Source organism: Anastrepha obliqua, chromosome 4 (assembly GCF_027943255.1).
Source record: "Anastrepha obliqua isolate idAnaObli1 chromosome 4, idAnaObli1_1.0, whole genome shotgun sequence".
NCBI lineage: Eukaryota > Metazoa > Arthropoda > Insecta > Diptera > Tephritidae > Anastrepha > Anastrepha obliqua.
Window position 1 is genome coordinate 83,096,453 of NC_072895.1, and position 144,179 is coordinate 83,240,631.

The 144,179-nt window shown below is 37.4% G+C and overlaps 1 protein-coding gene, 1 non-coding gene and 1 pseudogene across 6 annotated transcripts; all 3 read right to left on the reverse strand.

Annotated features, from left to right (window-relative positions):
* Positions 1-22,374: 22,374 nt before the first annotated feature.
* On the reverse strand, positions 22,375-116,259 carry LOC129243851 (cartilage oligomeric matrix protein-like). 5 transcript variants are annotated; one of them, XM_054881227.1, is made up of 16 exons: positions 116,094-116,259; positions 81,321-81,586; positions 81,112-81,178; positions 74,258-74,573; positions 73,949-74,081; positions 73,018-73,146; positions 59,788-59,982; positions 59,324-59,441; positions 33,527-33,648; positions 24,862-25,068; positions 24,684-24,799; positions 23,850-24,625; positions 23,694-23,791; positions 23,037-23,640; positions 22,834-22,967; positions 22,375-22,756 (listed from the first exon to the last, which is right to left on the reverse strand). In XM_054881227.1, the coding sequence occupies exons 2-16, from the start codon at positions 81,397-81,399 to the stop codon at positions 22,686-22,688; spliced, it is 3,165 nt and encodes a 1,054-aa protein (XP_054737202.1). In that variant the 5' UTR covers positions 81,400-81,586; positions 116,094-116,259; the 3' UTR covers positions 22,375-22,685. The 5 variants fall into 5 exon arrangements, with proteins under 5 accessions (XP_054737202.1, XP_054737200.1, XP_054737199.1 ...); XM_054881225.1 differs by lacking the exon at positions 116,094-116,259 and adding an exon at positions 95,334-95,485; XM_054881224.1 differs by lacking the exon at positions 116,094-116,259 and adding an exon at positions 95,228-95,485.
* On the reverse strand, positions 77,679-77,873 carry LOC129246644 (U2 spliceosomal RNA). The gene has a single exon (XR_008582509.1). It is a non-coding gene; the product is annotated as a U2 spliceosomal RNA (small nuclear RNA).
* Positions 78,129-78,313, reverse strand: LOC129246643 (U2 spliceosomal RNA; annotated as a pseudogene).
* Positions 116,260-144,179: the final 27,920 nt, after the last annotated feature.

Here is a 144,179-nt window from a genome sequence, read left to right on the forward strand (position 1 = left end):
GTCATTTTTATTTCTTGTCTTAACTACATAAGGAAGCAATTTTTTTTATTGTATATACTTAAACCTTGCAGCGGACGTACCGACTTAGCATATTCCTAGTATAATCCCTTCTAAATGGACTAATGTGACTCTTACTAATCTACAAAGTACGCAAAATATCCATTTTATAGTCCAGAGAACATGGCTAAGAAACTCTAATCTGGTGCTATAATTTCTGAATTTTTAAGGAAAATGAAAGTGCAATAAAATTTTCCAGTGAACACATTAAGCAAGCACGTTTGTGCCGCTTTCGCCCCTAAGGCATAATACTAAGTTCGGGCTTCACGACAAATGGCTGTCAAAATCCATACAAATTGCAAAGTATACCCAGTTCATGCCGTGAAAACACACCATGCCAGGAACTTGATGCTGCAACATTTTTTCAAACCTATTTAAAATGCAAATGGCATTTAAAATTGAGCGAAAAATGACAATCAGTTTGCGCGAGAAGTGTCTGAGTTCGAAGACTCCGAAGATATGGCATTTTTAAGCGAAACGCTCGGGTGTAGGTTGGGTTGGGTTAGCCAAGATAAGACACTCGGTGGCTCTTAGCCCATTGTGATATCTGCATTTGATTTCCATCCCCTAAATAAGTTGCTTAAACCACTTAAATCCTTTTAAGAAGGCATATTTTGCAAATTTTCTAGGTTTTAATCGCCAAAATATTTGGCACGGCTACTTTGAAGTACAAGACATTCACATAGGATGTGTTACTGTCTCTCTACTGTCCACTCACTGAAGATAAAGCGAAGAGCCTCTCCTTGCACACTCATCTGCTCTTGCATTTTCCTCCACCCCAGAGTGGCTGGGAACCCAACAAAGTGTGGTGTTGTGTTATATGAGCAAGAGCGACCTTCTGCAATCTGTAACCCATCTTGAATTGATATCGCTGCTTAACTATCAACAAAAATGGTAAGGTTTACTGGAGGTAAATCCATCAGTCATATCGTTTTTGCCGCTTTGTCTATAGCGTAGATCTCAGCTTGGAAAGCGCTACACCAGTCTGGGAGTCTTAAGGAGCAATTTAAAGATAATTGCTCCGAGTACGCTCCCGATCCAGTTAAATTGTCCATCTGTGATCCGTCAGTATAAATATGGTAACCACTATCATATGACACGACTCTTGTCTGCCAATCTTTCCTCTGAGGTATTCGTATTTAAACTATGCTCAGATCTATCTAGGGAACCAGATAGTCCGATTTCGATGCGTCTTGCAAGTGGTCCACAAATAGTAGAACAGATGCATGACCGTGCGTGTTTCAATGGGTGGAATATGTAGGATGCCTGAGATGCCAATCAGAGTGCACCTTTTATTCCTACACTGTTATGAGATTCTTCAGATAGGATTGTGCCTGGACTGCCTCCCGCCACACGAAAGCTTTATAAGCGAAAATGGGTCTGATAATCGTATTGGCCAGTGTTTAATATTTGATTTCAGACCAATGTTTTGCCAGAGGACAGATAGATAAGTCACCCACTTTGAGAGTTTCTTTAACGCTGATAGCATGAGCCCGCTGATAGTCGAGAGGAACTTCGCGGTCATCAGCATAACTACCTTGCTCATGGGAATAAGCAATTCATTTAAGACTAGCTCACACAGTAACGGCGAGTTTTACTCCCAAGTTGTCCTCAAACACCGTACGCACCCGCACTTATACTCACTGCATGCTATTAAAACCCCTGCTTTTAATTAAATTTTGTTTATTTTTCGCCATTATAAATATGCAGCAATAATATCCGGTCGCTTAGCGATTACTGTTACAGTATCGACGAGGAAGAATAGTTTGAGACAAACGAAAGTGAAACCACGTTGATCCGAATTTCCACAGCTGGGACCTTAAAACTGGTTTAGCGAACTAGTAGAGCATAGTCACCATGAACTCTCACAATCATTCGCTCTTTTCTTTAAAATTAAATAGTGAAGTAAGATTGCCCGCAAATTCTCCTTTGGTGCCAAGAAACTTGACACTTTCAAGAGAAGTGCATAGCCGCTTACTGAAAAGTATTTTATTTTTTAAAACCATAATTATTATTTGCGGAATTTTTAATTCCATTTATAATTACTTAAATATTAGCTAACCAAAAGCCAAGCCTCTGGGCGATAGTAAAAAATAGTTAGTGGTTTTCGTCTATTGCTCACTTATCTTTACGAGTTTAGCGTAAATAACTTTCAGAGCAAAACAACTATTAAAATCCTGATAGCAGCAATAAAAGCCGTTCAAGGTGCGAAGTTATAAAAAAAACTTATGTAATAAAACAGAAAACCCACTTCGCATTGTAAAAAAAGAACGTTGCGTCAAACTTATTTATGCGCTACCGAAAATCCTTTGTGTTCATTATTTCGATTGTTAGTGAGTTAGGAGGAAAGTTTGTTGAAAATTGAACGCCGCCGGAAAGTCAATAGTTATTCAGTATGTAGAGGAGTGTGTAGCACATCATGCATGCTACGGCTCGTGTTGCACATTTTCTGAGAATAGCATCTAAAATCATGGTACAGTGGGTTGCGTTTTGAACATTTTTTTTAAATTGTTCACAATTGAAACTTAAACTTCCAAAAAGTTTTGAAGAAAATTAATAAGATGCTTTTAAAATAGATTAGAATATTAAAATCCTCTTAAATAATACCATCATAGTGTCAAGTATATTTAAGCGCACATTCACTAGTAAACCAAAGATATCCCACTTTTAGGATAGAATTAAGTTCACGAAGAAATTTTTCTATAACACTAGGAAACAAGTAATTAAACGGGTCACGTCGCTTCTTAATAATTCCTCGTCGCCGCATCTGTACTTCCAATTGTCCTTACAATTATGGATATCGCACTCAAGCACTCTCATCACTCCAGTTGTTGTTGGCGTTGCTAACGTCGCTATTGTCTTCGTTGGAGCTCCCGTTTGCTTTTCCCCACTATCCTTGCACTTTCCTTTATGCATTGTTGCTACCCAATAACTAACAACATAAACAGAATTTTGACGGACTATTTTCGCTTATTGCACTTTTAGCTGGTATTTCAGAAAATCACGCTATGGGGGACCTCAACATTGTAAAAGGTGAAATAGCAGGACATTTTCGTTAAATTATAAGCGTTTTAGCTTATGCATATTTTTAATTTTAGTAAAAAGACAATTCTATTGTCAGAACTCAATTCCAAAACGTAGTGAATTTTTAAGCAGGAGTTTTAATATATAAGGGGTAGTAAAAATCGTGGAAAAGGAGTCAAGATTCATCATAAGGCAAAGAAGGATAATTAATTTTAATTTTTTTTTTTTAATTTAAATTGGTTATTTTCCCTCGAAAACTTTAGCAAATACGTATAATGCTGCTCATAAAGCTCCAAAGAAGCCCTTAGATATCTAAATAGATTATGAGATTTCATTGTTTATCATCGCGGTAGATGGCTCACTGCCACTCACTGCCACTCAGTGACATAAAACATCAAATCACAGAAAAAGCGTTTTTCTAGAAATGTTGGCCATTCGGCAAGTAATAACAAATCTCTGAGAATATTTCTGCATTGGAAAGCTTCCCATGGAAACATTCGAAAATGACGTTCAAAAATGACTAAAACTAAGTAATCGTCGAGATGCTCATCACGAACAATAGAAATTCCGCCAAATATTAAATAAAAGAGCACCAATAATATGTCGAGCATTATGAATATAAGTGAGGAGGATCAAAGCTTCGAAACGAAAGCACCGATAGTCGCCTCCGAGCACTTTTTGTGGCTAGATAATGTTCAGCGCAGAGTTATCTACTGCATCCTCATCGAGCAATGACAAGACGTCCAGCCACACCGCCCCCATTAATCTCCGAGTTGTTGGCCGATATGAGGTCGAGCCGCCATACACTCTTGCTCTGACACCAGCGTACTTACTTTTGTACTCAAAGATAAAAATATGGCTTTCTTAGACAGCTTTTTATTGTCAAGGTAGGTAGGTAGGTAGGGTGGTTGTCGTAAGACACACTTAGACCTTCGGCAGGTCCATTGTGATACCACTGGAGCTTATCCTTACTCTACGTGTTCCCTTTCAAAACATCCGGTTGCTTTAATAAACGAGCAGAGCTTCGTTAGTTTTAGATGGGCTATGTCCGCTACATCGGTTAGAAATGCTGTATCAAGAGAGCGCAGCCTTCTCATAGCTAGGATTTCACACTCACATAAAAGGTGTCTGACTGTTTTCTCTTCTTCTGTATTAAGACAGCTTCTACAGAAATCGAAGTACGGGAGTCCTAACATTCTAGCGTGGCTGCCTATTAAACAATGACCAGTTAATACACCTAACATTTTTCTTATAGATACTCTGTTGAATCTTAGCAAGATCTTCGATCGACCGCTGTTCCAGTTCGGCCATGTCTGTCTGCTTAGTTCGCATATTGTGAGGCTTTGCCAGCTTGTATTTACCTTTTTGATGGTTTCCCGGTCTATAAGTAATTTACAAGTGGCTATGGGCATGGGTATCAGCGCCTTATCCGGTTCGAGATCGAGCGTTGTACCGGTTCATGCAAGTTCATCCGCCTTACAGTTTCCTGCAATGTTCCTGTGGCCTGGTACCTAGATAAGGTGAACCTTGTAGCACTTAGATACGTCATCTAGTAGTTTAAAACATTCTAGAATTGACGAGTGCGTTTTTGATTCCAGCGCTTTTATTGCTGCTTGACTGTCCGAGTAAATGAAGACTTCATTTGTGGATAATACTCTCGTTTTTATTGCTTTAAGTCCCTCTTTTATGGCAGTGACTTCCGTCTAAAATACACTGCAATGATCAGGTAAGCGAAATGATTGGCATACTCCGAGTTTGTCGGAGTAGACCCCTCCACCTACTTTGTTGTCCAGTTTTGAGCCATCTGTGTAGATGTTTAAGTCATTTATCTTAACAATAAGCCGTTATCCCATTCCTCTTTGGAAGGAAATACTGTGACAAAGGATTTATTAAAATTGATGTCCTTGGTCCTACAGAAATCCGTTGTGCTGGGAATGCAGGGGAATTGTTCTAAAATTGAGGAGTGTCCTCTTTGGTTCGTTCTGAGTAGGCCGATTTCTCTTAGTCTGAGAGTTGCTTTGGCAGCTGTTTGCTTACCGTATTGCTCTATTGGTAAAATGTTAAGTATGATATTTAGTGCATCTGTGGGTGTGGTTCTGAGGGCCCCGCAGATGCAAAGACTGGCGATGCTTTGTACGTGTGCCATGGTTCTTTTAATGTGCAATTTATCTAAAGCTGGCCAGCATACTAATATGCCGTATGTTAGGATAGGTCTGACAATTGCCGTGTAAAGCCAGTATACGATAGATGGGGAGAGACCCCAACTTAGCCCTATCAGCTGTTTACAAGAGTATAGTGCTATTGTCGCCCTTTTTACTCTATCTTCGACATTTGCCTTCTATGTTAGTAATGTTAGCTGGTAAATAGGATGAGTTCAGTTTTATTGGGGTAGACGCTTAGCCCATTTGCTTTTGACCAGTTTTCAACCATATTTAGTAAATCCTGAATGACTTCTATAAGTGTATTGGGGAATTTCCCCCTTACTACCATTGCAACATCGTCCGCATATGCTACTACGTGTTGTCCTCTCTCCTCTAGGCTCTTTAGCAATGAGTTTAGTGCCAGCACCCATAGGAGAGGGGACAGCACACCGCCTTGAGGTGTTCCTCTGCTAACTTTTTTCTTGATCTCTGAGGCCCCTAGGGTTGCGATCACAAATCTGCTCAAGAGCATGTTTTTGATGAACTCAACCAGAGCGCCAGAGATCCCGAAATCTGTCAGTGCCTTTATTATGGTATCCGGTAGGATGTTGTTGAATGCGCCCTCGATATCTAGGAAGGCTACCAGTGTGAATTCTTTATTATACATTGACTTCTCGATTTCTGTAACAAATGAGTTAAGTGCTGTTTCAGTTGATTTCCCTTTACAGTACGCATGTTGTGAGATGCTGAGCTTATTAGGGCTGATGTTAGCCCTAATATGCTCTTCTAAAATTCTTTCTAATGTTTTTAGCAGAAAGGAGGATATGCTTATTGGCCTGAAATCCTTAGGTGTTGTGTTATCCCGCTTTAGGGATAAAGACCACTCTTACCTCTTTCCATATTGATGGGACACTTTTCAGTTTCAGAGCGGCCTTAAATATGGCCGTCAACCACTCCATGATGTAGTTGAGTGAAGGCTGTATTTGACAACAAACTTTGTGGTAATTTTTATTTTATTTGTCTAAGGTCAAAACAAAATTCTCTCAATTTGAATTAGCCTTAATGTAAGGCATCCAAATTGGCAATAATGTAACTTACTGACAATTCAAACTGAAAAAAAATTTGAACCATTAATGGAAGTTTTCGAAATATTTCGACGTTCTGGCTTGTAAAAAATAATAATAGGTGCCTTTGATTCGCTACTTCTCTGCTCGTTATCTCGTTATCTCTCTGCGTTCTGCTCCCTTGACTGAAAAAATTTGCATGTGAAAGCAACAACAAAATTATCGAACTAGATTCGCCGATAGCGAGTGTGGTTATACCTCATTAAACTAGTGCAACTCCCTGTTTTCAATACTGCCAACTTTTTTTCACGGGACTCTCATTACACCGCGTTCATGCAGGGAGACTTTAGTTGCTTCAACTTTGCGAATAATCTCTTGATGCTCACCCCGTGTTCATACGCGGAAACTCCATTGCTTGCAATTTTTTAGATTTTAGTCTGCAGTTAGCAACAACATTGAGAAGAACGAGAACACGAATGGTTTTGACAAAGTGTGAGCACCACATTTAAAGAGTTGAAGCAACAGAAGCGGCACGGTTTGAACATGGCCTTAAAAATACTTAAGCGCTTCCAAACAAATTTCATTTTTGGCACTTTTTTCCAGTGCTACCAATATATGTTTATATATACCAGTTGCCTCAGCTGTTCGCCTCTTGTTAGCTAAGAAACAGACAGGAAGATACAAACTTAAAATCCTTATTCAGATTTTGGTTACATGAGAATTACTTTGTATGAATATGAGCTTGAAAAACCATTTATTTGAAAATCTCTGAAAGAAAAATCAATTTTATTTACATATATGGATCGTTAAACAATGGAAAGAATAACAAAGTAGCACCTATCGTGGTGGCGATTTTGACAATATAAGCTGATTTTCGTGCCGTCACCCTAATGCAATTGGTGATCAGTGTGATTAGACTACCATTTTCTTAACTTGATTTAACTTTGTTTTTTGTTCTCTAGCCTCGGAGTCTTAGTTCCTTCTTCCTAACATTTTTTTAACCTATTTTAATTATTGTAAAAAAAAATTAAGAAAAACCTTTTTCTAATAGCGTTTGCCCCTCGGCAGGCAATGGCAAACCTCCGAGTGTATTTCTGCCATGAAAAAGCTCCTCATAAAAATATCTGCCGTTCGGAGTTGGCTTGAAACTGTAGGAGGAGCTCGGCCAAACCCTCAAAAAGGGTGTATTTATATATATAAAAAACAATAAAAAAAAGATCTGTTTAGCTAGCGACTGCGATTGCTGTTGGTGTTGGTGATTATTCCTGTGTTATTTGCGCGTTTATTAAGCAGGCCACAGACGGAAAACAAATCCGAAAACTCGAAACTCATTCCCGTCTGTGGCCTGCTTTATTTGTGTGTGACATTTCTTCGCTTTATTTAAAGGTTTTTACCAAGTTTCTTTCTCTTCTTCTCCTTCGAGCAGTCAAATCTCTCCCTCGCCCCTGCAGTGTTGCTAGTTTTGAATAAAAAAAAAAAACAAAAATGCCCATTTAAAGAAAAGAAAATACCAAAATTTTTACTGAATTACTTAAAAATTTTAAACTCTGGAACACTTTCTATGTCCTTGCCCTGCATTAGCTAGAACCCGAATGACATTTGTTCATTTGTTTTTTTTTTGGGCGGTGAGGTTGGGTTAAAAATGCCTTCCCACCATATAGTAACCGTCGCGCTACTACGTGTGTGGTGATTCCACTAAAAATATCCCTCCTCTTCTCTTGGAGTTTTCCCTCCACCCCGGGACTGCTTCCGCATTGCTTCGAGGTAGAGGGCCAAGACGGCGTCCTAAGAAGGACACTTACTTACTCACCCTGCGTCCAGGGTCGCCTGTTTTGAGAAACCTATGCGCAATGCTCTTCAGCATAGCTTTCCATTTCGCGCTTCTTTTTTCAGATAATATCCTCCACAAAATTTGTGACGGCATTCCATTTTTCTTCGTCTATCATCATTTTCTCGATAATTTCTTCAGGTGTCAATACACCAATAGCTTGTTACAGACCTGTTCTCTCTACGTTCTACCTTTCGCATTTAAAGAAGGTGTGTTGCGCATCATTATACTCAGTATCTCCATATATGCAGTTTGGTTGGCTCACTTTTCCCATTCGCCACAAATACTTGCGAAAGGACCCATGTCCGGACAAAAACCGTGTGAGGTAACGGTTAACCTCACCGTGCTTTCTTTCTACCCACTTTTTTAGGTCGGGTATTAGTCTCGCTTTCTATCTACCATACCGTTCAGAGTTCCATCTTGCCTGCGAAAGTGTGAGCGTTTGAACTCTAATATCGGAGAAGAGTGGTACTGGGATTCCTGTGTTTTTTGCCTCCCATCTCCGTTTGCGCTCATGTGCTAGAATATACATAGGGATGGTTCCGCTGATAACTAACACCGCTGCTTCAGATACTGTTCCGTATGACGAAGCCACTGTGAGAGCACGGGGGCGTTGCACAGATTGCAGAATTTTCCGCCGGCATTGCACCCTTAGCGAATCTGCCCATATTTCGCATCCGTATAAGAGAATCTTGTTCGTCGTGTCCATTAAAAGTTTTCGCTTGCTCTGCGTTGGACCTCCAAGGTTTGCCATGACCTTACTTAACATGCCGCAGTAGGTTAGCCTTGAGTCTAAATGCACTCCTAGGTACTTGACCACTCTTTTTGTCGATAAAGTGGCATCGAGTACTTGTATGTCTACTTCTAATGGGATACGTCTGTTCGTTAGAAGGATTAGCTCTGTTTTCGCTGTGGCCAGCTTTAATCCATGGTCTTCTAGCCATGTCTGAACTCGAATCATCATCTGATTTAACTTCCTTTTGGCTTCATCAGTGTTTCGGGCGATTATTACAGCTGCAATATCATCTGCGTATCCCACTAAATGTACATCCTCAGGCATCTCTATTCGAAGGATTTCATCGTAACTTATATTCCAGAGTTCAGGTCCGAGTATTGATCCTTGGGCCGCACCTGCTGTTATTTGTTTCGTCTTACACCCTTCTCGCGTTTCCTATAAGCGCACTCGATTGCTTAGATAGCTGCGAATAATCTTCAATAGATTATTCGGGATCTTGAATTTTACCTTTAAGGATTCAATTACGTCGTCCCAACTTAAACTGTTGAAAGCATTTCTAATATCCAGTGTGGCTAGTAGTATTAAGCGTTTTGAGTATCGATTACCTGCCTGGGCATGTTCTAGCAGCTCTAGAAATGTTCCTCGGGGTTAGATTACTTAGATTCGCAAAAGACGCAGGCTTATTAAAAGAAGTCTACTACAAGGAAACGTAAGGGTCAAGCTCCATCTGGTACAAATCACGACCAAAGGTGATGGCTTTCAGCCAGCTAGGTCAACCTAACCTAACTTAAATGGTTGGCAACACTGGAACGCCACGCACTCTCGGACGCAATCTTGTTTCTATTAGACTCACCATTTTGAATTTTGAAAAATTTACTTCAAATTCGTACCACTGCCATACTGTTGGGTAATTGTAACTTCTTATCTCTCCAAATATGTGGTACATAAATACTCGTGCACATAAGTATCTGCACAATGCTGAAAATTTTAATATTTGCAGTAATTTGAGGCTGTCGAGTGTAAATTTCGCCTTGCCATGCGCCGCAGGCATTTGCTAATGTAAATACATTGGCATACATGTTTGAACAAATTTGAGTACTTTGAAATGAATGAGCGAACAATTGTGCATTTGTGTGTGTATGTGTGTGCATGAGTGTGGGTGCGAATTGAATGGTAATTATAAAACCACAACTACTTTGTGACTAGTTTCCACTTGCTCAGCATTGAAGAACGTAGTGCCTGCCGGCGCAGCCAATGTAAATGTGTGGATGTGGGAAGAGGAGACTTTCTAATAGCTGCGACACCATTGCCATCGCCATTACCAACACCAATACCAACACCAACCATAATCATCGGCTTTGTCATTATCGTTACTGCCAATGGCAACGCACACTAACTGATCACCCTTTCCCAATCCATTGCAAACGGCTACTCCTCTCTGAATTTGTGACTTGCCAACAATGTCCCCTTGATTTTCTGCCATAACGGGCTCATGCGTACGTCTCATATGTTTAAATATTGTTTCGCCACACAGTTTAGATTGTATTCGTGAACGGTTATGTGCACATACATATACATGTACATATACATATGTGTATGTATGTCTGTATGTAATACACCAGCGTTCGCAGGTTTAGCAGCGCGACACATTGCAAGGTTTTGACTATTTATTTATTTTCAATAAAATTTTTTTTTTTTTTTTTTTTTTTTTGAACATAACTCATAGACAATAGTTCATGCTACAACAAAATCATATAACTTAAAGTTTTAAACTATCCACAAAATTAAAAAAATTCCTTCAAAGTTTCAAACTTTTTACAATAGACGGAGGGCTTAGAAAGCCCGGGGGACTCCACTCCATTCAACTTCCAAATTCGTAGCTGTGTTTACCAGTCATTGGGCGATCGGCACACACACGCAGAAAGCCGTGAAAACTTTTCGGAGAAAGTGACTGTTGATCACTTTTTCTGCAAATGACCGGATTTGGCAGCTAGACGATAAAGGTACTGGGTGCTCCTTTCTTCGCCTGCCTGGGGCAGTGCGTCAATGTAATGAAATGAAATGAAAAAAAAAATACCAGTCTAACGGTTAGACGCGATAGAAGTGAAACCTTCCGTAAAACAAACTGAGAGAGAATGAGACGAAAGCAGCATTAGGGGCGGGATAATTATAGGTTCATTATAATATTGCTATAAAGTTCATATTTTATTTTCTTCATTTTATTATTATTCATCCTCAATGTTTTCAATTTCAACAAATGATACGAGTGGCTTATGATAGCTAAAATATGATACAAATGCTTTGGTTTCGATGTTGTCAACATATCTTTGAAATACCGCGTCAATTGTTGTTTTTGATCGTGTTGTCGATTCAGTGCGATTGTTACACATTTTTAAATTGAATGTTGTATTGAGAAAGTCAATTGAAGGAACCGCTGTGTCCAATGCAAAATTTACGTTAAAATCGCCACTTAAAATCATTGGAACTTTATCGTAATCTTTTCTAAGTATCCGCGATACTTCTGGTGTATACTTTATTAAATTTTCGTGAATGAATTCCGTGATGCTATTTATTGATTTTTTTTTCTGTCGATATTCACGACACTTTTCTGCATTATTTTTCGGCATAATTGCGGTAAATATTTAAAAATGAAAATATTTACGAATATAAAAATACACACGCGGTTGCTATTATGAGCGTCCCAGTAAAACCTGCGTGACCGAAACTCTAACACAATTACATTTTTTTGAATATTACAAACAAATATGCACGCAGGTTTTGCTAGGGCGTGACCGAAACTCTAACACAATTACACATATGCACTCGTATTTGTTTGAAAATCGACTTTTTTGGTTCTCCGTCACCTTTGGAAAATGTGTAAACAGTAAGCAAACTTTATTCAAATATTTTCCCTCATTTTTGCATCAGTAAAATTAAACAAAGGCCGTAGCCCAATTGGTTGGTGCGTGACTACTATTCAGAATTCACAGAGAGAACGTCAGTTCGAATCTCGGTGAAAACACCAAAATTAAGGAAAACTATTTTTCTAATAGCGCTCACCCCTCAGCAGGCAATGGCAAAACACCGAGTGTATTTCTGCCATGAAAAAAAGCTCCTCATAAACATATCATAAAATAAAATAAAATAACTGTATAAAAAAATTTTTTTTCTTGTGATTCGAACCAAGGATTTTGGATCGGAAGCTCACATTGCTAGTCGCTCGGCTACCGCGCCATGCTGTCGGCGCTGGCCTAAAAGTTATTTAGTTCGTCGCTACGTTTATATCAGCATAAAATATAACGCTTCGTAGCCAAGAGTGTCGCTTTTTTCGTTTCACTTTTTCTCAAATCACTCCCAACGATTCTAAAGAAGTTTTCACTTGAAAAAAAAAAACACCGTCAGCGAAAAAAATTCTTAAAAATAAACTCGATTTTTTACCAATTTAAATTGACACAATATTTTTCAAACTCGAATGGGCTGCAAAACTGTATACCCAAAACTAAATACTTTAAATTGTAGAAATTATAACTAAAAATTTGAAATTTGTATGGAAATTTATTGAATTTTTTCTAAATTTAATAATAAATTTTGTGCAAACTATGAAGCTTTGAGGTTATATGGTCGGTATAATGGAAGGAACTATTATTTTATCAACAAATTGAATTAAAAACAATTAATTAAATTTAAAAAAATTTGCAAAACTTTTACAATATCCGCCGCTGCTATTATTGTAAGCACAGGTATATGTACGAGGGTCATTTGAAAAGTCCGTGTACTAACACAGAGATGGGACTACTGGCGCGTATTGAGTTTATGTTTAGTTAGTAGCATCTTTTGGACGAACTCACACCAAGTTTCAGCCAGAGCGGTATATTTCTTTGTCTTTGCCATTCCTTTGAATCGCGGAAGTCGAGAGATTTTCAAAAAAGTCCTTCTCCATCACGAGAATGCACCAGCACACGCCTAAGCAGTTGCGGTCGCAAAATTAATGGAGATGGGGTCCAAACTCATTTCACATCCCTCTTATTCTTCAGATTTGGCTCCTTTCAATCCCTCGGACTACTATTTGTTCGCCTATTTGAAGAAAAGCCTGCCGGAAAAAAAATTTATGCAAACAAGGAGGAGATTGCAGAAATGAATGAATATTTTTCAAACTTGGACAATTCCTATTATTCGCCAAGGATTAATAAACTAGAACAGCGTTGGACGAAGTGTGTAAGCCGAAAAGGAGACTATGCCGGAAACTAAAAAAGAGGTTCACCCCAAAAATTTAAGTAGCTTTTATTTTTGCACGAACTTTTCAAACCACCCTCGTATTTATACGAGTATATACATTATTTCATATATGATCGTATCATATTACTCCGTTATATATGTACGTATGTATCATATGTACGTGGGATTGTAGTACTGCTTGCATGCTTTCCGGGTATTGCGAGCATTCATCAGCTTTTTGGTATATTTTGATGGCTTTTGCGTTTCCATAACCGATTTGGCTACCGCACATTTTGGTGAAACAACTTTTTTGTTTCAATTGTTCATGCTTTGCACGAATTTGCCACCCCTGCGGCGCCACTTGCATGGGCTCTGTTCCCCTTGGTCTAGGCTTATGAGCAATGATAAATGCGGTTTACATTGGCAACTTTTAATTGGGATCATTATGGTTTCTATCAAAATGCAGATGAGTGTATTGTTTGAATATTTGAAATTTTGTGTGCACACACATACACGCATACATATGTAAGTATTTGTCTCAGCCAAAATGTAGTCAAATGAAAAGCATATTTACGGGCGCTGCAAATTGCAAATAAATATAAATAAATATTTAGTACATTCACATGTAATTGTTTGGCAATATTACGATTGAAATTAACACTTACATGCATAAGTAAGTAAAAAATAAAAAATTAACATTTTTCAAAAAAAATTGCTATTTATTATGGGCTAATTATAGAAGACACTGTACTCTGTTCAACGAATTGGACTGCATAAAAACTACGGTTCGAATATATTTGTGTGCAATAGTAAGTTCAGTAAATAATACTCTATGTTTTTCTACTTTCAGTCGACGATGGTGAACTTATTTTAAAACAAATAATTCTAAATATTTAAATTACGAAATTGTTCCATTTACTTAAAAACGAATTGTTTTCATCAGTTATTTTTAGTGAATTATTTCTGGCAGTCCGCTATTTTAAATATCACCTATTTATCAGCCCAGGGAGTGGCAATGCTGCCAAGTATTGAAACGAGTTTCTAGGCGCGTTCTCACTTAAATAGGAGAGTTTCCCACCTTATTATCTACGTTATAAAACAAAGTATTTTTAAATTTTATATGGTATTTGTTCGCCCCACGCGATGGCTTATGCATGTAAAGGAATTGAATTTGAGTTTGAGATATTTTACAAACATACTTCTGTTAACTATTTTTAAATTGTGAAAGAATTAAAGGTTATATTCTTTAATCGTTATTTTTTGGACTGCTTTAACTTATTCTATTTGTTGTTTCACAAATTTTTTTATATTTTTTTTTGTTACTCACTTAAAAAAAAATGAGCATAAAATTTTTGTTTGTTTTCAATTTTAAATAGTTTCATATTGTCGATATACTAAAACTTAACTATTCGGTAGCCCGCTCTTGCTCCAGGTGGCCACTTCATTTATTTTTTTCAATGTTTGATATTGGTGGTATGAATGATAATACTATGTGGGCAAAAAGTAAGGTGAATTTGGTTGTAAAATAAAAAATCTTTATTTATTCTTGTAAATCAATTTCATCCCCCTCTCGATGAAATACATTTATGCCAACGCTTTTTCCAATCCCCGAAACATGCCAAATAGTCCATTTCCGGTATAGCCATCAGCACCTTCTTCGATTCAGTTTTTATCTCCTCAATCGACTCGAAACGCGTTCCCCAGAGTGGTCTCTTGAGTTTTGGGAATAGCCAGAAGTCACGCGGAACCAAATCAGGCGAATACGATGGTTGCGGAACGATATGCGTGGAATCTTTGGCGAAATGGTCACGAAGAACGAGTGCAGTGTGAGACGGTGCATTATCGTGATGCAAAAACCAAGAGTTGTTGGCCCATAATTCTGGTCTTTTTAGACGAATTGCTTCACGTAAACGACGCATAACGCTCAAATAATATTCCTTATGAACAGTTTGGCCAGGTGGAACGAATTCATAGTGCACCACACCACGAAAATCGAAAAAAACTGTCATCATGACCTTTATTTTTGAACGACTTTGACGTGCTCTTTTCGGTCTGGCCTCGCCTTTAGCACGATATTCGCTTGATTGGTCGGTTGTTTCAGGGTCGTAAGCATAAATCCAAGTCTCATCTCCCGTAATGATGCATTTGAGCTTGTCCTGATAGTCCGAAAGCATTGTTTCACACACATCAGCGCGACGACTTGTTTCCAAGAAATTGAGAGTTTTCGGTACCAAACGAGATTTGACTTTTCGTAGGCCCAAATGGTCTTTCAAAATGGTTTTCACAGATCCTTCTGATATTCCGATCATATCAGTAAGGTCTTTAACAGTCAACCGACGATTTTTGAGCACTAACTCCTTCACTTTATTGACGTGTTGGTCATCTGTTGACGTCGATGGTCGTCCGGAGCGCTTCAAATCATCAACACGTCCTCCACCCTCTTTGAAGTCTTTATATAAACATTTTTCTGCGACATGTTCGAATCACCAAATGCCTTCTGCAACGTGCTAAACGTTTCCGCAGCCGAAATTTCATTCCGCAAACAAAATTTGATGGCACTTCTCTGCTCAATCAAATCAGACATTGTAAAAATCGAGAATGCACTCTTAGTCGTTTGGTAAACACAAGCGCAAATATATTACTGATAATGACATTCACATGAAAGTTGGCCCAGATGTTATTAACAGTGCTGCCAACTCATGAAAAAAATAACTAGAGCGAAATTTTAATCCCGCGAAGTTTGGAAATAAATTCACTTTACTTTATGCCCACAGTATATAATATATGACGTGCTTGTGGAGCAGAATATTAAACGCAAGGATTTAATAAAATTTTTAGTCCATATAACCCCAAGCGATGGATAATGCAAATAGTTCCAATACGTTTTCTAACTAAACTTCAATTTCTGGGCAACGCAGAAAGTGTTCGCATTTTGAACCTACTCGACGATTTCCATGATTTTCTCAAAAATGACATTTCATATCTCAGCATGATGAAATATGTCGGTTTAGCTCTGTATATCCCTCTGACTAAAAGTCAGTGTGCACGATGACCATATTTCCCTGCGCAGAAATCCACGTAAGACGTAAGTGCGTACAGTTGTTGACTTCCATTCATCAGAGAATGACCAAACACGCTTCATTTGCGTCAGATTCAAGCAGCTCGCAACTTTTGATGGATTCATACTTTGTGATCAATTATTAGCTTCAGCCTTATTCAAATCAATAGTTTTACAAATTAGCTTTCGGAAATTGACCTTGGCTTTATGAAAGTTATAAGCTTCTCAATCCGCTAATGCCTTGATTCCATATCCAGTTCAAATAATCAGCATTTAACTCGTACAATTTATTTGCTTTCAATTTTATAGTTTTAGAAATTTTCGTGTTAATAATCAGATTAGTGCTATTGTGTTGATTTGTTATAATTATGACCTTGTCAATAATGCAGTCTCTGCTCTTGATTGGGGCGCACTTCTTGCTGGAATTATTATATTTTCATGCTTTGATACTTTTGTATACTTGTACATATAAAATAGTCTTCAAAAACGGACCACGTGTAAGCAGGAAGTAAGAAAAGATTCCTTGGCATACTATCATCATCATTGCCATATCAATTACAGCTCGGGGTGAGCCAGCGCTTCCTACACAATCGCGCTCCATACAACCCGGTTAATTGCGTCGTTTCTCCTAGCATTTATAAGGCGTAAATCTGTATCAAGATCGTCTGACCGCCCGTATTCTTGGAGTTCTTCCACGCATTTTACTTCCCATAATAAGAGAGTTGACGGTCTCACTCTGTCGTCCATCCTGAGTAGGTGTCCAAACCATATCAGTCACTGAGCTTTAGCGAAACGCACAACCTTCACGTTTGTATAATATGTTTTTCCAACCATTTCTTCAAATTGAGGAACAAATAGTAGTCCGAGAGATCCGAGGGAGCCAAGTATGGTAAATTATGGAATATGAGACGAGTTGGAACCCTGCTTCGACTAATTTTGCGACCACAACTGCTGAGGCGTGTGCTGGTGCGTTCTCGTGATGAAAAAAGGACTTTTTTGAAAATCACTCGACTTCCTAGATTTAAAAGAATGTAAAACACAAAGAAATATACCCGTCTGCCTGAAACTTGGTGTGAGTTCTTCCAAGAGATGCTACTAACTAAACATATCCTCAATATGCGCCAGTAGTGCCATCTCTCTGACTTTGCATGGACTTTTCAAACGACCCTCGTACATACTTATATAAGCAGTGTTCAATAAGTTTAAACATTTAAGTTAAGCTCTTCAGCGAAAAAGCTCCTTAGGTATTTTCATTTGTGGAACAACACCACGACGCACACCAGAAATAGGAAGAGGAGCTTGAATTAACAGTCCAAAAAGGGTGTAAGCGCCAATTATATATATTCAAAGCTCTTTAGCGAAAGTATACTCTTAATATTAAGGCTGATATTTAGACTAACCCAAAGGCTTTCTGGCATTACGTTAAGTTTAAAAAGTGTTTCTCCGCTAGCCTCTGCTAAGTATTTTACAATGCAGCTTCACTCTCTAAACTTTGGAGACGGTTTATCTCTTCACAGACTTTTAGTCTCCATCATCGGGGAGGCGTAGTGGATAATGGTTTCGGATAAGGATAGTTTTTCATCTTCTTTCTTCAAGAAATATCCTGCCCTTGCATATTGAGTTTAATAATTCGCTAGATTTAGGAGATTTTACAGATGCATGGAAAGTCACATCCATCACAAATATTATATATACAAGGCTGGCAATAAAAATGATGTTGCTAATTACAGGCCCATTTCCAAATAATCTACTTGATATGGTATGAGCTGTTCGAATTGATTATAAAACCAAAGTTGTAGTTTGCCGTAAAGCACTACATATCCAATAACTAACATGGTTTCATGGCTGGCAGGTCAACCGCCACTAATCTTACTGGATTTACAGAATTTTGTATATCTGCTTTGAGTTAAAGACTCCAAGGCGATACAGTTTGAACGAACTTTTCTAAGGTTTTTGACAAGGTCAGATAATCAATTTTAATCTCTAAATTGCATCGTTTGGGTTTCGCTCCACCTTTTTTTAAATGGGTATAGTCGTACCTTTCATGTCGAAAGTGTGTAGTTGTTGTTGATAATGTTTCTTCTAATTTTTGCACTGCCTCGTCTGGTGTCCCTGAGTGCAGTATTCTGGATCCATTACTCTTTGCCATCTTTATTAAAGATACCTCTGTTTGATATAATATATCAATTTTCGAAATTTATTTGAATTGCAATTTGATGTTTTTCCGACTCGTGCAAGCTCCACACAGATCTTAATAACGTCGAGGCTTGGTATGATAAAAATCGTCTTCACACAAATTTTATGAAATGTTTTTAGATATCGTTTTCTAAGTCTAGTCATTTATTTGCCACTTCATGTTTAATTAAGAAATCGCATCACTCCATTATGAATATAATTTCAGATCTGGGTGTAATTTTTTATTCAAAATCCATATTCCTGGGTCATCACTCGCTCTCCGAATATACCCGGCAGTTGGTTTCAGTAACAAACCCATCCGATATAGAGCGCAGTCGATTTTGATAGGTGAGTAAAACTCTCACAACCTTAAGTCAGCACTACCTATGGTGAAAATAATTGAGAAGGTGTTGCCAATAACAGATTGTTATCCGATTCTCAGCGAATCTGACAGAATCAGCTGATAGGCGGAAAAAAATCAACACAATGTTTCTTCATTGTCGTCTCAACTACGACTGATTGGACGAGTGTGTGAATACATGTTAAATTATCGTGCAGAATTCGGCTGCCCGTGTCGTAGCAGCCGAAGTTCCCCTCACAGTTTCCTCTTTCGCCGTAGTTATTGGCTAAACCTTGTAAATCTAACATCCTTGGGCACTACCCAACCAGATTATACTCTTCCTACCAACGATGATAGATTACCATGTTTATTCAAATGGCAATGGTGAAAAGCAAAATTGTGAGGGGAACTTCGGCTACCACGACACAGGATCCTCAAATTTAAGCAACACAAGTTATCTTGTTATATAGGGTGATCAATCATGAGGTCCTTTTTTCAATAGTTAAAAAAAAAACAAAAATGTAAATTATGTTCAAAACCTTTATTTATCATTTGAAATGACATTCTTTGACATTTACTTTTTGAATATGACTTCGTTCAAATGTTGGCCGCAACTACGCTTAAGGTGGTCCATTCTGAAGGTCCAATTTTCAATCACTCGTTCGAGCATTTCGACTGGTATGTCGTGAATAACACGCGTAATGTTGGCTTCCAGAGCTTCAATCGTAGCTGGTTTATCAGCATAGACCTTGGACTTCACGAATCCCCAAAGAAAAAAGTCCAAAGGTGTGATATCACAAGATCTTGGTGGCCAACTCACAGGTCCTAAACGTGAAATCAGCTGCTCTCCGAAATGACTTCTCAATAAAGTCATTGTTTCACGAGCTGTATGGCAACAGAACGCTGATTTTCATAATACAGTTGAACAATTTGTAGACGTTGTTGCGGTGTGAGTCTTTCCATGATGAAATGCCAAACGCTGTTCAACAAATCCACGATGACAGTTTGCCACAACTCGCGCGCGATCTGTAAAAAAACGCAAATGAAAAAAACTCCTCTTAATTGATCACCCTATACTTTGTGCAAATGTAATTGAAAAAGATTCAAATTTGAATTTAACAGCTTGGCTAGTATGTCCTTTTCTTATTCTTCTTTGCGTTATACGCTAATTTTGATGTTTAATTTGACAGAGATATCAATGAAGAAAATTTAAAAGAGAGTGAAAAGAAAATAGTTGTTTATAGACCAAAAAAAAAAAAAATAAACTTAATTCTAAAATGAAATCTACTCCGCAAATTTTTTCGCCTGATTTTCATCAAAATTATTTAAAGTGAAGAAGTCAATATATTTTTTCCAAAATTGGCTTACAGTTTATTTATACACTAAAATAATATAAAATTTTTTTTTTTTTTACTGATCCAAATAGGCTAAAGTTACTATTTATCTCACTTGTACAATCTAAGTTGGAATATGTTGTATTTATGGGTATGGAGGAAGCATTACCTATACCATATTAATAGACTTGAAGGAATTCAAAAGAATTTTCTTCGTTTCACTCTCAGTTCGCTTATATTTGTCGATCTGATTCCTTGGAATGTTGCTAGACGTGAACCAGTAAAACCAGTTTGTATTTTTCAAAAATTTTAGATGATCTCTGGTTTCCACAGTACTGAGGTCTTTCAATTCATTAAAAAATGTTCTACCTGAGATGGTAAATCTACGTCTGGAGAGAGCAGGGCAGTGGCTTAAGAGGTGCAAGATCGTTTCTTCCTATGCCTCACCTAGACAGTTTCTGCAGAGGTCACGAGTGCGCAGTTATAACTAAAATCAGTGCGCTAGCACTGTGCTTATCTCGTCTTAGCAGAGATTTTGTTCGGTTAGCATTGAGGGTCGCCCACAGTTGTCGGGCGATTCTGCAAGTGATTTCATTACGCAATCTTTCGTTCGCTGTTCTTATAATTTCCTCAAAGATAAATAGCTTACATGTCTGTAAGGGTATGTCTATATCACTGCCTATGTAATCATCGGTCAACTTCATACCTGGTCGATGTAACAATGACCAAGAACCCATATTACTTTTGCGTGAAATGACTTAGTCATCTCGTTAGGAGGGTGTCGACTACTTAGGAGGGTGTCGAGTGCTTTGTGAGAGATTTTATTGCCTCCTGGCTATCAGTGAATATGTAGATATCATCTCCAAGTATCACATGACACTGTACCCGTGTCACAGCTTTTATTATTGTTATCAGTTCAGACTGAAAGACACTGACTTAGTCTGGAAGCCGAAAGTTAAAGAAGATCGCCAGATGTTCGGAATATACAAATCCTCTCACCCTGTCCTTGGATTTTAAACCGTCTCTGTATATATGGATAGGCTCGCCCTGTGGTCCCATTTCCACTCTTCCCTTGAATGTAGGAGGGTCGTGAACGTTGTAATGGCAATTGTAGGCGGAAGTGCATATCCCCCAGTCTGGGAAGCTTCGAAATGCCATAGAAGATTTTACTGTGACCGTAGCCCGTGTTTGGTCACTCACTTAAAGTGTTATTACTACTTAAAAGTGTTACCTTATTGCCGGTTATGAGAGAAGATGCGAGTATTTGAACCTGCTGATCTCTTTTAATGTTCACTAGCAGGGTAGCTCGCTGTACAAATGTGCTCTCAAGTAAATCAACCCAAGCCCAATAGTCCACATCAGAGATTGTAGTGCATTATGGCCTAATAATAATAATTAAATAAACCCAGGAACTGGTTGTGCACTGTGCTTGAAATCCATAGTAAATTTGATCCACGAAAGAAATTTGAAGTTTATATTGAAAAGTGTTAGATTGTATTTGGGCTTGTGTAAAATGTTTAATCATTAATATATTGTAAAGACAGGAAAACTTCCAAGCTGTAGCAATGGATCAAACCACTTAATAGTCATGCTAGTATAGGGGGATTCAAGGGAGAGGCAGATCTTTGCCAACAAGTATTTTTGAAGCGTGTGATTTTTTTCAGGCAATTGTTATCATAGGATTTCACGAACTCTTTCACGATGGAGCGATAGTTCGTCGGGTAATGCGGAAAAGTCATACAACGTTTTATGAAAACAGTCGTTGTGCAGAAAGTACATTTCGTATTAATTTCGCTTATTTCGTTATCGGTCATGATAACTGGCTATCTGAGTCAATAATCAACCATTCAACATACTGAAAATTCTCATATCGTTCAAGAATCAACTATGCGAGTCAACGAGTCAATGTTTGGTGTGTTTGCTAAGGGCTGGCGGTGTCATCGGACCGTACTTCTTCAAAAACGAATTTATCGTGATATGATAACAAACTTTTAACGGCCCTGAATTAGATGACATGGAATTGGACATTATATGGTTTCAACAAGATGATGCCACTTATCACACAGCGCATAAAACAATGGCCCTATTGCGAATGACCGCCGAGAGCGTGCGATGTGGCTCCATTGCAATTATTTCAGTGGGTATAGGTGAAAAGTGGAGTATTTGCAAATAAGTCCGAGATGATTCCAGACCATAAGAACGGAATGATACGCATTGTAAATGATACATATGCCCGAAAAAGAGCAAAAAGTCATGGAAAAAGTTGATATGCGCATCCTGTGTTGCGATATGAGTCGTGATGGGCATAAACTGTTGTTGTGTTTCATACATAGACTAAAAACATGAAGAAATAAAAAAAATCTCAAAAGAAAATCTGCGTTCTTATTAAATTTCCCCTGTACTGTAAACTTTTAAAATAAAAATTTATTAATAAAGAGCAATGGTTTTGTTTTAGTATTTTATATAAAAAATTATTAAATAATTTATTTAGTCATAATTCTTAGCTTAAAGTATTAAATAATATTTTAGTCGTAGGAGTATTATTTTTTATGTAGCCATAGCTCGCATGAGTACATCTTATAGGGTTAACACCAGTAATACCTTCAACAAACGATAAAAATTGTAACTAACAAGGAAGCCAAAGCAGTCCCAACTATTAGCTTTTCTACTCGGAGAAGAGGAACGGGCAAATTTTTTCTACCAAACGTCTCTTCTATCTGTCCACTTCCACCTTTTGCTTGAGGGCATGTGGCAATTCGTTGTAAATAAGGCCGGGAACACGCGCTGGAAAATATTAAAAAAAAAATATATAAATATTTGAAAACTAATATAACTATAACAAAATTTAATAAAATACGCACTGTTGCATTTATAAATCAAATCCGACCAAATAATCATCTCTTGTGAGAAGCAGAAAACGCCGAGGCGACCTCCTTTCAACGTGGAATCGTAAACATTGTATGAGTCCAAAATTAAGTGTTCACCTTCGTACATCCTTAAATTTCGAAACCGGGGTTATCATAATTTTCGCCATCTTTAAAAATAAAAATCTTGTACAATTTACCTCAAACGAATCAGGCCAATAGCCGGACGATGCACCAACGACCAGCGATACGATGTCTTCTCCTTCCAGCCCACATTCATTGGATCTTTCCACAGCAATTTGACTTGATCCGGTGTATCACCCGAGTGCCAGAGGCTGTTACGTAGCATCGAACCGGGCCCAGTAATGCTGTCGACCAACTTGATTTGTATACCCGGTTCAGAGGAAGCACGGAATGGTGTCGATTCCCAATAGGTTTGCGCGGCCTTCTTCCACATCACCACATAGAATTTTCGGTTACTCTGATAGCCAAAGATGAAGCCCACATAATCGTCATCTGTGTCATCGTTCACATAGAATGTGCCTTCAAAGTCCACGCCACCAAAAGCATCATGTCCGACCACTAAGCCTGGATCACTGTTCAGAGTTTGTACGATCTCAGACCCATTAGCATGCACTTCCCAATTCGGATCGCGTTGCGCGTCGCCTTCGGGATCAAGTATTACTGAACGAATCGTGCGGAAGTCAGTCGAATATATCATTGAATTATTCGGACAGTTATCAATGAAGTTTGGCGTGCCGTCTTCGTCCTCGTCGTATTCGCAAATATCGCCTTTGCCGTTCCCTAAAGTGTAGAAATAATTAGTTACTGGATAATTTAGATATTCAAGCGCATACGATTTAAATCTGTTTGATCAGGATTTCTAACTAAGGGGCAGTTATCGCGATGATTCGGCACACCATCGCCATCCATGTCATCATCACAAGCGTCACCCCTGAAATTAGATGCAAATAATGACACTTTTTCAAAGTTAAAACTTCCAAAAGACTTACTTTCCATCTCCATCGGTATCCAGTTGATCGGAATTGCTTATAGAGTTGCAATTATCTTCGCTGTCCTGTATACCATCATCGTCTCCATCAATATCCGAGTCGCATGCATCTCCAACCAAATCGTTGTCTCTGTCCTCCTGCGACGGATTTGGTATGGTGGGACAGTTATCGCAGGCATCGCCAATGCCATCGTTGTCTACGTCGGACTGATTTGGGTTTGGTACTGTTGGACAGTTATCGTAAATATTCGCAATATTATCATTATCCATATCGTCATCGCAATCGTTGCCCAAGCCATCGTGATCCGAGTCCAATTGCTTACGATTCGGCACGAAAGGACAATTGTCGCATGCATCACCAACGCTGTCATGATCCGAGTCAGACTGATTGTCATTATAATCGTATGGACAGTTATCTTGATCATTCTTCTCGCCATCCCCATCAGCATCATCATCGCAACCATCTCCTATGCCATCATTGTCCGCGTCCTCCTGGCCCGAGTTGGGCAAATCTGGGCAGTTGTCCCGTCTGCAACGTATATCGGCACAGTTCAGATCGAAATCGGCCCATCCATCTAAATCGTGATCACGTCCGCAGACAAAACCATTGCCGGCCCAACCTATATTGCATTTGCAGCTGTATTTGAAGTTATCGGTCAAATGGCAATAGGCATTGTGATCGCAGATGCTACCGTCGGGGCACATGTCTGATGTGGGTAAGCAGATGCTGGTTCCATTAGAGAAATAGCCATCCACACACTTGCACTGGTACGAGCCCTACAATAAAACGTTTTTTTTTTAGACAGAGCTGTAAATAGTTGAAGATCAATCTTACAATAGTATTTACGCAAACCGAGTGCGCCTGACAGATAGCCGATCCCTTCGAGCATTCATCGATATCATTGCAGGTTTGCTTACGAAAATCGGGTCCAATATATTCGGAATAGAAGCCTGAGATATTAAAAAACTAAATTTTAAATGGTTTTGTGCAATATTTCTAACAAATAACCCACCTCTTCCATGAATTCCATCAAAGCCCAATGGGCACGGCTCACACCGAAAACCGGGGTTCAGATTTATGCATTCTGTTTTCTGATCGCATGGATGATAAAGTTCGCATTCGTTGATATCTCGACATTTGGTGCCGTTCATGTGTGCGCCGCGAAGGCAAGGTACGCAATGGAAGTAAGGGGGAAAGTCCGTTTCAACACACTCAACGCCTATATGAAAGAAGAGGTTTTGGGCATTAATTATGACGCAACCAGCTTTCCCAATTTTGCGTTTTGATTAAAGTAGATGTTAAGTTTTTTTATTAAATCTTTGGGAAGTTTCTGAACGAGCAAGGCCAGCATCGGAGAAAAGACGAAGAAAAAAAAATAAGTTCAATAACCTCACTCGCTGAAGACAATGTTGAAATTTTGTAATCGTTAGCCAAAGCGGGTCTAAAAAAAGAATTAGAACTACTGCCAACTGAAACTAAATATCCATAAAAAATGGTGCAGAATCTACATCAAACATCGAAACGACAGAAAAGGCTCTTACAACGTTGAAAGTTTTGGTATAAAGTTTTTAAAGTGAAATTTTTTATTTAATATTCAAATTAATTTTTTTTGTGCGTAAAATTAATATTTTTTGTTGCAAATGTTGGGAATATTTTATTTGTCAATTTGTCAAAAATAGCACTTTTCGATTTTTTTCATCAAAAGTTTCATAGTGGAAGAACTTTCAATTTGCCACATCTGATTAACATTCCTACTAAAATTATATCGCCACTGCCAGACATTTGTAAAAGTTGCCCCGCCTTGAGTTATCTACCTCTGCACGAAAATATTTTCGATTTTTTTACAGTTTTAGAAATGGATTTAAGTTTTCTACAAAGAGTTCGTATTAATGGTGCGTAAACTATTTCGGTAATGATTCTTTAAAAAATAAAAACGTTTGCAAATGGCATGAACGCTTCAGAAGAGCTCGTGAGTCCATCGATGATGGCGAACGTAGTGACAGGCTGTCGATATCTAAAACTGATGAAAGCATCAATAAAGTGAAGGAAAAGTTGATCAATAACCGCAAAGGACCTGAATTTAATGTAAAAGGGGGAACGCATTGATATCCCCAAAGATATGGTTTGCAAGGCTGAGTCCGAACCAACATTCATCAAACTCATCATTACTGGAGGCGATCTGACGTGTGAGTGGAGAACTCCGAAGAAACCAAGGCCAAAAACACGTCGTTTTCAGTCAAAAATAAAAAAGTTGGACAGCCGATGGCCTATGCTGCTAGTGCTGCTGCTTTCTTATATTTGTATAACTTGTTATAATACAAATTTAATAATAATAATAATAATAATAATAATAATAATAATAATAATAATGGAATAATAAACTGGACCAAAACTGACATTGACAACCTGGAAAGAACAACGAGAAGACAACTTACCAAACATAGAAAACTTCACCCCAACTCATGCACACAAAGACTTACAATACCAAGACTACAAGGAGGAAGAGGATTGATTGATATCCAAAACCTTCACAATAGCCAAATCTCAACATTAAGACAATTTTTCCACACCCACACATCTGATCTACACAAAGCAATAGTCCTTGCAGATAAGCACTACACCCCACTAAACCTACAAAACACTGAAATAACAATCACCCAAACAACTGTTGACGAAAAGAAAACTATTTGGGCACAGAAACAGCTACACGGAAAACACTTACATCTTATGGAAGACCCAAATATTGACAAAATGAATAGCTACACTTGGCTTCAGAGAGGAGAGCTTCATCCTGAAACGGAAGGGTTTATAATTGCCGTTCAAGACCAAGTAATTCTCACCAAAAACTATCAAAAATACATAATCAAAGACCCAAGTATAACTAACGACAAATGTCGAAGATGCCAAATACACCCAGAAACAATAGATCACATAACCGCAGGATGTCAAATTTTAGCAGGCACAGAATATACACTTAGACACAACATAGTTGCAAAAATAATACATCAAGAAATAGCCAATAAACAACATTTACAAGAAAACAAAGATCCATATTACAAATATATCCCTTCAAACATCTTAGACAATGAAGAACATACCCTATACTGGGACACTACAATACACACCGATAAAACTGTAATAAGCAATAGACCGGATATTACTTTAATAAATAAAATAAACAAAATAACATACTTCATAGAAATCAGCACCCCAAATGATACCAACATACACAGAAAATATGTAGAAAAAATTGAAAAATATAGTGAACTAACGCAAGAAATAAAACGAATATGGAAACAAAAAACTGTAAAAACAATTCCATTTGTGATTTCAGCAACTGGAATACTCCACAAAACATTTATTAAAAACTTAAAAGAACTCAACATCAACCCAATTATACATCATAAGATACAAAAAGCAGTCATTTTAAAAACATGCAACATTATTAGAAAAACATTGACATGAATAAATAAACACTGACATAAATATTAATAAAATAATACAAAACATAACACAAAAAAAAAGTGCCGACACGACTTGCAGCACGAAACTGCCGTCATGCTCGGTGAAAATGGACCCCGCCTCGCGCGGTATGCGGGGGGGAGAGTGGCGTGGGAAGAGGAAATAATAATAATAATAAGCCCGCAAGGGCATCTCCTATTAGGGGATGACGGGCTTGACAATCCCGCGGTTTCCCTAGTCAAAAACCGGATAGGGATCCTCCGATAGGGGATCATGGATGTGACGAATCCACGGTACCTAAGTCTAGACGACGAAAAGAACAATCCCGTCAAAAAGCCTGGCATACTGGCTGGTTGAATGCATGCCTGAAGGAAAACTGTGAACCCAGAAGAAAAACTGTAAACAAAAACCGCAAAGGAATGCCTCTTTGGCATTACGGAAATGACGAATCCGCGGACCCCAGTCAACCACTAGAATAGACTAACCATCTACTAGTGTGAAAAAACGGTTCCACGAAATATGAGAGCCTCGGACGAGCGTCGTAACGGTCGGGAACGACGCGGGAATCAAGAGCCCGATCATGATGACAATAGCCAACAACCTGCTCCAAATGTTTTGCCTGAACAACAGACAACCACAAAACCAGGAAAACCAAGGCAGCGCATAGCATGGACTACAAAAATGAATGAAGATATTATGCACTGCTACTACACTGCAACGAAATTGGACACACTGAAAACAGGATACAGAACAGATTTCCATAGACTATTTATACAATTATATCCACAATACGAACACAAAATAACTGCACAAAGAGTATCAGACCAAAAGCGAGCAATAATGACAAATAAACTTTTAACCGACGTTAACATTGAAAATATTAAACAAGAAGTAGCCAATAAAATAGCTAGCATACATAACAACAATATAGAGCAGAACATTACACAAAATCCTAATAATAATAACCAAATAAACGATTTAATAGACCAAAATAATAATGAAGAACAAAGTCCCAATAGAAACACAAACAGAGCTGAAATCACAAATAACCCGAACAACGATATGATCGCAAAAACTCTAAATGAAATAAACACTAATCTAATAAAGTGGGAAGGTGTAAACCCAGTTAGTCGCCCTCGAATTCCAAAATTAATATTTAAAAAAGACACCATTAAATATATCGAAACTATAAACAACACTATACTACCAACAATGCTCAATTATAACTCCACAATAGAAAACATTCACACATATATATACATAGCTGCAATAACTACAACAATACTTAACAACCAACATCCTATAACCCAAAACAACAAAATATTTAACTCGGGAAAACATAAGTGGCAAATACGAATTGAAAATAAAGTAAATGAATTCCGGAGGAACTTAGGACGTCTAACACAATACAAGAACGGTAATAGATCAAAAAATATAATCAAACACATAAACGTTTTACAACAAAAAAATAACAAACCATTAGACGAAATAATAGACACCCATAAACAAAAACTTAAGGTGTACGCAGCCAGACTAACACGTTATAAAGAATCCAATCAAAGGAGGACTGATAACAAGCTATTCACAAATAACCAAAAGACTTTTTACAAAAAATTAGCATCCAAAGAAGACTTTCAAATTATCCCACCAACAAAAGAACAAATAACGAATTACTGGAAAAACATATGGTCAATACCTACTCAGCACAACGAATCAGCTACATGGATTCGCCAAGAAGAACACCGACAAAAAGATCTACAACCACAACACAATATCGCACTATCAACAGAGGAACTAACCAACATAATCAATAAAACTCACAATTGGAAATGTCCAGGAATAGATAACGTCCAAAATTTCTGGTACAAAAAGTTCACCTCAACACACCATCACCTAGCACTAGCAATTAATAAAATAATAGACCAACCACAAACCCTACCAGAATTTCTTACAATAGGCAAAACATACATCAAACCAAAAAATAATGAAACTACCAACCCGTCCAACTATAGACCAATAACATGCCTACCTACACTATATAAAATAATCACCTCCACAATTTCCTCGAAAATAGAAACTCATCTAACACAACAAAACGTCATAACTGATGAACAAAAAGGATGCAAAAAAAACAGTCAGGGCTGCAAGGAGCAACTTATAATTGACACAACAATTATGAAACAAGCCACATCAAAACAACGGAACCTACATTCATGCTACATAGACTACCAGAAAGCTTTCGACTCCGTGCCACATAGCTGGTTAATCAAAGTGCTTCAAATATACAAAATACACCCAAAACTAATAAACTTTCTACAAAACACAATGAATAAATGGAAAACACAAATAAATCTAATAACATCTTCAGAAACAATAACAACAGAACAAATAGACATAAAAAAAGGAATCTTCCAAGGTGACTCTCTAAGTGCTCTTTGGTTTTGTCTCTGTCTGAACCCTCTTTCCAACACCCTCAACAACACAAGATATGGATACAATATAATACACGAAAAGACTACAAAACACACGATAAACCATCTTCTATACATGGACGACATCAAACTATACGCCTCCACACAAACACACCTAAAAGCACTTTTAAAAATAACAGAACAAATAACAAACGATATAAAAATGAGTTTTGGCATCAGTAAATGTAAAGCACAACACATAGAGAAAGGAAAATGGACTGACACACTGACTGAAACGTTAAACGATCAAATCCTTGAAAACATGGAAGAACATGAAACGTACAAGTATCTTGGATTCCAACAAAGTACAAAAATAGACCACACCTCTATTAAAAACTACCTTTCACTGCAATACAAAAAACGCCTTAACCAGATACTTAAAACACAACTAAATTCCAAAAACCTCTGTAAAGCAATCAACACCTATGCCATACCAATACTCACTTACTCCTTTGGAATAATAAACTGGACCAAAACTGATATTGACAACCTGGAAAGAACAACGAGAAGACAACTTACCAAACATAGAAAACTTCACCCCAACTCATGCACACAAAGACTTACAATACCAAGACTACAAGGAGGAAGAGGATTTATTGATATCCAAAACCTTCACAATAGCCAAATCTCAACATTAAGACAATTTTTCCACACCCACACATCTGATCTACACAAAGCAATAGTCCTTGCAGATAAGCACTACACCCCACTAAACCTACAAAACACTGAAATAACAATCACCCAAACAACTGTTGACGAAAAGAAAACTATTTGGGCACAGAAACAGCTACACGGAAAACACTTACATCTTATGGAAGACCCAAATATTGACAAAATGAATAGCTACACTTGGCTTCAGAGAGGAGAGCTTCATCCTGAAACGGAAGGGTTTATAATTGCCGTTCAAGACCAAGTAATTCTCACCAAAAACTATCAAAAATACATAATCAAAGACCCAAGTATAACTAACGACAAATGTCGAAGATGCCAAATACACCCAGAAACAATAGACCACATAACCGCAGGATGTCAAATTTTAGCAGGCACAGAATATACACTTAGACACAACATAGTTGCAAAAATAATACATCAAGAAATAGCCAATAAACAACATTTACAAGAAAACAAAGATCCATATTACAAATATATCCCTTCAAACATCTTAGACAATGAAGAACATACCCTATACTGGGACACTACAATACACACCGATAAAACTGTAATAAGCAATAAACCGGATATTACTTTAATAAATAAAATAAACAAAATAACATACTTCATAGAAATCAGCACCCCAAATGATACCAACATACACAGAAAATATGTAGAAAAAATTGAAAAATATAGTGAACTAACGCAAGAAATAAAACGAATATGGAAACAAAAAACTGTAAAAACAATTCCATTTGTGATTTCAGCAACTGGAATACTCCACAAAACATTTATTAAAAACTTAAAAGAACTCAACATCAACCCAATTATACATCATAAGATACAAAAAGCAGTCATTTTAAAAACATGCAACATTATTAGAAAAACATTGACATAAATAAATAAACACTGACATAAATATTAATAAAATAATACAAAACATAACACAAAAAAAAAAGTGCCGACACGACTTGCAGCACGAAACTGCCGTCATGCTCGGTGAAAATGGACCCCGCCTCGCGCGGTATGCGGGGGGGAGAGTGGCGTGGAAAATAATAATAAAAAAGTTGAGGCTAAGGGTTTTATGGACTACAACGGTATTGTTCACCACAAATTTTTGCTAGAAAGTTAGACAGTTAATAGTGGGCATCCTTACCGGACATTGTCCGTTGGGTGTTCACGCCGTAAGACTTGGGATTACCTCAAGTCCGTTCTGCAGAAACTGTCTGGAGGACGAGGTGGAAACATCCCAACACCTTCTTCTCAGCTGCCCTGCTCTCGTCTGGCAAAGACTTACAAACTGGGCTCTCACTTTTTCGCTACGCCTGGGGATATAGCCGGCGTAAGTATCATAAATTTGGTGAAGTTCATTAATAGCTTGTTACGGCTAACTACGAACGTAAATCAGCCCCCGTCGGCGCCGTCGTAAAATGTATGGTCATCATCGTATCTAATCCCAAGGCTCCTTCTTCCTTCCCATCTCCTTTCTCCTCTCCCATGTATGGCACCACAACGGACGAATTTCTTCACATTTGTCCAAGTGAGCCCTTTAGCTAGGGCAGCCATTTAACCTAACCTAACCTAGACAGTTAATAGACTAATATTTGGGCGTTATGAAACGTTGAAGTGAAGCAATTCGCCAAAAAAGAAAGAATTTGTTTTAAAACAACTTGTAGATTTTACACCATGATAACGCTCCATCACACAGTTCCTCCATTATCCGTGAAGTTTTTAATAAGAACGAAATGGATACCGTCCAACAACTATCGATTTCACCTCATATGGCTCCTTGCGACTTTCCCCTGTTTGATCGAGTCGAAAAACTATTACACTGAAAGCGTTTTAACATCCGAAAGGAAGTAAAAGAAAAATGAAAACTGCTCTGATTGCTATATCGGAGTTAGAATTCCAAAAATGTTTCCAGATCTGGATGAAACGCTGGTATAAGTGCGTTGCAGTTGATGGAGAGTATCATCACTTTTGAGGAATAAATTTGTATTTTGATTTGTACTGTGGGAACTGTTTGGTCGAAGTGGTATACATATAAATTCCCTATGCTTCCCCTTTCTTTTAACAAAATTAATTCATCTTCATCAGGCGATATTTTTAAGCTTTGCACTATGAAAATTGAAATATGCTTCATATGCGGATCATAGGCTCATCGCGTTCGTAGCTGCATGAAAACTACACGACGTGTTGTGTCGTGTGTGGGAGGTCTTAGGCGACTACTGCCTGTGATAGTAGTTGTGAAAATTTAGTCCCGCATACCAATTCAAGCCAGAAAATGGAAAATATGCAGCTTAAGAAGATTGAAAATACAAAAGTGAGCATGAATTTTTAATTAAAACACACAGCCTTTTTTACAAAAAAAAAAGGTATATGTAAAACTTTATTAAACTTTATATAAATTATAACTTTTTTACTATTTTTAGCAACATTAGATGTTAAGTTAGACACAATTTCAATACATAATTTCCATTTTCTGTGTTAATTTGGTGCAGGTCTTTCTGTCTGTGTATAAAAACTTTGTTCCACACTCCCAAAGTGATTGCAGAGTTAGAAACTGGCCCTCTACGAGTATTTATGTAGCCTGGGTTGAATACTTTCGCGTGTATTTAGTTTCGCGCTGATATTGTTGAACACTTTGGACGGGCAGTATAAAGTTTCCTGTATGACAACAACAAAGAAGAGAAAACATAAATTAGTCTTAAGTCGGAAATGTCAGCCTACTAAAAAGTGAATTTACTTCAACCCATAGCATAGCACAGCACAACACAACATAAGCATAGTTAGCCTCGTAAAACGCTGAATATGTGGTAATTTTGAAAAAAATATCAAATAAAAATTCAATTAACACCCGTTTCGAGAAACTTCTCGCCTCAGGTGAAAACCGAATGGGGTACCTGCTGACCCGCCACTTGAATGCCAATTCAAATTGTCCATTTTTAAGACTGTTAGGTATGAAATTTGCCAATATAATAAATCATAAATTGACAGTTGGTCTAAGGAACGTTGAAAGAATGTGCAACAACAACAACAACAACGAACATTTGTAGCATGGTATCATACTCGTATGCGTTGAGGTTTACTTACCGGAGGGACAAGGTCCATCCATACAGGGATTGTGTTTGGTGCAGCTACGTCCATCACCTTCATAGCCATCGGGACAGGCATCACACTGCGCTCCATTCAACGTATCGTGACACTGAACGCCTCTGCAACAATAAAATAATGAAAAAAAAAAAACAACAACAACATTAACAGTACAAAAATAATAATAACAAGAGAAACTTTAATGAAAAGTGTTGGTAGTGGACCACTTGACTTCGCTATGGGACGTACGTTATGAGTTAGCACGTTTGACAGCAAAAGCAACAACAACAACAACAGTGTGTGTGTGTATGTTAGGACAAACATATATAAATGATCTTCGTTGGAAGGCTGCGTTCGCCGTTTGACAGACAAAATAAGCTGAAAGGTGATTTTCACATGAACTTCGCATATTTCACACTCGTGTGAATAAAAGGTGGTTGCAACAAAGGCAAGTAAATGAGAGATGGAGCACAAAAAACGGAAGAAATTGAAGTGAAGTTAGGGAAATTGATGCTTTGATTGAAAGCGCAGGTAAGTTTTTTGTTTTCAAGTCAGTAAAAAAGTGAAAAAATTACCATTTTTAAATTATTTATGGAGAATATAATTTAAAAAAAAATGACGAGTAGAATAGTCTAATATCGCGCAGAAATGTAGTTTCTATACCCAGTGCACGCTTAAGGGAACTACAACCGAAGCAGCAGTAAATAATTGACAAATTTTAAAACACAGCCTTAAAATACTTTGCCAACTTAGTAGCTGGTTTATTTCTGAAAGTACTTCCAAAGTGAAAGTGGTTCCTATACAAATGCAAAAATAATTCAATTTTTTTTAATAACTCTTTTCTCTAAATAAAAAAAAACACTTTAAGTAATGGAAATCTTTATTTTGACCTTTACGCGCTCCATTCAGAAATATCAAATATGGTTCACGTCCGACGTCATTTGCAAAACTTGACAATCTTTTGAGAGAGAGATTTATTTTGCGCCACCTTGTATTTCAATGATTATATTGCATATACTTGGTCCCTGCGTCCTGTATTAAGTCTCCTCAAATTTATTGTACTACAAATGATGGAACCTAGAATTGGATGCCTTTTAAAAATAAGGTTTGGTTTTCATAAGATTTTTTCATAGGGTTTTTCAGTAAGAGCGCTTCATTTTTTAAACTTTTTTGAATAAAACACAAACGGTTTGACTTTTTTAACTAATTTTTTTTTTATTATCGAGTTTGAACATATACATTTAAGTATGAAACTCGATTTCTTTTGCATGACCACCGCGTGCACGTTTTACGAAGTCCAATCGTTGAACCCAATTTTCGACCACTCTTTTGCATAAATCGGCCGAAATTCCAGCAATTTCGCGTTCAATATTGGCTCTGAGCTCACAAATCGTCGCCGGCTTGTTACTGTAGACCAATGACTTCACATAACCCCAAAACGGGACGGCTTGTTAAATGGACCGTAAAATGGCCGAAATGCTCTTAAAGTAGCAGCAACAGAACGATTATTTTCATAAAAAATTTACACGATTTGCAATCGTTGCTCAAGTGTGTAGCGTTCCATGATGAAATGTATACTAATGAAGTTTACAAATGACAAGCGAAAAATAAAAAATATTGCATCGCTCGCCCTCCCTATCGGAAAAAAGTTGAAGCGCACCTATTGAATAACCCTATACATTCGAAATCTCAACATTTTTTGCCGAGCAAATAACTCCAGTAATATTATATAATTAAATATTTCATGCCAACTCAGACCTTCCCAATGGCAGTGACCTATAAATCGACTCGGCTATGGCCGCCCGATTAGTTCAGGAATACAAGATGAAACCCGTCCAAATCGTTGCCTCGACTGTTCCCTAAGGAAGCCATCCGATCTAATCTAACCTTATTAACTGTTTCTGTCTTTGCCACACGTAACGTCCAGTGGATGTTGATCATAATACTTGGATCAAAGTTTAGCGATAGGTCCCATAAACCTTCCAGCGGTCAGTTGATATCGCAAAACGGCTGATAAGGCTAGAACAGAACTTAGTGCTTAATGGAAAAAATGAAAAATTAGTTTTTGATAAGCTTTGTTGAAACCAAAGAAAGTCCTTGTTCTGGTCAATTTCAGCATTCAAAAAATCAGTAATTATCATTTCGCAACCGAAATTGCGTTTCTTGTCGAAAAACGTTCTCAAATTGTCACTCACTGCGGAAACATTGCATTCTTCACAATGACGCGTTTAAGCTTTCCGAATAATCACAAGAGTACTATATCTCTCAAAGTGTATCCAAAGATACAAAGTGCCTTTTTTAAATTTCCGAAATCCAGAGATTTCGCCATTTTTCCCCGGATCTCGCCCCAAAATGCTATTGCGTCGTCTTAGAGGCATTTCTGTGTCCATCGGTTACGGTTTCGTCCTCTTCATTTTTCTGAGTTTGTTCTTCCCAACAAACGAATTTATCATAGACATTTTAAGGTTATTCTAAAAAGTTTTCGAGGCACACGAAAAGAGTTTTTCAGTTCCTTTTTGAGTCCGGAAAAGTTTGGTGGCTTCCATATATTCAAACTGTTTCAAGTGTAATGGAATACATGGATGCAAATGGCATCTTTCGATTTACAATTTGGAGCTTTTTTACATTAATCATCATCTCTCGCACTATCTCTATCTTTATTTGCGGCCACTTCACAGGTCGTTTTCCAATTTTCTTTGTTTTCGCGCATACTTGCGCGGGGACTGCCGACATTACGCATTAGCCTAGATAACGCGTTGATTATTCTTACGTCTTTTTCACTGGCTGACTGTAAATGATGCTTAAAATTCATTTTCGAGTCAATAAATGCTCCCAGGTATTTGATATATGGCTGAGACGTTATGTCATGGTCAGCCACCGTGATCACTAAGTCTTCACGTACCCATATTTATCTCTATCTCTCTCAGGAATACACAGTGACGGATGGTGTACCGCAAAGCTCGGTTCTTGGCCCTACTTTGTGGAACGCAATGTAGGATGTCATCCTCAAAATGGAACTGCCCCTAAATGCAACACTGTTGGGATACGCAGACGATATTGCGTTAGTTGTGACGGGGAAACATGTCATTGATGTGGAAATCACCTGGAACGAGGCGATAGCGAGGATTGAGCGCTGGATGTGCAATGCAAAACTTCAGCTAGCAGCGCAGAAGCAGTCTTGTTAAGCAAAAGAAGAGTTTGACGGTAAATGTCGGAGGTGTCAACATCCAGTCTAAACTGGAATACAGTACGTAGGGGTTATTCTTGACTCGTGCGTGACCTTCAGAGAGTAAAGAGAAAGTCAGTACGAAAGGCGCCGTAGTTACGAATGCTCTAACACGGTTGCTGCCAAACGTTGGGGGAGCCGAAGGTGAGAGGAGGAGGCTTCTATCTACTGTAGCAGACTTCGTCTCGTTATAAGCCGCTCTCATTTGGTTCCAAGTCCGAGAAACCCACCTACGAGAGGCCAGTCAGGTTTATAGGATGAATATCGGAAGATGCAATTTGCGTGATTGCCAGAACATTTTCTCTGAATATCCGAGCACGTAAACTAAACCGTCTCTATTCAAGTCGTTGCGCAAAACTAATAAGGGACCAAAGGTTGGAACAGCGAATTGCGTCACTTAACGAATGGCTGCGAATATGGGATATTTCTTCTAAAGATCGCTCGACACAAGAGTTCATCCCTAACCTTGCTACGTAGTTACGACAAAGGCACGGAGAAGTCGATTATTTTCTCTCTCACATGCTGAGCGAACACGGATGATTCCAATATTATCTGCATATGTTTAGTCTCTCCGCTTCACTACACTGTTTTAGCTCGCCAGAGAAGTTTGAAAACGTGCCGCACGTCCAGGATTCGCAAGAAAACGTAAAAAGTTAGCCACGATCCTTGGAAGACAGCCAAGTGAGGCGAATTTAATTGTGCATTTCAAAACATTGCTGGTATCCTAAAAGCAAGTTGGTCAAGCAAATATTGCGAGCTATTTCAGTAGCGGCTACCAGCGCCTTGAGCCGCATCTGATTACTTCGAACTTCCCGACAAGTGCTGAATTGAACATGAAACAGTGTTCCAGATTAGGTCGACTCAGACGTACCGACGACAATTACAGGCGCTTGAGCTAATGACTTCTGGCCATATCATACGCGGAGAAGACGGTAATGACATTACCGCACACTTTGAAAGTTCCATCTGCTTGATAACGAAAGTAATGGAGACTATCAGCGACGTATAAGCTCCATACGTCATTGGTAGAGAGCCTGGACGCAGGTTTATTTTGCGGTTGATAGCCACAATCACGTCTCCACCCTCGATGTAGTGCAAATGCCGTCGCGTGGTGGATGTGGGCCGAAGATGGGAGGTCTGTTTTAGAGGTTAGTTTTAGTCATGTTTATCCTCCCCTGCATCCTCATTTCCATTTCCATCGTCATCTTTATCTCTGCCTTTCTATCTGTTTCATAATTCCGACAACTGTTGTGCTTCACTAGCGGTGCGCTGTGTATAAAGTCGCAGGTGTGGTCAGTCAATAAAATTAAAAGACATACGGCACATATGCAAACGGTTAATCAAAAGCCAACGAAAACGAATTTGTCTGCGTAGTACATAAAAGTACCTACACAATTTTTCCAGTGTCAAAAATAGGAAAAGACCAGAGTTTGCAAAGGCTGCTTATTAAAAATGCAAGTGGGATGTGTGTAACCAATAAGCCTGGGGCTATGCAAAATATTTAAGGCTGCGAAGAGGACCATCTTGCAAAGTTGAATAAAGGATTTAACACAACAGCAAAACAAATGTGCAGAAATCGAAAAATGCTTATTATTTGAATATAAAAAAGTGCCTATGCGGCATCACAGCCAATATATCGCAATAAAGCGTGGGATGAAGGCGTTAGCTCTAACCGCTTTTGATTTGCCGCAAAAACAAAACATTGGAGATAAAGGAAAGGAGAAACTATTGAACGAGGCAGCGTGAGAAAATGTAGAAGAGAACAAAATAAATTACATGCGGCTTAAAAAGTATTTTCGAGCATTGAATGCTGAAATTGCCCTTCTGAACTTGTAAATACATGTCAAGACATTAGTGACCTTATTGAGAAGCGTTGGTGTGGTGAAGAGGTAGTAAATGTTGTGTAGATAAAAATTTGAGCTAAGAACATTTTTTCATATTAATGCTAAGCAATCAAAAACGCGATCTTTCGAATCCACTCTGCTACCTTTGGTATCAGTTGTAACAATAACCAAAAAAATTTCTTTAATACTTCTATACAAGCCGCGGAATCACTTACGGGCTAGGGCTCTTTACTGCCAATACCTTCACTACACTCAGAGTAGAAATTTCGAATGCAATTTTGTAGCTACTTACTTATTTAATAGTCTTAATTAAGTAATTATTGTATATACACATGCAGCTGCTTATAGCTGTGCCTGCGGAGCGATCACAAAAAAAGATTAACGATTTTATATTTTCAAAGCGCCAGCTTACGGATTCTAGCGTTGTTTTCGCTGATTTACATCGATATGATCTGTTGGCAAACCAGTTCACCTACGCGATTTTCATTTTAATATGAAATGCATACAATGCAGTTGGAACTACAACAATAACACTTGCATGTGTTGAAAGAGAAAGATAATTGCAGATTAATCACTGATTAAGCATAAACCAGATGAGCCTGGTAAAAAAACGTACGAGTATTTACTGGCGCTACAAACAACAAAGCAGAGAGCGCTTTTCGCTGAACGAGAGAATTTCCAAACCGACAGTGCATTTGAAGCATAAAGGGGGTACGTTACATGCTTGTGAACTTATGGTAAATAACTTAGCTCACTTTAGTACGTTTTGAGTTCAGGCCAATCAATTTTACGTAGAAAATTTTATATTTTTAATGGCATTTTTAATTGTCATTTCTGCTACATGATTCTGATGATAAAAATTTTAATTTTGTTAAATTAAATATTGCATTATAATTCAGAAATTTAGTGCTTGATAGATAGAAATTCTCTGTTGCCATGTAGGAGTACAGAATGGTTCATTTAGCGTTTAGACTTTGCAGTGTAGTTTTTGATGTGGCGCCAAAAACTAGGTTTGCGGTTAGATATTCACAAGTTTGGTCGATTTTGAGGCAGCGATACGTCTTAACTATATCCCTAAGAAATGGGCAGAAGTAAAAGTTGTATTCAGTCCCAAAGAAGAGGGAAAACCACACATACGAAACCGAAGGACTTCAGGCCAATTAGTCTATCATCCTTTTTGTTAAAATCTTTAGAGCAGTTGCTAGATGTGCATATCAAAGGAAGGATTAGTGACAAACTATCACCTTCCCAACATGCATACAGCAAAGGCAAATCAGTGGAAACAGCGCTCCATGAGCTAGTTCACTCAGTCGAGAAATCACTTCACTACAAAGAATTTACCCTCGCTGCCTTTCTAGACATCGAGGGTGCTTTCAATAACATATGTATATCCGGAAGCAATTACTACTTCGCTAACGGAAATGGGAGTAAGGAATGCAATAGTCTCGTTTATAGAACGAATGCTAACTGGGCGAACGATAAGCGCAAATTTGGATGACACATTTGTTAAAAAATTTCCGATACCCCAAGGTGGGGGTCCACTTCTGTGGAACCTAACTGTCAATAATTTTCTACAAGAACTTGCACTCCCGCCTATACTTGCCATTACATCGTTTACGACCCTCCTACCCTCAAGGGAAGAGTGGGAACGGGACGACGTGAGACAGGGCGAGTCCATCCATGTATACACAGATGGCTCAAAGCTCGAGGGCAGGGTGGGCGGAGCTGTATATTCCGAACATCTGGGGATCTCCTTCAGTTTTCGGCTCCCCGACTACTGTAGTGTCTTTCAGGCTGAATGATGGCAATAATAAAAGCCGCGACACTGATACAGTGTGATCCGATATACGGAAATGATATCTACATTTTCACTGATAGCCAAGCGGCGATAAAATCCCTCACAAAACAGTCGAAAACCTCCAAGGTAGCCATGAAATGCCGCACATCTCTTAACGAGATGACTGAGTCATTTCACCTAAAGGTAACATGGGTTCCTGGCCATCGCGATATTGAGGGTAACTGTACAGCCGATGAACTAGCAAGACTCGGCACTAAATTGTCTGACGAGCACATAGATACTGACATAGGGATACCCTTACAAACATGTAAGCTACTTATCCTTGAAGAAATTGTAAAGAAAGCAAACAAAAGATGGCGTAATGAAGCCACCTGCCAAATCGCCCGTCAACTGTGGCCGACTCTAAATGCTAAACGCACAGAATCTCTGCTAAGCCAAAATAAACACAGTCTTAGCACATTGTTCTCAGTAAAACGGGGCACTGCCTAATAGGTAGACACGCCCAAAGGATGGGTGTGCAAACACATGACTTCTGTAGAAGTTGTCTAGATGAGGACGAGGAAGAGACGATCTCGCACCTACTGTGCCACTGTCCTGCTCTATCCAGACGCAGGTTTACTATTCTGGGTAGACAATTTTTTAATGAGTTAGAAGACCTCAGTTCTATAGAAATCAGAGATATTTTAAAATTTTTGAAAAACACACACTGGTTTTAAAAGAGATAAATGGGCTATGAGCCTGAGTGTGTCCCACAGGACAACCGCTTCAACCTAACCTAACCTTGGTCGATTTTCGCTTGATAAAAGTTGAGAAATATTAAAATATAATGTCTGAAGTCGAATAATCAGCAGATTCGGTGAAGTGAATTGACTGCATATAAATCTGCCGTTACAATGTGTCTCTTAAATATACGAGTATAATAGGACTATGAATAAGTTCGTGCAGTTTTACAACAGATGGCGTAACTTGATTATTATTCCATCGATCCACATTTCCAAACATTCATTGGAGAGCTACTGTCATAAGGCACAAACGTAGTATAAGTTTTTTATTTGAAGCGTAAACAACAATATTTTTACCACACTTGAAAATGTCGAATTTCGTGCCAAATAATGTGTTTTTGCGGGAAATTCTTCTTCATTATTTTAATATGAAGAAAAAAGCAGCCGAAAGTCATCGTATCTTGGTGGAAGTTTATGGTGAGCATGCTCTAGCTGAGCGAACGTGCCAGAAGTGGTTTGCACGCTTTAAAAGTGGTGATTTTGGCTTGGAAGACGAAGAACGCGAGGGTGCGCCGCCAAAGTTCATGGATACCGAATTGGAGGAATTGCTCGATCAAGATCCGGCTGAAACGCAAGAAGAGGTTGCAAAAGCTTTGGGAGTTGATCAATCAACCATTTCCAAACGTTTAAAAGCCATGGAAATGATCCGAAAGGTAGGCCATTGGGTGCCGTATGAATTGAAGCCAAGAGACGTTGAACGCCGTTTTATGGCATGCGAACAACTGCTTCAACGGCACAAAAGAAAGGGTTTTTTGCATCGAATTGTGACTGGCGATGAAAAGTGGGTCCATTACGACAATCCAAAACGTCGGGCAACGTATGGATACCCTGGCCATGCTTCAACATCGACGTCGGCGCAGAATATTCATGGCCTGAAGGTTATGCTGTGTATCTGGTGGGACCAGCTGGGTGTTGTGTATTATGAGCTACTGAAACCGAATGAAATGATTACGGGGGATGTCTACCGACGACAATTGATGCGTTTGAGCCGAGCACTGCGAGAAAAACGGCCGCAATACGCCGATAGACACGACAAAGTTATTTTGCAACATGACAATGCTCGGCCACATGTTGCACAAGTGGTCAAAACATACTTAGAAACGCTCAAATGGGATGTCCTACCCCACCCGCCGTATAGTCCAGACCTTGCGCCATCCGATTACTATCTCTTCCGATCGATGCAACATGGCCTGGCTGACCAGCACTTCCGTAATTACGATGAAGTCAAAAAATGGATCGATTCGTGGATTGCGGCAAAACCGACCGAATTTTTCACAAAGGGAATCCGTGAATTGCCAGAAAGATGGGAAAAAGTAGTAGCAAGCGATGGACAATACTATGAATATTAAATTTGTAGCCATTTTACGTCAATAAAGTTTCAAATTTCGAAAAAAACCGCACGAACTTATTCATAGTCCTCAGTCTTCTAATAGTATTCTAAACTATCCAGGCGGCGACGTTAATCGGGATTATTAATTCTCATAATTTAAGTGGAATAGGGGAATTTTCGATGGCAACATTCCCGAAAAATGTCAGTTAATATCTATTGTGAATAATAAATAATGAAATTTTTAAACAGAAAAACAAGAAAGACTGCGTGCAATGCCAACTTGCACTAACACGTTCGAAATTACATTATATGTTCTGATATTTCGGAGAAATTTAAGATTTTTTTTTAATAAATAATTATTTCTTAGTCTCAGAGCAGCTAATACCGGTAATTGTTGCCTGTGGTCCATCTTTTACTAACAAAACTATCCAATAATCAAATCAACTGTTCAGTAATCCCCGTAATAACCGTCTGTCAGTTTTAATCAAAATTAACTTCGCCTTATTGGAATCGCAATTTTGAATTTACCATTTCTATATATTTCAATTCAGCACAAAAACAAACTTTAATAAACTTTTGTTTTGTTTTTTGCTCTGTCTAATATTTTTAGAGTTTGCAGAGTCGTTAATGAGCTAAAACGCAAGTTAATTCTCAACGGCAAGATGTTAATCTATCACAAATGATCACACCGGCTAAAGTCCTATTAGAAGAAAAATTTCCGGCAAATATTTCTGTGGTACATTTGGACACGCTATATGAGCCGTTTTCTTTGAAAGTGGAGTAAGTTCATTTTCACAAAAAATAGTTAATGACAAAAATGAGTGCAATTTACACTAAACTTTTTATTTATAAACATTTTCCAAAAAAATCGGTTAAAATTTTCATTGCTTTTATGATTACAAATTTTCGTAGTCATAGTCTATAGCGATATGTGCGCTGGCAAAATAGAAATTTGAAATTGGTTTTAATGTGGCTTAAAGTTCTTCAAGAACGGAAATTATCGACAATACATTTTTAGATTATGGGCACTTTTATCTAACAAAGAGGCCGATTTAGGAATTATCGAGAGTACTATAAGAAAAAACGACTTTTTGTTTGTCTCTAAAGACTATTTTACTATCATAAAACAATGTCGAAAATATAAAAAGTTTATTTTGCATGAAATGAAATAAGCTGATTATGTTTCTACAAAACAATTCGAAGATGAGATTCTAAAAAGGCGAAAAAAGATCAATGGTGAAGAAGTAAATTAGTTGAAGTTAAGTTGGATAAGAATTTTAAAACCAAACCATATACAATACTCTATAAAGCTTCATCTAGTGAGAATGAGTATTTTAGATCACTAAATTTATTGCCCTCGTTAATATTTTTAAATGTAAGACTTTTTCTTTTGCTGACTTTGAAAGTTGTGTAAGTCCTTTTGAAGTCATTTCATGTATTAATTTTTGTTAATCACTTAAAAAAAATGACTACATTATAAATTTAAATCAATTTAATATTTAAAAAATACAAAATTACTGTTATATCATATATCTATATTTTTCAGATTATTCAAATGCAAAACCTTCAATATCTCCACATAAAATAAAATACACTTGCACCACTTTCACAGAAAACAGCTCATATCACATTGTTTTGAGTATTTTTAGCAATTTTCCGCAAAAGAGACCAAAAAGGCCGTACCAGGCCGAGATCGTATTCGAGAAGCAGGTGTGTTGGAGTTTGCGGGATCATATCTCGAGTCAGTGATCTGTGAGAATGCCAGTAAGTATTATCAGTTTGTCCTTAGGCAAGCTTTTGAGTTGCTTTGGACCTAGATTCCTAGTATGGACTTAGCCTAGCGTAGCTCCACAGCTGATGCTAACTTGCTTCTCGTAACCTTAGCTTTTCGCTCCGAAGCTTTCATTTGCCTCTAGCCAATGCATCCACAGCCGGACACGTTTGGGCGCTCCTAGTAAATTTTATTTATCCATGCATTCAACGACTACTGAGGACGTAATACCAAAGGCCGTTTATGCCTTAAGTGCCGCTGACAATTGTCGAATGACAATTCGCTCATTCCGGAGATTTGTTTCTAAATTGATTTCTGCACATAGCCATGACCCGCGCTGTATTAGAATCGCAAATCGTTTACTAAATGCTCAAAAGTGATGCAATTGAAATTTTTAAGATGTTTATAAGATTTGCAAAAGTTGAGCTTCAAAAACCTTTAGATGCTCTTCTTTCAATGACGCCTTTCATCACTTTGGGTTAGAAAAACTAAAATCAACAGAAAGTTACTCAAATAAATGCAGCTTTCAATATCCTTGTGGGTGTGTATGCGTGTGTACGCAAGTTTGCTCCCACCTTTTTGTACCCATCACTAAACGATCAGTTCCAGTACATATGTTTTTTGCTCCGCTAACTAGTTTACTGATTGCTTGGGATTCGGAAATGTTAAACAGACTCAAGCAGGCAGCAAATACGAACTTTACACACTTTGCAATTTCCATTAGTGACCGCTACGGCATTTGGAAGCTTGAGACACTGACCAAAACTCCGAACACCTACGCAACACTTCAAATGCCAAAAGGCATGCATGCACACACATAGACACATAAATGCGCATCTGTATATTAGTAATGCAGAATGAAGCAGTGATATGTATGCGGAGTCAACAAATGCGTAGTGCATATGGCAAAGCAGAAGTGAATAGTGCTGGGATATGTACCACGAGCCAACAAACAAGCAAACACACTTGGATGCACACATACCTGCATATGTATGCACATGCGTAGAAGGCCAACAATGGGACGGACAACTGCAACAGCGCAGAGTCATTCAGCCACTTAACACATTTGGCCACTTAGGACCATTTTCAGCCATGGGTCGACTTAAGAGGGCAGCGCAGAGGTGCCGCAGCACAAGTGGCAAATTGAAGAAGTTAAATCGGCGAAAAAAAATGTTCAACGGAGGTACTTATTGTCTTGAGATCTACTACACTGGGATTATTTTTTGTTTTATTCTGTTATTCACAGTTTCATTTTTAGTGGATGCAAGTTAACGTCATAATTGAGCATATATCGATTTTGTGCATAAATTATACTAAAAGAATAATAGCAATTTTATGAAAATAGGAAATTTATGAAATTATGAAATCAATTTTTTAGAAGATAAAAGTAAATTTAAATATAGGTAATTTGTGGGCAAAAAGTAAGGTGAATTTATTTGTCAAACTTCGCGGGATTAAAATTTCGCTCTAGTTATTTTTTTCATGAGTTGGCAGCACTGTTAATAACATCTGGGCCAACTTTCATGTGAATGTCATTATCAGTAATATATTTACGCTTGTGACCAAGAGTGCATTTTCGATTTTTACAATGTCTGATTTGATTGAGCAGAGAAGTGCCATCAAATTTTGTTTACGGAATGAAATTTCGGCTGCGGAAACGTTTAGCATGTTGCAGAAGGCATTTGGTGATTCGACCATGTCGCAGAAAAATGTTTATAAATGGTACAAAGACTTCAAAGAGGGTCGATAACGTGTTGATGACTTGGAGCGCTCTGGACGACCATCGACGTCAACAGACGACCAACACGTCAATAAAGTGAAGGCGTTAGTGCTCAAAAATCGTTGGTTGACTGTTAAAGACCTTACTGATATGATCGGAATATCAGAAGGATCTGTGAAAACCATTTCGAAAGACCATAATTTTTGGTTAAAATAGTTGCGTAAATGGGGCTAAGTTTCATGAAGAATAAACGTAAAGGTTCCCCTTCAGGATGGCAAATCTCTCTTGTTTATTTGCATTTACCAAATATTTCGCGTAGCGGCACAGCATCTCAACAGACAGTGATGGTCATCGCTGCTCAAACGAAGGGGAGTTTTTTTAGTCTCCGGACATACCACTGCTGATGATGTATCAGGCATTTTAAACCTCCTCATCCGTAAAAAAAAATAGCATCTCATCTAATATACTGAATATTTCATAAGAAGTATGGCGGGTCTAAGATAGACAGCCTCATCGTTTCAACTCTGAATGCCTATGAATAAATGTGCCTTCCGGACAAATCTAGCGTACTTCGAGCAGAATTACTATCAATAAGAGAAGCTTGTAAAGGCAGCTCAGACATTATGCAATCTAGATCTATCGTCAGCTATCTTCGGATAGTCAGGCTGCCGTAAAGGCAGTGAACTCAAACTATCTAACTTCCAAACTTGTAATGCAGAGAAACTCAACTAGCTCAGTCAATGGCTCACTATCACTCTTGTACAGGAGCATAACGAAAATAACAAAAATATGGAGGATAACGAAAAGGCGAATGGGCAATGGGACCTTTGTTAATCTCAGCCGAAGTGGAACTTGTAGAAGTTTCCTTCACGGGGATTAAGGTGGAACTAAAACCTCATTATTACAGAATAGCAAGACGATGGAAGAGACTACCAACAAAAGACATAGTTTGCCTATCATATATCAAAGACTAAACAGTTGCTAACAGCTGTTCTCACAAAACACTGGAAAGAAGGATTAAATATACCACACAAAAAAAGATGGCACACTTGTAGATAAGTGGGGGTGAAGGAAACCCCTGTAGATAGGTAGGTGAAATAGTTGAAGTACCGCTCTGGCACTCGACAAGTAACACTACAGCGAAGTTTCATTTAGAGTTCCATTATGAGACCTCCAACAGACAGAGATTTACAGCCAACTCGAGCTGTTGATGTAATGGTGAATATTGATCGGATTTAGACTGACGTACTGCTCCAAACGCGGACATTTACAGAGAAAGTTAGTCTCCTTCTCTGAAAGTTCCCCATAGCTTCTGAAATGGGGGTTAAATGAAAAACCTAGCTTTTCCACGTGTGTATCGAAATTGAATAACGTGGAGTCCCCAGACTTTCCTCCTCCTCCTCCTATTGTACTGAGGGCAAAGTGTTTTCGAAATAGCACATGAAGAAATGGAGCTCTATCTTTTCTGCGCTTTCCTGAGAAACAAGTCGTACTCTTCCCCTTTAACAACTGTAAGGTGGATGCCAATAAGCGGGTAGGAGTTCCCACCAGCAATTTCATTTTCCCCTACGTTCCTATGTCCAAGATGACGAGTTTTAGCCAAACCATTCATTAACAAAATTGACGAAATGTCAGGTATATAATTGAGAAAGCTTCTACTCTTCTTGGACACAGCAAAGTGGCTATAGGAAATATCATTCTTGGAAATTCAACAAGCAAAATAACAGGAACTGTGGTATTATAAATGCGCTAGTCGCTGCTTAAGTGTCTGTCAGTTTGGGAAACACAGCTCCTCAAACAACAACAGCAATATGGCATAATGCTTTAATAAGTTCAATGCTTTAATAAGTTAATAAATTCAAGCAATATTATTGGGAAGTAATATGACAAAAGTCAAATTATTTATTACTCGTTAATTGTTTGATGGCGACATATTCGTCTCCATAAGAACAATTAAATATTTTAAAATTAATATTCCAAATTTTTGCTCTATAATATTTTTTTTTTGTTTTTATAATGAATAATTTTTGTTTATATGTATGTTAGTACACGGTGGAGTAAAATTAATTACCGTATTGCAATTTGTGTAAATGGCAGCGTTGACTCTTGTGAACTAGACAGCTGCAGTGTACAAAAAGACGAGCAAAGATCAAACAAAAGATTTCCATTGCTAAAAACCATTTCTTTTATTTAGTGAAACGGTTATTAAAAAGCAAAATTGGATGATTAATTTGGCGCCTCCGTTTACTATCCGACCCGACGTACGAGGATTTTTCAGAACCTATAAATGTTGTATTAACTTTTTACCTGAATTAAACTCAATTTTGCCTTATGACTTTTGAATACTCACAACGAAACAAGCTAAACAAATCTACAAAATGCAAAATGGATTGCATACGCGTTGATTCCCTACTTTGAAATATATTTTTTCGTTTTGTTATCAGGCGCGAAAACAAATATTTTACAGATAAGGCATTGCCACATTCTATAAGCTGGATTATACATATACATATATAGGTATATATATAATTGGCGCGTACACCCTTTTTGCGTGTTTGGCCGAGCTCCTCCTCCTATTTTATGTGTGCGTCTTGATGTTGTTCCAAAAATGGAGGGACCTACAGTTTCAAGCCGACTCCGAACGGCAAACATTTTTTATGAGGAGCTTTTCATGGCAGAAATACACTCGGAGGTTTGCCATTGCCTGCCGAGGGGCGACCGCTATTAGAAAAATGTTTTTATTAACTTTGGTTTTCCCCGAGATTCGAACCAACGTTCTCTCTGTGAATTCCGAATGGTAGTCACGCACCAACCCATTCGGCTACGACGGCCGCTGGATTATAGTGATGTTTTATAATCTAACTTTTTTACTCTAAGCAATTAAACTCTTAAAGGAATTAAATTTGGAAGAATTTACGTTGTGCGTCTTCAAGGGTTTGCAAAGATCCAATTTGTTGTTGTTGTTGTAGCAGCATAAGCATTATCCATATATAAAGGGCGGTTAAGTTTCAAGGGCCGGTGTTGATTTTGAATAAAATACAATTTTTGTAGTCATTTCTCTTTGTTATAATAATATTGGTATGGCTCAATTACGTATGGAACAAAAAATCAGCCTCGGCGGCACACCTCCATCCGATGGTCCAAATATTCGATGACGCTGAGCCATAATTGAGGTTCTATGCCGTTAATGTGCCGAATTATCTCATCCTTTAGCTCTCAAATTGTTGCTGGCTTATTCACGTACTATTTTTCTTTCAAATAATCCCAAAGAAAGAAGTCCAACGGTGTCAAATCACATGATCATGGCGGCCAATTGACATCGCCGCGACGTGAGATTATTCGGCCATCAATTTTTTCGCGCAAAAGAGCCATTCTTTCGTTAGCTGTGTGACAAGTGGCACCGTCCTGTTGAAACCACGCATCGTCCACATTCATATCTTCCATTTCGGTCCATAAAAAGTTCGTTATTATCTCACGATAGATAGTAACTGCCTGACCGGCCTCATTTTGGAAAAAATACGGCCCAATGATGCCGCCGGCCCATAAACCGCACCAAACAGTCACTCTTTGTGGGTGCATTAGTTTTTCGGCAATCACTCTTGGATTATTATTCGCCCAAATGCGGCAATTCTACTTATTGACGAATCCACTGAGGTGAAAATGTGCCTCATCACTAAAGATGATTTTCTTTGATATGCATTTTGATTTGAACGCCCGTTTTCATAATAAGCCTGAATAACTTTAGTGCGTTGCTCGATTATGTATCTTTCCATGGTTCAAATTGAGTTGGTTTTAAATTGAAAAATATCAAATGAAATGTAGAAAAAAACTTGACGTTTAGGTGTGGTTCACACTCAACATCGGCGCTTAAAATTTTACCACCCCTTATATGAGGAATGCTGCTGAAGTGGCAGTCCTTGGCCGGATATAAATCCGGGTCGTTCCGGTAACGTAGAACTGACTGCCGTGGGTTTATTTAATTCCAATTTGTTCGTGGAATTCGCTTGGATCTGTAGAGCCAAAGCGAAGTCACAATTGCAGATTCATAATCACTAAAAGCAACTTCAATTTTGCTCTCTCGATCAGATAAAACACTGAATAACGGATTAAATCCGCGTTCTTCGGCAACAGCTGTCCCTGACTGAAGTCATTTGAAAAAATCCGTTCATAGGAAATGTCGTGATTGTGGCGCTTTGCAATGTCTCAATGCATTACTAGCGAAACGCTAGCTTACGTACACTTACATATATCTGTTACGTCCGTTTGCAAATCGCTCGAGGCGAACTTTTTCAATGGTTCGCTGTACGTATTTGAATGAACCTCCGAAAGTTATAAGAATTCCTTTATGAAATTTGCAGGGATTACAGAGCACAGTTTCACCTATTAGTAAAAAAATTCAGAAAAAGCTGAAGCGGTATTTTTCACAAAATGAAGAAAAAAACTCCCAAACATTTTTAACAAAAAAAATAACAAAATTTACAGAAGAATTTAAACATATATTTTTTCCAAAAATATTAATTTTCATACAAAATAAAAAAAAATGTATTTACAATGTTAAAACGACTTAACTGCTATACCAAAACTTTCAAAATTACTCAACGGAAAAAATGAAAAATAAATTCAGGGAGTGTACTTTTCAAAAAAATTAGGGAAATAATTTTTCCCCCAAATTTGTGAACAAAAAATATGGCTCTTTTTTTATATTTTATCCTAAAAAATTTGAAAAAAGATGTTTATAAGAATTTTAAAAAGTATAGAAAATTTTGCCTGGAAAACTCTGTCATAATTTTCCACATTGAAGAAATCTGAAAATCATAAAATTTGTTCCGAGACTTTTTCAATAATTTTAACAAACAAATAAATCAATTTCTAGAATAAATTACGACAATGTTGAAAGTACTTGGAGCACTCACATACAATCGTTCATACCTATGTATATTAATGTGCGCACGGTAAGAAATTTCCCTGGAATGAAGAGGTTATCGCTGAAACCGGGGCCTATTTTGAGACAAAAGATAAATCGTTCTAGAAAAGTGGTAGTGAAATGTTAAAGCAGCGCTGGAATGATTGCGTGGTTCTTGATGGATATTACGTTGATGAATAAAGCTAATTTGGAACAAAAAAGAACGTGATTTCTTAGTTAGACCAGGGACTTTTCAGCCCAAGTGTTATAGTATAATTGGCGTTTACAGCCTTTATTGGGTTTCTGTCAGAGCTTCTCTTCCTATTTGTGGTGTGCGTCTTAATATTTTTCCACAAATGGAGGGGCTTATGCTGAACGGCAGACGGTTTTTTATGAGGAGCTTTTTCATGGTAGTAATACAATCGGAGGTTTGCTAATGCCCTCCGAGGGTTCACTGCTATTATAAAAAACTTTTTTTTTATCAATCGGACTTTCGTGCACGGGATTTCGAGTCTGTGCAATTCTGAATAGTAGCCACGTACCAAACCGTTTGGCTACGGCAGCCGTGAATAGTTAGTGAAATTTAATAAATTTCTTAGAGAAAATTGGCAAAATTATCTAAGGTTTTAAAATAATAAGAATAATGTGTATTTTTTTCTTCTTTCTTGAAATAATTCTTGTTTTGCCAGGTAAAACTTAATAGAGGCATTTTTCATAATCTTATTGTAGAAAAACTGAGGTGGATGACCTCACATCACTCGCAGTTGCTCCTCTCGAATATTGTTTGCTTCACTCAATGTCACAGACTCTGATTGATCAGCTTTTTCACTTTTAAGAAGAAATAAAAAAATTCGGCGACAAGACAAGGAACACTTTCGCTGGGGAATTTCGTTCGTTTTTCGAACTACGTAAAAAAGTAGTGACCAAGGACAGACAGTGAATTGAAAGGTAAATATTTTATGTAATCCCTTTTTCGCTGAAAAAACGACGACTGCAAAGCTGCACACCTAATGAGTATCAGTTCTTAAGAGATCTTCAAGAATACAGGGCAATTTTTCTGCAAACATTATTTTAAATTTTTAAATTTCTACTGATTAGTGCTTTCTACTCCATGTGTTGACTTTCTCTCCGGAACCTAGTTTTCTTTCATTTGTTCATTCTTATTAGCTTCTGAACCTTTTGACATATTGGTATCTATAGGCAAGTGGTCAAGCTGATGCGTATCTTATTTGTAAAAGCCACAGAGGAGGTTGCCGAAAATAATCTGTTGGTATGTAATTACTTTGATGACGTATTTCCTTCCTAGGCTGTAAATCAAAACCAGAAGAAAATCAGCTGGCATCACCCGGTTAACTTTTCTATTGTAATTTTACGATGCTTAAGTTTGAAAATTAGAGGGCGTTTGGGCTGTACAGTTAGTTGCAAGATTTATATGCCACTCGAATGTTGCGCGGGGCTAAGTAAATGCACTGACTTCGTTTCGTTTGCGCATAAATTACGATAGGCGCAATAAAAGTCCACAAATTCGTGGGCACTCTGTCAGTGGGAGAGTTGTGCTTTAAGAACTGTAAACCCTTTTTGTTTTTATTTTAATTTCATTTTCTGTTCATTTGTTGCACGCGTTGAAGGTGTAGCGAAATGTAATGTGAAACCTTAACTGAAGGCGGCAACCGGAAAAAAATTTCATCAATTCAAAACAAATACATACATACACGTGCACATATACTCGTAATTTTAAGTGACGTGTGGAATGTGGTCTAACGCCGGGTGTACGAGTAAGTAGACGTTGCAGTAGAAGATGCACAGCAAGAAGACTCACAATTTGTGGTTAGAACGCATCGTAAAATTTGCCGGCCGACGACGCGATCGACAAGTGCACAAAGTGGAATACCGCAACACATACACACACACATTCATACATACACACATAAATTTAAAGTTAAGTGTTATCAGTTCGCTGCGGCCGACAGTGTTGGTACTTAATGAAGATGCAACCAATTGATATCGCCATACAACAACAACAAAAACAACGAACAACAAATGGTAATGAGAGCCAGTAAAAGCGAACTTTTGCCACAAAGCAGCAGCCTCTTGTAGGTGTTCAGGTGTGCGCGCTCGCTCGCTATCTGGCTGTCGGGCAGGTGAGTGTGTGTGTGTGCGTATGTGTGTTTTGATCGCTGTGTGATCGCATTTAAGTTGAGTCCGCTTTTGTGTCAAGCGATTGCTGCAAACGCTTCATATCGCTTGCCCAACCTCAATTGATTTGCATAAAATATTGGCTTGTTGTTGCTGTTGGCCACCAACAAATTGTTTCAGCTGCACTGTTTGTTGTACGTAAGGCCGATATGCCTCACTGCTGTTCTGGTTGTTATGTACGCTTTGGTTGTTGGCACTGCACTGTTGGCCCAACAAAGTCGTAAATGTCAACAGGTATTAACGGTGATATGTGACCGGACGCCACCAACCAGCAACTAACAACCAACGCAAACAAGCCGCTAATAATTTCTTTTATAAACAATAAGGCATACAAATAAAACAAAACCAAACAAAACAAAAAATACGTTTAAGAAATTCGTATAATAAAAGCTTTTGGGCGTCGCACAACTTTCGATCGTCGCAGTAAATCAATTAAATGAGTCGCGTGTATGCAGGCCTTATAAAGCCACAACAACAACAAAGACAAAAATAAAAGCTGCATTATCTGACCAACACTGTGGCACTAATAAAATGTTGCATCTTATGTGGCAAGTGCATTCAATATGCAAATGCTCACACCTCAACCCTTCCTCTTCTCACTCACTGATTGCTCAATTCAAGCCAATGAAATATGCAAGCGCGAAATTGCGAAAAGGCAATGGCTTGTTAGTTTTGCTATTGCTCTTGCCCGCTTGTCTGATTGTCTGCAGACATCAAAAACACCTTCATCTGGCAAGTAAATTAATTTCGCGGCAATTTATAACCTGCTTACAGCGTCGTTCACCAATCAACACTCTCGAGGCTTATCGGACCTTTTTATTAGGGATGCATTAAGCTGGTAGCTACGATCTCGCATAAAAGCATACCGTACACGGGTATGTAAATATACTTACGCACATACATATGTACGCATGTGTGCTCGTAATCCTCTCAAGAGGCTTGAAGCATCTGCTTATGCGTGATTTTCAGTGATTCATATGCAAGTTGGCGATACAAAGTTTTACACTCATAAATAGCGATCTGCATAAGATAATTTAAACTGGTTTTTGGTAGCACTTTATTTGTGCTATTTCAAGTCCTTATTTGGCGAAAAGATGCAAATGGAGAAAACAAAAGTATTTGACCTGAAAGTCTGAGCTTTCTTGAAGTACTGTAACTATCAATTTTATCAATAAACACTAACGAAATTAACCCTTATCTACATTATTCGTGTTGACTTATTTCTGCAGTTTATGTTGGATTTCGAGCTTTGGTGTATTATGAGACTTGGACTAGAATTTTGTGGCAAATAATTTTGTAGTACATTTTAACCCCTTTTATGAGTCTTTTTGGCCTTTTGTAAAAAAGAGGCAAAAAATGCACACATATTGAGGAGTAAGAGCGTTGAAATGTTTCACAAAAATCAAAAATGTAGGAATCACACAGTTTCCTATGCCGATTTACCATACGAATATGTGAAAGCATAAAAGGTAAAAAAAAAAATAAAAAAAAAAAAAAAAAAAAAAATTAAATAAAATAAAAATAAAATTCTGACTTAAACACTTAAACTTTTAAATCGCGGAAACACCCCATATGTTACTTGTTTCCGCGATTAAAAAGTCCTGGGCCTAAGGAAGAAACCCTTTTTTTTTTTGTTCAAAATTAATTTCTTCCTTCAACGTAATTTCCATCGAGAACAACGCAACCATTCCAGCGCCGCTCTAACATTTCAATACCGCTTTTGTAGAACGACTTATCTTTTGCCTCAAAAGAGGCCTCAGTTTCAGCGATAGCCTCTTCATTCGAGCAAAAGTTCTTACCGGCGAGCATTTTTTTAGGTCTGCGAACAGCCAGTAGTCGTTGGGAGCCAAACCTGGCGAATACCGTGGATGTAGGAGGAATTCGAAATTCAATTCATGTAGCTTTGCAATTGTTTTCATTGGCCTGTGACACGGTGCGTTGTCTTGATGAAACAACATTTTTTTCTTTGCAAACTGCGGATGCTCCTTCGCAATTTTGGTGTTCAAACGCTCCAAGAACGCTATATAATATTCACTGTTGATGGTATTTTCCTTCTCAATGTAGTCGATGAATATTAAACCGCGCACATTCCAGAATACCGAGGCCCCAACCTTTCCAGCCGATTGTTGTGCTTTCGGGCGCTTTGAGCGAGGTTCACCAGTTGCTGTCCACTTAGATGACGATCGTTTTGATTCCAGAGTGAAGTGATGGATCCATGTTTCATCCATTGTCACATATCGATGCAAACATTCTGGTTTATTACATTTAAACATGGGCAAACACTGCTCAGAATCACCAGCACATTTTTGTTTTTGGTCAACAGTGAACAAGCCGATGTCAGCTAACTTACGCAACTTTACTTTTCGATCATTCAGAATGATTTTGTGGAGTTTTCTGATGTTTTTTGTAGTTTTCTGGTGTTACCGTCTGATTTGGACGTCCACTGCGTTGTGCATCATCGGTGTCTCTACGACAAAGTCAGCAAACCATCGTTTTACTATTCTTTCTGATGGAACGGAGTTCCTATAATACTTTTCAGTGCTTCGCTTGAAAGCCACTTTTTCCCATAAAGAAGCAGTGTAAAATTAAAACACGAAATTCTTTTTGATCCATTGCTTTCAAAATAACAAACGTAGTGTCACTCTTAACTCTTTCCGGCGCACTGAAAAAAATCGCTAAAAATTAAACACAAAGATTTGTTTATTTCATTCATTCGAGACATTTAATGAAGAAAATGTTAAAAAAAAAATGTTTATCCTTGCAGGATTTTGTACAAGGAAGTGGTACGATTTTTATACCATCGCGCATCGAGTGCGAGGATTATTTATGAAACTCATTGAAACAAGTTTTTGTTTTGCTGAGGCAAAGTGGCACATTACAAGTTGAGCACATCCACTGAGTCCTTATTCGGTGGCTTGTCGTGCTGCAGAATGCACATCTACGTAAGGTTCTTCTGACTGGCTGGTGAGATCGACGAGGATCGTAGGCTTGGATCTACATACGGTTTGTTTTTCTTTATGCGGTCTCTAGCTTGCTTTTTATTTTTGGTTCCAAGAGTAGGTGGTGAGGCTGAACTGCATAGTATTGAAATCAAATCAAGTTTGAAGTCCGTAAGGGTTAAGTGGTACCCTATACTTTTAGAAACAATAAAACAATTCACGACTGCAAAATCAAGAAAGTAAAAAAATATTCGGTGCCATCACTTGCGGCCTTTTTTTATTCAGCTCGTAGTACAGGAAGCCCTGTTTGAAGCGTTCTTGCAGCATATCCAAATATGGTTGAACTTTGTAGAGTTTGTTGAATGATGGTGATCCTCTTTTTGGCATTATAGAAGAGTCGTTCAAATGCAAATTGCTTAAAGTCCAGTCAAATCTTTTCACGGGCATTATTTTGGATATATACTATCGTTCAGTTCTGGGCCAGATGACCAGTAATATCGATAACTGGCCTGATGCTTTATTCCCATCAAAAAGTTTATTCCAATAAATGCATAACATATATTTCTGACACACTTGTTGGAATGTATGACTTAGCAGATTGCTGGGCATACAAATTAGTTTGGATTACTATATGGTCAACCACAGCTGGAGTTACAATTTAACTGAAAATTGAAAAATTGTCGTGTGATGGCATGCTTTCGATAACATCAGTAGGGTCCTGCATCTCGCCAGCAAATACTACTAACGGTTCCATAGAAGTTCGGTTACTCCACTTGGGTGGCCCAAGCAGGTCACGGTTTCTTCTTAAATCAGCTAGAGGAATTTCATCATCGCTATCATAAACTTCTAGTGAATTATGGACTCTGCCAAACCCTAGTTCTTCGCTCTCAACAATTCCCACATCCTTTATCTTCAACGATGGTATGCAGGAACTCTGCAAGTTTTCTTCATCGAATACTTCAACTTCATCAACAATTGAATCGGTATCCGAAGGAATCTATCAAAATCTATCTATCTAAATCGATTTCATCATCGAAAGCTTCCAATATTTTGCATATATCACCCTGCTTAAGTTTTTTAGCCATGGTCATTTACATACGTATATACCGCGCGGTGGTATACTTTTTCTACCAGGAATTTTAAACACTTTTTACACTAAGTCTTTTGATTATTTTTATTCCACTGGCTGAGTAATTAATTCATAAACACTTTATTTTATTAAAATTGTAGGAAACCGATGCTGCACGTGCTTTTATTTACAAAATATGATAAATTCTGAGTCACACTTCAATACTTCAATATTCTACTCCTTTTGCGCATAAAAAACATATATATTTATCTCTTTCAAACACTTGTTATATTTTTTTTTAAATAATATATAAGCTTAAATTTTCCTGTATAAGTGGTAAAAGAATTATACCAATGCGTATAAAATGCAGTAAAAATATTTAAATAAGTGGTATACATTTTATACCAGCGCCCCGGAAAGAGTTAACTCACGAACTAATGAATTAAAGATTGTTGCAATGGAGATAAGTAAGTAAGTCTGCAGGCATTCTAGATGTGGTCGAATGCAACACAAAACCATGTTTGAAATTTTTCATATGTTCCCAAAATCTATATTTGTATTTTGGTATTTGCTTCATTAAAATATTTATAGCTTCGCTAATTCTTGACCGTTGTCAGACTCATATAGGTTTTTGTTTTTTTTTTTTTGTAAAGAGAAGGGTTTCAGATTTTGAATTATATGCATATGCCTAGGGGTTTCTGTAGATAGTTTCGAGTTATAATCGAGAAAACTGCAAACGTTTACTTTTTTTTACTTTGTTTAACTTTGAAGATTATTTATTGATAATTTTCTTAAAAAATTGCTGCTTATTTGTAGATCGAAAAATTGTTTTTTCTTTGTAAAAATAAAGATTTTGAGTGTGTACGTAAATTTGTAAAATCTAAACCAACGTCTACTGATGCTTTCCATTTCAATTCAACCGGGCTATTCAGGTCATGTTCTTCGATTTCGATGTAACTCAAATATGTTGCTCTCTGGTGAAAATAATGAGACACGTATTTTTTTGTTCGCCCGAAAAAAATTTTTTTCAAGAGTTATCGCCAATTTTGTTTTTCGGCTCAAACTCGATTTTTTTAATTATATATTATAAGAAAATTTTTTTTTAAAATGCCCATAACTTAGTCAAAAATGAACCGATTTTAATAATTCTGGGTTCAAAATGATCGTAATTACCTGTACGAGCAACTTCATGCAGAAACAATTGCAAAAAAGTAGTTGAAAATTTTTTATTTTGCAATAAACGAATAGTGCGAAACAGGTTTTTTACTCAAAAATTCATTACTCAAAAACAACTCATTTTAGCTACTGGGCATTCAGCTTAATTGAAGTTTGAGGTGTCCTCTTGATTTGGAAAAAGTTATATTATAAAAAAAAATACACTTTTTGAAATATTGAATTTCGAAAAAATATAAAGTTTTTTTCTTTTTTGCTAAATAAAAAATTTTTAACTACTTTTTTGCAATTGTTTGTACATGAAGTCGCTCGTACAGGTAATTACGATCATTTTGAACCCAGAATTATTGAAATCGGTTCATTTTTGACTAAGTTATGGGCATTTTAAAAAAAAATTTTCTTATATAATTAAAAAAATGGAGTTTGAGCCGAAAAACAAAATTGGCGATAACTCTTGAAAAAAAATTTTTTCGGGCGAACAAAAAAATACGTGTCTCATTATTTTGGCCAGTGAGCAACATATTTGAGTTACATCGAAATCGAAGAACATGACCCGAATAGCCCGATTGAATTGAAATGGAAAGCATCTACTATAACATTTTAAAAGTAAGTGAATTTATTTTGTAGTTCCATGTAATCATTATTTAGCAGCATCGCCATGATCATCACTGAATAAAGTTTTCATCTTCTTTGTGCAACTTCCATATCATCGCCAATACTTAAATTTGTCTCACGCAGTCTCTGCATATGAATGTTTCCCGATTTTATCATAAACATTCTTTAACTGTGTACGACAGTAATATTTCCAGCTTCTCGTTAATTTGAAAGTCTTACCCCCGCACTAAGTAAATTAATAGAACTTATAATACGTCTTTAATTGACTGCCTGTAAATTTGGCCGCAAATGGTACGAACGAATTGCGCATGCACACATCAAAATATTTTCGCTTTTGTAAGACGGAAAGGGGAGTTCAAAGAAAAATAAAGTAATAGGCATAATGCAGTAAAAAAAGCTTGTAAAAATGTGAGCGCACCGGTGACACTTACACATAGCAGGGACGCTCCGCACAAGTAACGCCTGGCTTACAGATCTTGCCGTCACCAACCATGCCAGCCGGACAGCGGCCGCACCTCAGGCCCGCCATTGTCTCGAAGCAGTCAACACCTGTGATATGAGCGAAAAAGAAGAGGAAAATAAAACAAAAGTGAATAGATGGAGAAATGATAGAAAAGAAAACAAAAAACACCGTACGACAATAAAAACAACTAATGCGATAAAGGCGAACAAAGCAAAAGCAATATGAAAACACATTAGTGCACACTTACATACATACATATATATGCTAATATAGGTACGCATCTGCGTATCAATCGCCCCGCTATTTGTTTCAGGCACAAGATCGGCTCTTACTTATATGCGCCTGGGTGTGAGCTGATCAGAGCTAATGTAGCGATTTGGTTGCAGCGCAATCAACTAAATTTAATTTGACATTTGCCTATCTACTACTCACCAGGATAGCAGGGATTCGATGTGCGACAAGTCGATTCGATGCGTAAGTTGTTGCTGCTGGCCGAGTATTCTTTGCAGCCGGCACAATTCTCCAGCAATTTGCGTAAGTAGGCGATCTCTTCGCGTTGGTGGGCGATATCTTCGCGCAGCAGCTTCACCAGAGCCATTAAGTCGCTGATGGACTTTGCGAGGGCGTCTAAAAGCGGTAGAACAACAACAATACTCGTAAGAATAATGATTGAAACAACGCAAAAGTATACATATAAATGCTGGTGTGCCACTAAAGCGCAGCTAAATTAAGTCAGAGTTGCACTAAAGCCGTGGCACAACAACTGCTTAAGCAGCACTCGTGATATTCTTATGTGCATACTAGGGATGGTAATTTTTTAATTTTTGCGAGCACGCAATTTCGAGATCTCCTTATTACAATCCCCATATTCCGGACTGGGATTTTGAACATTTTTTTGAGAATTTTCTTACCATGTAAAAAATTAAAAATAAATGAGTTTTAAATATACTTTTTTATTTAAAGTGAAAATTAACTCAATAGTAATAAAACAAAAGTGTGAGCTTTTACATTGACAAAAAACTTAGAGAAAGTATAATGGCTTTCGAGCCAATTAGTGAAAGACTCTGCCTCATGAGACTCAAAGGAAGATTTCAGAACATAACAGTTGTAGCCGCGTATGCGCCTACCGATGTCTCAGACGATTTTGCAAAAGACTCCTTCTATGCAGAACTGGAATATGTGATGTCAAAATCATGTAAATATGACATAAAAATGCTCCTCGGAGATTTAAATGCAAAGGTGGGAAACACCAATATTAGCAAAGACGTTGGGGGAAAGCACTCTCTACACGACGAATCGAACGATAATGGTGCACGACTAATAAATTTTCGTCTAAGCAGCGGGCTGTGGATAAGCAGCGTTTCTTTTCCACACAAGAAAATTCATAAGCAAACCTGGGAAATGCCCGGAAGGAGAGGATCGAACCAGATAGATCATGTATTGATGGATAAAAGACACGCAACCTCGGTCATTGACGTCAGATCGTTTAGAGGCGCAAACTGTGACTCTGACCACTACAAGGTGATTGCCAGGATAAGGCAAAAAATTTCAAATATAGGCAACGATCGCAGGTTCAAGAAAGTAAAATGGAGTACTGAGCGAATTTCAGCGGATGAGAAAGAGCGTTGTGCATACCAAGAAATCATAAAGAGTAATCTAATCGTAACAAAGGAAGGCTCAACAGAAACAATCTGGGCTAAAGTAAAAAATGCGGTTATTGGAGCAGATAAAGAGAAAATAGGCACAAAAAGATGCACCACAAATGAGTGGTTCGATGCAGAGTGTAAAGCAGCTATTGAAACAAAAAACGAAGCGCGAAGAAAATATTTAAACAAACGAACAAGACAAAACCTACTTGAATATAACGAAAAAAGGCAAGCCGCAAAGAAAATTATAAAACAAAGGAAAAAACAGGACATCAACAGCAAAGTTCAGCGTATCGAGAATGATTTCAGTCAAGGAAATGTAAGAAATATGTACAGCGCAATTAGAAGCCAAACAAAGACATATCAGCCACGAACAAATTTGTGCAAAAACAAGGAAGGTGAAATAATAACAGAAAGAGAAAAAATTTTGAATAGATGGCAAGAATACTTTAGTGATCTTCTGAATATAGAACATGCAACAGACTACGGTCCACACTGTATAGATGAGACATACTTTACAGCAGAAAACTTCATTGAAGCACCGGGTCGTAACGAAGTGGTAGAAAGTCTGAAAAAGTTAAAAAATAATAAAAGCAGCGGAAGTGACCAAATAAATGCAGAACTTCTAAAATACGGCGGTGAAGTACTCAATAACATAATAACAGAACTGATACGCAAAATTTGGGAAACCGAACATCTACCGGAAGAATGGAACAATAGCCTTATAGTACCATTACATAAAAAAGGCGACAAAACAAATTGTAATAATTATCGAGGCATATCTCTCCTCAACACTGGTTATAAAGTCTTTACAAATATACTCAATAAAAGGTTGAGCGTATATGCTGAGGAAATTTTGGATGACTACCAACCAGTGCGGTTTTCGCCAGGGTAGATCCACAACAGACCAATGTTTCACACTAATGCAAATTCTTGAGAAACACAGAGAGTTCGAACTAAATCTGCACTGTCTGTTCATTGATTTTAAGCAAGCTTTCGACAGCATCAATAGAAACTGTCTGAACGACATAATGCTTAAACAAGGTATACCGGTAAAAATTATAAAACTAATTCAGATGACACTATCAAACACTAATGCAAAGGTTATGATAAATGGAGATGTTACCAACGAATTCAGCATTTCATCAGGTGTAAAACAAGGCGATTCACTATTAGCGACAATTTTTAATTTATTACTACATGAGGTAGTATGCAAACTGAAATGTGGCAATTCGATTTTTATTTGCAGCTCGCAAGTGTTAGCTTATGCCGATGACATTGTCGTGATTGCACAGAATGAACATGAGCTTAAGAAAATTTATATGCGATTGAAAAACACAGCTTTAGAAGTGGGTCTACGGGTAAACATAGATAAAACGAAATATATGCACTTCGCAAAGAAACCGAGTGAAGATGCACACATTGAAATAGATGGTGAATGCATACAGAAGGTCGACAAATTTAAATACTTAGGTTTTTTCATCAGCAGTAATTCTGACACTTCCGTGGCAATAAATGACCGAGTAAGTGCGGCAAATAAAGCATTCTTTGCTCACATAAAATTATTCAAGTCCCGATTGCTATCAAGAGATCAAAAGATGGCAATGTATAAAGCGCTTATAAGACCCATACTAACATACAGCAGTGAGGTATGGGTACTTAAAACAAAAGACATGGACCAAATACTAAGGTTTGAAAGAAAGATACTGCGAACAATATATGGTCCTTCCCGGCGAGATGACGGAACGTATCGGATAAGATACAATCATGAGCTAGACACATTGATACGTAATGGAAACGCAATACGCTTTATAAAAAGTCAACGAATCAGATGGCTGGGGCACATGTACCGAATGACCAAATGGAGAGCTGCCAATATAGCGTTCCATAGACATCCAATTGGACGGAGATGTCGAGGGAGACCAAACAAACGCTGGGTAGATGAGGTCACAGCCGACCTGCAGAAAATGGGTATCACAAACTGGAAAGGAGTAGTAGAGAATCGATCGGAGTGGAGAACCGTAGTTGTGGAAGCAATGGTCTGCACAAGACTGTAATGCTAATGATGATGAATAAAACAAAAGGAAATGGTTTAATTTATAAGCGTTTAAATATATTATACTTCTAGCGTTCACATATCTGATAGAGTAACTAACTTCAGGTGGGTCAAAAAATGATCGATGCAAAAAACTGCAAAGTGAACAAGTGCATATTTTGTGGCTGAAAGAACTCCATATATTTTTCAGTTCCGTACAAGTTAAGCGGCATAAATGTAAATTAATATACTCTACTACATATTCATTTATATTAAAATAGAAAATCAAATATGTCAGTGCAACTTTTTATAGCAGAGCAACAAAACGCTCAGCATGTCTCTATTTGCTAAACATTTAAAATCAACGTTGCTTTTTTTATAAACAAGGATTTTTCTATCCTCATTACAGATGCTTTGTAAGAAATCACAAACCTCGAGAATCCCGAGATTTTCGGTGTTGACATCCCTAGTACATATAGAAATTATGAAGACGGGTAACAGGCAAAAGGCGCTAGCGCTGGCGAGAAAAGGCAGGGTGTGTGTGTGTGCGCTAAAAATTACAAGTTTGCAAAACTACCAATGCCGTTGCAGACATTTAAGGCGTTTATTGCTGTAGGAATACTGGTATTCGCTGTTGTGAGCTGCTGCGCATGCGCAACTGCATGTGGGCTGATTCAGACACACAAGGTAACAGCAGCAGCAGCAGCTCAGCAGAAAAAATAGCAAAACAATAAAAAAGTTAATAACAACAAAAAAGCAAATGACATATATTTTGCACTATTTTGTACACTGCAATTGCTAATGTGCGCAATCTTTGTTCTCGGCCGAATGACACTGACAACCAAGTGACACCCAAGTACGCATAACAGCAGTTGATTGCATTGGCATTCGAAGTGCAGCAATATATGACCCTTTGCTTTGCTACCCGGTCAAACGGTGGGAGACTGCCATGGGCGAATCCAAATTTAGCTGACATAGAAGATATGCGAATTCAGATTCAGTTTTAGAAAGCCTTAAAACAATGTTTTTTAAAAATTTTTTGAAGAAGGAAACGAATAACTAAGTATAGCAGGATTTTTGTTATAATCTCGCATAATTCTGTAATAAATATTGTAAATAAACAATAAACTTCTGTTGGGTGTTTGACCGGGCTACTCCTCCTAATTGTGGGGTGCGTCTTGATGTTGTTCCACAATTGGAGGGACCTTCAGTTTTAAGTCGACTCTGAATGGCAAATCTTTTTTATGAGGAGCTTCTTCATGGCAGAATTATACTCGGAGATTTGTCATTGCTTGGCGAGAGGCGGCTGCTATTAGAAAAAACTGTTTCGATTATTTTATGTTCATGCACAAAGATTCGAGTCTATGCACTCGCGAATGGCAGTCACACACCAACTCATTCGGCTACGGCGGCCGAATTATTTATTTAGAGCAAGCAATTCTCCAATCTTAAAGGCTACGAATAGCACAAAATAACTTACGTAAAACTAATTAGATGCAATAATTTCAAAAACGACCAATTTCTCAAAATAGTGGCGAAGATTGAGAAGATTGAAAAATGCTGTCATTAAAACAGAAAAGTCCACGAATACAGTTTGAGTAAGATCATTAAATTCACGAATCAATCGAGTGTTGGGAGCAGTAGATGAGTAATTAGTTCTCCTGTTATTCACACAGAAGGGAAGTAAGTTACAGAGGGCGTTGGAAAACAGCAAGTTACGTTGGTTGCCACTTTCCTGGCACACTTAGGCCGGGAACTCTATTGTGATGCCACTAGTATAGGCTTAAGCTCCCGCTTTAATTCCTAATGGAGTGAAATCACTTCGTTTTTGGGATAAACGATAAAATACTATGGATGGCTGCCGATTTCAAGTCTGCTAGACAACCAAAAAGTAGAAGTTTATGCAGCGAAATCGCATTCAAGCAAGACCGGTGCAGTGGCAGAGGTAGTGTTTAACGCTCTGCACCTTCTCCTCGTTTCAGCAGCTACTTTAAAAAAATCAATGACAGATGTCTTTTGAGCGAAACCCCTTACATTTTCCATGTGTTCCCATAAAGCAGTGTCCGATGACCTTGGGCAGTATTAAATCTGATTCGTTCTAATAATGCCCTGGTTTGGTTCACTGACGCTTTTAGGAGTAAACGAAAGAAAGGCTAGGATAGGTCTACGATTTTCAAAAGATTTAGAGTTTATAAGCAATAGACGAGACGCATATGACGGTATGTGTTCACTAAAGTTTAAAGCGCGAAAAGCGAATCTAAGAAATATTTACTGAACTCGTTCAATCCTATTAGTGGCAAGTTCAGTCATATCATATTGAGGAAGTGGCGTTATAAATACGTAAAGCGAAGCGTAGAACTTTAGGGATCAGAGAATTTAATAAAAAAAAAAAAAAATATTATTTATATATATATTATTGGCGCGTACCCCCTTTCTGGGTGTTTGGCCCACAAATGAAGGGACCTACAGTTTCAAGCCGACTCCGAACGTCAGATATAATATTTTTATGGGGAGCTTTTTCATGGCAAAAATGCACTCGGAGGTTTGCCATTGCCTGCCGAGGGTCGACCGCTATTAGAAAAATGTTCTTTCTTAATTTTTATTTTGGTGTTTCACTGAGATTCGAACCAACGTTTTCTCTGTGAATTCCGAATGGTAGTCACGCACCAACCCATTCGACTACGGCGGCCTACTGCACCTATACTCAAGGATGACAGATTGCCCACTTTGGCCATGCGAAGCAAAATTGTAAGAGTAACTTCGGCTGCCATGTCATAGGGGACAAGGTAAAGAAAATTCAGAAGGTGTGGCAAATACCGTTAACCGACTTTGTGCCAATTTGAAACCATCACCTGTGAGACTCACGTAACCGGGGTCATGGCAGTGGTTTGCTTAAGAACATCTGAAATTCATTGCAAATACGTTAATGGAAATGAGAATCCGAATTCTAGCCTGTAACTGATAATGCCAGAAAAGCTTTAAATTTCAATTCAGGGTTTTCTGGGTTCACTTAACCCTTCAGTTTCCAGTGCCAGCCACAGGTGACAGGAGTTTAAAAAAGTGATCTCTTAATTCAAAAGAGTTCTAGAGTAACAAATACGTTGGCTATGTATTCTATATTTCTTTGTCTAACGTCTGTTACAACGTACAACGGTACTTTAAAAAGTTTCGTTTTTTCATAAATGAGAAAATATGTTGAAATTTGCACTGCGCTATTTAATAGAAAAATATCCATTGATCTTATCTGTTAAATATCAATCAAAAAAGTGGTGCCCAAAATTCAGCAAAGAGAAATTCCAGTGAAGTTATTGAATAAAAAATGGTAATATTTCGTAGCCTAATATTTGCTTGTATTATTTAAAAAATATTGAATTTTTTCACAATAAAAGCTACTTTGTACAAATCAATTCTTAAAAAAACACAATAAAATAAATAAGAAATAAAAAAAAATTAACTAAATATTAAAAAAACTTTAACTAAATAAAAATTTTAAACCAATTTTCTCTTCAATTCCATATTTATTTACTTTTTGCCATATGCAAGGAATTTATTCAAAGCGGACTTTTTCGCCCTCAATTTAGCGAGGGAACTGTTAAATACGCAATTAAGCAAATTACCATGGCAACAGAATAGCAAAATATATGTATTTGCCACCATAATTTGCAGTTGTCTATGCTAGTTCATTTGAACTTAACTGTGAACTAAGAAACACTTTAGGTAACTATGTTTTTTAATTTTTTTTAAGTTTTGAAAACAAACAGTTTTTGGAAAGGCAGAGCTTTTCTTAATTTCCTATTACAAATTTAATTTTTGTCCAAACATATAATATTTAGTTCAAATAGCAAAGGGACGAATACTGAGAAAAACAAGCAATGATTCATTTCAATTGGTCGCTTAGTTATCCTTCAATTATATCCACCAGTTCGTAAGAATCGAAGAAACCAAAGTGGAGAAAAGCAATGCGCAAAGCAACTCTCAAATCGGTTTGAGAGATGAACTGGGAACCCTCGAGGCCTTGCTATGCATTCAGATTATAGTTCAGAACGCCAGATATCCTTAAAAAGTTATACTCCTCTGCTTCATCGATTATGAGAACGCTATTCTTCAATCTATGGGAACAGACGACAAAAAGTTATGCTTATGTAAGTATCGATGGTAATACTACCGAAGGAATATCTATTGGAAATATTACGAACCCTGCCTTAGTTCTATACTTTCACTTTTAAAATGAATGGTGTGTTCATAAACTGCACAAGGTATGCAGGTGGCACTACTCTTATAGTTGATAGTTAGGACTATAAAGGCTGGTAACTAACGTTAACCAATGTAGCGAAGGACTTATGTATGGAAGTACACAGAAAACTGCCTTAAAAAAGTGTAATGGAAGAAGTTAATTGTAGTGGGTATTAATTTTTTGCTTTTTATGCTTGCCTCAAGTGTGTTTTCTTGCTGTTTATGTGGAGCTACCTTTTAACCTTGTAGTCAGTATGTAAATTTCAGCGTGTATCTCGAAGCTGGGCCCTGTGAGAAAAATGTGTTTAATATTCTTCTAATAAGTCAGTTGTGGATTGCAAAGGAAAAAATACCGAATGGATATACATAGATAGGCTTCTTCTTTAACGTATTTTTTACCTGCAGAGGTTACAGCTCTTTAAGCCGACCTAAGTGTACTTAACTTGATCTAACCGATGGAGGATCATACGGGTAAAGTCCTATCTCATAACAAGTATAGAAAAGGTCCCGCTAAGGTATTCAGAAACTAAATATAAAACTTGATAGAGTTAATTAGGCTCATTTAAATACTATACAGGAGAAAAATAAGGGAGATGTGAAAAGTCAAGGGTAAAAAAAATAACTCGAAAACTAATTAATCGTTACAAAATTGAAAGGCCACTGGAAAGGTAATTAAAGTTTATATTTTATACGTCTCTTTTTAAATTTTTTAGAAAAAAGGATTATTTAAAAATACACGACAGTGCAATCTCTCCTAACGGACACCTCTATTTGCCGGACAATTCCCTTCATCGGACATTTTTTCCTATACCGAGTTGTTTATATCAGAATAAGTTACACTCTCTTGAGTGGACACATCCCTTAGACGGAATAAGGCTGACTAACGGTGAGTGTCCATCCAAGTGAGGTTTCACTGTAAATAAGAAATATTTTCAAACGCCTCTTTTTTTAAATTTGCAGTATCCACACAGACAAAAATTGTTTTTGTTGGAAAATAGAAAATTGTATCTTTAATTCAATGTATCGGGTGTTTATTTTGGCTGCATGAAAATTAGCAATATCGGGGACTATTGTTTGACGGCTGAAAATGGTAATCTGTGTTTACATTTCTGTCATTAAGATTTAAAAAGTCATCATGAATCGTTTAACGTCAGAACAACGCTTCCAAATTGGGTAAATTTACTTTGAAAAAAATAAATAAGTTGGCGAAGCACATAGAACGCCCTTATTTCTTTCTAATTGTGGAAGGAGCCGCCGTTACGGTGAATGGCGAGAGCTATGGAGCCATGCTGGCTTAATTATTCTTGCCAAAAATGAATCACAGTATTTCTGCTTGGAACTGCTTTGTGCGTAGACTTTTATCCCCATCTCAACGGTGAGGGTTAGGGTCTAATTATCAGGGTTGGGACTTTTGCACTACCAGTAAATTGCACTACCACTAATAGCCTATCTAAGACAAGTCACCTCCTAAAAGTCGTGTGTCAAATACTACATAAGGCTCATCTGAATTCCTGGTCACAGCGTGATTACGGTAAACTGTGAGGTGGATGAGCTGGCCAGACAAGGGACATGTGAGGTGATTTCCCCGCGAAGGGAAAGGATTGGAATCACCTTGACCACCACCGATCAGCTCCTTGAAAGATTCGCTTCGCGCCAACTTAGCGACCACTGCGGGAGTACACAGATTTGTAGGGTTTCGAAACCCTTGTGGCCCCGTGTGGATCGGGGGTGCTCGAGCGATCTGCTGAGGTTGTCAAAATCTCAGCTCTCATTTTTCGTAGTGTCCAAATCGGACACTATCCGCGAGGCATGTATGCTGTGAGACTTGGAATTACCTTGAGTCCATTTTACATCAGCTGTATAGAGGATGATATGGAATCATCTCAGTACCTACCCTACTCTCGCGGGGCTAAGATTTAGGCGTATTGGCTCTTACTTCTTTGCTACGCCTGCTGATATAGCAGTCCTTCACATTAAAAAATCGAATGAACTTCATCAGCAGCATAAAGTGGTTAACGCAACCGCAGCATAGTCATCGGGTATAATCCAAATATACTAAACTCATCCTCATAACCACCTAACACCCACCTCTCTCTGCCCTCTCCTTTCGTCCTATCGACCTACCTCCACCTTACTTCCTTCACAATGCTATCACAAAGGATGAATTCGATTTCTTCGTCCAAGTATGCCCACTTCTTGGACAACCATTTTAAGCTAACCCAGCCTAACTTTGAATAAGTAAATGAATTCATTCAATTGCGATTTAATCAAATAGAAACTGCTGAGTGATCCATATTCAACTCCACATCTCAAACCCCACTTTGCGCAAGACTTAATGTATATTATTTCCAAAAGTATGCTCTAGAAGAGTATGTGGGGATTTTTGACATTCTGGGACATATTCCCACTTAGACATTGCCGACCTTAAAGCCTTGATAGCAGTTTAACTGTCTCAAAAGAAGGTGAACATTGAAGGATCGGTTCACGGTCCATAATGTCAAATTCACAAATCTCAGTTTGAAGAAATCTGCCACAGTTTGAAAGTCTGTATGATAGTTTCTGGATAAAGAGCAGTGAACTATCTTGTAATGTTAATTTTCTACCGCCTAGAAAAAGTAGAATTTCATCTTCGTTAAGAACGGAATGAGATTCCGTCTCAATTCTTCCAGTGAAGTGGATGCCAAAATTGTGGCCAAAGTCGGTGTTTGTTAACTAATAGCCAGAGCTTCTATACTCCAACTCCGTTCTGTTTGAGATGCATACTGAATTTAGTCTATCATATGCAGCCGATAAGCCTTAGACACATTAAGTCTTAGAAAATTTTTTGAGGCAAAGCTAAATGTCTATACTTTCCTAGTTCATTGAGTCATAAGTGAAAAAAGGGCTTATTACTCTGGCACACATCTAATGCAAGTATGTATGATTTGCGGTACTAGGAGTTATGTGCTGTGCGTTCTTTTTACCACTCTTCGAGATTCTTTCTCTAGGAGAGAATAGATTTCAGAAATTTCATCTCTTTCGATAGCTTTAGATGTATGCCATTAAATGAGGGAGTAAGAACTGAGCAGATGCTGGCTAACTTATAGTGTCACAAGCAGGATTAGTTTGGCTTAAGAGAGATCAGCCCCGCTATATAATTTTTTCCTGTCGACATAGCCAGACTACTAAGCGCAAATTACATTATTTAATATTTGAACGAACTCTCCTATAATCAGAGTAACTAAATCATCTGCTTCCAAGGTAGAGCGAGATAGTATCCGATGCATCCGGCCTCACAGTATGCATGACAGAGTGAATAGATTGCAAGTTTTCTTTTTTTCAAGCATCTTTTAATGCTTTTTAATATCCTTTTCAAAATTTTATTATTTTTATTAATTAATAATAATTTTGCTATCCCAGTCAATTGCGCGTAAATTTAAATTTCTTTCAGTGTACATCAAAAGCGAGTGTGGGCTTTGTCTGTTAAATGAATTGACAGTTTTAAAGAAGAATGCGAGCTGCACTCCAGATATGCAAATGAGCTGAGACAAATTGATGCAGAGTTGGAGAGGTAGAAAGCGAAAATACAGGAAGTGAATCATAATGACAAAGAAACCAGAAATAAACTAGAAATTAAGCTAAGATTTACCTCGCTGCCTCTAATACATACAATCAATAAATGGATACCATAACTTATAACAAAAATTCTAAATAAATACGGAAAAAATTAGAAAGGAAGATCTGCGTATATATGTATGTAGATATTAAAATATATTCGTCTATTTACATACAGCGCGCGACATAGGATGACAGCAGTTTTCTTATAGAAGCTCGCTTCCCTATTGTCAAAAAACTCGGAGAGCCAATTTTCACAGGACTCTCTTGTGGACAACTTCCGACTACCAAGCTCGTTCGCCATGGACAGAAATAGGTGGTAATCACTTGGTGCGAGATCCGAACTATACGGTGGATGCAAAAGAATCACCCATCCGAGCTCCCGGAGCTTCTGGCGCGTCACCAAAGATGTGTGTGGCCTGGCGTTGTCCTGATGGAAGACAATTCGGCCTCTGTTGATCAAAGATGGCCTCTTCTGCATGAGTGCTGCATTCAAGCGGTCCAGTTGTTGGCCGTACAGGTCCGAATTGAGCGTTTGGCCATAGGGAAGCAGCTCATAGTGGATCCAATCCCACCAAACACACAGAAGAACCTTCCTGGCCGTCAATCCAGGCTTGGCCACCGTCTGGGCAGCTTCACCGCTTTTCGACCACGACCGTTTGCGCTTCACGTTGTCGTAAGTGACCCACTTTTCATCGCCAGTCACCATCCGCTTCAAAAACGGGTAGATTTTGTTGCGATTCAGAAGCGATTCGCATGCATCGATACGGGCAAAAATGTTTTTTGCGTCAAGTCGTGTGGCACCCATACATCGAGCTTCTTTTTGAATCCAAGCTTCTTCAAATGGTTTATAACGGTTTGATGACTCATGCCCAGCTCTTGGCCGATGCTACGGCTGCTACTATGCCGGTCTCTTTTGATCAATTCAACGATTTTATCGCAATTTTTGACGACAGGCCTTCCGGACCGCAAGGCTTTTTTGACAACTTATACATAACTCTCTCAGTATTTAATAAAAACCTTAGAAATCCAGTTTTTAAGTTTTATACAAAATCTGCAAATATTTCACAAAAATTTCCACGGTTGATACAAAAAAAGTCGTGCATTCATTGTTTATATGAAGAAAATGCGCAACACCTTCAAAGGGGAAAAATTATAAAAAATGAACGAAGTTGTTCAGCAACTGCAAACTTGCACTTTGTTGGACTAAAATTGAATAAGCTTTAAAACTGCGTACTAAAATTTTTTCCTGAAATCCAAATTAAAAACCAAAGAATTGGGTTGAAAGGCTTGTGGGGTTTTTCAAATTTTTTTGTTTTTATAAAATTTTAGAATTGAATTTGTTTTTGTTAAAAATTTGTGAAATTAAAAAAATTTTTTTTGTAAAATTTTAAAACTGGATTTTTTGATTTTTCGTTAAAAATTTGTGAAATTTTGGTATTTGTTTATACAATTTTAAAACTGGATTTATATGATTTCTTGTTAAAAATTTGTGAAACTTTTCAATTTTTTTGTATAAAATTTTAAAACTGGATTTATATGTATTTTTGTTAAAAATTTGTGGAATTTTTCAATTTTTGTTCGTACAATTTTAAAACTGGATTTATATGATTTTTTGTTAAGACTTTGTGGAGTTTTTCAATTTTTTTGTATAAAATTTTAAAACTGGATTTGTATGATTTCTTGTTAAAAATTTGTGGTGTTTTTCGATTTTGTTTTTTATAAAATTTTAAAATTTTTTTGTTAAAAATTTGCGAAATTTAAAAAAATTTTTGTAATAAATAGGATTTTTGATGAGCTGTACTTTTGGGCATAAATAATGAGAATTAACAAACCAACATTGTTCAAACTAGTGTAAATGTGCCAGGGTTTTGTCGCAGGGCGTAGCGCGTAATTTTTTTTTACCTCAAGACTCGCAGTACAAACTACTCAAGAAATGCCCCATTAGTGCATTCACTCAACGAGATATCGAATTCGATTTGGCTTAATTTTTTTACCCAAAACTGTGTTTCCTTAATAATTAAATTTTATTATATTTTATTTTTTCTGTAATTAATTCTAAGTTATCGTTTTAGTCAGTAAGAACCTTTGTAGTTTATTGACTTTTTTGAAACAAATAAATAAATTAATTAATTAAAAATTCTAGACGCATACCTTCACAATCGCCATGCATCATCGGTATATCACCGCGTTGTTCGAAATCTAACGGTAGTTGTCGTTGTGTAAATCGTTCATAGCTATCTGAGTTGTAAAAGTTGCGAACATCGCGCTTCTTATTTTTCTCTAAAAAACGTATACAAATACACAAAAAAGTATAAAAAATTGATTAGTGTTTCAAAATCATTCAATTATTTTTTCAAACATTTTAGGTCAAGTAAAAAGTTCTGACCATTTTTTCACATTAATTCGATGATGAAACTAATATGCCTGAGATTATGCGATTTAGATGAAACATGCGCCGTTTTGTTCCGAAAAGTTTGGCCATTTCGCTATTAGCGTCATAGTTCCACAATTGAAGAGGTCCTCGTTCTATTTTTTATAAAATCTTTCCAACATTTCCACAATCGTTTTTTTTTTGTGCTAAGCAAAATGTGCCAGCAAGAAAGTTTTGCAAATGAGGATGGGATAAAATACTCCATACAAGTTCTCAGAGCTTCTGGCGTGTCGTTAAAAATGTGAGCATTGATTTGCTGGAACACAATACCCCCCTCTTTGACCATTCTGACCACTTCTGGTCGACCTCTTGCTTCAGTGTAGCCAGTTTTTAACAGTAGAGGCCCGAATTGGCTGTTTCGATTGGCCTTCAACGACTACTGACCTTCGTAGTGGTATTGAAAAATGTATCGAAGTTTATTTTTTCTACCTTCATCTGAGAACGCAATAACTCTCAACTCCCTTCAGGAAACTCAAAAATATCCAGGAACTTTTCCTGAAACATAATATCACCTTTAAATCGCTTTTCGTCATGACCCGATGCGTTGTATACATCACTAGATATGGATCATCAAAGACCATAATTTAGCGAAAAATCTGTCAGAACTTTTTACTTCACCAATATTCCATACACTTATATATTTTTACACACCTCTCTCAGTAGTGACTTTAGTCTTCAGTATGCGCCTATTGCCTCGTCGATTCAAACCTTTCTGACAATTGGCGCGCTGCAATGCACTCTCTACATTGCCATCAAAGTGTAGCGGGTATTTGCGCTCGCGGAACTGTAGAAAATGAAATGAGTGCAGTTTCATACGTACATCCATATATACATACAAACAAATAAGTTCATACTTTTTAGCATATTTTGAGCGCATCGCACATGTATATACATACATTTATGTTTTATTTTTATTTTCATACATTATTCGCTCCCCATTTCACTTTCCAATCAACTCACCAATTTAATCACCGGATCATCCATTTGTATATACAATTTCGACAAATTCATATCCAGCTCATGTGCGGCACTCTCCTTGCAGTCCACCAGCAAAGCAATGCGATTTTTGTGGAAGTGCAGCGCCATCGAGCGAATCGTACTCGTCTCATTTATATTCGGAATCGCAAATTGCAAGGATTCAATGATGCCACTGGCGCTAATATCCAATGTTACACGTTGCTCGCGCCGATCCAGAAAAAATGAGAATTTATGCTTCAGCGTGGGAAAATCAATCATGAAGAGGGCCTCAATGGAGATGTGTAATTTGCGTCGAGGACTGGAAGTTAGAGGGCGAGTGAAGAAAAGTGCAACGTTAAAAAGTGAACATACATACATACATAGATAAGAATTTTTAAAAACAACTTATGAAGTAAGTACCAAAGAAAATTAACAAAAAAAAAACGATTTTGTGAAAAGTGGAAATTTGTAGATTTGTGTGCATGTGTGTGTACATTTTTTTGGAAATAACGTTTCACGAACAGGTTGGCATGATTCAGAAAAATCTAGCTAAACTTAAAATATTTCAACTTACAAGCTCGTAGCTGTGTTTACCTGTCATTGGACGATCGGCAGACACGCAAACAAGCTACGTTCACCATTTAATTGCCATTACAGAAGCTGTGGGAACCTTTCAGAGAAAAAGGTTGTGTGCTCAACAGTAATTGTAATTGTGTTCTCTGTAAATGTCCGGGCTTGGCAGCTAGACGATTTAGGTCACTGAGTGCCCCTACGGCTGTGTTCCAACCTAAATCCCATCAACCTAAATCCCATCAACCTAAATTACATCAACAGCTCTGGCTGACTGTAGATATCTGCTCGTTGGAGGTCTGAAAATGGTGTCAAAATGTCGTTTTAGAGCTACTTGGGGAGTGCCACACTGGTACTTCAAAAGAGTTTAAAAATTTCAAGTCCGTCGTTTCAATTTTTTGTTTCTTTTTCAATCGCCGGAGTTCAGGTGAAGGTGGACGGCAAGTCTACTCTTAACTAATAACTATTTTTTTTTGTTTGATAGAAAAGGCTTTTTCTAATAAAAGGTTTCAATGTATAACATTTTAACCCCAAATTTCTTTTTCAATTGGGTCATTTCGAAATATACTAAGTTTGTAGGGTCGATAAGGATTACAATGCTCTACAAATATATCCCGAATTAAATTTGATTTTCGACTCTTACAGACAATATTGTTGGTAAATATAGTGTAACACGCTGTAGCCGACTAACATAGGGTGGGTATGAGACATCAATTGATAGACATTTCAACGGATTGCCCAAGCAACTGTGAAGTTGTTGCAGCCGTAACTTCTCTTAAGAACAAGAAAGGTCCTGGGCAAGACAACATCTCGCCTGAATTGTTGAAAGCAGATCCCGTGATCAGTGCGAGCATAACACACCCTTGAGTTTTAGAATTAAAAGAAGGTGTGATTATGCAGAGCCCTAAATATCACTGCACGCAAAAACTGGAGGGGGATTAACAAAATAATCGCGCAAATCATAAACAAAAGGCTTTCTTCGGTATTGACTAGAAGTCAGACGGGCTTCACAGCAAACTGTTCATGCATCAACCACATCACTACTCTCCGAGTTATCGTTCAACAGTCGGTTGAGTGGAGTACTCTACTTTACCTTCCCTAATAAACCATCGAAATTGATTCAAGTAATCGAGGCACTTCAAAATGTTTGCATTAGTCGGATAATGCATGAGAAACTTCGGGGTGATAAAATGAAAGGCTTTTAGCTGTATAGCTGGGTGTGTTCTCTCGCCACTACCGTTTAACATCGTATCGGACGCCGTCATAGAGAACGCCACATCATCTGAAGGGAACATTACTTAGGGACTGCAAGTGCGCTTAGCAAATCTGGACTATGCAAACGTCATCTGTATACTGCCCCACAACTACTTTGGCATGTCAGGAAGATCCAAGCAGTGTAAGAAGCAGCTGAGAAAGCCGGTCTGACGTTCAATATCCAAAAAACTAAAGTCATGCGTATGAACACAGAAAATACGCAAAAATTCTCTATTGGTGGTGTTTTGATCTTGAAGAAGCGTAATCTTTCTCCCAATGGAACAGCGTTCAATATCGATAAGGCCATGAAAAAGTTTCTTTACATATAAATTTAATTAATTAATTGTATAAGGAAAAACAATAATTTTTCTGTAAATGTTGCATAAACTTTAGAATTAAGTGATTGAGTAACAAATTGAATGCTCAAAAACATGGGACAAATAAAAACAAAAAAATTACCAAAACAGTTCTCTCAGTACTGGTTTTTGAACTAAGCTAGTATGAAATTTTCTTGAACTATTCATGCTATGAACATAAAAATAGCAATACCCTTAAACAATTAATTTTAGTTCATAAATTTTTTCGCTATAAATCATACAGAAAGCTATAATGAAACAAATAAATTGTTGTACTTAAAAGCAAATAAATATTTTAAAGAAGTATGTAAAAGGAATAGAAAAGAATGGTATAACAGGGTTATAGAAAATATTAACAAGATTAAAGATAGCGCTAGCTGGTGGAAATTTGTTAAGAAGATAAAGGGTGAAGCTTTGGAAATAAGTTCCGCCATATCAACGCATGAGGTTTACACACACAGTTCAACTTTAACTTCGATTAACTTTTAAAGGAGTCAATTTATCGAAACATTTTAGAAAGATCTTTTTTGTAGAGAGTTAAAATTGCCATCAGAATATGTGTTTTTCATAGCTGTAAATTAGCATACTAGAGAAAAAAAAAAGTTTATTTCAAAAAGTAGCAAAATCCCTTGTAATTTATTTGGGAAATATATCGTGTTTGGGGCAAGGTTTATTCTGAATATTAAGAGCTGATTTTGATCTGATAATTTTTCATAGAAGGAAAACTAAAAGTTTAGGGGGCGTCGCCAGAAAAATAATCAAATTGGTAAATAACGGACACCCTAATGCACATAGCTTCCACTCTGACGATCTGCTTGAGGCAGTTTTTTCACCAGACGAAGTTAGACCTGTGCTAAAAAAAATACCAGTCTAACGGTTAGACGGGATAGAAGTGAAACCTTCCGTAAAACAAACTGAGAGAGAATGAGACGAAAGCAGCATTAGGGGCGGGATAATTATAGGTTCATTATAATATTGCTATAAAGTTCATATTTTATTTTCTTCATTTTATTATTATTCATCCTCAATGTTTTCAATTTCAACAAATGATACGAGTGGCTTATGATAGCTAAAGTATGATACAAATGCTTTGGTTTCGATGTTGTCAAAAAAAATACCCAAACGGACCGAAGAAACAGACTTACAAATTTCTTCCATTTTCGTCTACTTGTATTCATATAAAAATTTATGTCTCTTCCCACCAAAGCTAAATGTATTAGTATATTTCTTCTTGTATTTATTCAATAATTTGGGCCGAAATCCCGGCGGTACTGCAATACCGGGCCAACCCGTGGCAGAGGTGGAGCAAGCCCTTAAAACACTCCGCCCATTTCCAAAAATTAGTTTAACATTTGTTGTCCTCCAATGGAGGATCTATCAGATGTTAAGCTGATAAGAACAGATACCAACACTACCTAGTCAATAGATTTTCTAATAAACCTTTTGAGAATTACACGCTCACAAAAATTAATGTACGAAATATTTATACCGATTCACTTAAACTGACTTTCAGTATCTAAACCAAAAATAGAAAAGCCAAAAAACTGTTTTCAATAAATAATCAGAAATGTCCTACAATGCAAATTTCAAAAAAAAAAAAAAATCCATTTTCGTCTACTTGTATTCATATAAAAATTTATGTCTCTTCCCACCAAAGCTAAATGTATTAGTATATTTCTTCTCGTATTTATTCAATAATTTGGGCCGAAATCCCGGCGGTACTGCAATACCGGGCCAACCCGTGGCAGAGGTGGAGCAAGCCCTTAAAACACTCCGCCCATTTCCAAAAATCAGTTTAACACTTGTTGTCCTCCGACGGAGGATCTATCAGATGTTAAGCTGACAAGAACAGATACCACACTATCTAGTCAATAGATTTTCTAATAAACCTTTTGAGAATTACACGCTCACAAAAATTATTTATATCAACATATAATATAACGCTTCGTAACTAAATAACTTTTAGGCCTGCGCCGACAGCATGGCGCGGTAGCCGAGCGACTAGCAATGTGAGCTTCCGATTTAAAATCCTTGGTTCGAATCACAAGAAAAAATAAAAGTTATTTTTATTTAGTTCGTCGCTACGTTTATATCAACATATAATATAGCCAAGAGGGTCGCTTTTTCGTTTCACTTTTCCTCAAATCACTCCCAACGATTCTAAAGAAGTTTTCACTTCAAAAAGTTGAATTAAACAAAGCTCCAGAGATTGATAGAATTCCTTACGAGTTCGTAAAAAATGCTCCCGATACTTTCATTGCGGCTATGGCAAGTACTTACACAAATCTTTACGAAAAATGCAAAGTAGACGAGGCTTTTAGAACGAGCTTATTTTTTCCGATCTTCAAAAAAGGGGATCCTACCCTGGTAGGAAACTACAGAGGAATTTCATTTATGAACTGCATTGCTAAAGTTATGATGGGCATAATTAACAAAAGAATAACTTCTTAGACTGAAAGGAACAGTATCTTCAACGAATATCAAGCCGGCTTCAAAAAGAATTACTCTACAGTCGACAATATATTCAATTTAGCCGCTATTGTCCATTTAAAATTCGAAGAAAAGAAGAAAGTTTACGCGTATTTTGTCGACTTTAAAGCGGCATTTGATAGAGTATCAAGAAACGTCTTGATATATAAACAGCACCGTATTAGTCTTGCCACCAAACTAGTGAATGGGTCAGAAATTTCAGATATATTCAAAACAAAGTCAGGTGTCAAACAGGAATGTCTATTGTCGTCAATACTATTTGCTCTTTACATAAACGACTTACATGAAAGCTTAGAAGGAGGATTAAACATACAAGGGAAAAATATTAGACTTCCAATGTATGCGGATGATATCATTTTGTTACCGGATCACCCAGGCAAACCACAAGTGATGATTAATAACCTTGAAAACTAATGCAAGCTGTGGAATCTTGAAGTAAACCGCTCAAAGTCGTAAATAATGGTGTTCAGAAAAGGTGGGAAACTTAGCAAAGAGGAGAAGTGGTGTTATAGTAAGGAAGAAATACGCTCTGTGTCTTGATATACTTACTTAGGAGTGGAAATAACTCTCGAGATGAATTTTAAAAAACAAATTGAAAACAGAACAGGTGCAGCCAAAAAATGGTATTAATGCTTCATAGGTTTGTCTTTTAAAAAAGAAAGAAATTTCAATTGAAGCTAAATGGAAACCTGTTCTTGCAGTGTGTCAATATCAACATTCTCTCTGACAGTCAAGCAGCTCCAAAATCGCTAGATAGCTTCTCATTTCAATCAAGGTTGGCCTGGAAATATTTTAAAATCTTCAGAACTCTAGCACCAAGAATCTTTGTGACTCTGGTGAAAACTTGCCTGAACCGTTTAGCTTCAAAAGTGCCCTTTTACGTAAGCGGGAACAACAAGGCTTAATCGAGTACTGGAGAGCCAAATAGGCATGCGGCAATCGAAAAGACTCATTGATCCAGAGTATATAAAGGTAGAGGCAGTCCTTAACCTCAGCAGAAAAGACATAAAACTCTACACTGAAATGCTAGCAGGACATTGTAAACTCAACTATTATATATATGTATATATAATTGGCGTGTACACCCTTTTTGGGTGTTTGGCCGAGCTCCTCCTCCTATTTGTGGTGTGCGTCTTTATGTTGTTCCACAAATGGAAGGACCTACAGTTTCAAGCCGACTCCGAACTACAGATATTTTTATGAGGAGCTTTTTCATGGCAGAAATACACTCGGAGGTTTGCCATTGCCTGCCGAGGGGCGACCGCTATTAGAAAAATGTTTTTCTTAATTTTGGTGTTTCACCGATATTCGAACCTTCGTTTTCTCCGTAAATTCCGAATGGTAGTAACGCACCAACCATTCGGCTAAGGCGGCCGCCGTAGAAAATGATTCTTGTAGACTCTGTAAAGAAGCACAAGAAACAAAACAAAATGTTCTATGCGACTGCCTAGCAGTGGCTCGGCTCAGACTAAATTACCTGAGGAGTGGGATGATTGATCCAAATCTCCTAGTAGAAATTAACCTTACAGCAGTTTTAGGATTTATTAATAGCCTAAAACTGTTTGACTAGGCTACATGGCTGTACAATATATCTTTTTAGGTCGCAGTGCACAAGTAGCCATTTTATAAGCGATTTATTCGGCCGCCGTAGCCGAATGGGGTGGTGCGTGAATACCATTCGGAATTAAGAGAGAGAACGTAGGTTCGAATATCGGTGAAACACCAAAGTTAAAAAAATTTTTTTTTTTTCTAATAGCAGTCGCCCCTCGACAGGCAATGGCAACCCTCCGAGTGCATTTCTGCCATGAAAAAGCTCCTTATAGAACATATCTCCTCGTATATCATATCGGCTTAAAACTGTAGGTCCTTCCATTTGCGGAGCAACATCAAGACGCACGCCAAAAATAGGAGGAGGAGCTCGGCCAAACACCCAATAAGGGTATACGCGCCAATTATATATATATATATATATATATATTATCGATTTCACTTCACTCAAAAATTTGGAAACTGCAATAATGCCACGACGTTATAATTTTATATTCTTATTTTTATCTAAAATTATTTAGTTTTCGTATTTTAATTTCGTGAGCTCAGAATCGGTTTAACCATCAAACAACAAATTGTACTTTTATTTAAAATATTTCAATTACTATTGAGTAAAATTCAACATCATAAGTCACTTACCGAATGTGCCGCATTGAAATCACACAATCTCCCTTTTTGATGTATTGTTCCAGCTCAGCTGAGGCAACTAAAATAAAGAAATCGAAATGATTCATGAATTAATATTCAATGGAATTTTGTAGTGCCAATATTGATGAGGAAGGTAAATACATTTTTTCTTTATATATTAAAAAAAAAAAAAAAACAACTTCTGTTAACTTTGTACTCACCTGGATCGATTGATAGTGATGAAACATCACCAATCCACAACGCTGCTGCAGCCAAAACAAACAGATGAAGCCAATACATCGTTTGATCCTCAATTTAAATTTGAATGTAGTAATTGTTGTTGGAGCTCTTAAAAGCTCTGCCCAGACCTCAAATAATATTATCAGATTTACTGTAGATGTTGTCGTAGTTTCTCAATGTTTTCATGTGCATGTATGTGTGTGTGATCACAACAATTTTTATCAGCAACTTATCGAATATTCATCCGCTGCAAAAATTTACAAATCAAACAGAGACCAAATGAAATGAGCATTACGAATTGCAAAAAATGTCAATACAGCTGAGGTTGAACAGATTTAACAGACGAAGTTATCAACTTTTATTTACAACTACGCTTTACATACCTACACATTTAGCATAAGTAAATACCAATAAGCAAATATGTACAAATTTTTACAAATTTTTAAGTCAACATTTTTTGTGCCGTATTTATTTTAATTCTTGTTCACTCGCGGCCAGTTGCCCCAGCGATATGTTGTTAGGCTGCAAGTTAGTGCCATCGCAAGTAATTATACAGTAGCCAAATTGCTAAGACAGGCACTCAAATTTATTATCATTTATGCGTTGACAGCTGCGTTGATAAAAAAATAAAAACACAAAAAGAAAAACATGAACACTCCATACGTGGGGGAGGGGCTGTGGAGGTGTGTGCATCACATCACGTCCAGCGAGGTGTCCATAGAGCTAGTGGAGCAGAAATGTCAAAGTGTGGAATGTGGCAAACTGACAAACCGGCAAATGCAACCAAATTCAGCCAGCAAATGTTGCTGTTGCCATAACTGAGTTGCGCACGACCAGCAAAGCAAACATATATTACATTGCTAGAAGATGGTAACGAGAACAACAAAAGTATGTAGCCACAAAATTAACATCAACAAGTCAATGAATTGCTGAAAAAACAAACACTAAAAATCATTGCAGACAGTGAACTGGCGGAAAATTGAGGCAAACAACAGCAGGCGTATTTGTAGTAAGTGCATTGGGGTAGTACCTACAAAAAAGGAAACATTTAAATTAGCGCGAGGTACGCATTTTTTTGCCATATATAAAAAATAAAGCCCGCCGAAAACAAGTCCTAAATGCGTCTACCAAGGTTTCGAAAAATAAAAATACATAAATTTAATATTTCTTTTTTAATCAGAAAAAAATCATTGCTGGCTGCAAACTGGCAGAAAATTGGTGCAAACAACAGGAATAGTAGATAATGCATGCATGTGCATTAGGGTGGTCTTTAAAAAAAAAATTTATTGTAATTTTTAACGGTGTTCCCATGAATTTTTTCTACATAACGAAAAATTGCAATTTTTTGTACAAAGTCTTACAAAATTTATTAAGTGTCACTACCAAGATTTAGAAAAATAAAAGTGCACGTATTTTTTAATAAAAAACAAAAAACACGAAAAGTACACTGAACTGCCAGAAAGTTGAGGCAAAAACCAGCACAAATACATATAGGGTAATCCTTAAAAAAATTAAAACCTGCAAGGAGTACCCATTTATTTTCCTATATAAAAATAAATACAGCCTCTACAAATTCAAGATTCTAAAACCGGTCTTAAAAGTTAAAAGTGCACAATTTTTACATATTTTTTAAGCCAGATAAAATTATCAGTGCATATTTATACCCTTCGCCAATTACGTTATAGGCTGTAGAGACTGTATTCTGTTTTTTTTTTTTGAGTTTTACGATTTCCGAAACTTGCGTAGCGCTAAATTTTCACAGATTTCGTACACGCTAAAGCCTTGAATTGAATGAAATGAAATGAGGACGGAGAAAGTTTACTTGATCAGATAGAAAAAGTAAACCTAGTAGAATAAAAAATGTATCCTAATAAAATAAATGTCGCGCCGACAGACCTTCGAATGAACTACTGATATGAAAAAACTTCTCATAAAACCATCTACGATTCGTAGTCAGCAAAACACTGAACGCCCTCCATTTGTGTTCTACAAGTGATGGCTCTCAATTTTTACATTGTTGGTTGATGTGTTTATACAACATATTTCGCTCGTATATAGAGAAAGAACGCACAGACTAACCAGCTTGGTAGAAGATTGCTAATCGCTTTTGTTAGCCTTATGGAAAAATTCTACCTCCATAAGGATTCAGACGTCAGCAATAGCAAATATAGATTTATGCTAAATGTGACTAATGTCATTTCATAGGTGAAAATGCGACTAGCAGAAGATGTGATGGAAGTAACTACCAGTGATCTGTTTCTATAATTTGCACATTAGATCAGTTTCAGTTTCCTTTCCAAGCAAAAAATTTATAAATAGGCCCATGCTTACACTTGTCTATTTCCTTTTTGTAACAACTTGGACCTAAAATAATAAAATAAAAAAATTAAAAAACTTGAGCGAAGTCCCCGACGAAGTGCCAATCAAATGGCGAGAGAACTGAAAATATCTGACCATAGCAACCGCCGCATACAGAAAAATGATCTCAAAGTCAAGTCTTACAAGATCCAATTCGCGCATGATCTCACACCAAAGCAGCAACAAGTCAGACTTGAAAGAGCGAAGGAGTTGTTTCGCTTGGCCGAAAGCGGTAAATTTCCGAACATTGTGTTTTCTGACGAGTAAATTTTTCGATTCAAACTGAGCAATTCGTAAACTCCCAAAACGATATAGTTTATTTGACCGACCATTCATACAAGAATTTAAGTCATCGACTGGCCACTAGGAGGCAGCACCCGCCACAGGTAATGGTTTGGGCAGCTGTAACCGCAGATGGACACTCACCAATCGTTTTCATCGAGCCTGGTGTCAAGGCAAATGCGAAATATTATCGAGAAAGTATTCTGGACGTTGCTTTGAAGCCGTGGGCAGACAAACATTTCGGTGGCAGATCATGGACGTTTCAACAGGACTCGGCACCGTCTCACAAAGTTCGAGTGAACCAAGAATGGCTAAAAAACAACGTTCCGAACTTTATAACGTCCACACAATGGCTCTCAAATTCACCAGACGCGAATCCGTTGGATTATTCTCTTTGGACTTTTTGAAGAGTAAAGATTCACCAGTCTCGAAATAAATTGATTCTTAATTTTGTATTATTTTCACACATTTTTTACTTTTAATTGAATAAAAGTAATTTTTCAAACTATATGTATGGCTTTTTTTATTGGTTACACTTCGAGTGCCGGACCCTGTATATTTTGTACTTATGGATTGGATTTCCACTGCACAATATTTTTAATCTTTTTTCTGGTATAAATTGTGAAAAAAATTCTTTGTTTCTCTTTAGGCACATATCTTATGCTCACATTTTCCATTTTTAAAGGACCACCCTAATAAAAACTTTACATATTTGTGGCATTGTTCATAACCTAGGCAACTTTGATCTTATAGCTAAGGATAACATTCTCTCTTTAATCCTTGTATTTGTGCTATTTTTGCGCTTACAAATATTCAGTTCGCAATGGAAGCTTAAAATAAATTAAAAATTAAATAAATGACTATAAGGAATTTTAGAACTAAATTGACGACAAATATGTCCATATAATTAGGTACAACAAATAATTGGTGCTCCATTTTGAATTTCTTTTGTGTACTGTTTTGGTAGTTTTAATGACTTAGAGCGTGACAACCAATCGGTTGCCCCGCGCATCAAGTTCGCTGTGGATGTGAGACATCAAATGATAGCAAAATTTTGTTCTAATAGCCATCGCCTCTCGGCACGCAATGGCAATCCACTAAATGAAATTCTGCTATGGCAACTATTATCATAATTAAGATTTCATCTACGAGTCGGCATAACGCGCGTAGGTGTCTTCCTCTAGGAACATCAGCAAAACGCACAACACAAATTGATGAGGAAGCTTAGCCAAAATATCTCAGAAGCGCTTTCATCTATTTATATTTTCCTTTTTATGCTAAGCCATTAAGAACGATTTTTTTCATATCTCTTGCTGATTATTTTTACATTATAGGTATGTTTCTGGCAAAAATAATAAATACACGATATTTTGACCTTCTCTACCTATTTTTAATTTTTTTTTTTTATTTTAGTAGATTTTTATATCAATGGAGTTCATTTCACAACGATTATCACATAAATAGGGTTTACAACTTTGTGCAATTTTCATAAAAACCCAACAAGTTTCTATTAATATTTCAAACTTTTTCGTCAGATTTAAAAAAGAACTTAGGTTGCAGTTTTATAATCAATTTTTGATATAAAAAACGCCAAATAGATGAAAATTCTCGTTGATTTTTGATCATTTTATTCCCTGCACGTATTGCGGCTGTTATTTCATATAACGAATGCTTTGCATTTCTTTTTCTGTTTCGAGAAAATGCGCACAATGGAAAAAAATTACAAAAACCAACGAGCATTTGAAGCCAATTCAAACTTATGCTTTATAGATTACGTCAGTTTGTTAACATATCTCCTAGGACTTCTGAGCTTTTACAATACGAAAGTAACAATAAACGAAAAACTGTAAAGTAATAAACCTTTTTTCTGTTTCGTCTGATTACCACAAAACCATCTTCACACTTCTAAACAGTTCCCTTGAAGTTCCTTCAGATTTTTCCTGCAGCGGACACCTTGGTGGTCTTAGTACAATGCCATTCTAAGTTTATTAACATTGTTTGACGACTGACGGTTATATGCCCAATTATTTTCTATTTACTTTCTCAATAGCGTTGGAATATAGTACGCTTCGTGTGAGGAGCCGTTCCTTTCAAATTTCGCAGAATTCGAAATTTTGTGAGCGCTGCTAATTTTCAGAGTATTAGAACTTTTTAAAGCTACCAAAAGCAGATTTGACCTCTCTGAATCTGATCTCGGTATCAACTTTAAGTATTCCATTCTTGGTATTTCCAAAGTGCTTCGCTTTAATTGTCTGATGATTTATTTACAATAAGAGCAAGTTATATAAAACTGCTGAGCAACGTCCAAAGAACTATGTTTCTAAGCTTCACCGGCGCTGTAAAAACTACCCAAAAAAAAAAGCACTCGTGGTGCTAGTCAACTTAACTGCTTTAAATCTGGTAGGAAAACACGTGGCCGCCACTTCAGTGGTCAGACTTGATGGCCACGCTTCTTCACTTCTATACTATGAGCAGGTAGGTAGGTAGGTAGTGATGGTTGCCCAGAGAGTAGGGCCCACCTGGACGAAAAAATACTATGAGCAGTTATAATCAAGAAATCAACTACTCTTTCCCTAAACCCACCATCAACTAGCTCTTCAAAACTATCATCCCCTCAAGAAGAGAGTAGCAAACTCAAAGACCATGGAGGCGAGGGGAAATAAATTTGTACACGGATGTATCCAAGCTAAAAAATAAAGTAGGCTAAGAAAGTTTTTCTAAAGAATTAGGACTGGAATTATCTGTCCGACTTCCGGGCTACTGTAGCGTCTACCAGGCAAAAGTTTTGGCCATAAAGGAGGTAACTATGTACCTCAAGGGGACCCGGTGGTCTGGAAATTTCCAAAATCGACTTTTTGTTTTTTCGATATTTCGAAAGTACAGTATCTTAAGAATATACTGTGAAATTTTCATGAGGGAATTCCGAACATTATAGCTTTTACAGCCCATTAACCTATTTTTTACACTAAGAAACTAGCGAAATAGAGCCGATTTTACGAAGATTTTTTTTCAAAAGCGCGCGCCCTTTGTCAGTTTTTTCGATTTGTTCTAGTTCGATTTGTTTTAATTTTTTCGATTTGTTCTAGTTCCGACCATAGCTGCACTTTTTCTGATTAAGAATCTTCTTTAATTACTGTTTCGGATTAGTAGAAGTCTCCAAATCAATGGAGGCAGTTAGTTATACTAAGATCAAAGATTGCCCAGCTATAATGATATTAACACCATCTTCAAGGTCAGCTTTATATGGTTCCGGGACTTAGATATATTGAAGGAAATTGTAAGGTCGATAAGTTTAAGTTACTAATTTTCAACTGCATGAAAACAGAGCTAATATTGGGATTCCTATGGCAACTTGCAAATTAAGGATACAAAATAGTATTCTCGAGGAGACCAATAGGTCACGGAGAGATGAAAGTACGTGTGTTACAACCAGGCTAATTTGGCCGCAAATAGATAAGAAAAGGTCTGGAGAATTGCTTAACCTCTAGCCTGTTAGGTAGGCACTCTTTTAGCTTAGGAATATTTTCGCGTACAAAGACGAGGAAGAGCAAGAAACAGTAGAAGACTTCTTTTATCCGGTGCTTCCGTGATAAATAAATACTCAGGTTCCAATGTTACACAGTGGTACCACAATGGACCTACCTGGTCTAAGTGAGTTTGCTATTTTTAAAACCGACTGCTACAAAATACAATTTTACAAATACAGTTGGATTCGCTGTAGACCTGGAAAAGGCTTTTGGTTCTATACGGACTCATTTTTACTCTACAACTTATTTATCACAAAGCACAAATAAGTTCGTGTTTGTTACTTAAGTCTTCTGTTTCCACTCAACTTAACAAAAATTAGATGGAGCTAAAACCGCTGACATCCTAGGAGTCAGCTCAAACCCAGTCGGTCTTAAACAAAAATCTATCAAAATTGAAGAGAAATGCGTCCTCGTGTAAGCAATTCCGATTTAGTATACGAGCAAGGCAAGAAAGCAGTGTCTTGAACAGACTGCTGGGATTTTTTTGGGTAATACGAGTATAAGTTTAGGCTTTTTTCCAATAGAGTTTTTTGTTTGTAAGGTCCACAAAGCAGAGGTAAACGGGTAGTTAAATTCTATGGATTTTTTGATATTTTGCCAATCGGCTTTTCCTGAAGCCTTGTTGTGTCTCATTTATACACGCAAATGCTATTTCCTCAGCGAGAATTTTTGTAAATATCTTTAACAAAGATCTAGTAATGTTATAGCCCGATAATTACTTGGGACCTTTTTGTCATCTTTTTTAAATATGGGTATTGTGATGCTTTCACTCCATTCTAATGGAACCTTACCCGTATCGAGAATCTTTTGAAAAAAATTAGCTAATTCTTCTGAAAAAACTTCGTCGCCATATTTTATCATTTCGTTGTTTATTCCATCCGTTCCAATCCTCTAATTCAGGATGAATTATTTGGAGCCACCCAAAATGCATTTTTAATATGCTGGAGGATGCAGATTCTTAAACTGCAATTTTCATAAAAGCTCTTTGCACCTACTACGCAAAGTATGAGTGCATACATACGCGGAACAACAGTTAGAGTAACCACATAGTAACCAATCTAAGTGCCCACATATTGCAATCGTAAAAACAAACATCATTTGATCAAAGACAATACCACGAAACATTCCAACAGTGGCAATAGATCACTTACACCGTATCACGCAAAATGTCTACCAATCGCAGCAGCTGTACGCCACCAGTCTTCCGGCAACAAACAGCAACTGAAGGGGGAAAATCACTTTAAGCGGCTTATCGGGCCGCCACAAAGTGAGTTCAGTAGCTCACAGCAGGGTAACTAACAGCCGCGCCATTGCTGCAGATCTACTGATCCGACAGTCACACAGATTATTGCCATGAGATATGAAGATCGTCGCGCGATCAAGAGGAACTGACAGACGCATTGATTGTGAGAGATACCAGAATAATGATATACGCATGCGTTTGTGCGTATTGGCGTCAACGCTTACTAAGAAATGAGTAAATGACACTTCAACTGTCATTGGCAGGTCGCATTGATTACACGATGCTTTCTTTCGTGCAATGAATTCATAAACAAAAAAATGGTTTAAATAAAAAAATAAAATAAAAAACCATAAAAAATTGTCTGGGCCAGTTGTCAGCGAATTAAGTGTAAAAGTTTATAGAAAACTGTGGAAAAGAAAGGCAATGAGGAATTTTCTTTCTTCTTAACTTACGCGCGAGTTTGTTTGTTTGTATAGAAAAGTAGCTTTGGCGTGTGGGCAGTAAGAATTTTATAGTGTGCATGCAAGCCTTACTCGTTTATAAACGAGCGGTAAAACAATTAGAAGAAAGTGAAAACCTGCAACTTTGCGCGGCGAATGACACAATCGTATATTTATACACACATACACATTTATCCCTATTGTGGTATGAATTATTGAAAAGATTAGCTTTACAAAATTAACTTACATACCATTTACGTCCAATCGCCTTTTAACACGAAGCTGCTTAACGACTTATAACACCTTTTTGATCTTAAAAATTGCTTGGCCTTAAAAGAGATTGAATGCGATTTACTTGATTGGCTTTTGGCCAAAAATGGCGATTTATTCTTGTTCAGAGTTTCGTTCTTCAGCAAACATCAAAGTATAAGAATTCCTTTATATGGCCGACTGGTTTAGCAAATCATTGAACTGGATTATATAAATCCTAGTTTATCGCATGTTAACATATATACATATATGTGTATACGTATAAATAAATAAACAATTCAACATATAAATACTTTTTTAAATTTAGCTAATACCACCAGCAGTGCCAGCAATGTGAATATGCCTTAGGTTGGCAAAGAGTTAAAAATCAAAGGGGTCACCTCTATTGGTCGTTATACTCATACATACCCACGGGCAGAAAAAAATACCATTTAGCGCTAGAGACCTGTACATGAATGTCATATTATAGCTGCATTCTACGTCACAAACAATCAAATTCACAGTGATCTTGAAATCCCTACTGTTTCTTCTAAAAGCAAGTTCAGTTCAGTTTCAGTTCAGTTTATTTGTTTATATAAATAGTACATAGTAAGACTAAGGTCTTTTAATAGTACTTCAACAATATTATAAACAACTGGGATATTTTTAACATACAAGTTTCTTAATCTAAATTTTACACCAGTTCATCTACGAATCAATCCAATATATTTAACTTAACTATAATAATAAGAAGAAAAGAAGCAATAGGAAAAGAAAAGAAGGATTTAGAAAAGAAAGAACAAAAGTAGTAATTAGAGAATGTAGAGAGTAATTATAGACTTTTAAAGTAATTATAGACTTGTGCCCTGAAGTTAAATCTGTTAAGTCCAGCCTTCACAGTGTCGGGTAATGAGTTCCACACTTAACAGCGCTAATGAAAAATAATCTAGATCATGGTAGGTAATTAAATTTTGGAACGATGAATATGTTGTGTCTGCGAGACCTTACTGGTATCAACTTCTCTGTCAGATAGGGAGGAAACTTTAATAATGTTAGTTTGCATAAAAATATGCAATTTCTAGCAGACAAATAACTATTAATGCAACAGCCCAGTAACCTTGATGGCCAGGCATAGATATGGTCTTATCTTCCAATCCCATAAACATACCGCGTCGCGTTATTAAATGCCACATTAAGTTTATGGCAAGATGTGGAGTCGAGTTTGTTGTATACCACCTCAGAGTAGGTAATGAGAGGCATAATTAGCTGGAGAACTAGTTTGCGCCTCGTTTTTCTCTGGCGTGAATGTTGCAGAGACTCTCAGCTTACGCAAGGTAGCATAAATATTCCCCACAACCCTATTTATATGGTCAGCACAGGTAAGTTTTGTGTTAATTTTTTAACTTATCCATAAAGATAAGGGAACTTGTACCTATCCACAATTTAGGGATATTGTCAACATGCACAACACTATTACATATAGGTAAGACATAGGACTTTGACGCGTTCAGACATTAGAACGGCGCCTACCATTTCACTTACCTACAATGATGCATGTCCGCAATAAGTTCGTCAAGGAGCTCCTCAAGGAAGTGCCTTAGACTCATACATATATTTTATGCAGCAGGCATATCGACTCAGACGACAAAATATGGGCACTAGACAGAGCTAGTTTATTGAGGCGGCAGCCCTTGGTCGGGAAAACCCGAGTCATTCCGGTAACGTAGAACCGGCTGGCATGGGAATGCAGTGGTCAAAGCTGCAGACATGCCAAAACACCGATGTTAGGACCGCCATGGGATGCCTCCTCATATTCCCCCTACAACACCTACATAATGAGGCACAGTTGCTCCCTGTCAAAGAGCACAACAAACTGCTCAGCAAACAGTTTCTACTCGGATGCTACCGTAGTTTTCACCCCTGTAGTTTTCTATACCGACGAGATCCAGGACAAAACTAACCGACAACTACTGGACTGGACAGTGTTTAGACATAGGCTCAACAACATTCATCGGTAGACACTTGCCACCTTCTTAAACTCCTGAGTGCCATAATCAGAGTACAACCACCAACCACAGCAGATGAAGAGCTCCAGCTACTCCGAGGGGCCCGCGTAACTTTGGTACAATTACGTTCTGGATACTGTAGCAGACTAAACTCCTAACTATACAAATCAACTCCGCACGATACTAACCATCTTTTCACATGCCCCATCAAATCTACTCAGCTAACACACCCTTCCCTCTGGACCCAACCTGTCGAAACAGCAAGTTTCCTGGACCTACCGTTAGATGAGCTAGACGAAGGCGGCGGGTAACTACATTGCACTGACAGGGTTTAGCAAGTTGCTTCAACAACAACAAAGTCGACTACACAGCTCTATTAATATTGGACTCTACAGAAAGACCGGCTCTTCAGAAACTACAATCAGAGCTAAACAAATTACTTGGATGTGATACTTAAAAAGTGGAAAATCGATACATGTAAATACTGACAAGACGCTCTATCTATAGCTTTAAAAATGTTTAACACTTAGGTAAGTAAATAATATACTAAGACCAGACAGCGTTGGCTGGCCGCTGCAAAACAGGTGTTGCTCTTGCTCGCGCAGCTTACTAAACGCATTGGTTTTTAGTTTTCCGGCGCTTTTTATTACGGTTAAAAATACAAGAGTTATATTTTATAATAAATTAAATTATATTTTATAATATATTAAAATAAATTCAACTTTAGAAAGTTAATTTATGATTTTTAACTTCTCTTGGAAAACACAAAGCTTGCATATAAACATTCATCCATTTTTCCTAGGTCAGAAAGCAAGTGTCTGTTTTAGATATTGGATTTATTTTTTGAATTTCATAGGGTAATCTAAATTTTAACGTCTGCAATTAGGACCAAAATTTATAAGTGATATCTTTGACCGTTGGTATAACTGATTCAGCAGGTGAGATTGGAAGAGTTAATTCAATTAGTTGTTTTAAGAACCTGCCTAATGTGCATGTAGGTACAATATATCTATATACGTAAGATTTTCGGGAGGTTCCTGAATGGAAATATTTCCAAATAAAATCACCGAACACGCAAAACATTTGTTTGAACATTGCTAAAGCCGTCAACATATATTCGAGACGAGTGTACCAACATAAAAAATAATAATAAACGAATGTCGAAAGTACGTAGCACGCGAAATTCGAAAATTCACCTTGTTTTTTGCACAAACCTCGTACTCTTCAGAAAAACTTCTTTGAGTTGCTCTACTGCCGCAGTCGATATTTCTAAATTACTTTAATGAAAGTTTGAGTAATTGTTCCTCCGTAGAGCGAAGTGCCTTAAATGAGCTACATATTAGGTTGGGGAATAAGTTCGTAGCGTTTTTACCGAAGGCTTTTATTTAAACAAAAACAATAATTATATCAATAAATTAATCAATTATAGGCATATTGGCCGTTACTATTTACAACCTTATTTGGTGATGCCGTTCCGCCAAAAATCGATAATGTTTTTCAATTAGAATTATAAAATATATTTAATTTTAAATCTTCCTCCAAAATATTTCAGTAAGCTGATATTTAGGGAAAAAAATGTGACGTGAAACGTTAACTTTCCAAGAAGTAAGAATAAGAACAAGTAAAACAATAAATTTCCAATGATGTTCTGGAGGCCTAAATCCGTTGAAATTTGACTGAGTTATTCAGGTTTTCCTTAAACCGAAGTATCTTCCAAAAAACAGAAGTCAATCTCATTATCTTGATTGAGTTGATAAAATTTTCAAAACTTTTTATGCATACATTTTTAAGTGTGAACTCTTCTATCATCTGAGGTGAGTTTTGAGAAACTTATCTGAGTGAAACTTCAGTACTTATTGAATTTGTAGATAACTGGAGGTAATTTCTAAACAATCTATCTAACGTAAATCTGAATGATTTGCTGAAATATTTTGTCCGAATTCTCAAAATGTAATAAATATTATAATTTCGGTGGAAAACCTGAGTGTAAGTTTGTATTTTCAAACTTCACTTTAATCATATATTTTTAATTCGATATACTTAATAACACTGTGCAAGTTCAAAATTTGGCCAAGAGCTCTGATTTTTCATTGAGAGAGTTTTTTGATAACAGTACTTGAAAATTTTCTTAAATTCACGTATGGGAGTAGATGAATGTGAAAATTCAATTATTCGTTTCAAAACTTTGTCGGGTATATCTAAAAAATGTTAAAACCATTATACTATTATATTTCGTTTTATGTTAGGTATTAAGAATATTCCATAAGCGAAAAAAATGTAGAAAAAGTTTTTTCTAATAGCGGTCGCTCCGCGGCAGGTAATGGCAAACCGCTGAGTGTATTTCTGCCATGCAAAAGCTCCTCATAGAAACCATTTACCGTTCAGAGTCGGCTTTAAACTGTTGATCCCTTTAACATCAAGACGCACACCACAAATAGGAGGATGACCTCGGCCTAACACCTAACAGAACTGTACGCGTCAATTATTATTCTTTTTTTTTATTAAGAAATAGCTAACACGGTAACGTCATATCGGATCAACCGCTTGTATGGGCGCAATAGTTTACGGTGAACTGATTTCGATGATTTTACGTGCAAAATTTTATTAAAAGAACTTTAAAACTGAGAAATTTATTTGCAAAAAAACTAATATTATATCCACGCAAAATTTTCATGTACCGTTGTCTCAAAAACTAAACCGCATTTGGCAAAATGAGGAATGCCATTGATTTTAGAAGACTGCAATTAAGTAAGATCAACTATTAGAACCTTTACTGAAACAAAGTTCAAGGTGCGAGTACAGTGTAATTACAAGTAAGGAATTTCAATCCAATAGAGACTTATTTCAAGCAAAAAAAATTAAAAGATCTACTAGTTAAATTTTGACACTTCTCACTTTACTTATCCCATTTGTTGTGAGCGGAATTTTTTGATAAAACTCAATTACTTCGATCTCCCTTTACACACACATGGAAAGTAAATCATATTAAAATCTGAAGTGGTACTTTAATGCTTCAGGTATTTAATTATTTTGTTTGAAATTTTTTTTTCTAGATCATGACATCACTTCCTGCCGAGCACTCCCTGTCACTTCACTTTTTCTCACTGCAACAAAAAAAGGCAAGGAGACTGCTGACAGTGCTTGCTTTTAATACTGTAACAAAATATTTTAATCCGCATTAATGTCACAAAAATGGAATGTGCGAAGGTGGCAGCAAACACCCACATCAGCCCCTTACACATACACATGCACATGCAGGCGGCCGTGTGTTAAATAAGTTGCACGAATATAATGCTTCATATTATTTATCTTTACTTAAGCCGTCAACAATATTAAATGACTGGCATGACATTTTAATGCAACGGTGCACTTCTTTCGGATAACAACAAATAGTTTCCACTTCACGTTAAATCGATAGCAATGAAGTATTGGCTCTCAGGCAGGGAAGAGTTTGATCGATCTTTATGGTTCAATAAAATGAATATTCGCTAGATTGAGAAGACTTTTCTTTTTTATTTTACGGCTTAACACTCATAGAGGATTTAATCACAAACTTTGGGAAAAAAGTGTTTTATTTACTTGCTTTGCACTTTATTTTTCAACACCAACTCAAATGAGCTAGAAGGATACTTAGGCGTTGCAACGTTTACTCCGCGTCTTTCCACACAAATTTTAAAGCGATCACTTCACTAACATACGAAAAAATAAACCAGCCACAAGTTCACCATAGACACATATATCAGTGATCAGTGCTTGCCACAGCGCTTTCTGCCGCCCACTTACAATCAACCATAGCGCGAGACTTTCAGCAGCTTGCGAGGCGACCACAAGAACTTTGTAACGTAGATATGTTTGTATGTATGTGCGCGTGTAATTATTTTTGACTCACCGCGTGATCCGACGCGAATGTCGTTCGGCGTAGGAATGATTAGAGCGATCAACGCGATCGCGGTGTTGTGCGCGAGTGTGCAACTATTGTCGCTGTCAAACGTCAACAACAAATGTTGCGATCACAGCTGCTGGTGCTGCGGAGATCGCTGTTGAGCTGCTGCCACCAGTTGACAAAACTGCTCACGGCGACTTTTTATGGCGATTGACGAGCGCGCCAAGCAGCCGCCAACCGAGCGCATGAACGACAAATACCAAATTCGTGCGGTGCACGCAGCGTGGCGTGTGAGCAAAGTGAAGCGGCAGATCGCGACGGCGTATAAGCGCATGCGTGTAGGCAGACGAGTTTTTCCGTAGCCACTCAAACGGCAGTAGTAGCAACTAACCCGACGTCAGTCGCCATTAGCGACAGCAAACACAACAGCTATAACCCTGGCCGCACTCGAGACAGCTGTTGTTGGCTGTCGCTTGTTTTGGTCGATAGACAAATTCGAATAGCGCGCACCATTGCATTTGTTTTGGCCAATATCACATGGGTTTGTGTTGTTTGTTTCCCGCGCGCCAATCTATCGAACTTGTTCGAAGCTCGATAGTGGTTTTAAAAAGTCTCAAAAATGCATAGATATTCACATCTGTATGTATGTGCAGACGTGCGCTATGCAGTGGGGTACATGATGGAGAAAATTCAAATTATTAAATTATAGCTCGCAAAATCATATATAGAAATATTTTACTTTTGAAAATGAAGGCAACCGCTGTTTAGAGCTGTTGAGCCGAAAATATGCAAAACGACATAAGAATTTCCTTTAGTAAGAAAAAAGTGTAATAAAAGTGAATGATGACAAATTATGAATAAAAAATAGTTAAAATATTAACATGGTTTCTTTAGATTAACAGGAAGCAAATTAGTGGCGATATACAATGTATTGGAAAGTACAAGGTGCCTCAAAATTAACACTATATTTCAAGATGCTAAAGTTTTTTCATTGTCATTTAAAATATACATTTCTTATTCTTGTGACGGATGACAATAATGATATTATATTTATTGTGTTTCAATGTATCAAAAATAGCTATAAAGCCAAAAGGAAGCATTTATTCCCGCCAGGTGACGCTCTAAGTCAACTGATTTGAGATCTGCTTCTTTTTTTTGTTATGTTAACACATCTGTGATTACCATTCTTACCAAAATTTTATCGCTATTACTTGACATTTGTAAAAGTAACGCCGTTTTGAGTAAATCTGCCTCTGCACCTGCTTTCAACTTTTTACAGTGTTAAAAGTGAGTTTGAATTTGTAACATCGAGTTTGTATTAATTTTTGGCTTAAAAATGGATTCAATGGTACGAGAACCTTATAAATGTTGTGTAACTGTTTCAGTAATGATGGCTTCAGAAGAGATCGTGAGTCCATCGAGGATGACGAAAGTAGTGACAGGACATCGACATCAAAAACTGATTAAGTGATAAAGTGAAAGAAAATTGTTTAATAACCGCAGATTAAGCATCATAGAGCTGGTAGAGAACTTGAATACTGATTACGGATATTGTAGTTAAAGATTTGCGTTTGCGCGGTGTAGTTGCAAGGCCGTTCGTTGGTCCCAAAGGACCTGAATTTCATGCAAAAAAACAGATTGCGTTGATATCGCCAAAACTATGATTTCTAAGACTGAGTCCGACTCAGCATTCATCAGACGCATCATTACTGATGATGGGTTTATGAGTACAACACGTAATCCAACGGCGAGGGAGTGGAGAGCTCCAAATGGACCAAGACCCAACAAACCGTGTCGTTTTCATTTTTTATGGATTAGAATGGAATTGTATGTACACTACGACTTTTTGCCAGAAGATTAGATAGTTAATAAGGACTATTTTGGGCGATACGAGATGTTTACATTAAGCGATTCGCCAAATAATAGAGGATTTGTGGGAAAACAACTCGTGCATTTTGCACCATTATAACGCACCATCACACAGTGCCCTCATTATCCGTGAATTTTTGACAAAGAACGAAAGGAATACTAACCAACAACCATCGTACTCCCCTGCTCTGGCTCTTTGCAATTTTTTTCTGTTTGATCGTCATTTCTGTTTCCGACTTGATTGCGAAAGGAAGTAATGAAAAAATCAAAGACAGCTCTGATGGTTATACTGAAAATGGAGTTCCAGAAATGTTTCGAGAATTAATGAAACACTACTTAAGCATATATTCCAAGAACTTTTTAATCATGAAAGTATAATCATCCATAATGTACCATGCGCACATATTTTCTCCATTTATAACCAACCTACATCTTACGTGAAATTAAAACTGGCAAACGTTGTGCAATATAAAGATAAATTAAAAGTACATATTCTTTCTTTCTAACTTACACAACAAGATGACAATAAATTTTGGAAAAAATGAGTTCACTAACAGAGATAGAATTTGGCTGAATAAAATTGGTTAAGAAAATACTAAAATAGTTTATTTTTGGTAAGAACATTTTTTAGTATAAGGCATCTACCGAAAAATAAAGGAATCCAAAAAATTTATCGAAGTATTACCTGGATTAATGTTTCGTTATATGTCGCGCAAATTTGTTTATTTTGTTTGAAAAAATGTGCTTGGTAAATCAAGTCAATATTTGTCAACATCAAAAGCTTTTTAAGATTTTTTTCAGAGCATCTTTCAATTTATTTTATTGATCCCATTGACTTCCATTTTGGGTATGTAAATTTTATTCTTGTATTTAATTAAGTCCCAACTAATTCATAAGAAATCTCCCTAGCTAAGATTAGTATTTATATGTACTGGAGCAATGTCAAAAGTCTGCCATATAATCAAAAATAGTCGTAATGAAATTACCTTTTCTTCGATAACTTGGTGAGGAGGTAAATATAAATCATTTTACTATTTTAGTTCTTATATTTGCTTTGTTATTAATATTGTTAATTATTAGTCCCAATTTAATTATAATGTAGTTTTGGGGAAGTTTTAGAGACAATTTTTCTAATATTAAGAATGCTCACATATGTATGCAGATTTTGTCTTCTTTCCTTAATTCAGAATTAATTCAGAATTAAAACAGGTGACTAGCCCTACTAAATTCCACCCTCGCTAATTCGGGATTTAATAACAACTCCAGGATTTTTACGATAATTTTCAGTGTGCAACTCTGTGTTTCCCATTAGTTTCAATAATTTCGCGATTAGTTTTGTAAGATATAGGAGAAGCGTCAAGGGAAAACTTAAAAAAAAAAATTTGAAGAGCTAAACTCAGCTAAAAGTCAAATTAGCACCGAAAAACTTGCCCTAAATAAATTATTGTGGTTTCATCTTTCGTATTTTAATATTATTCATCCAAACTTTCTCATATTGAGATACGTCTCTCGGTTATTAGCTCCCGGTAGCGATCCCACATGGCTCGTGTTGCGCCCGATCGCAGCGCGGCTCTATAAGTAGCATCTTTCTGCGGCAGCATGACATTGCTCGTCGTATCAATTATTTTTTCGCCTTCGCCAGAATCCAATTTCTTGTTCAGCGGCGGTACGTAGAGAACGAGAAATGTTGCTCCATTGCTCGTGCATGCCGGACTGTTGGGCAGAACTCTCTGAGAGCAGGAGGGAGAGTCAAGTGGCAAATCTTCAGGCTTCTGTTGTATAATTAATTTAATAAATCTTAAGTCTAAACCTTTAAATAAGTAGATAATTCATGCAATCTTATTTGATATTTTTGCATATATAAACATCATTGAAGGTAGTTTAGGCGCGTTAATTATATTACTTGTAGTTTTAATTGAATTAAATTTTTTTGCCCAATTAAATGTAATTTTATTCATTTATTATTTCATCCTATTGTACGATTTGGATCATGAATTACAATGCGACAGTACTTGCCTGTCGTGGCCTCGCCTCGGAGTCCTTGATAACGTTTTTCGGTTTTCACAAAATTTTGGTGTATCCCCTTTCTTTGCTTGCCACTCGTAACACGCAAGTTGTTAGGGAAGATGTTTTGAAAAAGTTTGATTTTACAAAAATTATTTTGCAGCTTTTGAAGAATCAAATTTTGGAAATTTTTTTGTTCCTTTTTGGAGCATCTCCAGTGGATTTTGAATGGCAAGGGTGTTTTCTTAAGAGCTTGAAAACTTAAAATGGAAATAAAAAACAGAATAATTTTTGGAATGTTTTTTTTTTATTTTACTCTACAGGGTCCGGTACTCGAAGTGTAAATGACAGACCAGAGTATTGTTTACAAGCGCACGGACGCATTTTGCCGAGAGTAAACGCGAAAAAAGAAAATCGATAATGGGTTTCAAACGCAAAAGTGTGATTGCATTATATTTGATTGAAAAATCACAACCAGCGATTTTTCGTGAGCTCGAGCACCTTAAAGTAAATAAGTAAAATACTGGTGGCATCACGAAACGTCATGGAAGTGGTCATCAAAAGGTGGTCAACTCCAACGTCACGTGAAATGGTTCAAAAAGTGAAGAAAGGACTTGAGCGAAACCCCTGTGCCAAAGTGTCAATCAAATGGCGAAAAAACTGAAAATATCTGACCGTAGCATCCGTCGCATACTGAAAAATGATCTCAAAGTCAAGCCCTACAAGATCCAAGCGCCACATGATCTCATACCAAAGCAACAACAAGTCAAACTTGAGAGAGCGAAGGAGTTGCTTCGCTTGGCAGAAAGCGGTCAATTTCCGAACATTGTGTTTTCTGACGAGAAAATTTCTCAAATTGAGTAAATCGATAGGGTTTATTTGACCGACCGTTCATACGAGAATTTGAGTCATCGATTGGCCACCAGCAGGCCGTAACTGCAGATGGGCACGCTCCAATCGTTTTCATCGAGCCTGGTGTCACGGTAAATGCGAAATATTATCGAGAAAGTATTCTGGAGGTTGCTTTGAAGCCACGGGTAGTCAAATATTTTGGTGGTAGAACATGGACGTTTCAAGAGGACTCGGCACCGTCTCACAAAGTTCGAGCGAACCAAGAATGGCTAAAAAACAACGTTCCGAACTGCTAAACGTCCACACAATGGCTCTCAAATTCACCAGACGCGAATCCGATGGATTATTATCTGTGGGCCTTTTGGAGAGCAAGGTCCGAACAGAAACATCCACCACTCTCGAGGCGCTGAAAAAAGCCATTCTGTACGAGTGGGCTAAAATATCTGCAAGTCACATTCGGGAAGCTTGCGATTCGTCGTGATCATATCGAGCGAGAGTAAATTGATTCTTAATTTTATATTATTTTCAGACATTTTTTACTTTGAAATGAATAAAAGTAATTTTTCATACTAAATTTACGACCTTTTTAATTCTAGTAGATAATTTCATGGCATTTATTTTTTGAATATGATATTTAGCATATGCCTGACACGGCAACAAGTTACATGATCCACTCTATCAGTCCCATAAATGGATTGTTATGCGCGCTGTATAGCAAGTTGTGCCGCCGATGTCGATGTCAAATGCCCTCCATGTTTAGCTGACTAATTTTTGGGAACAAAAATTCAGTTAGCATGGCTCGATAGCGCCCTCCATTCACCGTAACGGCAGCTCGAAAGAAAGAAGATATAAAGGCCGATAATGCCGCCAGATACATTTTTTTTTTGTTCAAAGAAGATTTCTACAATTTGGCAGTGTTTTTCTGGCGTTAAACGATTCATGATGACTTGCCAAACCTTACTAAACAGAAATGTCAACACAGTTTGCCATAGTTATCATTATCGATATTTCCCGTGCAGCTTAAAAAATTACTTGATACGTGCAAATATGTAAGAATCATTACGATGGGCAATTTTCGAGCACTAAAAATCTGGAAAAATTTTAAATTTTTTTAAATAATATCTGGGCCTATAATCCGTTTGATGAACCTCCGACCATTTAAAACGAAAACTTACAAGAGTACAAGCCACTGTTCAACCGACACAGCAAACATTGCAAACTTGTTAGTCAGCCTGCAAGCGAACCGCGTCGTTTGTTGTCGTTCAAAGGCGACTGCTTGTTTGTGTTCATGCAAAGTGTGAGTATGCCTATGTGTGTATGTGTATGTGTATGGTTGCATGTTGCGGCAACAATTTTGGCGCCTACGCATTGCGCACAAACAATCCAAACTACCAATCGTAAAATATTGTGAAAAAAACGGCCGAGGAAAATTAATATCTTTCTCATAAATAAAGCTAAACCGAAAAATAATAAAAAACTTAAATCTGTGGAAAAAATTAAAAGAAAAAATATGAAAAAACTAAATCGATGATTGCGTGCTTGGCCAGTTAACGGAACACATTTTGGGCTACAAAATCGATTACCTCGCGAAAGTGGAACATTACTTACATTTTACAAGAGGGGCAGTTGCTGAGGGGATGTAGTGAGACGATTAACATGAATGCACCACATTGGACTATAAGTAAATTCCATTTGCTGGGACAGGTATGTATGTAAATATAGATATATATGTATGAGTGTAAACAAATTGTTTAAGAAATGTGTGAGGAGCAAAATAGAAAAATGTGAAATCGTCTTTAAATACCGCCGTTTGATTTCTTTCAAATTTCCCAGAGAATTTTATGCGATTACATTCATAAAAAAGCCATTGGTCAGAGTTTTCGAAGTGTGTGAGTCAAAAAAAAAAACTTTTAAAAATATTAAAGCGAAAAAGTGAAAGAAAGCTGTGAACACGAATAATAACACTGTTTAGCAGCCGGCTAGGAATAGATGCAATCAAGCCTGGTTTATAAATATATAGAAAAGTAATTCCTCAATTCTTCAATTTTACTTTAACTAAAATTAACCAAAAATTGTGGGCCTTTCCCAAAAAGGGTGCGTAAAAATAAATTGCATAAATTTGGATACAAGAAAAAAACAATACAAAACAAAATATTAATTTGTCTTCACATTTTATCATCACACAAAATTAAGCGATGTTGTGGTCATATTGGCGCAGGAAACTGATTCGGGTTTAATGTCACATGCTTTCTCTTTTCCGTTAACCTACAAGTATGGAAATTTCATTTTCGTGTCACTAACCAAAATATGGGGTCTGACAGACTGCTGAATATATGGGATCCCAGACAGCAGTTCTTAGTAAAATTAATAAAGAAATACTATGAAAGTTATAAGTAATATAACACATGGGCTGAAAAGTCTCGGGTCTAACGCATAGATGGCACTAGTCTTATTAAATTCACCTCGTTTTCCATTAGTACTAACCTTAAAAGGCAGCTGATAAAGTGTCATGATTTTCTATTCATTAGCTCGTGAGTCTCGTGCTAAAAGTAACGCTGCTTTTGTTATTTTCAAACCAATGAATCAAAAAGAATTTCCTGTTTTAATTTTACACTGCTTCCTTATGGCTAAACTACCGTTCAAGCAAAGAAACAATAAATAGCAATAAAACAATGATTTAATGACTTCAAAAATGGTCATAGAAACACCGATGACTCACAATGCAGTGGCCGATCGAATGAAGCGGTAACACCAGAAAACATCAACAAAAGCCACAAAATCGATTTGAATGATAGAAATGAAACCTTCCGTAAAACAAACTGAGAGAGAAAGAGACGAAAGCAGCATTAGGAGCGGGATAATTATAGGTTCATTATAATATTGCTATAAAGTTCATATTTTATTTTCTTCATTTTATTATTATTCATCCTCAATGTTTTCAATTTCAACAAATGATACGAGTGGCTTATGATAGCTAAAATATGATACAAATGCTTTGGTTTCGATGTTGTCAATATATCTTTGAAATACCGCGTCAATTGTTGTTTTTGATCGTGTTGTCGATTCAGTGCGATTGTTACACATTTTTAAATTGAATGTTGTATAGAGAAAATCAATTAAAGGAACCGCTGTGTCCAATGCAAAATTTACGTTAAAATCGCCACTTAAAATCATTGGAACTTTATCATAATCTTTTCTAAGTATCCGCGATACTTCTGGTGTATACTTTATTAAATTTTCGTGAATGAATTCCGTGATGCTATTTATTGATTGATTCGGTGAAATATAAATTGCCACAATTAAAACTGTTTTTCCATTGCTCAATCTGGTTTCGCATGCACATATTTCTCCCACTTTAGAGAGCTGAACAGACTGTGATTCTAGTTGATGTGCATTCAGATCTATCTGTGGAGTTACAATACGAGCACCGTCATTTTGATTGTGGTATATTGCAACACCGCCTGCAATTGCGGTAAATATTTAAAAATGAAAATATTTCCGAATATAAAAATACGGACGCAATACAGCACACGCGGTTGCTGTTATGAGCGTCGTAACGCGTATATTACACAGACGTACTAACATACACACAAACATTCGTAGGACGCTTGGTGTAAGCAAGTATTAGGTAGTGTAGTATAGGTATACATAATGCCTTCTCGCTCACTGTGGCTCCGTAATACGCAGGCGCGCACACATACGTACTAGCATACATGCAAACATAAATACGTATGACGCTTGAACTAAACACCAAAGCAAGTAATAGGCAGTGTAGTATACATACTACAATACACACTCTACTAGCGTGCCTCAGCAGTACGCAGCCACACACATACACGTATATCAACACCTAACGCTTCGTAGCCAAGAGTGTCGCTTTTTCGTTTCATCGAGTTTCAAATCACTCCCAACGATTCTAAAGAAGTTTTCACTTCAAAAATGGCAAAACTACATGAATTGACCTTCGAATGCTCCTACATCCACCGTATTCCCTTGGTTTGGCTCGCAGCGACTACTGGCTGTTCGAAGACCTAAAAATATGCTCGCCGGTAAGAAATTTTGCTCGAATGAAGAGGTTATCGCTGAAACTGAACTGAACTGAGGCAAAAGATAATCGTTCTACAAAAGTGGTATTGAAATGTTAGAGCGGCGCTGGAATGATTGCGTAGTTCTCGATAGAAATTACGTTGATGAATAAAGCTAATTTTTAACAAAACAATATGTTTTCTTTGTTAAGCCCGGACATTTTCAGCACATGTGTTATATATATTTGGCTCCTACAGCCTTTATTGGTGTTTGGCTGAGCAAGCGCGGAGATTCGAGCCTGTGCACTTTCTAATGGAAGTCGCGCACCAACTCACTCGGCTACGGTCGCCTTAACCAGGACTTGGATAAAAAGATTTTATGAGGAAGTTTATAATTTTTATAGTGAGAAACCATGAAATCAATTTGAAAATTTATACACATAGCATTTCCAGTCCTCCTTGAAATGAGATCAATCCCTTCATGGATTCAGACTGTTTCGCTGAGCCAAACTTCCTCCATAAATGATAGTTTTTGTCCTATTCTATTGCGATTTATTTCCAGTAAATTATTTATTTCCTCCAGCAAAATATGTTTACCCTGGTGTTTGTCCCTTCTATGCAGCAATGCTGGGCACAATGCCAGCACGGTTTCATCTTCCTTCCTTAAAATCCTGAAAGTTCCGTTGGAGTATTTTCCCAGGTTAGTGAGATTAGGATTCAATTTACTGTTAGAATTTTTGTTAGAATTCTAAAATTATTCTTACTTAGTGTCAAACAATCTTTAAATCGGTTTAGGTTAAAGCTATAAATCGATAAACACAGTAGATTGTCCCAGTGTGATCTTCTTTGACTATTCTCTACTTCTTGAATAAGAAAAGATAAGTTACACTTTGCAAGGCCACAAAATAGCTTTGGGCCTATAAATGGGGAGGCAGCTCCTTCCCTAGCTAATTTATCTGCCATTTCGTTCCCACTAATTATTTGTGGCACAAAGTAATTGATCAAAAAAATTATTAATAAGCGTGTCAGATATTGATTGAGGCATTGCCATATTCTGGGTACATATTTTTTCATAGTTTCATTTTGTATTACTAATTAAAAAAAGTATCAAGTATGTGTTAGATTGCATGTGCTTATGTGTACGAAGACCAGGGAACTGATTGAAATTATCAAAACGAAAATGTAGCTTCTCCCCTTATGCTGGCCAATGTTTGGTATCACGTTTAACCATTTTTGTAGAAGCGGCATAGATCGGGAAGAGGTAGAACTCATTCAGCGAAACCTCCCGACGAATCTCTCACTCTTTGAAAACTTTTCGAAATTTTCGGGAAACTTCTTCAAGTATCTGGTTAGTTTAATAGCCAAACTGGCTGGAAATGCTGATTAGATTATCCAAAGGGACTGAAAACTAAAGGCATGTAGGGCTGATCGAATGTTATAATACAAGTGTTCTCCCTAAATACGAGTATATTACACCAAGATCGAATCCCGAATCTTATGCTGCACTAAGGCGCACACTACGCTAATAAATCGTAAATATGAACTATTGAGTTGGGGAATAAGTTCATAGCCTTTTCATATTTTTTTTTTTTATTTTACATCAATTTGTTTGCTATTTAGCAAAGGGTACGTATTCATTCGAGCCCGAAAAAACAATTGGTACGACGAAGAATGTTATGTCAAAAATTTCCCAATAGAGCAATTCATAAACACTCAAAACTATCGTGTTTACTTGACCGAACGCTCATACCAGAATTTGAGCCTACGTATGGCCACTCGAAGCAATTTCCCATCGCAAGTAATGGTTTGGGCCGCAGTGACCACTGATGGACGCTCTCCAATCGTTTCTATCGAGCCTGGTGTCACGTGAATGTGACTTATTAACAGGAAAATGTTTTAGAAGCTGCTTTAGAGCCGTGGACACGCAAACATTTCGGTTGTAGACCATGAACGTTCCAACAGGACTCGGCACCGTCTCATAAAGCTCGTGTGAACCAAGAATGGTTAAAAATCATGCTCCACACTTCATATCGTCCACACAATGGCTTTCGAATTTACCAGACGCAAATCCGATGGACTATTCCATCTGATCCATTTTGGAGAGCAAGGTGAGGACTAAAAACTATGCCAGTATGGATGCGCTGAAAAAAGCGATTATACGATAATGGGCCAAAATACCTCAAGATCGCATTCGTGCAGCATGTAACTCATGTTTTGACCGTTTGAAGGCTATAGTCAAGACAAAAGGTGGTCATATCGAGCTAAAGTCAATATATGTTAAAATTATAATCATTTTTGAATAATTTTTTCTTTGAAATTATTATAATAAAAACTAATTTCACACTAAAAAGTTATGGTGTTTTGAATAGGCAACACTTCATATCGTTCACCCTGTAAACACGTGAAGGAGCTCACCCAGAAGCTCAGATATCATTCCCACTATCTTTGATTCCCTCGCTCTCCCTAGTCTAATCACTATGTTTTGACTTCGTCAGAAAAACTGGTGGTATCAACATTTGAAATTAAAAATGGGAAGTATTTAAACTTTTATTTACATAAATATGTACTTGAACTTTTTTATGCACCTTTTTATGTATAGGGTTTTTCAGTAAAAGCGCTTCAACTTTTGAACTTTTTTGAATAAAACACAAATGGTTTGACTTTTTTAACTAATTTTTTTTTTATTATCGAGTTTGAACACATACATTTAAGTATGAAATTCGATTTCTTTTGCATGACCACCGTGTGCACGTTTTACGAAGTCCAATCGTTGAATCCAATTTTCGACCACTCTTTTGCATAAATCGGCCGAAATTCCAGTAATTTCGCGTTCAATATTGGCTCTGAGCTCACAAATCGTCGCCGGCTTGTTACTGTAGACCAATGACTTCACTTAACCCCAAAACGGGACGGGTTGTTAAATGGACCGTAAAATGGCCGTAATGCTCTTAAAGTAGCAGCAACAGAGCGATTATTTTCATAAAAAATTTGCACGATTTGCAATCGTTGCTCAAGTGTGTAGCGTTCCATGATGAAATGTATACTAATGAAGTTTACAAATGACAAGCGAAAAATAAAAAATATTGGGTCGTTCGCCTTCCCTATCGGAAAAAAGTTGAAGCGCACCTATTGAATAACCCTATGTATTAAAAACTACACACACACATATCTACATATATGTACATAGTTGGCACATACATCCTTTTCCAAGTATGTGGTAGAGCTTCCTCTGAAATTTGTGGTTGATGCGTCCTGATGTTCTGCTACAAATGGAGAAACCCACAGTTTTCTGTCTTCTCCGAACATCAGATAGCTTTAGAAAAACTTTTTATTAAAAACAAAAAATAAAACTTCACTTTATATATCCCGTCCCAGCCGAGACCAACCGACTGTCAGTCACGCACAAGTCCACTCTATATATTTTACTTTTATTTGCATCATAAATAATTTTTTTCTAATTTTTATTTTATTTTTTTTTTTTTTTTGTATAACGATTTACATAACAATTTAATTATCCCATAAACTTATAATACAACACAGCGCCAGCATCACATCGTCTCAGTTTTTATTTTTCTTTTATTTATGGAATACTAATTAATAGCGCCGCCGTTGTCAGATATCAATAGCTTGAAATATGAGGCCAACAAATATCAGCAGCTTTGTCAGTTTCATATGATTTTGAGTACGTTTTTATTAATGGCCATAAAAGATGACAAGTCGTAAATTATGAGGGCAAGCACGTGATGAATAGTGAACAGGTGAATGGACTTTTTCAGTTTTCAAAATATCAGTTTTTTGTCCGCTCCCAGCCACACATAAGCGTGATTCCCTCAAAGTGCACAGTACTACCACAGCACTTAACGCCATAAACACGCAGATAAATCGCAAGCTTAATCTAAACCACTCCTGAGAGGTGGCTGCTTAATAGCGTTGGACCAGCCAAATAATGTCGATAGAGTTAGTATTGTACACAACTACATCATATTCAACCATCAGTCGACCCTCCAGCCAGAACTGAAGAGGTGCGGACCAACTGCCTGTGTGCTCAACACTCGACAGATATATATTATATAAGGAGTACCACAGGGTGGTGTTCTTCTACCCTTGCTTTTACACTTCTATGCACAGGAAGCTTCTCTCAACTATCAGAGGGAGTTTCACTGATCTCACACACTGGGGATTGCTCGATAATGGCGTCCTGCAATGACATCGATGGCTTGTGTTCAAAGGGGAACAACTGTCTCTCCGTCTTTCTTTCTTCTTTCTTGCGCGGAACCTCCAAACTTCCCCAATAAATCCACGGTGACCCTATTCACTACCTAGATGAAACAAGGAAGAGAACTGCAGCTAAAGTGAGATCAGAGGACATACCAATATCGATCGTTAACAACTTCAAACTAATGGGTAGTTGGCTCTCCTTCTCGGCGCATACAAAAGTAATTGTCACTAGGATCCAGAACTCCAACAAGGTCGCAACATTTGATTCAAGAAACAAAGAAATGTTGTAGGTTGTTTAAAGCAATTGGCCGGTCGGTTCTGAATTAGGAAGCGTCCAATTCCTGCTGGGTTGATAACACAAGAACCAATCCTCCTTTAAAAATGCTACTGTAGATGTCAATTCGGGCAAAGGTGAGCGCTACCGAAAACGTGGTAATTGAGAACATGGGCTTGCATGATCTTTGTTCCTTCTTTGATTAGATGAATCAGATTACAGTTTTGAAGATGAAGCAGTTGAATATGTTTTCATTACTAATATGTTGAATGCCTCGGCAAATAATCAAATTAATTCAAATCAATTTGATTATCCTGGATGAATTTGAAATACCGACTACCTCAGCTGTAATTGATTCATCACAGGAAATATATCCTGTGACTTCCGCTACAGATGCTTCTGTTGCTAATCGGTCTTAATCAAGTCTTTCTCAAGAAGTTTAGATCAACGTCAGTCATACCGCATATTTTGATCATTTTTACACAAGGTTTGATTTAGTTGTCTATCTTCGAAACCGGGGCATTTACAGTTTGGAGGTAATGGGGGTCCATGTTGCGCCAAATTACAAATTGTGTTCTGATGCTGACTTTGCTGCCAAGTAATGCTGAGCCGGGCTATTCCGAAGAGTTTGTTGGCACAACTTTCGATAGAGAGTTCAAATGCGTGATACAAAAATATTTCGCTTGGTATTTATTTACGCTGATACTTAAAAATTCTTGTCTCAAACACGGACACTGAATTGCACAAAGTCACTCGCTGGGGTTGAAATAATAGAGATATTGTCGAAATTGAATTTCTATTGATTATAAAAAATACATTCGGCATACGAGCGCTGTCGACTTGATGGACAGGTTTATGGCTCGTTATAGTAAATGTAGGAAGACCAGAAAGAGGGCAAGTGGCATTTTTTATCATATCTTCGACATGAAGATCATATCTTTATCACCGACTGCACAGAGCAGACACACATTGCCATCACTCTAACTTCCATAGTGAAGTGGGTAAATCAGTGCGTTTGTTTTCTTGTGTCCAATCACGTGGTAGTGCCCGTCCATGACTAGATTGAAACAGCCAATGCAGTCATTACCGAAGAAAAGTTATTTTCCATTTAATGATATTCGTTAGGACCAGATTCGTCATGGATGTAAAATATAAGACTGAGCTGGTAAAAAATGTGTGAGCAATTGCAAGTCTTGGACTTAGGCTTTGTGTGCAAAATATAATTTATTTTGTTCAAATTCAAAAATACATTTCTTTGAATTTCATAACCAAAAATCAAGCATAAATACGAAGTTCGTTTGTTAGTTTCTAAATTTTTTGGGGTAAACTCTTTTTCGTCCTACACTGTTCTAGTTTATTGCTCCCTTCCGAATAAAACGATTTATTCAAGACTGCAAAATATCCATTCCTTTCTGTATTTATCTCCTTGTTTGAATAAAATCTCTTTCCCACCTGCCCTTTCTTTAAATTGAGAAACCAATAGTAGTTCGACGGAGTCAGGTACAATTTTGGGGATACAGTACAATTCCTCTTAACCGGTCACCTCGGGACTGCAAACCTGGCCGGTTGCCATTTTGGCCGGTTAATCCGAAGTGTACTTGTTAATATATTGTGTACATATATATAAAAAAATGGAGAAGCATTTTTTACATATTTATGTATTTCATATTTACATATGTTAATGTGTTACATCAATAAAATATAAGTGTAATAATTATTTTTTGAAAAAGTCTGTGATTTTCTTCTGTTTTTTAACCTTCAGTGAATTTCTGAATGCGACATCCCTCCATTTTCTAATCACCAAAACGTCTAATGCTGTTGACTCATGTTGTTGCTCAATGTATTTCAATGCAATTTCCATCACATTTTTGGCTTCTTCATGAAAAACTGTTTTTTCCTCTTCAACGTTACTACTCTCATCATCTACCTCTTGTCCTTTGTTTGCTAAATCTATGATTTCGTTATCATTCAAAAATTCATTTTCAAGGTGTTTGTCACAGTTTATCATCCAATTTTCCACATCTTCTGCCTGTAATGATTCGTTACCCGATAACTTTTGAAGGTCTTGTAAAGTAGATTTGTTTTCTTCTTCTTCAGTCCCTGCAATATTCGAGATCACAATTAGATTCTCAACATCTGGCCAAAGCCTTCTCCAAGACTTAACAAACGTTGAAGAGGGCATTTCTTGAAATGCTGTATCTAACATATAGATAACGTCCTTGATATTGATCTTTTTGATGACTTCTAAAAGACCTTTGCCTTCATTCTCCGAATGTTGCAGAATTTCAGAAACAAGTTTACGCCTGTATCGTCTTTTTAAGCTTTCGATCACTCCTTGGTCCATTGGTTGCACTAAGCTCGTCACATTAGGAGGAAGATAAACTAATTTTATGTCATCTACAGCGCAGTCATGAGGATGGGTTGGAGCATTATCTAACACAAGAATTGCTTTAATAGGCAAGTTTACACTTTTTAAATGTTTTTTTAACTTTTGGAACAAACTCCAAATTAAATTACTCTTTAAACAAGTCTGAATTCATCCATGCTGATTTTTGTGACTTATAATAAACCGAAAGGGAAGATGGATTCAAGTTTTTGAATGCCCGTGGTTTAGTAGACTTGCCAGTAACGAAAAGAAGAATTTTATGAGTCCCTGCTGCATTCGAACGGCAACTGTAATACGTTCTTTGTTCTTTTTGAAGCCAGAGGCAGACGGTTGATGACTGCCTAGAAAAGTTGTTTCTGGTAACATTTTAATGTTTAGCCCGGTCTCGTCCATATTATAGACTTGTTCTGGAGATAGTTCCTCTGTTTAAACCATTTCACCAAACTTAGTCTTGAATTCTGTCGCATCAGAAGTATCAGCAGACATTTTTTTCTCCACTTACATGTGCGAAATGAATTCCGTGTCGCTCCTTCCATCGATTAAGCCAACCATCACTTGCCACAAAGTCACCTCCAATATTAATCTTCTGGTGGATAGCCAAAGCTTTTTCTTTGAAAATTGGGCCGCCAATCGGTGTACCTCTTCGACGTTCCTGAAGAAACCAGATCCACAAAGCTTCATCGACGACCTCGCAAATCGGTTTTTTTCTCGTACAACGGCTACCCAGATTTCTATCAGATTCCATTTTCGAGCAAAACTCCTCAATGGAACGCCTATCTCTTCGCCAGTCATTTACAGTGCTTTTTCCAACATTAAATTCTGCACATATTTTCGCTACGGATTCACCATTATCAATCCGCCTTAGCACTTTTAAACGTGTATCCATCGAAACCACAATTCGTTTGCGCTTTGCACTCATTGTTAAGGAAAGAACTATGTTATGTCCGTACCCACAGCAAAAGCAAACCAAATTGATCAAAACGACAAACGACAAAATCCTATCTAACATCGTTTATAGTTTACTTCGCCGGGATCTCCCTGTAATATCGGGGGAATCCCAGCCGCATCGCCTCGCCGGTGAATTTCTTGGAAAATATTGCATTGCGCTCGGCTGTTGTAAACAGGCCGGTTAATGCGAAGCCGGTTAAGAGGAATTATACTGTACATACTTTCACATATGGTGTATCAGGTAAACTTAGATGGAGTCCATCAATAAACGGCCGTTGGACCCATAGGCTTATACCAGAAATTGCACCATGGGTGACCAGGAAACATGGCGACGTTCATTTTTATCTAACGCAGCTTATCAGCACACATGGGTGCTTTCATATCTCCACCGTATTAAGCAAGTAATCCCTACTGACCACACTTCTCCAACACAATCGAATATCGTCAAACACTGGAGGTGCTACTTGGGACTTCCGTTGCAGGCGCACATTCTAATGCCAGCCATGTGTGCATCAATCAATAACTGGAATGCTGTTAAGACATATGCAAAAATTCTGCAATACCTCCGATATGCGGAGTGGGCGGCTGAAGAGTAGGAACTCTTGAGTAAAGAGGCACTAACAGTTTGACTCACGACGATATCAGACGGGAACAAGTCGATTCAAACGAATTTGATTCAAATTGCAATTTTCTTCAAAAAGCGGAGCAATTGAGACTACAGATGACATAAACCTCCATATGTCAAAAGTAAAGGACGCAATCAATTGTGGTCAATTGATGCAAACACGGACATAAAAAACCGAGCCTGTAGCAGGAAGCTGACCACAAATATGGTAGACCCAGACGTGAGTAAATTGAATTGGTAAACTTCGTGGACGCCATTCAGGGTCATGTCGAAGTCATGTGGAAAGAGTTCCGGGAGGGGAGTCTCCCCAGAAGAGGGATTGTTTTAGTGGTCCCACTACTCAACACTATAGACGAAGGCTGCTATAAGTGCGAGGGCATTAAAACCCTACCTCATCTACAAAAAACAAATTATTCCAGAGGTTTCATCGAAAAATGTGCTTCAAATTCGTTCATTTTGGCCGAAAGTTAGTCTTATATGGGTTTTGTACCACAATATAAAGGCCCTAAGCGTTAAGTACTTTTTCCATTTCAGCACAGAATTATGGAAAAAAAATTTATAAAGAAAGAGAGAATTTCAGATTACAATTTTGCAATACTTTTTTACAAGCGCTAAAATTTCTGAATCACTTCTTCGCCTCACGAATTTGCTTGAACATGAAGTGAAATGAAAAATCTTATTAAAAAGCAATTTACTTAATTCCCTTTAAACTGAGTTTATTAGCTGTTGTATTACCATAATACCAAAATCTTGCCAGATAAGTTAACGTCAAAGCAGTATAATTGCATATAAATCAAATCATCTAATGAGATAATGGCGAATTGGTCCCATAAAAACTGTAAAAAACAGCGGAAACATTAAACGCCGCCTTAGAAATGCAAAGCAAGCAAGACTCAGTCTTTCGACGTCATTAGTTAACGCCCACCCCGGGTTTTAGTTGGGTGTATTGAATTGTGCTGAAAGCATTCAATTTTGGCTTTTGCATAACCACAAAAGTAATTTCAGCTGCAAGACACAGTTAACAGTCAATTCTCTCAATTCTCTGGTCATTCAATGGTTTGAAGATGAGAAAAAAAAACCAAAATGGAAATATTAATTGTCATGTGTGGCTTGTAAATCACCAATAAATTAAGATTGGAAATCATTTCAAATAAATTCCAAATCAAATCAAATCAAATTAAATCAAATATTGTCGCTATTAACATTATTGCTATTGTATCTATGTACGCATATGGTATGTGTATGTATGTATTTACATACAAATATGTATTTATACTTATTTGACTAGTCCAATAAAGAGTTTCAACATAAGCCAGATTAATGAGGTGTCACCGTGAGGCAAAATAACGATTTTTACCACATTTAAAATAAGAAAAATGCCCATATGGATGTACACACGCACATGCGCACACATATGTAAGTACATATATGTGTGCTTGAAGATATGTTCACTCAAGCATTCACTTAACATTATCAGATTCAGCTATTCTCTATTTTAATAGTGAAAGCATAATAATATCGGAGCGGATAGAAATTAGTCAAGCAGAAGTATTGGCATTATTACGCAAAGTTCAATAAATTTGTCAGCGGATACAAAGATTTTGAAATATTTATTTACGATTTATTTTCTGTTGAACACAACAAATATTTTTATTTAGTTTACTGGCCAAATTGACATATTTATTTAACCAACAGTATTGCGTGTGGTTATTTATGCAGTCCACACGTGGGCTGCTATGCGACTTGCGGCGACGCATCATTTTACTCTTTCATCACCGATTGGCAGGAAATGAAATGAGGAATTATGCACGTAGGGAAATCAACTCGAAAGTAGTGAATTTTGAAATACTTTGTGAAGATTTACGAGGCATAGATTTTGGTGTGTACATTAGCGCATAAATATTTTATTGCTTTATTATATATTTTTATACCTCACAAACTTTTTAAACTTAAACAAAGCTCATAATGGTACTGCTCTAAATGATTAACTTTTAAATAATATATTACAAGTATAACAGCTCCAAAAAGTCACGCCTGCACAAAGTTTGTTAGAATGCACGGTAGTTCAAATTACCACTATTCATATGCAAAATTGATAGCAACTACAACCACATAATATTTATATCGCGACACGGCACTGTCATTTAATGATGAAGCCCGCTACTTAGGTCTAATACTAGACCGAAAACTAACTTGGAAAGCAAATGTCGAAGATAGAGCAAAAAAGGCGACAATAGCACTATACTCTTGTAAACAGCTGATAGGACTAAGTTGGGGTCTGTCCCCATCTATCGTATATAGGCTTTACACAGCAATTGTCAGACCGATCCTAACATACGGCATATTAGTATGCCACTTGTAAATTACTTATAGACAGGGAAGCCATCAAAAAGGTAAACACAATTCAGATACCTTTTGTGTGAGTGTGAAAGCCTAGCTATGAAAAGGCTGGGCGCTCTTGATACAACATTTCTAACCGATGTAGCGGACATAGCCCATCTAAAACTAACGAAGCTCTGCTCGTTTATTAAAGCTACCGGATGGTTTGAAAAGGAACACGTAGAGTAAGGATAAGCTTCAGTGGTATCACAATGGGCCTGCGAAAGGTCTAAGTGTGTCTTTATGACAACCACCCCACCTACCTACCTATATCGCGAACTGTAAGTATTGCCAAACACAGAGTAACTCAGTCAAAACAAAAAAGAAATAAATAAATAAAAAAAGGACATTAACAAACTTAACAAACTCACGACCCAGAAGAAGAAAATTAACAAAATAAACATTTTGCATTTTTTCTATTTTCGAAGCTACCAGGAAAAATATAAAAATAAATAATAACCAATATATAAATAATTTAAAAAAATATATTTATATCTTTTATATTCTTGTGTATAAACCTACAATTCAATTCTGCTATAGCTTAGATATAATTAAAATTAAATTAAAAATTGAAAAAAACTAACTAAAACTTATCAAACTATATTTTTTAATTTTCTGTAATTATTTTTTATCATCTTATAATTCAATAATATTAACTACTATTAATTTTAAAAATCGATTAACACTCAAAACACAGACAAAAAAATTTGTATATGTTTTTTTTTGTATCAATTTACAATTAGTGGTGCCAATTTTAAAGACGACTCAGAGGCAAAAAGCTACTTATATTTGTTTCATTAAAAATATAATATAATAAAAATATAAAAATCAGTAATTATGATTTGAAAAAACTTCCACTTTTTGATAAATTATTTTTCAAGGCTTAAACCAGTATATAGAATATGGAAAATTAGTAGTTGTAGAAAAGTAAAGGCCAAGGCACATGTAGTGATTAGTAAAGCCCATGGCACACTTAACAAGTATTATCAGCAGAGCAGCTGATTCGATTTTTTTCCTATTTAAGATTGTCAAATTTTGGTTATATTACTCTAGACTGTCAAGCTTTGTTTATAGATTTTGACATTTTAGGTACCAAAAGCAAAAACAAAGTTCGTTGCTCATGTCGCGTTTGCTCTACTCCAACAATCTGTTCAAGCTGTATTAGTAAAGCCAATTTTTTACTTACAGTTTTTATGAAGAATTCCTTATTTGGTGGTGCTTCAAGATAGTGTTTTTAAATACTTCGCAGAGTAGCACTCATACAAATTTATTTGCAAATTCGATTGATTTTAATTTTTATTTTCTTGGCCTATTTTCTTAATATCCAACACGCGCGAAAATGTAATTTTCATACCTTGAAAAAAATTTACCTGCATATATACACATAACACATACATTTACATATGTATAACACACTTTAATTATGCACTCAAATTTCCAAAATACGCTTTTATTTATGCCTACTAAATCCACACACACACATACACACACAGCGTTTAACCGCGATCTCTCGTATTTGAACTGCCCGTAGCGGCAACCACTCACCGAATCCCAATCGCCAGCGTCGAAATACTAAAATCAAGGGAATGTCGGCGCAAGTCGGTTAAATTGGCCTGAGGTGAATTTCTTAAGACTTACGCCGGATGGCGTTGCAATAAAAAAAGCGAAATTAAAATAATTTTGGCCATTTGTACACCTCGGGCCAAGGAGCAGTAACCAAAACAGCAGCAATAAAAACAAATGAGAAACGACAAATGACAGCAAAGCCGAAACGACAACTACGAAGACATTAACAACAATAACAATTAAGGCAAAACAACACTGACACGAATGTCCAAATGACAAGAGTGTCAAGCAGCCGGTGTTGAACAATAAAAAATAATACAAAAATAAATAAATAAAACTGAAACTCAGGACGTCAGACGAGCGCGCAGCAGATTCGATGCGTTGCGTTGCCTGGCAAAGGTATTCCAGAGATTAATGCTGATCCCGCGGTTGCTAAGCATCGCGATCGGTGTGCTGGCCGGTGTAATGGCCAGTGGTGCGAACGCATGTCAACCAAATATGTGTATGTATGTGTGCTTGTGTGTACATCTGTCACTATTACTAATCATGCACGGCGCCGCCCGAACGTCCGCCCGACTATTGACGCAATCCAATGAGTATAAAAATTATTCGCCAGAAAATTGTTTTTCTTTCTTTTTTTCTTTTTATGTAGGCATGAATGTTGATAAATTAGAATGGATTGGACCACACCGCCGCTAGCGAATGTTTGTGCAACAGCGACAACCCTTACAGCAATAACAAAATTCCAACACAATTGCCACGATGGACCACTTAGTTGGTGTTAATTAAAAAGATTTATGCGATCATTAAAAATGTTCAAGCACTAAAATTAAAAAAAAAAAACAACAACACAAATGCTGATAAGATTTCCGTGTGCTGTGCCGACAATTAACGACGAACTATTTATTTTCGTTTTACACGGAACTCGATTGTGATCGGGTGAATAGTCGCGTTCGACGCACAAAGATTGACTGACGTCCAAGTGGAGGATGTTGGCTCTTCTAAGCCACAAACAAGACGACGCTGCTGAGCATAGAAGATCAATAAAAGATCAGCCAGCGATCAGCGATTGCTGCGGCAGCAGAAAAGGTAGCAACGTCAGGCTGAGAGCTAAACAAACGGGCAACGAAGTGCCTGTAAAACAAGTAAAAAAGCTGAAGAAGTAGCAGCAGCAGCAGCTCGCAGCATAAGAAGTGGTAGGGCTACAAACATATCGGGCAGTGAGTGCAACCTAAACAGCAACAGCACCTATTTTATGTACACGAAAACCAATCAAAGAAACCACTACTCATAGTAGTATACGAGTATATAAGTTGGTGGTATGTAGTAGTAGTATTAGCCGTTTTTGTCGTGTTGCATCCACCAACAACATAGCATCAACAACACAACGTCAACACAAGAAACGACTCAGGCAATAAAGTGATAAAGTAATGATCGCCCAAACGTGAACGTGTACGTAGTGCGTTCAGGTTCTGTGGCCGCTTGCTGGTTGCCGCTAGTGCGCCGCGCAGTAGTGGTAGCAAGACTTGTGATACGTAGAAGCATAGCATACTCGTAACGCCCACGTGCATGCGCACTGAACTGCGTTAAGCGGAATTGAGCTGAGCGGCTGTAAAGCTGGACTGGCGGCGGAGGAACGAAAGAGCGCTAGTGTGCGTTTGTGTTGGCTGTCATCATTTTACTACTAATGCATGTTGTCATTGCTCTTTTTTTGTTGGTGCGCCTGCTGCAACTGTTGCTGCTGTTGGTTGCTGTTTGATTTCGCTGTGTCTCTGTTGAGGCCGATCGATTTGTCGCCCGCTTGCTATAGCACCTATGTAGGTGCAAGCGCAGCACCTTCCAAGCCAGCGCGACACATGCGATATTGCGCCTTCTGATGGGTTCCAACAAGCCACCAACAACAAACGAGTTATCAGCAGTGCGGGACCGTGACTTGGAATAAGAGAGGTGGCATGCAACGCATGAATTCTCCCATGACACATGACAAAGAGCTGCGACATATTTGCATTTAGCAACACAGCGAACAATTTCTGAACTATTCTGCTAAGTGTCTTAAAACATTTATTATATTTGTATGGCTAGATTTTCTATAGAAATTACACTCTAATTCGCTTTCACGCTTTAACTTCTCAACCAATGATCATGAAATTTCGCATACTGGTGTCATGTACGAGGTGTGTTCAAAAAATAATGTGAATTTTCAAATTTCGCGGGCTACGTACATTCGACTTTCGATTATTATTTTTTTATGTTGGTACACTCGTCTCGAAGAGGCCTAAATAAGACAAGTGTTTTGCGTATTCGGCGATTTTCTGCTATCGAAAAAATGGATCAAAGAAGTTGCATTAAATTTTGTGATAAAAATGGAATTAAATGCTCGAACACACTTGAAATGTTGACAGTGGCATACGGTGGGGGTACTCTGTGTAAAAAAAATGTTTACCAATGGTCCAACTTTTCACAGAAGGTCGAGAAAATTTGAATGACGACGCCCACTCTTGATGCCCCAGCACATCAACAACCTATGGAAATGTTGAGAAATTGAAGAAAATTGTAATGGAGAATCGGCGAATCACAACTAGAGAAGTTGCTGAGGAGGTCGGCATATCGGTTGGTCATGTCATGGAATCTTTTCGAAGTTCGATCGAATGGCAAGGTTTTTCTCACTGTTTTCCTCGATTACCATAGCGTAATCAGGCATCAGAAGTTCTTACTACAAGGTCGTACGGTAAATAAGGAACATTACCTTGAAGTTATGCGCCGTGTGCGCGAAGCAATACGGAATTGTGGGAAAAAATGCATGGCTTTTGCATCAGGATAATGACCCTACTCAATTTTCTCTGCTTGTGAGAGATTATTTGGGCAAAAACAACACTGTTATCATGCCTCAGCCACCGAATTCACCAGATTTAGCCCCCGCGGTTTTTTCCTGTTCCCAAGATTGAAGAAACCTATGCAAGGACCGCGTTTTGCGACGATTGGGGAAATAAAAACCGAGTCGCCGAGAGAGATCAAGGGCATACCAAAAAGTGCATATCCGAACTCTTTCGAGGATTGGACAAAACGCTGGCGCAAGTGAACGACTACTTTGAGGGAGATAAAATAGAAATTGATGAATAAATAAATACTTTTTGGGAAACATTAAAATTCACCTTAGTTTATGAACACACCTTGTAGTTCAACTTAAAAGATAGGAGTAGATAAGTGGGACGTTGGAGCCTCCCATAAACATATATACAGTTGGCGCTCACACCCTTTATAGGGTGTTTGGGCGAGCTCCTCCTCCTATTTGTGGCGTGCGTCTTGCTGTTTTTCTACAAATGAAGGGGCCTACAATTTCATGTTGCCCCGAATGGCAGATGTTGTTTCATGAGCATCTTTGTAATGACAGAGGAGCTTTTTCATCGCAGAAGAGCTTTTTAATGACACCTCCCACACAAACTCAATTTTTCTTACTGTGCACCTCTTGAAATACATGTGATAGAGGACTGGTGAGATGATAAGTACATACATAGTATATATGAAATTTATAACCAGCTGCAACTTTGGATCTATAACCAGTTTTTATCGCAAATCAAGTAAAGTATTTAGAAAGATATAGATATCAAATGAAAGTAGGTTAAAAAGCTCTAACAAAGAGTTATTTTTATTTAGCGTTGCCATATGATTTTTATTGCAAAGTAGCAACCAAATTTTAACTGAATTGATTTTGTAATGATTTAATATTAATTTTTTTATATTTTTAACATTTTGGATATCGGAAGAAAGGTATTTAGAGAAGCTCAAATAAAAAAATATACGGACTTAGCTGGCATTGCCACCTATTTTTTGGAAAATAAAAAATGTATTACATAAGTCCACAGATGCACACGGATATTATATCAAAGTAAAGGTAAGATAGATTTAATCCAAGAACATTTTTAAGAGGCGTTGCCATTGAATTTTAAAGAAAAAATTGAAATTAAACTTTAAAGAAGGGGGAAAAAAGAATGAACGAAGCTTTAAATACAATTATTTTTGTATGGCGTTGCCACCTAACTTTTAAGGCGGAAATGGTAAAAAAACCATTCAAACAAAGTCTTAGAATGTAAGCATCACGCAATTTCGATTGAGAGCATTTCAATGAAAAAGTATTTGTTAATGGCGTTGCCATCTAATTTTAAACAAAAAATTTCAATTAAGAATAATAACTAAGAGGTTAGTATATTGGTGCCGAACATTATATATTAAAAATAGTGAATGAAAGTTTAAATACAATTATTTCTGTATGGCGTTGAGATCTAACTATTAAGGCGGACATTATAAAAAAACAGTGCAGATGAATAAAGTTTAAAGATGTTTCAACCAAAAAATATTTTTTAACGGAGTTGCCATCCAATTTAAAAGAAAAAATTGAATTTATTAGTACAATTTAATAAGATGTTAGGACATGTGTGCAGAACAGTATATATTAAAAATAATGAACGCTAAGCGCTAAAGTATTCCTCCTATCAGAAAATGCTATAAATTTTGCGATTGGCCCCTAATGTCAGTTCTGTTTTGACATTTGTGTAGTAAACACATGCGAAATACCCGTTAATAAACAATGTTACGCCACACTGCTCCAGAACGGGGAATATTGCTGACTATTTATTTCACCAATAATCGGTCGGTGACTTTGGCACAACGTGAATTTCGTCGCAGATTTCCACGCCGTCCAACGGCTACTGGTGAAACACTGCGACGTTTATCCGCTCGCCTCGAAGAGACTGGCACAACACGAGATGCTGCCAGGCGTGGCAGACCCTGGAGTAGCCGTTCTGCAGAGAATATTGCTGCTGTAGCCGACCAGACGACGTCCCACGCAAATGGGTATCAGTCGACGGTCTTTACAGCGAATTTTGGTACAAGATTTGAAGATGTTTCCGTACAAAGTCCAGACGGTGCATCAGCTGTTAGCTGCTGACCGCCAATCGCGTTTAACATGCGCTCAAGCCATCCTTAATCACCACCAAGAAGAAGATGATTTTTCATCAAAAATAATCATGAGTGATGAGGCCCATTTCCATCTTAGCGGGTACGTAAATAAGCAAAATTTACGCTTCTGGGGCACTGAAAATCTGCGTGTAACCCACGAAGAGCCATTACACCCGCTCAAAGTCATTGTATTGTGTGCTGTTTTCGCTGGAGGAGTCATCGGACCTTTTTTCTTCGAAGACGTCGCGGGCCAAACGGTTACTGTGAATGTTGAGCGCTACAGAGCAATGATCAACGAGTTCTTTTTGCCGCAACTTGATGAATTGGGATTGGAAAACATGTGGTTCCAACAGGACGGTGCAACGGCACACACTGCACGTGCCACAACCGATATGCTGAAGGATGCATTTCCCGGGCGCCTAATCTCCCGTTTTGGCGATTTGCACTGGCCAGCAAGATCGCCTGATTTGACCGCTCCAGACTTCTTTTTGTGGGGCTTTTTGAAGTCGCGGGTTTATGTCAACAAGCCTCAGACTCTTGCAGCTCTTAAAGACAATATCCATCAAGAATGTGAGGACCTATCGCTGGAAGTTTTGGCCAAAGTGAAGGAAAATGCCATAGAAAGGGCTCAAATGGCAATCAACTGTGGCGACAGCCATTTACATGACATCATATTCTCGTCTTGATGTAAAAAAAATTAAGAGACCAAATAAAAATAATCCACAAGAAGAATCAAAGTTTTTCATTTTTTTTTAATTACAGCCAAAAAACATCGCAAGGTTACTTTTGCGCCACCTGTTATTTTTCCTTAAACTGCGTTATCAAAACCCAATTTAAATTTTTGCAAATTTATTTCAAAACAACTCCTGCTCCAATTTGCTGATTTTGGCAATTAAGAAAATATGAAGCATAAACCCCTAAGTTGCGCAATAAACAGAATTGAGTACTTCATTTCATTTATTGCCCAAAATCATTTTAACATAGGAGTTTACAAAGTTATTATCAAATTAGATTGTTTAGCATTATCCTAACATACATTTGTATTTGTCTAGGAGTTTAAAACTTATTTTTCTTTTGATATATACAATAGGTTATGATTATTATTTTGTTTGTCTTTGGCATAATTTTAAAACTTATTTATATTCTCCCAAGAAGGGAAAATTGAGTACTAGAACCTACAAAGTAATATTATTGAAGCAGCTATTTTGACTGGTTGCCACAAACGAGAATCTATTTTGCAAGGAAGCACTTCAAAAAATACTTTAAATAAACAAAAATGTGAACTTAAAACAGAAATTGTAAACCTTTCCGTTTCGAAAATTTTATCTTGGAAAATGTTTTATTGGGCGCCGTAGCCGAATGTGTTGGTGCGTAGATTCGGGCACGAAACACCAAAATCAAAAAGTTTTTTTTTAATAGCGGCCGTCCCTCGGCAGGCAATGGCAAGCCTCCGAGTGTATTTCAGTCATGAAAAAGCTCTTCACAGAAATCATTTCCCATTATAAATCGGCTTAATATGGTGGGTCTCTCCATTCGTGGAAAAATATCGCGACACACACCACAAGGAGTAGGAGGAGTGCGGCCAAGCACCTACAGAAGTATACGCGTAAATTTTTTTTTTACTTAAATGTTTTATTAAATGTATTTTAGAGTTAATAATAAAAAGGAATATTAAGTTAACCGATGTTGTGGTGTAAACTAAAAAATGTCGAGAGGAAAATAAATAAATCTGATCTCAACAAGAAAACTGGTCAATAAGGAAAATCAGGTGGCAAAACCGCAAAAATTATAAGTCTTAGTGGTGCGAACGTTCAATACGTCACAAATAAAAAAAAAAACATTCAATATCACCAGTTCCTTTGAACGCGAAAAGCAATCCTTCTTCTTCTTGATTGGGGCGATAATGGCTTACGTGATTTTAGCTAACCGTCACACCAAGTGAAGACAAGTCCCTCTCCACCTGATCTTCCCAACGCAGAGGCCAAAGAGACCTTCATCTTCGCATCGGAACGTTTGTATCCATTCGGACGACATGACCCAGCTAACGAAGCCGTTGGATCTATATTCGCTGCATTATATTACTTCATGTTCGCCTTCCATCGCCTGTGATATTCGGCATCGCCAACGTGCAAAGGTCCAAAAACGTTTCTCTGAATCTGTCTCTCAAACACTCCAAGTGACGCCTCATCCGATATTGTCATAGTCCAAGTTTCTGCGCCGTGCAATAAAGCAGGCTTGGGGAGAACCTTATAGTGGGTTAGTTTTGTTCGTCGAGAGGACTTTACTACTCGATTCCCTACTAAGTAGCACTTGTTGGCAACCTTAAGAATTAACGGTGTTAATGTTGGTTCCTAAATAAGCGAAGTCTTTTATGACTTCAAAATCATAACTGTCAACAATGACGTGGGTGCCGATACGCGAGTGCGTGGACTGTTTGTTTGACGACAGTCAATCGTTCGTCTTGTCCTCGTTCACCGCCAGACCCATTCGCTTTGCTTCTTTATCCAGTTTGGAAAGGCAGACCTACGCAGTTGTTAATGCCGATGAGGTCAATATCAAAATGACAATGGAACCAAAATATTGTATACCAGTCGTTAAGTATGGAGGTTGTTGTGTTCTGATATGGATAGCTAGACCAGCTGCTGACGTTGGAAAGCTGGATTCCATTCATACCTCTACACAGTTGTGGTCTGGGCACATTTAGTGGATTATGTCAATTTCTAAAACATGTCGGGCTTTTCAATCAAACAAAGATTAATTAAAGAAGTAAAGAAAAGACTTTGTGATAATCCAAATCGGTTAAATTTTGGAATAAATTATGTGGATTTAATGATATTTTTTAACAAAACTTTGCTTCAATTCATCTCCTTCGTCTTCGTCTTCTTCTTACTTTAAATACTTAATATTTTTTCGTAGTTTAAAATCTATTATATAATTTTCTCAAGTGTTCTGAGACAAACATATAAAAAATTACACATACACCCATAAATAAAGACTATTCCAAAGGGCACCAAGGCAAGGGCTTAAGGAAGCAATAAACTGAGTAAAAAGTAAATGAAACGAAATCCATGGAAATTGATTTGTTGGCAACTCGTAAAGTAAATGCGGCACGCATGACAGCCAATCGCCCAAGCGAAGCGTTCAACATGCGTGCGTGTGTATGTATGTATGTATGTATGTACATACATCTCAGACGCATGCAGTTGGCAGGAGGAAACAAGTGGCAGTCAAGCAGGCCGCCAGCAGGCGGTGGTGCGACAAACAACGGGCGGTTTTTGTTGTTGCCTGCCAACTGCTGCCGATGGCATTGAGCGAACGGCAAGTAGTCGCACTCGCTCAATGGGTCGCGCGGCGATGAGTGATGCGTGCACGCCGCATTGTTGATGGGGCACTTAAGCCGCACATTGGCGGCGGCACGTTGACAACCTGTAGCCGCACACAAACCAAAACAAACACTCGTAAAAAAGCTAAAATCTCGAAAAATACTAGAAATAAAAAAATGGCGCAAAACACGCAAAACATCAATAAAAATATAAATAAATCTGAAAACGAAAATAGAAATAAATATAAAATGTATTTTACATGCCCGTCTGATGGGAAATGTGTAGCAATGATTAAAAATACCTAAATGCATGTAGAAGTAATTTTTATTAATTTCCAAAGCAAGCAGCACCTGAGCGAATGGATTTGCATACTAAAGTACACTTTTTGATCATTTCTATGTTTATCAGTACATTTGTATGTATGTATGTATTTCGGACATACTCCCAATTTAAGTTGCTACTCCTTGCTCACTGTCTCAGTTGCATAGAGATACTTGTGTGCAGTTGTGCCTCGCTCCACATAATTGCAGTGACTGCTCGAAAACGCGCTCTGCAACTGCAACAGTGCCATGCAAATAGCGAAGATTTTTCTTCATTATGTCGCATTGTGTCACCGGCTATTAGCTGCTTTGCCTGTACTGACTTACATACATACTCGCATATGTTTGTCGACCACTCCATTTCGCTTTAGTCTGTGAGAAATTATGATCATCGCACGCATAGTTCCTCATATTGTCTGATAGGGTGGCCAACTTGACATGTTTGCTTTTAAAATACCGACTTCATTAAAATGCATTTACACTGGGTTGAAAAACTGTAGCACAGGAACTTATTGACGAGTTTTGACTATTTATTTATTTCTTATTTAAGGTCAAACGTTTTTGTTAACCATAAAAATCTAAGTTTCAAACTTTATGCAAATTTAAAAGAGTCAACAAATTTGCATTAAAGTTTAATTTTTAACCATTTTACAAGCCATACAATTTTGATATAAAAAAAAGCAAATTTGAAGTAGCTCAAAAATCTTTTTGATTTTTTCATATTTTTTCTTTTTTGTTGATAGAGATGACATATTTAAAGCAATTGTGCCTTAAAATTTATCAATGCAAGGTGTGTGTTAGGTTAAGTTAAAATGGTTGCTCAGACAAATGGTTGCACGAAAATCAAACTCATCCTTTATGATACCGTTGCAGAGGAAATAAAAAGGAAAGGAAACTAATAGGAAGGAAGAAAGGAAGAGGGGATAACTGAGTTACGGTGGTGTTAACCGCTTCGTGCTGCTCATGAAGTTCATCCGGTTTGTAATATCAAGACCTGCTATATCAGCAGGCATAGTAAAGAAATTAGTGACAAGATACTTAACTCTTAGCCACGTGAAATCAGGGCAGCAAGGAGAAAGTGCTGAGATGATTCCTCCTTATCTACCATACAGCTAACACAAAAATGATTCGAATGCCGATCTCACAGCATACGGTCCTCGCGGATAGTGTTCGATGAGAATACCCACGAAATTCAAAAAGAAGATCCCTCGCGCGCTTCCGTTCTACACGTGCCCATAAAGATCTCGCGGCCTTACAAGTTAGTGTACTTGCCCAGCGCTAGCTGAGTTGAAGCGAAGCCGATCTCTCTAGGAGCAAACCGAAGGTAGTCAATGGGATCCCAATTCTCTCATTTCGGGGCGAAACTACCTCACAGGTACTCTGGCCCCAGCAAGGTTTAATTGTCACATAATTTAATTTTCATAAATATTTTTTTTTTAGATTGAAAAACTAAGATTTTGGTCTTGCTTGTTTCGAATCCTTTATTAATAGGTAGATTTATTTGCGTTATATTTGAAAAAGTTTTGCTCAACAGACGGAAATCCGAACTATTGAAGAGTCATATTACGATTCAGAACTTGGTAGCGTTATTTTGGAAATCAAGTTTTTGATTAGATATTTCAAATGAATAACATAACAAAATATTCTGCTGCATTTCGTTTCCCTATCAATGCGTTTTCCCACTGGAACAGGAACATTTAATGGTGATTATTTCGATTAAAATATATCCACAACAGCCTGAATGATTTTACGATCAATTTAAATTACTTAAAACTGCTGTGTCCGGCTCAGAATCTCGACAGTAATTTTTAATAATTTTTAAACTGCCCTTTTTCATGGCAGAAATGTATTCAAAGGTTTATCATTCCCCCATTGAGAATCGAACAAAATTTGAAACAACTTTTTCTTAATCGAATGCCCGAGGCTGCTCTGACATTTCCTGATCATAAAAAGCTTAACCAATATTCAAACACAAATTTGCTATGCCCCTATTCAAAACCCCGTTATATTATTAACAAGAAATTAATAAAACGCATATGAAAAAATGTATCTAGTCAAAATCGGACGCTTCCCAAACAATGGCAACTCCATTATTCGTGCTGCATTGCCATTGTAACACTATTCTAACGCCCTATTGTTGTTGTTCCAGCTACTGCTACATATATTGTTCCGCATGCTGAAGCTGCCACTGCAGCATATGCTACAGCATGCGCACTCACGTTACGCCCCACACGCTTACGTCGCCCATTCCCTACCGATACAGCTGGCCATAGCGATGTGTAGTGTAAACAAAAGTGTATGCACGAATGTGTGGCTAGTTCAGCGCCTGTCAGCGCAGGTTGTGATGCATTGCTTAGCGGTCGTAAGATCTATTACCGCACTGATTTTTTATGGCCCTTCTTTGCTTGCATTGTTGCTGTTGTTTAAGTAATGTTGTTGATGGCATTTGGCCTGTCTCTCGGCGGTGGCTGCTGCTGTTGTTATTGTTGTTGACATCTTTGTTGCAACCACTTGCCATCGTTTATTTACATATGTGCCTGCACACTCACACAAGCACATAATCAAGCGCATATCATAATCCGCTTCAACCCACGCAACTCACGTTCAATGGTCCCAAGAACCAGACCCAGGTAATTCAACGCACATTATAACAGCACAAAACAAAAAAAATTAAGCAAAACAAAACAACAACTACAGTTTATGTAGCATTTCAGCGCCCAAGCAAGCAGTGGCTGCTTGGCTGGAAAGCTACGGAAAGTACCTGCAAAAGATATAAATTTGAAGTTACCATGCGACCGAACAGCAGGAGGCCATGCATGAGATCATGGGGAGGAGGGCGGCGGAAACAGGCGAGCGTTTTAGTATTTAAATTAGTTCGAGTGATCAAGTTGGAGATGAAAAGCTATTGGAGATGAAAAGCCATTGATAAACGGAGAAGGAGGTGCGGCATGTAAGCGATTAAGCGCACAATCAACCGCAGAGCATTTAAGCAACAAAATCAAAAAGCCAACCAGAAAAAACGCTTGCATTGAAGAGTGACTAGGCGACGTGAAAGAGCGCAATCTGCATTCTCTTACTGCACCTTCGTTTCACACTCGTTTGCTCTTGAAATTAAATGAAAATATTAAAATTGCTCCAGAATTTCAAAACGACTTCCTGCTGCCCATCGCTAAGCAAATGTTACGGGTCCACTTATTGTATGCGAAATGTGTTTTATTTGTATTGACCTGTTTCGTGTTTGCCGCGACTTACTTCATAAAGTCGATAGATTAGTCAAAGTGTGCAACCATAGCAAAGTAAAAAGTCGTGTAAACAAAGTAGAAGCTCATAAATTTCGACTGAATTAATTAGATTTTAAGCGATCACAATATTTATTACAGACCTACACGAATTATTTTAAAAGCAAACATTGTTTAGCTGAAAGAAAAATATACGCAAGTGGATGGGCATAAGTACTAATAAATGGTTTTGTTGGAAATCCAATAGATTATTATTGTAGGGATGCGACGTGACTCCCAAAAAATTAAGTCGTGCTCCCGTTGTTCTACTTTTTTATAATTCTTCTTTTGGGTATCTTTCAGAAGCAATTAAGAATAATTTATAAATTTACTAATACTACCACTTGCTTATAGAAGTTGTTCTTTTCATTGCAGACAAACAGTTTGCTGACTCTTCTGCCAAACGCGTCAAAAACCTGTACGTTTGCACACGCAACTATATTTCCAAATTAAAATTTTAGTCAAGTTCTTAAAGCAAAAAAGATTTGAAAAAAATATCATATAATTCATCAAAAATGTTCAGAATTACATCAAATTCAATCCGAATAGAACCTTTTATGGGTCGTCCAAGATAATAAGCTCAACATCTCGTTGGCATTGTCTCATATGTAATAATCCTCCCTGCCAACCAAAAGGGTTGAAAAAACTAGATAAAAAGTGGACTTCATTAACTTCAAAAGTGTGTACAAAATTGATTATATGTGGGCTTCCTCTTGCCTTTTGCATCCAATAATTCAAAACATAAGAAGAATAGAAGAATAAAATAATAATGAAAATGGCTTAATTGTTTTTTTTTTTTGTGTAAATATTTTATTTGCAATCTATCTTAATCCAATGATATTCAGCAAATTAGGTCTTATAATCTAATAGCAGCGGTAGTATTTGCACAAATGCAAAACTACATATAAAATTACGATATTTGTTCAAATCTTATATCCTAAATGTATTAAATTTCATTTGTACTAATGAGTTGCTTATCTCCATATAGGAACTTATGTATTTTGTTTTTTATTTAGTGTTGAATAAATAATTTAATTCAGCAAAATTAGAGAAATGGCAAGTCTAAGATATGATTACGCTTCAGTCATATTGTTTCATTAATTGAGTCTAATAAGCATATAGCATTCGTATTTACATGGTTTGACAGCCGTGCAAGATATCTGTTAGAAAAGTTTGGAATTTCACTCTTTACAAATGGGATATCTAAGTTCTTGTGTATTGCTTCATTTGTGACAAACTAAGGGGCATTAACAATAGCACGCAAAGTTTTTGATTGGTAGCGTTGCAGGATTTCTATATTCGATTTGCTAGCAGTTCCCCAAAGCTGTATACCGTAGGTCCATACAGGCTTTAAAATAGCTTTATGTAGTATTATTTTGTTTTCTAAACTAAGCTGAGCTTTGCGACCAAGCAGCCAGTGCATTCGCTTGGTTTTATTTTTAAGCTGCTCTTGTTTGGCCTTAATATGGGATTTCCAAGTAAGGCGTCGATCTAAATGCATTCCTAAATATGTCACCTTGGTATTCATTGGTATTACAGCATTATTTAAAAATATTCTAGGGCAGTTATCTTTTCTTAACGTAAAGGTGACATGGGTAGACTTGTCGGAGTTAACTTTGATCCTCCATTTATCCAGCCAAATTTCTAAAACATTTAGTTGGTTTTGCAGCAAAGTGGATGCTCTTGCAGGTGAATCGCTAGAAGCTGTGAAGGCTGTATCGTCAACGTAAGTAGCCACTTCCACTTCTTCTGTTATTGGCATGTCGGAAGTAAATATTGTGTATAGGACGGAGCCCAACACACTACACTGGGGCACACCAGCGCTAATATTGTATATTTCTGAAGACGCATCTCGGTGTCTAATATAAAAGTGCCTTTCACTCAGATAGGATTTAGGGATCAAATAGAAATGTGCTGGCAGAAGTTTTTTAATTTTGTATAGAAGTCCCAATGCCATACTCTGTCGAATGCATGTTGAACATCTAAAAAAGATGCAGAACAGTATTGCTTCCTTTCTAGCGCATCCCTTATTACATTTACAACTCTATGGCATTGTTTTGGTGTGCCATGTCTTGCCCTGAACCCAAACTGATGTTCGGGAATGATGTTGTGCTCCCCAACTACTGGTAACATTCTCTTCAAAAATATTCGTTCGAATATTTTCGAGAACGTTACAAGCAAACTAATGGGGCGGTAAGACTTAAGAAAGTTTTCGGGTTTATTTGGTTTTGGCACCATAACAACAACAGCACATTTCCATTGTGTTGGGTAGTGATTTACATTGAGAATGGCATTGTAGATTATTGTCAGGAATTAAATAGCTTTCTCAGGTAGAGCTTTAACTACTTTACTATCAATGCATATCCAGGAGCCTTGCAGTTATTTAGTCTAAGTATTTCTTCAGATACTCCACTATTTGATATCCGGCTGATCGGAAAATCCATTTGGCATGGGGATTCAAAAAAATTTGTGAACTCCGCATCGTCATTGGCGATAATTGGAAGATTTGGCTGAAAAGTTTGATAGAGATGTTTGGCAAAAGCCTCTGTTTTACTTATAATTACAAACACTTCTGCATTCGCTTGTACCAATTTTCAAAGCAATTTTACCACTCAGAAGTGGATGCAAACAGTTGATTTAGGTTGTTAATAGTTGATTTAGGTCATTTCTGGCCCTCAATGAATAGCCAAAAATCATATGAACTTGTTTTGTAAATAATTTGCAGAATAGTTTCCATACACAAATGTTTTTAATGATGTGAAATAGGAAACATTTAGTGAAACATCGTAATCTCGAAAATTGTTAAGTTTTATACATCATTTCATATAATCAGAGATGGCCTAGGAAAATAATTCTCGCAAGTATCGAGAACGGAAAAATCTGGGATAATAAACAAACTAATAAACAAGGAAAGACATAGTTTCTACCATCAGAAGGATGGACCATAGTTTAATCTTAACATATAAGAACTTGGCGTGGTTTCATCCGAATTCAATAATACTTATGTCGGATTTGAATGAGGTGAGGAGTAATACGTACACCAAGTTTGGACGAGCTTTATATATATAGGTATATAATTGGCGCGTACATCCTTTTTGGGTGTTTGGCCGAGCTCCTCCTCCTATTTGTGGCGTGCGTCTTGATGTTATTCCACAAATGGAGAGACCTGCAGTTTCAAGCCGACTCCGAACTGCATATATTTTAATGAAGACATTTTTCATGGCAGAAATACACTCGGAGATTTGCCATTGGCTGCCGAGGGGCGACGGCTATTAGAAAACACTTTTTCTTAATTTTAGTTTTTCCCCGAGACTCGAACGTTGTTCTGCGTTCTCTTTGTGAATTCCGAATGGTAGTCACGCACCAACCCATTCGGCTAGGGCGGCCGCCAGACGAGCTTTATTAAGTTATTATTGAAATACACGCAATTACCAAAAGTGGCACATTTGTGAAAATTTGTCTCTGGAATTTGTTTTGGCTTTATAATTTTTGCTACATTTGAGTAATTTTGATTTATTTGTAACAGAGGTGCATTTGCTTCGTTTTCGAAAACTATCTTTATACGGGAGGTGAGCTCGGTTAATGGTGGGAGATGAGCGCGGACGGATTTCGGCCATTTTCAATATCAACTTATTTTATAGAAAGGCCGTAGCCGAATGTTTTGGAGCTGGAACACCATGCGATTTTTTTGCCTCCCCACAAAAGTTCGACCCAAATTGAGGGACATCAGAATTCGTTTTAGAGGTATGGTTCCTTCGGCAATATTTCTTATTTTGATCCCTAGAATACGATACACAGAGCAATGAGCGATTTTTAAATCGATCCGCCCTAATGCACATAATTGTTTTTCTAATTGAAATTGATAAGCTTGACTTCCTTAGGCATCTAAGGTTAATGGAAAATTTAAAGGAGAAGATGTGCTTATTCCGTGCATTCCCATCATTCCCACATATATGCCATTTGCTTTCCAACGACTGCAGTTATAAGTATGTTCAAGTGCTATACAACCAAAAAATTTATTCTGTTTTGCTAAAGACGGAAAAACAAAAAATATTGCAAATCCTAAAGCACTTAAGTTAAATCTCATTAATAAATCATTGAATTTCAACAAGAGTACTAATTATATGTGAGAACCAAGAAAAAACTGACTCTTTCAATAAATTATTTATCCGCCAATTTTTCTGCTTTTTTAAGTATAATAATATGAAATAAAACCTGAAATGAAAAATTATCACTTCTAATAAAGACCGTATGTTTTTTCCTAAAATATTAATTATTTTAATTATTTGCCAAAATACTCCTAATAGAATATTTTTTATTAATTCATGCAATATTGGTATAAAGGAAGAGTTCATTATAAATTATTTAAATTAGTTTTCATTTTGAAAATGTTCAGCAACTTCATTTATGCCGCTCTTGTCCCACAGTGCGATTGGTAAGCCACTGCCCCTGTTCTCCATGTGACTTTTTAGCTGTAAATATGTGTATGTGTATTGCCGTATGCATGTATGTATTTGCGTGTGTGTGTTGCAGCGTATGCTCATAAGTGCGTGTAAAATATTTAACGAGTGTGAAAACAAGTTAATTTTTATGTTCAAAAAATGTACATTTTTTGTTTCGTTCTCGTTATTTTTCGCTTGTTTTCAATTGTAGTTTTGCAGCCAACAACCGTACTCGATTTATTGCTTGTGCGCTTTGTTCTCCCCTACTCCTGCGCCAGCCTTTCCCGTCTAGAGCTTTCACACCAATTTATTCCTGCCGCCTGCAGCCTTACAATTATTTACGCACAATGCGTCCATTTTTGTTGTTGCATAGAACAGAAATTTAGTGCCTTATCCTTTCAAGAGAACGGGAAGGCAGAGTCAAGTGGCGTCGAGATAAAATGATGACTTTCTAAGCAATAGGTGGACGATGCCAAAGACAACATGAACAACAGTAACAACAACAAATGTATGCCATGTTTTGTTCTACTGAATGCCGGCCTTTGGTGGCACATGTTTGTGAATTGGTTAAAAAAATAAAAAAAAAACCGAAAAAAAAATTTTGCTCGTATATTGAGTGAAGAAAGCAGAAAAGTGCAAAAAAAAAACAAAAAAAAAAAACTGCAAACCAACTAACACGACTGGAACTGGCTGACGGACAGCTGGTACGAGGCTTTCTCCTACACGCCTGCCTCTATTCGTGCAGGATATGAGTTTTGAACAGCAATAAAAATATGAACAAATTTCACACTATACATACATACATATACACACACACTCGCCTACTACACACATACTTCTATATCCGGCTATGGTTAGCTAAAAGCAGACACGCTTCTGACCCTTATAGAACTTCCTGCCTTTCCTACCTCTGTTAAAATTTTTTTCGTGCCAGCTCTTGTGACCCACTCATTTTAGCTTGTAAACAAACCACTTTGTACACTGTTAGTAGAATAAAGAAAAAAAAGGAAAGCAGCAGCAATGTTGGACGGCTATGTTGAACAAATATTAAAAAACGAACTTGGCCAGCGAGCGCTTAGAGTTCCAGTTGTTGCGTGCAGTGGAAAAAAACTAAGTGAGAAAAAAAATAGAGTTAGCTCTTTATGCCTTTTAATCCCCTTTCTTTATAATATAACATCCTTTGTGCGCCTCACTCAAAACTTACAAAGGGGCTTCTGGTTAAATCTACTTTCAGGCGCTCCAGACTTGTCACGCATTATCCATAGAAGCATACTCATGCCCGTTCACAACTTATTTATGTGTTATACTATATTCTTTTCATTATTTGTTTCACTTCTTCTAGGTACAACCCTCTCTCATATATAAGTAAGTACAGTGGCTCAAACGCGTAATCGTACATACTCAGCGTTCAACTTTCAAACAAAATTCGAAGCGCTAAGCTAATTTTATTTGGAAGAAATCATGTTTTTATTTTATTTATAGTCTACTCAAATTAATCACTTATAACGAAATTATATTATATTTCTTCTTCTTCTTGATTGGCACGATAACCGCCTATGCAATTTTGACCGAGTTTAACAAAGCCCAGTCGTGCTAACCGGCGGCAATTGCACAAACCAAGTGAAGCCAAGTCTTTTTCTATCTGAGATCTTCCTCTTCCTCTGCTACTACCAATACTTTCGAATACTTTCAGAATCGGAGTGTTTATATCCATCCAGGTGGCATGACCCAGCCAGAGTAGCCGCTGGATTTTTATTCGCTTCGATATGTCAATGTCGTCGTAAAGCTCATGCAGCTCATTGTTCAATCGCCTACGATACTCACCGTGACCAACGTGCAAAGGTCCAAAAATCTTCAGCAGAACCGTTCTCTCAAGGAGCGCCTTATCGGATGTTGTCATCGTCCAAGTTTCTGCGCCATACGTTACGTCGAAAGTAGGCTTTGCTATTTGATTACCTACTTAGTTCAAACTAGCACTTGTTGGCAAGAGAGATTCTACGTTGGATCTCAAGGTTGACATTATTATCGGTGTTAATGCTGGTTCCTAGACCTGCACAAAACGTGCGAAAAATGTACCAAGCCATCAAACAACAAACTTAACCCTTCTATCCAAGAACTCATCACTGCGAGGACAAAAATAGGGAATAGAGAAGCGACAAACAAGGCATTTTGCAGCGCTGGAAAGAACATTTCAATGAAACTTTAAACATGCAAAATGAGGAAAACGTGAGTCAAAAACTACAAATAAGTGACTCTAATTTTGCGGAAACAAAAACTGCAAATGCTAATCTTAAAAGCCACAAAGGCAGTGATGCTGATGGTATGGCTCCTGAGTTCTTGGAATACAGCGGAGCAGAACTGCATGTACAACTACACAGCCTGATGGTAAAGATATGGCGAAATAATGATACGCCTATGAAGTGGTTATCAAGCCCGATAATGGCCATTCACAAAAACGGGGATAAAGCGAACTGCTGTAGTTATCGTCGTATCTCGATATTAAACGCTACGTATAAAATATTTAAAACTTATATTAAACTTACTTTATGAAAAAATATGCAAATATTAATATGAACGAACTCCCAATTTACAAAGCAGGTTTCAGAGCCAACTGGTCTCCAAATGATCAAGGTTTCATAGCGACACAAACTTTCGAGAAGCTTATTCTATAGGCATCCCGCTAAAGCTAATTCAGCTTCCTATTATGACGTTAACAAATACCACGGCAAGGAGACTGTTCAGAGTAATTTCCCATTATATTGGGAGTTCAACTGGAACACGCTTCACCAACATTGATATTCAACCTAATTCTACACGCCGCAACAACCGCAATAAATTTAAATGGGACTATATACAACAAGCCGTTCCAGCTTTGATGCAGATGATAGACTTATTATGGCGAAAAGCAGAAGTGAAACTAAAAAAACGTTTATAAAACTAGAAAAAATAATACGAAACACTGGGCTAGGTATTAACACAGAGAAAACGAAGTTTATGGTCCGATGCAGCTCCGGCTTGAGGCCTGATGACCTGCTCATCGGAGACTGGGCATTCGAAAGTGTAGAAGAATATCCCTATCTGGGTATCAAAATATCAGCCAAAAAAGATGCATCATTGACAATAAATGATAGAGGTTTTCCAGCAAAAAGCCTTACTTTTCTAATTTAAAGCTGCTTATGTCTAAATTATTATCTGGCGACCAAAAGTTCAGGATTTACAAAACCTTGGACTACGCCATACTTACCTATGGTTGGCAACTATGGACGCTAAAAGCTACTGACATTAATCAGCAAATGGTATTTGAAAGAAAAATATTGCGAAAAATATATGGACCTGTCAGACTGCAAGACAGTACCTATCGAATTAGATATAATCATGAGCTGGAACTATTAGCATAAAACGAAATATGATAGAATTCGTAAAGTCTCAGAGGGCAAGATGGCTCGGAAACGTGTTTAGGATTTCCAATGAGAAAGCAACTCGAAAGGCAGTTGACTTACGCCCTGTTGGAGGCCGAAGAAGAGAACGCCCCAGAAAGAGATGGCTCGAGGCTAAAAGCTAAACATGCGGCGGTAGAAGGAGGTAGCCTTAGATAGAGACAGATGGCGCAAGGTTTTGAGAGAAGCAATGGTTCACCAAGGAAAAAAATGTCCACTCAGGAGAGGTGTCCGGCTAATAAAGGTATCCATTAGGAGAAGTTACACTGTGTATAATTTTTTTGGAAAGCAGTTTAAAGTTCTGAAATTCCTTCTTGAATAGTGCGCATGTACGATTACGCGTTTGAGCCACTGTTGATAGTTTTACCCCAAATATTTGCCACTCTTTCTGTTTCCAAAGTTATTCGCTTATTGTTTTTGTTATTGCAATTTTTATGACTAACAACATACAAATGCTGAGCTACCCAAAAGTGAAATCCTAAAAAAGCCAACTAAAAAAAACCAAAAAAAAAAACTATTGTAATAAAAAGCGATTGCGTTACTGTTATCATCACACAATTTCCTAAACGCTTTTAATATTTTATGTTTACTTATTTTTACACCCTTTCCCCTTATTGCGTACTTGAAGTGTGTATGCAAGTATGTAGTTCGCCGAATCCACTAGCAAAAACGAAAAAGAACAACAAAAGGCCCGTACGGCTCATCCTTCCTGTTAAGTATATTTTTATTGTTTCGCAGCTCCATACAATATTTTTATTTGACTTTTCCGCTGACTTAGCTTTTACAGCGCACTATTCACCCCATTCGTTAGGCACTAAATACAGCGAGTACAAGCATGCGTACATCGTCGGTACTAAACATGGAACCAAAGCAAATAAACATAAATAGAAGCGTGCAAAAAATGGTTTAGTAATGTTGCTGGTGATGTTACTGTTGGTGCCATTGCGATTTTATTGCCGCAAGTTTGTCAAATTTATTGGAGTTGCGTGCAAAAATCGCAAAAACACACAAAATATGAAAATGTGTTGTCACGCATACACATTCATACTTAGGCACACACAAGCACACCTCGTGTGCCTGTGCCAAAAGCTGTGGGCGAGTCCTTGCAAAATATGCACACACACATACATTCAAACATTTGATTTATAAATTAGCCTTTGCTTTTATTATACTTTATTTATGTAATTAAAAAATGTTTACTTCAGAGTAGTTTGCAATAATGTATAGAAAAACATTGAATTACGACCGATTATAAAATTAAAAAAACTTTCTTTTGCCACACGCGCCGAAAGCTATACGAGGTATGGGAGATAAATTTTGGGGAATTGCCAATAAACATAAGCAACATTTTACAGGAGGCCTAAGGTGTTTAAGGCCGCCGTAGCCGAATGGGTTAGTGCGTGAATACCATTCGGAATTTAGAGAGAACGTAGATTCGAGTCTCGGTCAAACACCAAAATTACAAAAAAGTTTTTTCTAATAGCGGTCGCCCCTCGGCAGGCAATAGCAAACCTCCGAGTGTGTTTCTGCCATGAAAAAGATCCTCATAAAAAATGTCTGCCGTTTGGAGTCGGCTTGAAACTGTAGTTCCCTTCACTGTAGAACAACAGCACGCCACAAATAGATGGAGGATCTCGGCCAAACACCTAAAATGGCTGCACGCGTCAAATATATATATATATAATATATAATATATATATATATAAGGTATTTGAGGGCATACATAGATATTGGTATGACTTCCCGAAGCCGTCAGTTTTCTCTTCTTCAGAGAACACATGGAGCTCTACAAATTAACTCAAGGAATGAGAAGGCATGCAGGTAATGTCGCTCTATGTGCAAATTTCAACGTTTACAATTTCCTTAAATGCTCCCGTTCATTCATTCATAAGTCTCGCCCTGAATTGGAATCATCAGGCGGCGATGTAGAATCTATTGCAAAACACAAAAACCACGAGGAACATTTTGACACTGTCCGATCGGCAAGATTTATTCAACAACAATGCAAGCGTTCATTGAGAAGAAGCCCTGAATATAATGAGGGTCTTTGCGACTGAGCTCCATGTTTCTGAACATTGAAGAATCTGAGATGTCATATTTTTTTTCCTAACGAAAAAAGTTCTGACCAAAACCAAAAGACCAACGGCAAAAATTACAGATGGTTACGTCTCAAGCCTGTGGAGGTTCCTGTCGTCATAGGTACATATGAAATTGTCAGCCACTATAACAGAGGACATGTCATGCCAACACACTTCTTTACCCAATGATTTCGCGTGAATTCTGGAGCATATATCGAGGTCCTAGAAACAGTAGTGAAACCTTGGATTGATAGTGTACGCGGAGGTAGCCCATACATTCTTCAGCAAGACTATAATCCTTAACACAAAGCCAATGCGGCACAAGATTGGATGGTTTAAAATTTTCTTTACAACACAGCATGGAATTTACGGCTGCCTAACTACCCAGCTCCAATCCCCTGGGTTACTATGCATGGGGCGTAGTTGAGCAAGAAATCAATAAGCATCTTCTTGACACCATTTCTTCGCTTAAAGCTGCAATTAGTACTGGTAGGGTCAATAAGAATAAGGATAATTTGATTCAGGCACGCAATCGTTTTCGGACTCGGATCCAGGAGGTAATTGTAACTAATGGAAATATTTTTGAATGATTTTTTAGATATGTAATAAGTTATTGTTCTGAAAAAATTTCGTTAAGTTTTATTAAATTTTGCTCAAAATAAAGGCTTATAAGTTTTACTTTCAAGTTGTCCTCAATTACCATATGCACCCTTATAATTGACCTTCACAATAGTCTTCCTCTAACTCCTGACAATGGTTTCAATTTTGGCTCCACAAATGGAAGCGCTTTGATACTATTCCGAAGCGGTTAGAGCTTTTTTGCTATATGTCGCAATGTTGATTTCTCATAATTTTTTTTGCTAGTCGATTGCTTTATTTTACAAAAAATAAAAGCATAGCATTAATACATCATATTTCGACTTCACTTTAGTAAAATTTCAAAAAAACAAAGTAATAATTGTAAAAGTTATAGCTGTTTGTGTTGAGCCCGTTTCTCCAGAAGTCCCTTGCGGTGATCATCACAAGTTCTTGGAAATTCATCTAAAATTAATCGGTCAAGAAAAATTTGTTTTATTAATAGATAAGCTTGTGCCTGATTGAAGCTTTTTTTCAAATTAATAATAAAAAAAATCGACAATTAATTGTTAAGAAAAAATTGAAATTTTTGAAAAAAACTTTCGATCAGGAAAGAAAGTGCTTTTTAAGCCACAGTGATCACCAGAGAAAGTGGCATGTCACCGAGAAAGTGAAGATCCCGATACCCCAATCGTTGACGACGGAATTGTCGTTCCGCTACCCGATCACGACGAGGTGAGAATAGCGATAATGCGGCTAAAAAACAACAAAGCCGCGGGCGCCGACGGACTACCGGGTGAGCTATTCAAACATGGCGGCGAGGAGCTGGTAAGGTGCATGCATCAGTTTCTATGCAAAATATGGTCGGATGAAAGCATGCCTGCCGATTGGAATTTAAGTGTGCTCTGCCCAATCCATAAGAAGGGCGATCCTGCAATTTGTGCCAATTACCGCGGGATTAGTCTTCTAAATATCGCCTATAAGGTTCTAGCGAGCGTATTGTGTGAAAGGCTGAAGCCCACCGTCAACCAACTGATTGGACCTTATCAGTGTGGCTTCAGACTTGGAAAGTCTACCATCGACCAAATATTCTCAATACGCCAAATCTTGGAAAAGACCCATGAAAGGAGAATCGACACACACCACCTTTTCGTCGATTTCAAAGCTGCATTCGACAGTACGGAAAGGAGTTACCTGTATGCCGCTATGTCTGAATTTGGTATCCCCGCAAAACTAATACGGCTATGTAAGATGACGTTGCTCAACACCAGTAGCGCCGTCAGAATTGGGAAGGACCTCTCCGAGCCGTTTGATACCAAACGAGGTTTCAGACAGGGTGACTCGCTGTCGTGTGACTTCTTTAACCTGATGTTGGAGAGCATCGTACGAGCCGCAGAACTTAATCGCTCAGGCACAATTTTTTATAAGAGCGTACAATTGCTGGCGTATGCCGATGATATTGACATTATCGGCCTTAACAACCGCGCTGTTAGTTCTGCCTTCTCCAAACTGGATAAAGAGGCAAAGCGAATGGGTTTGGTAGTGAACGAGGACAAAACGAAGTACCTCCTGTCTTCAAACAAACAGTCGGCGCACTCGCGTATCGGCACCCACGTCACTGTAGACAGTTATAATCTCGAGGTTGTAAAAGACTTCGTGTATTTAGGAACCAGCATTAACACCGATAACAATGTCAGCCTTGAAATCCAACGTAGAATCTCTCTAGCCAACAAGTGCTACTTTGGACTAAGTAGGCAACTGAGTAGTAAAGTCCTCTCTCGACGAACAAAACTAACACTCTACAAGACTCTCATCATGCCCGTCCTAACGTATGGCGCAGAAGCTTGGACGATGACAACATCCGATAAAGCGACGCTTGGAGTGTTCGAGAGAAAGATTCTGCGTAAGATTTTTGGACCTTTGCACGTTGGCAGCGGCTTCGTTGGCTGGGTCATGTCGTCCGAATGGATACAAACGCTCCGGCTTTGAAAGTATTCGATGCGGTACCAGCTGGTGGTAGCAGAGGAAGAGGGCGGCCTCCACTGCGTTGGAAAGATCAGGTGGAGAAGGACTTGGCTTCACTTGGTGTGTCCAACTGGCGCCGGTTAGCACGAGAAAGAAACGACTGGCGCGCTTTGTTAAACTCGGCCAAAATCGCGTAAGCGGTTATAGCGCCAATTAAGAAGAAGAGATCACCAGTTCACAGTTGTGAGAAAAACGCATTTTGCTACTTGCTCCGGAGCGCCCGAGCGCCATCTGTTAATTGTTGAGTAACTCGAAAGTATTTGTCGGACTCACTTAAAATTTTCACACAATATTTTGAAGATATTATACTTTAAGAAAATGCTTCTTCTTCATCTTTATCTTTTATTATAGGATTGCCTGTTTTTCTTTACACAACAATTAGGATGCATACATATTTATACATTAAAGTTAACACATATACATTGATACATAAATACATTGTAATATTTAGGGAAATTACATATAAATTGTTGTACAAGTTAGGTTTCCTTGCGCGGAAAACCTCAACGAAAATAGAAAAACGGCAATTTACTTAGTGCGGTGCGTCCGCTTTTATTCGCTGTCCGAATTAAACAAAACTCTTTACAAAAATTACTTAATTCTACACCTACGAATAACTTAATTCTACAGGAAGGCGTTGCTCATGCCAGACGCCACGTAAACATTATTTATTTTCCCAAGTTTGAATTAGTAAGAATTTTAAAAGTGATTGCAAAAAGAATTGACAGAAACGATATTGTGAAACAGTAAACGCTTCCGCTTGAGGGTTTGCGCAACTGGTGAGTGAGTTAATTGGAAAAAGGTTATTGTACGATTGTACGGTAAGCAAAATGTATTGTGTGTTAACTTACATTCCTGCACAATGTGATGCATAAATCTCATATCATTGTTTTGACTTTTCAACTTTCTGCCCATCGTTTTGGTGGTCTTCCTGGTCGTCTTCTTCCTTCTGGTATCCCATCTCGAGCTATTTTTATCAACCGATTGCTAGGAGCTCTTGTCACAGTTTCTTCCATACTCGTCTTCTGGCTCTTATGAATTTTACAATATCGGTCACCCCTGTCTGTGTTCTTATCTCCTCGTTTCTTATATGTTCTAGTCTAGTTTTCCCAGCTATGATCCTAAGGGCATGCATTTCAGCAGTCCGCAGCAGTTGTTTCGTTTTCATGTTTTCTGCACGAGCTTCTGCTCCATAAGTCAATATCAGCCTTACAATTGTTTTATAGATTCGTGTTTTATTTTCCATTTTCATATACTTGTTTTTCCACACGATTTCTCGCAGGCACCGTGATATCCGTGCACCGTTTGCGCATTGCTCTCGCACCTCTGTTATTATATCTCGATTGCTAGAGACATCTATACCAAAATATTTAAATTGCATTACTTCTACGGTCAATCGCCAACTTGCATCTTTCAGGTTCTTTTGATATGACTAAAGATTTAGTTTTTTCAGTTGGAACTGCCATATTGCCTTTGTTGCAAGTTATAACAAAGCGATGCAAAAGCCTTTGGAGATTATCTTCGCAATCAGCTACCAAAGCAGCGTCGTCTGCGTAAAATATAATTGATATATTTGCATTGTTCATTTTGTATCCAGCTAATTGCCTTATCTCTGAGATAATTTTATTCATAATAAGATTGAAAAGTTGTGGACATAAGGAGTCACCTTGCCGGTAGCGCAATTTATACTTTTGGTATATTTACCATTTACCATTGTTTTTGTTGAGCACGTAGTATTGAGATCGCTGATGACTTATAGGATTTGTCGCGGCGCCTTTCTTTCTTTTAATATTTGTAAGAAAATGAAAAAAAAATTAAATTTTTACAATTCTGACTACCCCTAACCCCTTATGTCAATGACAACATATTTATATGCCAAGTAAGGGTGCTCACAGTCACCAACGTAAACGCAGGCCCATGTCAGCTCACACGATGAAAATAATGAGAGCCTCATGTAAATGAATTCTCACCACTCTTCCGTTCCGTAGTATGGTAGATACTATCGTACGATTTTGGATAGTTTCCGTAGAATCTTGTCAAACAGTATATTTCGAAATCATTTACAAAATCAACTTAGAAAAATTTTAATTTTTATTAAAATAACTTAAAAACAATGTTGAGTAATATTAGTTATAGATAAATAAACTATTTGCAATTGATGGTTTTGACTTTGGCATATTATTCAATGAAAAATAGTAACTGATAACGCGGATATGTGTAAAAGCGTATATGGAAAAATATCAATGCCAGCATTGTGTCGATACAACCAAAAACAAACACACACAAGCCGATGTATTTTGTTAATATGTAACTAAATAAAAGAACGCAGTTGTTTTCTTCGGGATAAGTTTTGCTCAATTTTGTATATCCTACGGGCAGCGGAAAGGGACTACGGATACACTAGTGAGTGTGAGCACCATAAGTATATAGAAAAGTGAAATGCTTTATAAAAATTTCACTTTGTTTAAAACCCTTTGTTTTTCTTAATTTTGTTGTTATTGTTTGAAAGTAAATACTCTGAATACTGCTGTGGACACAAAAATATTTTTACTAACCTTTTTTATATTTATTTTCATAAGAGGAGCAACCGAAACAACATAAGTCTCAGAATGGTAAAAAATGTCGCGTGCTCTTGAGATTGTAAACTAAAATTTATTAAAAGAAAAGTATACATAATTTTTGGGTACGAGGGGTGCCTTTTATATTTCGGGATAAGAGAACAAAAACAAATTTTAATCATCGAAAATCACTTTATTGTTTTTCAAAATATTCTCCATCTAGATCCATCCAAGATCTATACACTTTTGCATGCGTTTGAACCTATTGTCGAAGCACGTTTTCCACTCTGAATGAGGTACCTCCAAAACAAGCATTCTGAATGCCGCAACCGCTTCTTCAGGTGTCGAAAAACGTTGACCTCTCAGTTTGTTTTTTACGTACGGGAATAAAAAGAAGTCATTCGCTGCCAAGTCAGGACTATACGGCTGATGACCCATTAATTCGATGTTTTGGGTGCTCAAAAATGCAGTTGTTTGAGCCGATGTGTGAGAGCTCGCATTGTCCTGGTGAAGAATGATCCGTCTTTGGCGATTGGTTTTCCTAATTTCTTGGAAGACAACTGGCAAACAAATGGTTGTGTACCACTTAGAATTTACTGTTCTGCGTTGTTCTAGTGGTACGGTTGCGACATGTCCAGTTTTTCCGAAAAAACAGGCGACCATTTGCTTGGAAGTGCTTCGTGCGCGAACAACTTTTGTTGGATTTGGCTCAT

Coding starts and splice junctions, on each gene's coding strand:
- LOC129243851 (XM_054881227.1), bottom strand. CDS start 81,399: ATGTATTGGCTTCATCTGTTTGTTTTGGCTGCAGCAGCGTTGTGGATT. Junction 81,179..81,320: donor ATCACTATCAATCGATCCAG/GTGAGTACAAAG, acceptor TCTTTATTTTAG/TTGCCTCAGCTGAGCTGGAA. Junction 59,983..73,017: donor GATGCATGGCGATTGTGAAG/GTATGCGTCTAG, acceptor TACCGCTTTTAG/ACGCCCTCGCAAAGTCCATC.